Source organism: Chroicocephalus ridibundus, chromosome 4 (genome assembly GCF_963924245.1).
Source record: "Chroicocephalus ridibundus chromosome 4, bChrRid1.1, whole genome shotgun sequence".
NCBI lineage: Eukaryota > Metazoa > Chordata > Aves > Charadriiformes > Laridae > Chroicocephalus > Chroicocephalus ridibundus.
In genome coordinates, this window is record NC_086287.1 from 80,294,039 (window position 1) to 80,438,217 (window position 144,179).

The window sequence follows — 144,179 nt, forward strand, 5'->3', positions numbered from 1 at the left end:
GAGGCGAGCGGCGCGGAGCTGCTCCGCGCCCCGGCTCCCGGCGAGGAATTTAATTAGCTCCAAGGGGAAGGGGGGGGATTAATACGAGGACAATAAGCAACGTTTTTCGCTTTATTCACAGGTTCTGCCCTGGAAATAGACCCGCCGGGGCGCCTCGCCGACCCGGCCTTTGCGCGGCCCTGCCGGGCGGGTCCGCACTGCGCGCAGCTCCGCGGAGGGGCGGCCGGCGGGAGCGGGGCCGGCCCGGGCTCTGTCCGCGCCGGGAACGGCCGCGGCCCTTCGTTCCCACGTGAAGGGCATCGGCCGCGGGTCGGCACCTGCTCCTCTGTCACCCAGGGGTGCGGGGGCCAAACCGCCCCCGCGGTTGCCGGCTGTCGCATGTCGCGATTCGCGCCCGGCTGCAGAGGGGAAGGCGCCGCCCGCGCCGCCCCCCCCCGCCCCAGCAGCTCATCGGGAGCATCGGCACCTGCGGCCGCGGGGAAGCAACCGGGATTGACGAAGACGGGTTAATAACGGAAGGCAGCCGAGGTGTTTCCACTTGGAGTTGTAACCTCAGACCGGACTCCGCGCCCCTCTCTCCGCATCAGGCACTTTATTACTTTCCCCGAAGCCTTTCGCTGCGATCCCTGCCCGCCGGCCGCGCCCGGGAGAGCTTCCCCAGCCGACACGGGCTCGGCGGGCGAGGCCGCTCCTGCCGCCTGCGACCTCGGCGAGGGGACAAAGCAAGAAAAAAAAAAAAAAAACCACCACAAAGAAAGGAAACCGAAATGACCGGGTTGCGAGGGAACGGGCGGTGGCCGGTGCCCTCGCCCGCCCCGGCACCCACAGCCGCAGGATCCGCGGGGCTGCCCGGGCAGGCGCCGCAGGTGCGGAGGCTGATGATGATGCCGCTTGCCTCTTTTCCCTTTTTTTTTTTTTTCTTCTTCCTCTCCCTTAACGCGAAGCAAATAAACCCACCGCCTTCCGCTGAAAGTTTTCCCCTGGTTGTGAGAATCTCATTAATATTGTGCAGCTGGAAATTATATCACCCCCAATCGCAGCAAATCACCGCTCTGCGGCTATTACAAAACGCCGCCGTGGCTGCCTGGAAAAGCCTTTTGCCGGTTCCGCGCCCGCGCAGCAAGCCCACCCCCGCCGTTCACTAGCCCGCATCCGCCCTGGCCCAGCCCTGCGCGGGCAGCGCTGGCTACGGGGGCGTGGGGCAGCCGGAAGCCCCCGGGGCCGGGAGAGCACCGCAACATCCGCGCTTTGGAGGTAAAGCCGCCCCCGCACCGAACCCCCGGCGCTCGGCGGCCCTGCCAGGACGGGCAGCCCTTGACGGCGCCCCGCGGGGGGCGGCCCAGCCCCGCAGCCCGCTCCCGGCCCGGCGCCTGGAAGCCAAGGGGAGCGTGCCCGAGCAGCCTCCGGGGGGTGTGGGGGGTTGCCGCTGGGTGGTTTCCTTCCATAGACGGGCTGTGTTTAAAACAAATCACCTTCCACCATCGCCGACCAGTGCGGGCCGAGCAGGGGGGCCGGCCCTCAGCGGGTAAGGCCGCCAAGAAGGCCTCGTATCTGGCCGGAGGGCGCGGCGGGCAGCCGTTAACGGCGTGCCGTACCGGGGCCGAGTGCCCCGACGAGGCGGGCAGGACAGTCCCGGGCCGGCCGCTGCCGCCCCCGCGGTGGTGCCGGCCGGGGCGAGGCCTGCCGCCAGCCTCATACTTGGCGCGGGGCGACGCCATCTTCCTCACGCCCTTGCGACCCTCGGTACCGCGGGCGTTTTCTAGGCGAAGGGGCTCCGAGGGGGCGGCCAGCCCGCAGGAAACCGGACCCGGGTGCAGCGGCCCCCTGCGCGGTGCGGGTTAGCGCGCCGCGGCCGGCTCTGCCCGCTCGGCCGCCCTTGGAAGGGCTCACGTGGCTGCCCCGCGCCTCAGGCCGCCGCCGCCATTTTGAGTGGCGGAGCCGGACGGGCAGCAGGCTCCGGCTCCGGGCACCGCCAGCCGGGCTGCGAGGCAGCGGCAGCAGCGGACGAGGAACAGGTCGGTAGTGGGGCGGCTGAGGGGCCGACGGGGCCGCGGCCGCCTTCGGGTTTTCTCGGTGGCCCCGCCGCTACCAGCGGGCAGCGGGCGGGAGCTGCCGAGGGCCCCTCAGCCGGCGGGCCGGGCGGCCTGTCCTGCCCGGAGCGCCGGGTCCCGGCCCGCCGGTTGCCCCCGGCTCCCCTCGCTCCTCGCCGCCGAAGGGTCCCTGGCGGGGAGGCCGTCTCCCCTCAGGGCTCCGGCGGCCTCGTACCCGGCCGCCGCAGCCATGGCAGTGCGGGGCTGGGCCCACGGTCCCGCGCTTCCCCCAGACGTGAGGAGCCATCGCTCTTTACCCGGCTTTAACGTGTTCTTTTTTTTCAGTTGATGTAAGTAATGCCTGATTGAATTTATTGCTGATTAGCGTTGAGCATCAGTTTACACAACAAGAAATTATGTTTCGTTCAGTTCATTAGCATGACTAGTGTTTCGTTTATGAGCATATCACTAATGGTAATGACCAGAGTTGATTGATTTCTAATGTGAATATAATTACACAATGTAGGGGAATTAAAGGGAAAAAAAAAATCCACGTTTTAAATTGTTGGGTTTTTAGGGAGTGCATGTGGGGGCGACGGGGTGGAAAGGGAGAAACAAAGCAACTCGCTTCCGCGCAAACGATGCGGATGTAAAGATTAATAACTCCAGCGGGAGACGGCGAGTTTGGTCCAGAAGAAAAGGTCCAATGCCGCTAACTCTGGGAATAGTTAATGCACGCTCCACATTGCAAAACATAATTTCCCCTCTTCTCCCCCCGCAGGTACGGCTGGAAGCCCAATAAGTTCGCTGGGAAGCGGCCGTTCCGCGGAGCCGGCGGAGGCAGGGCTTCCTGCATGGCCGGGCAGCGGCTCCCCCCAGCCCGCCCGGCGGCGGCGGCGGGCAGGGCCGGCGGGCAGGGCCGCCGCCGGGCGCAGGGCAGGGCTGCGCCGTCCTGCGGGTTCGCCGGCAGCGGCTGGGACGGCGGCGGCAGTGCTGCCCCTGGCAGGGAGCGACTTGCCCGCCCCGCTGCCCCCCGGCCCTTCCCGGGAGGGGAGAGAGGGAGACCGGCGAGTGCTGGAGAGCCCTGGCTGGAGCTGGGTGAAGGGCTGCAACAGGTAAGGGCAGCGGAGCGGGACTGCGGGGGCCAGCCACCAGGTGGGATTTTAGAGGCAGGGAGGGAGGGGGCAGTGCTGTGAGGACTGCGGGAGAGCAAGTCCGAAGCAGTTTGTGTCCCTCAGCTTTGCCTCATCTGTGCTGTGTGTCCCTGAGGGTGACCTCTGGGACCGTGCTTTCCACTTCAATGGAAAGGTGGACTGGCAGGGGGGTGATCAGAGTGTTTTGCTGGAGAGATCTCCAGTGGTGTGTGCAGCGGGAGAGGCGGAAGACTCGGGTTGCGTGGGAACCCCTGTAGTGCAGAAATCCCGGGGAGAGGGGACTTGCAGAACTGGCAGGGTCAGTGGGGGAAGCATGGAGTATTGTCTCCCAGCTAAGGGTTGCCAAAAAGCCTCTCTTGTCGCTTGCCCAGAAAGAAAAGAGGCCTTGTGTTTTTGTGGAGAGTGAAACCAGCTGTGTGCCTTGCTGGGGGGGAAGAGGGCTTGGGCAAGGCTAGCAGTAATCAGTCCCTGTGTCTTGGGGCATTGCTCCTCTCTGTGCTCTCAACGCTCTCACTGGAAACTCAGTATGACCTTGAGACTGCGTTGCCTGCACTGGGGATATCTGAATTAGGTGTATCTCCCCCACCTTCCACTAGGACCTCCAGGCTTCCTAGGATACAGGGCAATGGAGCGGTCCTGGGTTGGTAGAAGTGTTGATCCCAGTGTAAACAGCTGTGCACATGTGGGTGCAGAGCTTTCTCCCTCTGCCCCATGGCAACTTTGAGCCTTTTGTTGGACAAGTGAGGAACACGCCATTTGCCCTTCTGCAGCTTTATATCTGTGTTGATGGGAAGATGCAGTAATGGGCCATTTTAAGTTTCACCAGTTGCATTTATTTTCTTACAGTATGGCATTCCTAAAATTGAAACGGTTACAGTTCTGACCTCAGGACATGTCTGGGATGCTGAAAAGCCCTGTTTGGGGAATTTGCTTCAAGAGGGAGTTGTGGAGCTATTGGAGAATGGTTCTAGCATTGCACAGGCATCTAGATTTGCAAAAAGATTCCCAAAGGTCTCCTGCCTCTTGTGCCTAGGTTACTAACAAAAACGGGTTCAGTGTCGTGAGCCTCCCTTGCAGAATGCTGCTGCTAGCACTCTTGTTATTAGTGATCTTCTAATTTTTATTCTACCATAGTGTAGCAAGTCATACATACTTTGATCTTATACCTTCTCTTGTGTGCCTCCCTGCTGTATTTTGGAGACTAATTCTAGTCGGGGAAGACTGTTTAATTCTGCTAAGCTATCAGAAGACCCAAGGAAGAGATTTTGGAAGAGTTTGAGCAAAATTGAGACAGAAGATGTGAATAATTGTCATTCATATTAGTAATTTATGTTGTGTACGGTATTTTAGAAGAAATATCAGTGCATTAACTTCAGGTCTATTTCCAGTCAGAAGCGTTGAAAATTTCTTGCCAGAGACATCCAGCAGTAGTGTTATTTTTATTTTTTTGTCTATACAACACTCATTCAAGGACTAGAAGATCACAGGACTCCTGCTTTGTTTGCAGTTAATAGTCATCCAGCTTATAGTGGAAGTTCTCATTCCCTTCTTGCACTTCATGCTAATAAATTTTAATGTGCTTTTGATATTTTGGGCTTCAGGGTCATTCAAGTCAGGGCCATCCTCCTTGAGCTGCTTCTATACTGACAGCGTTTCCCAATGTTGTCACTAGTGAGTAACCCTTTTGAAAAGATAAATATTGTAGTAAAAACGAACATAATGCTTAACCTTTTCTTTTAATAAAAAAACCCATGCCACTAATTGCATGATAGTTGTTTTCAGTGTTGCTCTCACCAAAACAGTTCTATATTTCTCCTTCTGTTATCAAATAAAAATGTTGAGTCGTAAAAAAAAAAAAGTGTCGTATTGCTCACTCAACAGTTCTTTCCTTCAGAATTTCATGTAAAACACTGCAGGGTATTGGTCAGACTGCCTGATCTGCTAACCTGATAAATACCGTTTCCATTGAAAGAATGGAGAAACATTTTGTTCTTTCCCATGCGCGTGGTACTATTCCCAAATTCATAATTGTTAAAATCTGATCTACAGGACTTGAAATTTCATAGGTCAGATCTTCCTATTTTGATTCTCTGCAAATACTTGGGCGTGCATTGAGTCATGTTTTAAAACTGATTGTCATGTATCCATCTTTCTGAATGTTTTTAATCATTTCTTTACCTGTTTCTGTATTCTCAGCTGTCAGCAGAGCTGAATTTCCCTACAGTTCTGTTGGTTGTGGTGTGGGGAAAGAGAAGCTTCTGCCGTTTCTCTTAATCTCGTTTTATTGTTCCTTTGTTGTCTCCTTTCTGAGTGATTAATCTTGCTATTTTAGTCTTCGAAGAGCCTTTCCAAAGGCTCAATTGTTCTTACAACCCAGAGGATTGCAGCCTCTAGTTTTGAAATGCCTCTTTTGAAAGGGCGGGACCAGTTCTGTGCGGAATAGTGAGATGAGGCTCAGCAGTTGTTATATACATAACAGAAATACTAATTCAGGTAGCCATGCAGTTTGTCACGTGTCCAGCCTCTTGCAGTGATGTATTGAGCAGAGATCTTCACTGAGTTTCTTGCAATATTCCCAGGTCCCTCTTGTGGCTCGCTTAATTGAGAGGCCTGCTAGTAATTCACCACCATTAATACACATAAGCTAAATGCAAAGCTGGTAAGTTTATCGTGTACGTGAAAAATTGCACAGCTCTGACCAAAGTTAGAATTAAATTGTTCTCCCAGCCTGAGCTAAGACACCAGTGAGTCTTGAAGCACTGGTTTAACGTTACATTTTGACCCATGAAAGTTGTATTTATTTTCCTAATATATGTAGTGGAAAGACTTCATTGACTAGAAAGGGTTTTGGAACAGATATGTTGAGAGAAAAATCAGCTTCTCTCTATAATGGGAAGAGGAGGATCTTTCATTATTAAAGCAGAAGTGCCAGGGCTCAGTTTTCAAGATATGGTTTTAAATTCCAGTGGGTCATTAAATGAGATTTTTCTGCTGATGTAAATTTGCATAGCTGTGTTGCAGTGCAAATTCTTCCAACTTATTTTGCCCGTGGGATCTTATGGCAGAAGCCAGGAAACAGTGTTGGTACAGAAATACATCCCAGTCCTGTTATCTCAGTTGTTGCATGCAGCAGATACCCTTGCATGAGACAAGGATTATTTGGATAACTAGAACTTCATAAGAAACACATCCATGTTTGTTCTTCTCCTGTTTTATTTTTATTTGTCCTGTGGCCTTACATAACACAAATGAGTTCTTTTGGCTCTCCAGTGTTATCTGGTGATGGTCACATTAAGTTCCATCAGTCTGGGGCTTTGGGTTCATAATCTGTTCTAGTCCTGTGACAAACTTTTCCTAGTTAAAATATAATATTTTATTAAAGATGCAGAAAAAGAAGAAAACCAGTTAAAAACATTGAAACATATCTAGTAAGATATTTGTTTGAATAACATCCATTATTATTTTCTCTGAAATGGTAGATGGTTTTATAAAGGAACCACTTCCCCTCCGTCTACCAGCAGTCTTTTAGATGGTACTGAAGACTTGAATACTGTCCTGTGTGGGAAAGGAAATAGTTTAATTGGTCTGGAGCTGTTTTAAGGCCAAACAAGTGAAGTGCATACAAAAATGTGGAGAACACAGTATCAAGGACAGAAATAAAATTTTTGTTTGACTCATTTTTATGTCTTTTTATAGCTGAGATGGTCATGTTATAGTATTGGCTCTTCTGAAACCAGGCAAACTGATGCTTGGGTTCTGTAGCCCAACTAGTCAGTACCCGCAGGTTCGGTCATGACTGCTTTATGCTAATAACAGTGGTAATGCAGCCAAATCTCTTCGGTTGCGCTTCAGCAGCTGGGAAGATAAACGAGTCCTGTATAACCACAGATGAACTGTAGAATGATAATTTTAGTTTAGTGTTCAAGCATGTTTGTAATGTTCCCCATTTTGTAATATGTTTTGAGCAAAGCTGGATGTTGCAAATACAATATTGGGGTATTGTTTCTAAATTGATGTAACAAGGAGCTGGTCTGATTAGTGCTATTAGTGTCAGGATGTTCCAAAGGAGGGAGGGCTCTTTATTCAGGTTGGCTTCACATGTATTCTCCTAATTTGAAGTTGTGTGAATATATTTTATATTTTCTGAATATATCTGTCACATCCTACCTTAGTGGTGACAGCATATCATACCACACTGTGTTTCTGTCTTACTGTATCTACACTAGTGTCTAATGAATACTTCTGCACAGAGGCTGTTGTACATAGTGCAGCTGAGTGAGTTCCTGTCTGACTCAGATGCTTTTCACTCAGCCCTTTACCTCTGCAGCTTATGGAAATTTCCCTCCTGTTACACTCTGGCCAGGTTGTAGCTAACCCTATGTCTGTTCTCGGGGTCAGAGGAAGAGTGCAAGACACCTCTGTCTGCATCTGTGCAGCAGGAAAGCATTTTTGCAAGCTTGAAGCAAAGGCACTGTTGCACGGTAGGAAGCACTAAGCACTTTAGAGTAAGCAAGGTGATGTCTGGCCACATGTGACCGCATGTAGGAGAGTTTTAAACGCTTTGCCATGGCAGTTTACGTTCTTGCCCACAGCATTGGTAATGTGCTGTAGATGTACAGTCCTTTCTATCTTGAGACATTTTCTGTACATTCTTTCTGATGCAGTTGGTCATCTGCTGAGTTTCCTCTACCGGTTGTGCAGCTTTTTGGTTTTAACTGTTTTAGTCATCTTTCTTCTCATAAAGCCCAATCCCGCAGCCTTGCCAATCAGGAGACAACTCTCTTTGCTGTCTTAACTCTGGGCCTGTCTTTTTGTATATCTGCTTCCTATCTTTTCTGAGATTAACTTAAAATAATTCTTTCCTTTAGTAGCCATTTCCAGTTTTCTCCACTACCTTTATAGGTTGTTCATGCTGTGCTTTTTCTTCTCTAACTTAATTTTTTTTTCTTGTTTAGAAGAACCCTGTTGATACACAGTATTAGGATCTCTGCTGGAAACCAGTAATATGTTAATTCTGGCTGAAGTATTGGCTACCTATGTCTCTCATTGGTTCCTCAGGAAATGATGGAGAAAAAGTATTGATATATATAGTTATTCTGTTGAGAAACGTACAGTTTTGCAAAACACTTAAGAATGTGCTTGATGTGAAAAATTATGTTTATCCAGTTGAAAGCAACAAGGTGCTTCATGTTTTTAAAAGTTAAAGCACTTAAGCATAAGCTTACCAGCCATGTATGCCTTCGGGCTGGATAATAGAAGAAAGAGGGTTGTTTTGTATTTAAACCAGCAGATAAGAGTGGCCTTTTAAAAATGGGAACATTCTTTTAGAAGGAACCACAAGCAACAGCCAGCTACTCCTACGGTGGATCTTGACAAGATGGCAAATGTGTTTTCGTGAAGAAAAAAAGACAGATGTGGAGGTTTGTTCCGTATTTGCATTTAAGCCCAAGTTAGCAAGTTTGTTTCTTTGACTAATAAGTTACTTTATTAAATGTTACTTTATTGACAGTCATTAGCATACTGCTGTGCTGTTAAGTGCAGTAACAAAAACAAAGGAAAAGGGTTGCTCAGGATTGTAAACTTATGCAATAGCTGAGGTATGGTGTCTGTTTTGCTGCACCAAGGAGGTAAATCGTACCTGTTTTCTTTGGCTGGCATGGTTTACTTTATTATCCGCACAGGATAGGACAAATGGCTCTTCCCTCTCCCAGTTATGCATGGCATAAGAGCCCAGAAGAATTACCCTGTTGGTAGCTTCTTAAATAAGCATCCATCCCGGTTCATGACTGAGCATGAAGTTTCCCATGGTTCAGAGTTTAATGTTACAAGGGAATAAAATACTTCTCACTAAATAATAGTGAAAACACAGTAGGAGGTATTTTGTTCAGGGAATACAAGCCATTGTCCTACCCTTGTCCAGAAAGCAACATACATCAAACAGAAGACGTCTTCCTTACATTCTAGCTAAATCAATGTTATTTCTTGCAGAATACTGCTGCTTCCGTTCCTAGAGATAAAAAAACATAGCTCACTGTCAGTAGATAATTCCTCTGCTTGGGCTTTCTGTCCTTGACCAGTAGAAGTTTCTATTTTTCTTAGACAAGGAAGACTTTCTTTATCCCCGGAAGATTAAATTGCCTTGCTGGCAAATCTGGCTCACTGAAGAAACGGAGGAGGAAGAGCAGATAGGGAAGAAATAGAAAATAATTTCAGGGTATCTTTATAGTCTCCTACTGTTAGGATGTCAATTACTATCATATATCACGTATATCACAAACTTGTCATACCATGGGGTATTTCTTCTTTTTTTTTATTTTTTTTTTTCTCCACTGGTAGAAAATTTATCAATTATCCATAGGAAATCTTTTTTATTGCTGGACTCATCTTTAAAGTATAGCCACGATGCTCAAATGATTTACTTTTTAACGTCCAATTCAGAAGGATAAATATTAAAAGATCGTAGTTTTTTAATCTAGTTGTGCATTCCGCGGTAATTATTGCAGAAAATAATGCCTGTTTCAACTTTTTTCAGTGGGTACTGCTCTGTTTTAAATACTGTTACCTCACACTACAAGACTGCTAAGAAGGGTAGACTAAGCAGTGTATCCTCTAACTGTGGTCTCTGATTTAACGCTGCAACACTCCTTTTGATGAGTGCAGAGTGCATTCAGCTACGGTAAACATGGGTTTTCCAAAACGGTGTATAGGAGTAGAAAGAAGGTTAACGAACTGAGAAAAAAATAATTGCTTCTCTAATTGACAAAAAGGTCTGCAGGGAGCCAGCCAGGCTGTGCACAGGTGAGGCAAGCAGGCTGTGGTCTGTGGTCCTGGGTGGTGGTTAGTTATTGATGGCTGTATTAGGCATTCTGATTACTGAGAGACAGCTGCAGTGGGCTTAGCTCGTAGCAGTGGTTTTTTTGCCTCTACAGCAATCAGACTTTCAGAGTACCAGGAAAGACGGGAAGCACTTATTCACAAAATACATCAACTTGCAAACTGTAGGTACGGATCTTCCCTTTGCTGGGTGATGTGGGAACAAGAACTGACATAACTGTGTTCCTTGGAGCCCAGGTATTCATGCCACCCTTGGAAGGACAGTGCAGGTCCATCGCTACACCCTGGGAATGCTTTGTGTGACCATCTGAGAGTGGCTCCTGTCCCGGAGGCTTTGCTTTCAAGCTTCAGCATTGATTGTGGCCAGAGAAAGTTTGTTAGAAGGGCTCCCAGCTGCCACTGTGAACAGAAGACACAGCGTGGATAATGAATAGAGCTGAAAGGTGAGAGGTGTCTTCTAGTTCAGCTCTCCCTTGGTCAAGTTCTCCCTCCTTGATCCGCCTAGTTCTTATGTTGAGTCAGTCCTCAATTTCCTTTCAATTAGAGCTCCATCCTACTTTTCTGTCCCTTCCAGTTTGTGGAGTTTTATCCTTTCTCAGTTCTATTTCACTTGTATTTCTTCTTTGCTTTCACGACTCAGGACTTTTTTTTCCCTCTTTTCCTTCATGCTATGTCATTTCTTCTGTCTGGAACAGTGTCCTCCTTTTCTGAAAGGAAGCATCAGTCCAGTGGGAGCATTAAAGGAGAATTTTAAATAAATTCATAGGGAGTCTCAACCCATTGCAAAAACTGTAAGAAAATGGCAGAGTTTCAATTATAGCGAGCTTTATTTCTGTACAGTATAATGTAATTCATAATGTTATCAATATCTATAAAAGCATGAAGAAAAGACAGCAGTAGGAGTTACAAAAAAAACATAATAAGATCAAAAGCCTTATAAAAGGTATAAAATTAAACTTCAAAATACTGTAGAAGAGGAGGAGGGGCCAGGGCCAGAACCACAAATCACAGGCTGTTACGGAAAAAAACAACTTTGGAAAGATCTAAAAGTGAAGCCAAAAGATGGAGGAAGCCCCCCAAACCATCAAAAAAGCAGCCCATATTAGCCAGTTCTGGCTGAATAGGTTAGGAACTGAAGAGGAAGGAAATGCTGAGCAGTTTTGGTTTATATTGTATGCTGAAAGAGAAAATAATTACAAACTTTCCTCTGTGTAAAGGGGATCAGAGAAGCACTGTCAGTTTGACTATATCGCTGAGACTGTTTAAAAAACAAAACAACCAACCTCTCAGCTTTTTCTTAAAACTTCGTCCTCTGTCTTCAAAGAACAAAAAAACAACGAAAAACCCCACAAAATGTAAATATCAAAAATCATCAGTCAAAAGGACAGATTCTTCTTTAAACTTACTGTGTTAGCAGTTAGATCACAAATTCTCTTCTCCTAAAATGAATGCAATAAAACCATAGGGGTTCCCTTCCATACCGCCTTGAAAGTAAATAGTGCAATGGAGAAATACATGGATAAAGTCTTGCATGCTCTACTCTAAGTCAACATTGCATTTCTTACCAGCTTCAGCTGCTATGATACGGATAACCTCTGTATATTTTCCCCAAAGTGGAACAGTTTCTGCCACCAGTATGGACTTCCAACTTGTGGCATGAGCACAGTGCCCTGAAGGCTTACAGCGTTTTGCTTGAAATAGAAGCAGAACTGATCGAGATTTTGATGAGGGAACATGAGTAAGATAATGACAGGTTGCATCAAGAGATACACCGCATTTAGTTTCTTTGTCACAGGGATGGTTACCATTATTTTGCCCTGCAGCCTATTTTCAGGTTATTGGAATCTGCCTGACTTTGCAAGTTTATTTTGTTGAGGCAAACGATGATTTGCATCAGTTCTCATGTGTAGGGATCTCTGCTTCATTGCCTAATACAACTGTTACCTTAACTGTTCTGCCTCGGGCCAGTGCAGCGTTATGGATCCTCACATTTGAAACAAGGAATGCTTCTTCCAGTTACAAGACTAAACAAGTGATGCAATGGGTGAATCTTTCCTTGTGACTTGTAAGAGAAAGGATGCTGTTCCCTTGTTCCCAGTTAACTGAACTGTTTTTACTCAAGGACAGACTCAGTTCAGGAAGTGATGAAGAAACCTCAGACAAAACAATGGATTTTTAATTTTATTAGTGTCTTGGGTTATTCCTGAGTCGGAGTTGTTACTTCTACTTGGGCCTAACAATGCCTACTTTTTTCTTTTGCCAGTAAAATGTTAGCCACCTAGGGCTATTGCGTGTTACTAATATTAGGGTATTCAAGACTTTTTCCTTGTCAAATAAGCAGATTCTTGGTTTGGCTTTTCAAAATTCAGATGTTTAATTTTGCTGTTGTGTTTTCAAAATGCCATCTCAGTAAGCTGATTAGTTTGTGTTTGAGTTTCTTCTAAGTGTTCTTCTGTGGAAACTGGGCAATTGGAGATAAGATATCTATCCCAGGCTAGAGAATTAATGAGCAAAAGCTGTGACCATTCCCTGATAGGCCCTAGTGTGTTTCAGGTCTGTGTTTTCAACCCCGCAGATCCTGATGTAATTCCCAGCTCTTGGGTGATACCAACAGCTAATAGGAACTGCTCTTGCAGAATTCTGCTAGCCATAATAGGGTGGACACTGTATACGAATAAAACCAGCTCGGCTTTATTACGTGGCTTGCGTGCCTGGTAATGAATAGAAGGAAGGCGCACTCCTTCACGAACGGCAGAATTTAATATAGTCTCTTCTTGGAGTTGCACCAGTGGGACTGAAAGTTTATCTCAGCATTCCAAGGGCAATAAAAATCTAAATTTAAACTCAAAACGTCTTACTGGGGCAAGGGTACCCGGAGGCTATGTACTGTTCAAACTTTGTTTAGGTCATAACTGCTTATGTAAACTTAGGTTATACCAGCTAGTTAGGTTTTATGTTTTCAAGCAGTACTTCTGTTACTAGGAGAGACATAGCAAGTGGAGAGGATGCATCAGAAAGTTCAGCTTTGCTTTGCTATTCCATTTAATTCAGCTTCTTACAGCTTAGTGCACAGCGATGTGAAGAAATTCCTAGCTCTTAACCTTCATTGTACAGACATCTTTAGATCTATTCTAATTCATTCCCATAGTAAGACATCTCAGACATTTGGAATTTAAGGTAAATATGAAAGGAAGAAGTGAAAAAGGTATCAGCTGAAAGCTGGCTATAGCACAGATGGGAAAGACTGAATATAAAAAGTAACCAGATGCTGGCTGGTGGGCTCTGTGTTCAGAGTTTCAGTGGTGGCTTGTTCTCTTTGCCTGTAGTTTTAAAGGTGGGCATGGGGAGAGGAGAAACTGAAATGCCATTTTTGCAACATGAATAAGAGTAAGATTGGATAATCGAATCAACTGGAGATTTCCCTGACATTACATGAATGGTCTGGTGGCAGGGACATCTGTGAAGCACTGTATGAGATTACAAGTCACCACAGCTAAATTCCAACACCCTCATTAACTCTATTCCTTCTGGAAAGGGTGTGACTGTTGGATTTAGCCACTGTAAAGGAGAAGTGGAGGTTGGAGGTGCATATGGAGGGGGGTAATTTTGTTGAGAAAGCTTGAGGGGAAGCGGTATTCTCACTTAGTGCCATTTTCTACCCATTTTCCACCTCTGTATCCCACTCGCAAACACAGGAATACAGCCGTGCTTCCACAGAGCAGGCAGGGAGGGAGTGAAGGAGAGCAGTTTCAACAGAGTTGTGCTTAGTGTCACAAACGCTTTCTCTATTCTGGCTTGCAAAGTCTGTCAGCCTGACTTAGCAGAATCAAATGTTTTGAGTTTTCTTGGGGCCAATATCAATGTGAGCGGCCACGGGATGTGAAAAGTGCTGTTGCTCTGACTTCTGAGAGAGAAACTGCAGATTTCCAAGCATTTAAAATACAATTTCTGGATGACTCTGGGTAATCATTAAAGTTACTAGCGCATGCTTATTTACTCCCAGTTTGTTCCTTCTTTGAAATAGTTGTACTGTGGCAAGCATGCCCAATATCTTCAAGGTATTTGATATAATGACAAAGATTAGGAATTACAGTGAATCAGGCTAAATTACATAAACATACCTCTTGTTATTCAGGAAAGGTCAAAAAAAATGTTTAAGTGTCTTGCAAGACTAATATGCATACGATGTAATCTCCAAAATTGACACTCTCTAAAACTATGGATAGGTACACAAAGGAAATAGTTGAAGAGAAATCCTTGCCTTTTATAAATGTTGAGATGTATTTACAAATCACCTTATGTAAGTCTCCTGATAAATGTTCCAACTTCTTTTTGTTTCTTCTGCATCTTCACTGCCAGTCCCCCTTTTTCATCAGCTCCTGTTTTATGTACCATTTGTCAATTTTGTCTGCCTTCCCAGATCTTCTTAGATTGCCTTTCATCTTTTGATATCTGCTTCACCATGACTACTGCATCCTCCTAATTTCCTACACTTTTTGCATTCACTGGCATTCAGCCATTAGCATTGCTAATTTTTTTCAGTCCCATAATAGTGTTTTAATACAGTTATAGGATCTAGTCCTTTGTTGTTTGTGCACTGAAATCCTCTCTAGTCAGATTTCCTTTAGTGGGCAGAGATGCAGGTTTTCCTCTGATGTCTGGTGTTGTCCAGGCTTCCAGCTAACAGAGCCATAACTGACTCAGCTTTCCTGAAAAATGAGATCGCAACATACTTCCTTCTTTTCCTTGACTATTTCACTTCACACATACTACATTTGAAGTTTTCTCATTAGTTTTATTACATGATTTTTACAAGATTGTCTTCACCAAGACAGCTTTCCAGCCATGAGCTAATGTTAGCTATTCCTAAGTTGCATGCCTGCATGTTTCAGCAGTATTTACCACCAGGATCTTAAATATTTATTATTCAGTAAGAATGTTACTTTTAACCACGGACATGCCAGAGCCTTTTAAACAAAATGTTGCTGTTTTGGATTGCATTAAGATTGGAAAAATATCTAGATGTTTCTAAACTTTCCAAATTTATTAGGTATTTATGAGAAAAAAGGTTTTTTGTTTCTCTTAGCGTCTTTTACATGTGTTGTTTTTGCTCCAACCCTAATTGTGTGGGAGCTATAGAACATACAGATTTTCAAAGCAAATGAAACATCAGCTACAGCTGTATAAGCTTCTCTGGGACATAGCTGTTTCATCTAACTCACTGAAGACATTGCTTCGGGGAACAAAAAATGTATTTCTTCTCTGTGGCACTTCATTATTTGGCTTCCTTGAAACAGCCAGTTAAGGAGCTGGTTGTTTCTGATGGTGCTAGCAGTTGCTGCAATCCGAATGGAGTATCTGACTGTGATTTTAAGATACATGACATAAATGACAGCATGGATAACTTTTCTGTTACATGTTAAACAACTTCACTCATTTGCTTCACAAAGGTACCTAAACAATTCCATACTCACAATTTAAAGCTGTTGGTATCATAATCGAGTACTCATCTAGTCTTACTTGCATGGCTTGCAATTTTTGGATTATTTCATAATTATTGTGTAGTCTTTATATTGCATGTTCTTCTCCATAATGCCATGGATTTATTTTACTCACAGGACCAACCGTTGCAACTCCTTACCATTTTAGATTTACTGCACAAGAGCAAACACAACAGAATTGTACAAATGGGACTGTGCATCAGAATGCCTAGTGAGATTTGCAAAGGCCTAGTTAAATGTCCTAGCCACATGCACCGAGATTTCGTAACACTTCTTGATTATATGTGAACATGGTGCAACTTATGGTGCTGCAAATGTGGTCCCCAGGAAATGTATAGAGGAGATGAAGTTAGTTATTACTTGCCATTAAAAATCGCAGAGCTACTAGAAAAAGAAAAATAATCATCTTTAGTATCTTTTCCCTTCTCTTAAATAATATTATAGTAATTATAATTTTAATATGTAAGTTCTTTGTGGGTCATTAGTGGTATAACTCTGCATATATGTGCCTGCTTCAGAAAACAATTCAGTCCATAATCTCATAACGCTGAATTCTACCTGGCAGTTTTATTTGAACCTAATTTCTTTTTCTTCTAATGCTGTTACCCTGAGAGTTATGAGGCAGGGATCGGCTGACAGCACCAGGGGAAGGATAGGTATTGGCAATGGCATAAAAGCAGAAGGGGAGGAAAAAGAATAGCTATTGTAGCATTTATCAGTATTCTACTAATAGTCTGCTCAGCCACAACTCTGGAATAAAATAGACATTCATACTGCAATTTCTTTCAAAGGTTGAAGCTATTCATCTGCAGGGTTACAAGACAAAAGTCTAAACGTTCCAGATATTATAGCTGTTTCATTGTATTGTTATAATAAGAAGAAACACCTTAAAAAACCATTGCCTTTGTGTAAATATTCCACCCCGTTCCCTTTGGAGGGAATGCAGATGCGGACAGCCATCCTTCCTAGAGTGCTTTTTGAAATAGTGTCTTTACATGTGAAAACAAAGTTATCTATAGCCAAGTATTCCAAACAGGTAATGGAAGCAAGGGGCTTTTAGTTTAGGGCTTGATTGACCACCCATGGAAGTGTACGAAAGGCTCTTGTTGTTTTCCATGGGTTTTTCATTGTTTCACCGAAGGAGCATGGTTTCACTGCGTGTAACCAGGTAGAGATATGCTCCACAAGAGCTCATTCTTTTTTTACTGTAGAAGAGATTTGAGTAACAGGGTGGGAAAGGTGTCTAGAGACAGCAGTCAAGTCTGTGAGTTCAGAAACCCACTGGACGTACTGCCATGTGAATGTACGTAATAGCCATGGAGACCTTTGTAATTCTGAATCTGGGTGGTAGGTGTGCTGTTAGCTGTGTTCTCTTTCAGTGCCCTTCCTGAATGTACTCTTTTTAGGCTGAAATAGAAATCCTTATTCACAAAACTGGTTCGCTCAGGATTTTTCAGGGAGGATGGTTTAGATCTTGGGCTGGATTCAGACCATCTCACTCGGGTATCTGACTGTGACCTGAGCTTGGAAGCTCTCTTGTGTGGAGACCATTTGACTTGGCTTCTGCAGATGTCTCACTCCTTCATGTTAGAGTGTTTCTAGGGCAGATATTTTCCTAAATTAGGGACTTCACCAAAGTACCGTCTGCTAGGGGAATGGCATTGGCCTTGGCAGTAGCAGACCCGTGACCTATTGCTACTTTTCTATTGTAGGCATTACACTTACAAACTTAAACAAAGTCAGCGTTTTCCTTCAGATTGTGACATGCTTCAGCTTTTGTCCGAGGTCTTATTTAAAAGAGCTCATTTTCTCCTTTGGTACGATGTGATTGTTAAGCAAGGAGAAAGAACTTCAGTGAATGATAGGTTGTCAAAGACGGCATTTAAAAATGTCCAAAAATACTCCTCAAAATGGGTTATAGTTACCCAACAGTTTCCTCAAGAAAAATGCGGAATTCATTAAAAAATTAAATGCGTTTTGTGTACTCAAATATTTCATTTTTGTGTTAGTGAAGTCAGGCAGTCTGGCTTGTTTCAAGTTTTAAGATGTGTAGAGAGGATTGCGAATTAAAAAACTCTTAACATTTTGCATTGCAAAAATGAGCTATTATTTTAAATTCTGGTTGAGAAAATGAGCTAGAATGTTTTACTTATTCAGAAAAGCTGTATTTTCTTACAAATATTTAAACTAATGAATTTGTTATTTTGAGAAATTCTGTATTCTGAAATTAAACTGCCATTGAATTTTCAGTTGGAATATTTTATTGTTATAATTGTAGAGCAGAGACTGGGAACTGGGATCCTTCATAAAACCTATTTAGTCAAAATATTAGAACACTGAAGTGGGTTCAGATTACATTCGAAAGCACTTGTCATATTCACGATCATTGGCGGAGAAAGGAAGATGAAAAAATAAGTAATACCGTGTCAGTATTTCCAGTTGTAAACTTCAGATATTATTATTCCATTTATTACCTCATTTGTTCTTCTATAGTCAGTCAGGTATGTTGGATTTCTGCAAGCTGAGTGAGAACATTTAAAGAAAATAGTACTTTCAGGTGGAGTGGTTTTCCATGCTTAAAGTTAAGGGTGATAATTGCACAGTATTTTTAAGCATAAGCGGTATTTGGTAACTCTGTAGTAATTACACTAATGTCTTCTAGTTTTCTCTGTTCTTGCTAGCCAGCCCTTGAAGGGAAATATTTTGTGCGCACGTTTCTGTTGTCTGCCTTGTGTCAGAAAATGCATGTAAAATGCTACCAAGTCTGACACCTACTTTGTCTCCAGTGTTTTCCTTGTGTAAATAGCTACCCAGCTGCATGGAAATAGGAAAATGCCTCCTGTTTCAGACGAAACTTCCAGCTTTCTGGAGGTTATTCTCAGTTGAAGTCAATGAAAGGGAATATAACTGGGCTTGTTTTATGGGAGATAAACAGGCATGAGAAAGCCTGGGAGATGGACGTAGCTCTCCTTTTTTTAGTGAAAGCTTCTGGCAAGTAAAACGCGTAGATGAAATGAAACTAATCCCACGGCCTCCCAGTTCATCTACAAGGGATTTTGCCATACACTTTTTTTTTTCCATCTGGTTTTATGGACAACATTGAGGTTTCCACTGTCTCAAAGTCCTAAGAGCAAGCTTTTGTCTCTTGGGTAGCTGAAGTTCTATTATGAATGAAGAATTTAAAATTTAACTGTAAAAAGGTAAAATTGAAACATAGTTACAAGAGACTAAGCTTTGCACTTTTGTTATTGTAATATTTTAGAAAAATTGCTCACGAAAGATTTTTCGAACACAGAAGCATAAGAAGATAATTTCCTTTTTTTGACATGCTTTACCTTTGCGAAGTTACTGGGCTGTTGACAGGTACAACAAGACATGTGCTACACTTACATGCTATTAGTGCACTAGGCTTTGAAAAATGTCTAATGCATTGGCATATCTGACAATTTAGGGTATTAGTTAACAGTAAGGCTCTGTAAATAGAGTGAATTTGAGCTACAACTGCTGACTTGAGCATTGAGTCAACATCTGCAGTACAGAGCTGAACTATATACAACTAATAATGCCATTTTATGCTATAGAGATGGAAGGTGGCGTTATACAGTGTGTATGGTTCGGTCTGAGAGCAGTGGTAATTGCAATATATTGAAGTTTTGCATTGTAATAAAAATAGAGACCATTAGTGGATACCATTTATGTCATTAGTATTTAGTGGCTGTGTGTTGCAGCTTTTTTAGTGCTCATAAAACTGTCTCTGCTTGCAGATATGTGACAGCACTGATATAAATTTAAATGTTTAGAAATCCATAAGACATAAAATATAGATAGTAAATAGGGGCATAACATTATAGACAGAACCTTAATAATTTGGCACACAAATGTTTATATATTTGCATGTCTAGTGCGGAGATTAGCATAACGGTGATCACATTTATACTACAGAAGAACTTGATTAAACAGACAATAACAAATAATGTAAAACTGAAGCACATCATGCAAAAGAAGCAAAAATAAATTCCCAAAAGGGAATTTGTGACATCGGAAGGTATATCCTCTACATACATCTGGTGGGATATTGATTTTTCTATTTATAGACTTTTTACTAGTTACAACACCTGTTCCACTAACTAGTACTACAGTTGTTCTTAAGAAGTGATTATATTAATTAACCAATAAAAAAGAAAATAAGATTGTTAGGGAACCCTAAGATAGAGGTTGGCTGGCACTTCTTTAACAGTAATGGAGCCAGCCAGCACAGGGAAAGTCATATAATGTCTAGACCAAACCAGCAACATCTTGGCAGGAATTTGGGGGCTGGTATGAGGGCAGTAAGGAATTGGCTGAGGAGAGATGTCTTCGGAGGGCGGGGTGGGAGGGAGTCCAGGCATATAGCACAGGGGGAGTTCCCTAAATACCAAGCGCTATATATGAGCCAAGTGGGCCAGCCACAGTGTTTGGACTTCCCAGTGTAAGGTTTTTTGTTCAAGAAATTCAAGAAATTTGGAAGCCTGTTTGATTTCCCTGCGGAAGGTCTCTGGGAAAGCTGTCTTCTTCCTTTGATTTAAGGAATGTCACTTGGACTCTGCTGGCAGTTATTCTGGGATCTTCAGGAGGTTCCCACCAGGGTTGATTTTGCCTTTAGGAAGTTCCCACCATGGTTAATTTTCTTTTTAGAGACTACTCATTGTGCTTTACTGTCCGTGGTTTCTGTGTCAGTGATAGATTTGAAGCAAGAGATTCTGAGACTTGTCTCCTGCACACCCCATCCCCATCTTCTTCAGCGCTGACCTTTACATGCTGGAAACACCCTGGAGGTTTGTCGCAGAGCTCCCGGGGGATTTGGAAATCAAATTCCACAGCACTAAAGGAGAACACAGAAAACTATAAAAACACGTCAGTCATTAGGAGTGAAGTGACAGGAAGCAGTGTTAGAGAATGAATCTTTCCAATTAATTTTCCTTTCAGAGCCCTTTTCTCAACATTTTTAATTCTAAGTGTGTATGACTGCTTTGGCAACATTAGTTGTGTCTTTCAGAAGAAAAGAAAACCTTTGGTAAACCGTCTGAATCTCTTGACTAAACAATGAATACACCCTAATTGTTTTGTATACTTGTAGTTGGGTGGGAAAAAATGAGAATACGAACGATGGTGGGAATGTACGTTTGCAGAAAGCTTACATTACTAGTTGTTAAGGTTAGAAAATGAGATGCTTTTCAGTAGCTCAAGTAATAAGCAGAAGTGAAACATAAGCTTTCTCTATAGCGAATATAAATAATTCTTTCTGTGTCTCCTGGTATTTCTTACGATCTAACTATGGAAAGTGTTAAACAGGAAATCTTATTGTTCCTTTACAAAACATATTTTTGTCTGTTTATCTGTTCAAAACAGACTAAAATGTAAATGTGTAAAAGCAGCTTCAAAGCAGCCATTTATATTCATCTGAATTCTGAAATCTGTTTGAAACTTTTGGTTTTATTTCTGATCGCGGGATTCAGTGTCACTTCTTAGCACATTGAATACTGATGGCTTTGAAAACATGATATTGCACAAAGTGATAACTTGGCAGTGCGCGCTGCCCTGCTGAGAGACAATTCTAAAGGAAAAGTGGTTTTTATGCTGGCATTTTGGTTGATTTTAGAATTAGAGTAAATATTAAAGAGCATAAAAAAGCTTTTAATTCTTCTCTACGCCACTAAATTGCTTGTTACCTTATTTAGCCAAGTAACAGCTACCTGAGAGCCGAGGCTGCTTTCTGAATCCATTCTCTACGTAGAATTGTACTGAAGCCACTAAGGGACTGAAATCATAATGCAGGTGAACAGATGAGTTTTGCAGAAGAGAGTGTTATGCTTGACTGGGTCTGTGCCCACTTATCAAAAGCATATTAAAGGAAGAAGAGTATTAGAAGGATTTGAGAGGAGTGGGCTCTCTAGAACCTATTGTGTCGTAAGGTAGAAGGCAGAAGACTGTTTGGGTTTCTGGCAAAACCTGGGTAAATCTGAGAAAATGCCGTCCTTCAAGGTACTTGTATGTGAACAATTGTAGTAACTGTAGTTACCGTAAAGCCGGATGCTGAATCTGAGTGTAGCATATTCCATTAAGCAGGAGAAACAGATGTAGTGTTTTGAGTTGGAAATGAATGTTGTAAATGGTGGTACTTGAAAGTACCTGTAGGACTATGTAAAGCAGATTTTCTTAATTCTTGGTAATGTGTTTTCTCTTCCTGTATTTTGTTACATCTGTGTTTTTTTTACGTTCACTTGTGTTCTGCCTGCTAGGTGACACTTGATATCTAGTTGCTCTCTTGTACTGTCTTGTATCTTGCAGGTAGACAGTGTACCAGATTCTTACGGGGCATTCGGCCTTATTAGGTTACCCAAATTACTACAGGTCACAGCTGAGATGCATTAGTGGAATTTAATAGGAAAGCTTGCCCAATACAGGCTCTGCTGCTCTTGCTGCTTATTATTGCTTTCATAAGAAGCACAGGAGATTATTGAAAGATGTGTTTATAAAATATACAGTGCAGTACAGCTACACACCAGGTTTATGCCAAATTAGGTCTTGAACCTGAATGGATTCAGGCGTCTACTGCAGTGTAGATTACAGTTCACTGTGTGACCTCACACATGTAGGTTGGCCTCCTCCTGGCTTATTTAATCCATCTGCAAAATTGAGAAAAACAAGTACCTCCATGAAAAAACAGGTATGCATCTGGGCCCAACTGTCCTGGGTAAATAAATTACAGATAAAGCAGTGGCTCAACTGGAGAGATAATAAAGAGGAAATGTAAGTCTCTGTCTTCTACGCACATTTATCATTAACTTAGTGGCGTACTGTGTTTACATTTATTGGGTATGTTTAGTCTCACCGGACTTCCAGCAGAACAGATCTGGGGTCATTGTCTTTTCCTGCAGTTCAGGACATGAGAAGCACTATGTGGTTAGTCTTATTGGAGGGAACACGGGTAGCAGGCTTTCGTGACTTGCGAATGAATCAATAAAGCATGTTCCTGTAGGTTTCTGAATTGTCTCTTTCATTAGGAATGGAATTGGGCAGCTGAAGATCGATTTTTGTGGCAAATCAGAGGTTTTTTTAGCAGTCCTTCATTTAGACTGTGGATTTTTGGAATCACAGAGTTTCATCAAAAATATTATGCAGGATTTAAACTGCAACAAGAACTGTAAATAGTTTAAGTGTCCTTTTTCAGAACAGTTTTGTGAACTCAAAATCACATGAGAGCTGATCTTCAGCAATCCCCACAGCTGACTAAATCAGTGGAAAGCTGCTAAGCTCCCACAGGTGAGGAATGGCTCATGGAGTAGCTGACATGATGGCAGTAAGAGATACTTGGAAAGGAGGTGTTCACAAAGAAATTTTACTGTTGTCTAAGGATTTAGCTGAGAATTGTGTCTTTGTATATCATAATTGCTTATAACAGCTCTTGGCAGTTGCAATGTGTGACGTAACCTCTGCTTGAAATGCAGTCATGCTTTAGAACATGCTTTTTTAACAGGCTTATCAAGTAGGAATTTGTATTTGCAAATCCTGAGGGAGCTGGGGAAACATGGATGAGCCGGTGCTGAGCCCTGACAAAAATCAGCTGAATCAAAATCAAGAGCAGCATCAACAGTAATACTTAGAAGCACAGAGCTTTATTAAGAACTGATAAATTGCCAGGCATTACTTTCCACATAGATAATGGTATAAGACGTTGGCTATCAGTAAGTCCAAAGTCCATATTCCAAAACAAGTCTAAAGCAAATGCATTATCATACTGTGTATCATCATCTGTTATATATACTTAGCTTTAGCTTGCAGCTACGTATCTGCAGAAGATAACAGTGTTCTCGAGTAATTCTCTGGAGAGGCAGTTACATTCATTTTCTAGTAATTACTATGTAAGAATTGATTCATGTTACCTACATATAAAGCGTTTATGAATCATTCATTGCCTGCTGTAGACCTGAATCTCTGTTCTGCCCTGTTGTTCCCTCCTTGGGGCACCTGCGTAGACATCCTTCCTGGTTGGCTGTAGAAGCATGTAGAGTTACGTTTATCCCTGAAGGATACCCATAAATACTATACATTAAAAACCAAAATGTTAACAGCGCTGCTTGTGGTGCAGTAATAGATGCCAGTGGTACAGTGCCTTAGTGGGTGGTTTCTAGTTCAATTTTCCGTTACACACATAATTTGTGATGCTGCTTCAGCGTTGTGTCGCAAGCCTCAGTGGTAGGAACTTACAGGATCTAGAGGTCTGGCTAAGTTAACAGAAATCTGAGTAGTTTTTCAGAGCTTAATGAGAGGTGGACTTTTCTCTCAGCGGTTTCAGGTGGAAATCTTTCCCATTTCAGTGGTGTATCAGTTTTTGTAGGATGCCTTATCATCCGGGAGTAGGAGGCAGCGAGCTGAAGCTGTGAGCTCTCTGTCTAGAACAGAGCATGCCTTAGCTGGGCTGAACATCAGCAGCTGTTTCTGAGGAGCTTTCCTAAGCAGGGTTTGAATACTGCCTTTGATGTCCAGGCGAGAACGCAGCTTTAGCCATGTAGACTTCTCTGAAGCAATTAATAATGTAATAGCCATAATTAAGGGTCTGTCACACAAGAGAGTAAGAGAGGAACAAGAGCCTGATCATTATTCATTGTCATGTTTACAGGAGACGTTATACAGCTCTCGCTGGTGACAAACTGATAGCCGTCACTCCAGGGGGCTGTTTTTGCACTCACTAAAGGTGAATTGGTGTACAGTATTTATTTTGATTTTTCACAGGTTTCATTGCAAAGAAGCCCCAGAAACTGAAGGCTTTATTCTTTCTTACTCAAGAAGAAAATACCTGTTCAAGTCAGCAAGTAGTTTGATTGAATGAGGGCAGTGAAACTAGTCCATAGTGGGAATTTTTTAAAAAGCAAGGTGAGTGGTATTTTTCTTTCAAAACTTAAATGTGGTTAAATGAGAGGAAATGGAAAATCTGGTAAGCAGGTTGCCCTAAAATTAGAAGCATCCCTCAAAGCTGTGGGCAAATGTTGTCTGTGTTACTTGTCATCATTTCCTTATGAGAGTGCCCCTAAATAAAAGCATGTATTTGGATCCACTCAGGAGGAAGAGAACATAGAAGATGTCCTTGATTCTGGACTTTGATGAATCTTGTACAGTAAAAAAGACACACTAAGGATGCGAATGTATGCATGGGATTGCTTGCAGGTTTCTGAATGGTAGAATTCCTTGTGCCGCTGTTGAGTCCAGCTCACCCAGGTTGTAGTGCACCAGCACTGCCAGGGGCCCGGAATGCAGCCTGCCAAAGTGCTGTGCCGCAGAGGGAGTGACGGCCTGACACGCTCAGTTGAGGAGACAGGCTTTTAAGTGTGGGGTAATAAATGCTAGTGTAAACTGCAGAGAGGAGATGATGGATTTTCTGTTTACAGATTAAGACTGTAAGTATTTCAGGAAGATGTGTTTTAGTCAAAACTAAAGTTACATTCATTTTCTAGTATCCCTGTTTTAGTTACAGCGATTGATAGAGAAGTAACAAGTAAAAATCTGATGGAGGAGCTCAGACCAGAGTGTCTGATGGACTCTTTAGATCTTAGCATTTTTTAAAATGTTAAATTGAAACCTCTTTATGCTAGGGTTTGAATAGCACGTCAGTGGACTTGTAAACATCCCAAGTAGTATTAAGGTTTCAAATGGGATTGTGATGTTTGCGTGAACCCATGTTGCATGCCTGAGGACAGTTGGCCTTATAATTGTTGCTTGTGTAATGGAGATATCCAAACAGTGGACACAAGCAGTTAAAAAAAGACAAATGTGTTGTGGATGAAAAGAAAAAGGAGCATCAGTGAATATTACAAAGTATCAGACTAGAAAGGTAAGACTGTCACAGAAAGATAGGACTGTCTTATGGCATCAGTTCCACAGATGAGCATTTAATGCCCTCACGTAAATCCTGCTGACGAGCAGGACTGAGGGACTTCCACCGACTTTGGTGTGATCATTTTGAAGAACAGGTAAGTAAGTGATTCGTAGTGGACTGGGACAGAGAAGCGTGCTACTGACAACATGGTCACCTTTTCCATCTAAGGCTCTTTTCAAGCCCTGATAAAATTTGAACTATAAAGGCAAGTACAGAAGAAGAACTTGGTGAAGAAAAAAATCCAGAGTGAAAATTTTTTTTTTTTTTTGTGCTTTCCCTTCCTCATGCGGGCTTTGTATGAGCCTAGGAAGGGTACATTGAAGTGGCCTGCAGTTGGTGATAAACAGTGCTGTGGAGCTGTAGGGTGGAACAGGATTAGGGCCTTGACGGAAATGCCCCAGGGTGAAACAACAGCACTTCTGGCTGGATAGAAATATTTGCCAAAGCTTGTGCTTTGGGTTGGTATTTTGCTAAAACAGAACACACAGCCAGCAATGTTGAACTATGCTATTTTAATGGTCTTAGGCAGAAGTTTAAGTCAGTTAAAAAAACCAGATGTGTTTTAATTTTCTGTCTAGAAAAATAAAATGTTAAGGAAGGTAAAAATAAGTACTTACCCAAGCAAAATTCTTTCACCATTTCATGGAAATGTGTAGTCCTCGGGCATTTGTAGTGTTTTGAGATGACCTTACTCCCATACAGCACTTGGTTACTTCCCAGTTCTGCCTTACATGGTCACAGATTGGTAAGCTTCACAATCATCACAAGAATTAGTTGAAGACCATAGCAATTAAAGGTTTTTATGGCTTATTATCATATTCTAAATACTAAATGATTCTGACAAATAATCTCAGAGAGATTTTTTTGATATCTGACCTGCAGACTGTGCACTGTGTTTGCTTACATATTTAAGATACTAATATTTCTAGGAAGCTATAAGTTTATTAATTCATTATTATTTTATTGATGTCTTATTAAATGTAAATTAGATATTTGGGAATAATAATTTAATGGGACGAGGCAGGTGAGATTCCCCCAGGATAGTTTGTAATGAGGCTTCAAATTGTTAATAATCCTAAACTCATAAATAAATTATTAAGGGTGAAACAAATGCAAAAATACTGAAATAAGCTATGGAAATGTTAAGTGGTGGTGAACAGACATATAATCTGCTGAGAGGTGTGTGAGATACTCTACATTTGGCACTAGGTCACGTAAGTCAGAATCACATCAATGCTCCCCACTCCTTCCAACCATTTAATATTTAGGCGTGTATCTACCCCTCCTATCCCATTATTATGCTACGCCATTCTGCTCGCAGACGTCGTGCTTTGCCTGGGAACAGTGTTAATTTAATCCACTCAGCTGACCTCGGAGGCTCAGAAATGACAGGGCAGCAGCAGTCCAGAGCGCTGCAGTATCTCCTGCTGTTTGCAGAACTGGTGGGGAGACCGTGTACTTTTCTGGACAGTTGTCTGCAAACTCTTTTGGGAAAAGGCGGGGGCGGCGCTGGCTCTTTGACCACACTGTAAGTGTCGCGAAGGACACATCCTCTCACTTAGCTATCTTTCATCTTTTCCATGGAAGACACATTTCCCAGTTGCTGCTCTGATTTTCTTAAAGAGTTAGCAAGGAGACCATAGGTCTCCCTCAGATAAGGAAAGAAAGGAGAACCTACCCTTATGTAAGAAAAGAAGGGATGTAGAGAAGGCGAGGATTCTGTTACTGTAAGTATTTTCTGGATATTTTTTTTTTTGATGCCCAGCATCCTGCAAAGGTCTTAAGAGATCCAAAAAACACATTTCTTCAGTAAAAACATCACTGCTACCCTAGCCTTTAAAGATAGAGCTAAATCCCAGGGGAGTAACTCAGTATCATCCGTATTTTGTACTTGGTGAGTGGGAATTGCAGAAATGCTGCACTTCATAAAATGCTGCTGGTAATTTGAAGTATTAAGTCATGCAGCAGGTTAGTAAATGTAAAGACACTTGGTGCCTAAAATTAACTTTTTGATATTTCTCAGTGGAAGTAAGGGATACACAGAATTCTGAAAATCTGGCCCCGTGACCATAGTGTTACAGGTAAGTAGTGGTGACACAGGCATTCAAATAGGGGTTTGGATGTATCCAATATGGAATTTTGGCCCAAAGCCATTTTGGGTAGCTTGATAGATGGTTCGCCTGTAACATTAAAGCGGAGGGCATTCCTGTTACTCGTGTGGTGTTTTTGAAAAAAAGCCCAATTACATTTTTTTGGACCACGTACAAAGAGATGGCTTAGTCACTGGCTTGGACTTTGACCTAAAATTATATTCCAGGAATTTGACGGTTATTGAATGGCCCGAAGGGTTGCAAACTAGAAATTTGGCTTAATACAATGTACAGAAAAAAACACAAATATGCTGCTTTTCTGATGAAAGACCTTGGTTGCTAGGAAGAGAGTATTCAAGTGTTTGCTTATGTTTTCTGGGGTTTTAACAGTGTGGAATAAACAGCTAACACGGTGCCTTTTAAATGATGTTTTCTTAAATAGTGAAGCTGTAACCTAATGAAGAAATTGCAGTAATCACATTTCCTCAAAAATTGAGAATTACAGTATCTCTGTAATTAAAGTGCTGTTTTTTCAAACATAAATCTGTTGGCTAATACATTTTTATATATTTTTGTAATTGGAGATTTTGAAATCAACTTGCTGGTGAAAAACAGAAAATTCTGATGCCTTTCCCTAACAGGGTAAGGATAGAAAAGTCACTTGTGTGGTTTGCAACATCCATAGTAAAATGATGTTCTTTATGGTAGTTGTGAATGGTTATTCCCGTGCATCTACCAGGAGACCCGTGGATATGGAAAACAGATCCAGCTTGAATCCTTCTCTTTTTCCCTGAGGTGCCAGTCCAGCGTGGTCTGGTGGAACAGTTGGCGAGTTCCTGTCCATACAGTTGCTGATGCTTTTCTGGGGCGCCACATTAAGCAATTGCTTGCGTCACCAGATGCGTGTTCCTCCTCCTTCACATGCCTGCACGGGCTGGGCTCAGAAGAAGGTCCTGCCCTGCTCTTGACACTGTTTGCGCACTCCCCACATTTCTTGTGACTCATGGCAGCATGACAAAAAACCCTTCCCAGGCTCTGCTTGCTGCCACAGCTGTAGGAGTGCTGTGAGAGATGAATAAATGGTTTGTAAAATCCCTGCCACTTTCTCATTTAGGAATAAGAGAAGCCTTGAGGCTGGTTTCACACTTGGGCCTCCTCTTTTTCATGTTTTCTTGTCCTGCAAGAAAATAAGATATAAAGTACTTCAAACACAGCACCTTTTACCGCAGCTTTTATGCAGACAAAAGTGTTGTTATAATTGAGATAATTTATCTGTCTGTGTAAGAACTGAAAGATTGACTAGACATTAAGTAGGCACATAAGCTATTCGGGGCCCTCCATACCTCTGGGGTGTGCACATAAAGCGGGGCGCAGGGGACGTAGCAAGCACCCTGCAGCCTCCAGAGGCACCTACAAATGTACAGTTCTGCATTTGCCCTTGTGGCCCTTTAAAATGCTACTGCTGCTGTTGTTGCTGCACATCTTTATTCAGTGTTACATGTGGTGAGGTGGAGTAGAGGATAACATTTATAGCAACTGGTAATCAAAAGGAAAGAGGAAACAAAAGAAAAGGCCAATAATGCAAGACTGTCATTAAGTGCCAAATACAATTTGTCAAAGGTGTTCCTTCTAAATTAGATGGAGGCAGCATTTTATCCGATCAATATCACCTCAGTGATTCCAGTACAGTCTTGGTAGCTTTTGGCTAACAAATATGAAGAATTGTGGCATAGCCTATGCTTAAACAATAAGACAAAGAACTTTGTGAATTAGTAACCCTTGGCTGTGCTCAGAAATCCCTGTAAAACTGGGATTGGCAATGTCCAAGGGTTGGAGCAGATACAAATCACATCTATGGCCTGATTAGCTATGAAGCTGGCCTCATAGATCAGTCACAACCCGAAGTGCAAAGCTCAACAGCAGACTGAGCTCAGTAGTAAATACTCTAGCTCAAGGAGTACATGCCCCGGTTCTTGGAGATGTTAATGGAAGAACATCTATTGACTTCATTTGGAGTTTGAGCTGCCTGTTTGAGGAAGTGCGTTAAGTATTTAACCCAGCTGTTGCCCATCTTTATCTGTGCGTCTTAGCCTTATTCATTTAATTACCAATATAATGTGTTCTTGGTGCAACTTAACACTATATTCTTATGCAATGTTACAGTGGTGCAGCTGTAAGTCAAATATTGTGTTTTATTTCAAAATACAAAGTGGGAATAGAGAAAGCAGGTGTTGTACAACAGAGGGGCAACCTCATAATAGGAAATGGCATTTCAATTAAATTTTCAGAGGGGGAACAATATTCTAGGTATTTTCTGTATCAAAACATTATAGCAGCCGGTTGACAGAAGCAAGCAGCAAATTGTTTCTTAACTGGCTTTCATAAGACTTCACTGTGCAATAGGAGTCTCTGACTCTGGCAGCACACTCTTTCATCTGTGGAAATGAAGGCCTCCTGGACTAAGCAAACCTTAAAAACTTGCCCCAAGTCCAAAGCCTTTGGACTGGAATCCAGGTATTCTGATTCGTGGCCAGCGCAGCTTACATGTGAGACCAGACTAAATGTGCTAGTATTTCTAGTAGCTCATATATTCTAGTAGCTCCTGGAAGGCGAGAGTCGCACGTGTGCATGCATACAAACCTAGCAGCTGGCAACCTCGCACCGGGCTGAAGACAGCTCTGCAGTAGGAAAGCGCAGCAAGGCTGTGTTTTTCGTCAGGAGACTATGCTAATCTTTTGCTGCAACAACTGTATATAACCTGACAATTATTCTCGCCGGTCTCTGGGATTAACTTTATCTGTGGTTGAGTTCAGAATCCCCAAATGCTTATGTAATAGGTACAAGATAGCTGATAATAGAACGGGCCTTTTCTAATTTTTTTTAAAGCTGTATTAATGTAATTTCTTAGGTGTCATCTTGTCTTTTTCAGCATCAATCCATTGTGACTCGTGCACACACAGCAGAGGAAGAACAGAACCTACCGCAGCCTGTGAGCAGCAAGAAACTGCAGCTGGATGACTGCATAAGGGGTTTGCAAGACCGCCAGTAATTTTTTATATTCAGAGTTAAATAGAGCAATAAGATGGAATTTAAGCTTTAGTGCAATGGATTGAGGCTCTTCAGTCAATCAAATTATAGTTCAATCAGTTCATTTTAATCACTTCTCTGGAGAGAAGTAAACCCCTATGTTGAAGAATATGCAGCAATTTTATTGATGGAAAGTTTAATTGTTTCATTTTTCCTTACCGTCTGTAACACACTAGACTTTTAATCAGTGGGAACTGAAGTTATAATGAAGTAAAGTCCACTTTCCACAGTTCACAACTAGCTGAAAATAATTGGGTTGAGACTCCCATCCAGACAGTGTAATGCCTCTGGCATTTTCCTGAAAACTACACTTAATTGCTTTGCTGATGTTGTTAAGTGGTCCTGAGGGGGTTGAAGTAGTAAAGCTGCCCACATATGCAGGGAAACAATACACAAAAAATGTCTTACAAGGTCCTTAAAGGAGGACCAACTAGTGACTAGAAGACAGTGTATGGCTTTTTTTTTTCCTTTTCTATACCAGAGAGAACACACAGGAGAGGCTGATAAAATAAACTGTGGAAATTCTATAAACACTAGCAGTATTTTTATTTAAGGGCAGAAAGCTTGGGACTGGAAGTGCAGAAAACACCAAGGCGCTCCTTTTGCAATCAAACCGGCAACTTAAGGTGAGCCCAGCTCGGCATTTTTGTGCCGAACGCCAGTTAGCGTGCTGCCTTCTCTTCAGCACCGTGGGCTGAGGACCAGGTGTACTCCTGTCCCCACGGAGGGAGGGCAGCTCGCTCTCCGTGCTCTGAAGTGACAGGATGTGAGCCAGCCAGGAGCTGAAAGTCCAGGCCTCAGTGGGACCAGCGAGCGCACCCCATTAGGCTCTAAACCAGAGAAGGAATAACACTTTGGAATTTCTCCTTATTTAATACATTCATGGGAAACCCTCCTCAGTTGAGTGGTGTTTGTTTAAAGTGATGAAGTAACTGCTAGGCTCAGGGATATTCTGATGCAGAAATAAATATGTTAGTTATCTAATAAAGAAAAATATTTATTTAGGACACGTGAATTAGGTAGTGCCAATGAACTTGAATTCAGGGTTGGAACCTGGAGCTGTTCTGGGGAAGGAGGGACAATAAGGCTAATTTAGCTTTGAGCAAGTGGGTCCCATCCCACCCCCCGTTTATTTACATATGCAGGCCCAGTAGAGTCTCTCTCTCAACAGCCTGACCTTCCTCAGCTGGTATCTCTCTAAACTTCGCAGTGGCCTTTGCTTATTTTATTCTTGCTTTCTCAGGCTCTGAGCTGAACAACCACCCCCTGATGACCTTCTCGAAAGGAACACAGACAAAATTTAGGCACTGAAATCTTAAAAGTTGCCTTAACCCTACATCTGACTCTGGGGGCCCCTCAAGAGCCTCCAAGTTGGTACCTCAAATTTTGGCCAGCAAAGCTCTCCCAGCAGCTGAAATGACGCTTTTTCCACTGAAACATGCTTAAATCTAGATAGGACTTGAGCACTCGGCATGTAGCCCCACATTAGACTGGCTGATCCCCATAACATTAATAAGCTTTAACACCTGTTTCTCCTATGGCAAAGTAGTAACCTCCCATGTGCTGGAACCGCCAACCATATGCCAAGGAGATCAAGCTGCCAGTTTTGAGAACAGCACTGGGAGCAGCCCATTGTGTCTCCTTTACTCTGCTTGCCTGCCTCTGGGAGAACAGCGCAGCAGCAGCAGTGGTTGGGCTCTGCTGTTCCTGGCGCCCCTTTGTGAGGTGAGGAATGTGGTATGGAATGGTTCTAGCAAATGAAGACTACGTTGTGACAACTGATGGGAGACTCTGATTGCTTTTTTTTTTTAATTTTTACTGAGCTGAAGGACTGCAGGAACCAGGGCAAATCTTCACTGCAGAGGGAAAAACCAACCTAATGTGGCTGGCTGAAATTTTCCACTGTCTTGTCTGGATGGTTTAGAGGGTACCCTTCTCCCCGACCCTTCTTTTGCAGACAGGGCCATTGTCCCAGAAGGAAGTTTGCTTCCTGGAACGGTAATGCAATAGTGTGCCAGCTGGGTCGCATTTGGAAGCAGACCTGCTGCTGGGTCTCACATGCTTTAAAGTCTTAGCCTGGGTCTGAATGGAACCAAGAGGGAGCGAATTATTTGACATACACTCTCCTGATTTACATACTGTATGGGTACAACAAAGTGTGCCCTCCAGAAGAAAGCCAAAATACATCTTCCTGTAGAAGCACGAATCTGACTGCTCCCGTGATAAAACTGGTCACATGGCAAGATACAATTTGCATGGCTGTCACCAAAGCCAGCGTATGTATTCATTTGTGGAAGCATGTCAGACACCATATGTCAGTAATATGCCTTTGATATGGTAGGGTCTGAATCATTTTTAACAGCTGAATGGCATATGTTTAAATGTAAACATCTGTTCTGTGTTGGTACTGTAGTGGTTGTATTTATTTCTGTATTTTCCCTTGAATAAGAGTTTGATTCAAACCCAGGAAAAGTGTGGGATTCATCCTATTTTTAAAGAAATGCAGTTTTTGTAGTATTTCAGCATGTGGCCGATGTGTGTATCTTTTCATAGATGAGAAGGGCATTTAAAAGAGAATTTTTTCCCTTTAGGTAAGCAGAACAAACTCAGTTTCCAGGCAAAATAAAAATTTGATATGACAAGAAGTTTGTTAAATGAAAAGATTATTGGTTTAGTGTTGGGCAGGTTCTGTAATGTATGGATTTACTGCAAAGCAATCCATGTAAGAGCGCGTGTTAAACCGTGATGACAGTAAATTGGTTTTATCCAGAAACTTTTCTGATGCAGTTAAAGAACTTGCAGTGTAATAAATGACTTAATAAAGGAATGAAGTAATACACTATGTTTGTTAGGCTATTCATTATACATGTGTGAAACTGAAAACCAGTGTCACAACAAAGGGATTCAAAAGCAGTTATTGCAACTCATCAATCAAGTGAGCCACTGGAGCAGCATTCGGGATGCTACAGCCAGCCTAAAAGGCACAGTTTGGTCAAAAGTAACTAACAATAGCTTACTGTTACAGCAAAATGAGGAGGGACATCAGGAACTGACTGGGAATACCTGTAGAGTCTAGAGGCGAGTGTTCAGTGGTACGCTACCGGAGATGCTTAAGAAACATTGCAGTGAGCAACCGTGTTGGACTCACCAGCGGGGTGGCAGGAGGAGGCTCCAGAAAGAAGCGACTGCCGCGGCAAGTTGTGTCCCATCAGAGGTACAAGTACTTCTGCAAATGCCTCAGCTGAGCAGACGATCTTGCTCTCAGGAACGTCCCCGTGACTGTTGGTTTCTAGCTTTTGGTAAGAACTCACCCAATTTAGCACTGAATAACAAATGCCGGCTCTTGGTGGACTTCTGCAGCCCGGTCTTCTTACGCAGTTTGTATGGCTTGGATCAGGCCTTAAAAAAAAAACCAACAAAACAGCCATCACATATTACGTAAGTCTAAATCCCAAACCTTTGTATCGTTGTCACAGAATCATAGCATTTCATAACCACAGCTTAAAACAAACCAAACCAAACCGTGAAAAGCTGAGTGCTGCTGGATCCACCAGCCAGTTAGTGAAAAATGACCGAAAAATGACCAAACTGCACCTGCTGCAATGGCACAGCCGCCGCCCGGGCGACAGGAGGCCAGGCCGAGGGGCCTCGGAATCAGTGCCATCTTGTGGCACTTCGTGGTATTAAAAAACCCCTGAGCTACAATAACTGCAAATATCCTCAGAATCAACCGCCATTCAAAAAAATTGCGCTTGGTAAATGATATAAACCACAGTAAGGATATGTAAATTTGGCTGTAACTTCTGCAGTTGTGCATGGAGCAGCTCACAGCACCTGAATGATTAATGAGGCAAATGCTTCCCAATTATGGATGGCTGAAGGTGCACAGTGAGTTGCATGTAATTATAAATCCTGAGGACAGATGGAAAATTCTGCACCATCAAAAGCCTGCTCCTCATTAGCCGTGTCCCACTCCGTGGAAGCACAGTGGCCAGGCCGGGGCAGGGCTGCCCAGCCCCATGGGGAGCGGGCGGCTGCTGGACCCTCGCCGTGGGGCTGGCGGGGTGCCTCAGCCGGGAGAGGGCCGGTGTCCCCTTCCCCACGCCCCAGGAGGCACGGGGCAGGCGCTGGCTGCTTTGCCAAGAGCCTTGCACCTGGCTCCAGCGTGCTGCTGGCTGCAGGCACTGGGCAGTCAAGGCAGAGTTGTGCTGAACACAAAGACACCCCAAAAGCATCCACCCAGGGTGAAACCCTGCGAGGGCAGCGTGAGGCTGCTTTTCAGACTTGGGCTGCTTCTGTGTCGCTTACACAGTGTCAAACACGTCCCGCCGGTTCTTCCACCCTCCTGCCTGGCACCAGCCTTCGCCCAGGCCCATGCAGGCAGCTGCTCTCGCCGCCTCAACTTAAAAAAAAAGGAACTCCTACACTTACCCTGCTCTCCCCACCCACCCAACTAGGTGGGAAGCTCCTGTGTTCTTCATGGTGCCATTTTATATATATACTAACCATATAAAATATTCATAAGTAAATACATTATATAACATGGTACGCATATAATATTTACCTAGTATATAAAACAATGTATAATATAAACATATAAAATAAATACTAAAGTATTAATATAAATAGCGCATGCAATATAAGTAATATATGAGTACACATATAAAATGTAAATATGTAAATAAGCATATAAATATATAGCATATATAAATACAAATAATACAATTGTAAAAAATGTATAACTTACAATATATATTTTATATATACAAAAAAAGACGCTCTTTCCTAATAATGACTGCTGCAATATCGGAAGAGAACACCTATTGTTCCTAGCACTGTAACATACATTGCATAGAAAGGATGTAAATAATAGCAACTTGGTTGGGATGTAGACGAGCCCTTTGAGGCAGGCACATAGTCGGGTGGAGGCCAGCGGTGCAGCGGGGAGCTGGTACTGCTTTACAGCTCAAAGGGCGCTGAGGGACCGTGGACGGACCCGTGTGTGCCAGTAGGTAACCCAGGGGCTCACACACACCTCTCATTCTTTCTGGCTCCTTACCTACTTTGAGGCTGTCCAAGCAACTCAGACATTTCCCGCAATGGCTTTTCAGGAGTGGCTGCAGCGCAGTAGCAAAGTTACGGTCCTATTTCTGCTTTCTACTGTCTCCACTTCTGTTTCTTTTTCTTTCAATGACCCTTAAATTCTTGTAAGTTTATAATCCTCGCGTTAAAACCAGATTTAATTTTTTTCAAGGAAAATGCAATGTTATTTTTATCAAACCTTCTGAAAAGAAAATCACTTCCACGCTACACGTGTTCCGCTCAAGGACTTGAGCCTTGATGTTCAGCTAGTATAATTTTAGTACTTAAACAGTGGGCCTTTCTCAGAGATTTTTGCTTTGCTGGAAAGTAGTTGGGTACAGTTGCCCAGTACGGTTGTTGTGGGTTTGTTTTAGGTTTATTGCAGGGCACTGAGTGGCGTTATAATCTCTTTTTTGAGGACAGTAGAAATGCTATAATTTCAGACAGCCAAGAATTTTATTACATACAGGGAGTCAACTAAGAGCAAATTAGAAACTGATTTTTTCATGTTAATTTGATCGCAATTAAAGACAAAAAAAGAAGTCTAAGATACTGAACTGTCAGTGCGGTTTGTCACACGTACGACTATTAGATTTGCTCCAACTTTAACAAGGGAATTGTGAAGTTTTATTTTCCAAACTAGGCAAATTGTGCTTTTATCTTATATTAGGGTAAGCTGCATTATTAAACACAAAGTAATCTTACAAATAGTTTGAAGCCAATATTAAAATTACAACATAAACGATAGCAGTTGCTTCTTTTCCTAAGAAGGGTGAAAGCAAATAATACTTCTTTCAAGTCTCTAATTTTCAATACTTTGTATAGACTTCTGGCCATTTGCTGAACTCTCACTGTAAATCTATAATTTAGCAATCTAACTATCTCCTCTCTGTCATGCTGGAAATTAAATTTGCTTTTCTTGACTAAGATTTATTTTTTTCTCACTCATTGCCTGCCCCAGTAGCAAGTTTTGAGTTTTCAGATGGGCTTGATTTTGTTCTACTTTTGCATATAAGAATTCCCCGTAAGCCATCTCGGAGGGGATGATTACCGCCTGGATTCCCACTACCTTTCTCTAGCAGAGGCACTATTTTGTTGCTCATCAGAGGGCCCGATGTGGCTGCTGTGTGACTGGGAAGGGGCCACCCTCTTACCTAGCCATAAAATACCCTTAGCCTCTTTTGTCATGTAACTGTGGGATTACGCACCCGGCAACAATCGCGGAAGGAACAGAAGCAGAAAATACTGCGGCTGCCATCGAGAGGTAGAATTGGAATGCAGTTCGAGATCTGAGTATTAGAGCTACCCAAACACCAGTGTTCTCAGCACTGCCCTTTCATTTTCAAAAATACACTGTAGATGAGAGCTCACGTTTCAAAATGTTCAAGGGGTTTTAATCTTAGAGTTTGGGCTCTAGGTGTTGAAGAGACCTTGGTTTTGTAACATCCCAAATTATAAGGCAGTCAAAAATAACACTCTGGCTTAACTCTCCTAATGCAACCTTTTCTCCCATTTCTCCACCTTACAAAGCCAGTCACAAAAAGTTCTGGTTTACCTATAGGATTCCTTACTGTATCATAGCTCCTTATATTAGACTAGGTTTTCAAGTTAGCCCTTAGAGAGATTGCATTTCTACTTTGTAATGATTTTAGCATTGGAAAAGTTAATCTAGAAAGATGCCTGGAAAACAATGAAGCCACTAAGGGAATTCTTTCCTTCTTGAAGCATCTATCACTCCATGGTAGAAGAATCAGAGGGATATGTTAAGCTTGCTATATCCTCTGTCAATCTTTTGTTCGATTATTACGTTATCAAGTTGCTTGCACTGTGAGAGATTAAAACACTTAGGTAAGTGCAAAGCATAGAGTTACCCAGCACTTTGAATATAAGTCAGACATCAAACTAGTTTTTGAAGTGCAGAACTACTGAGCTTTCACTTTGTCACACGAGCGGATGTTGCCGGAGGCAAGGAGGAAAGGAGCGATGCGTACTTCTTTTCCTTGGCTGCTGAACCTCGCACTACCTGAAGAACCAGACACGGTGTGTAGCTACTGGTTAGCTGCCTTTCAAACCTGTCTTCTGCCTAAGGGCCATCAGATGTGCGGCTGAGGAGAAGAGACAAATTCTCCCGTTGTGAATCTCCGTAACCTGAGGGCGTGCTGCTCAATGCAGTAAGTAAATGGTTGGGCTGCTTTACACGAGGGGAGAACTTTATTAATTTAGGGGTCTGACAATATTATTCTTCCCTTTTGCTCCACTTTAAGGAAAGTTCTGCCCAGTATGGGAACGAGCTACTAATAAGCAGAGATGGAATATCTCATCTAGGGAGGAAGACTTCATCCTGGATACAGTTACTCAAAATGATGGTGCAGGTTAATGTAGCTTGAGATGCAACCAAAACTATTTGCTATACGTATTACATTTTGATAACTGTGGCCTGCCATATATACATTCTGGCTACCTTTTAATATAGGCGGGCATTTGTCCACAGGGGAATCCTTAAGTCTGGTTACTTTCCTACCCCATTACCTGGATGTCCATTTATTCTGCAGAATCCAAGAAACATGCAGTTAAGTAACTCTCCAGGCCCAATGAACTGGCTGGGGACTCTGTGTCTCTACGTAATTACACTCACGCGTCTCACCGTTCAAGTAAAAAAGTGCTTCACTCTCTTATTTGTATCAATCTTTAAGTAAACCTACAAGGAAATACTACACCACTTTTAACAGATGTGAAATTAACGTATACAGGCTTATGATACAGGATGCCAGGGGTTTCAACAAGCATCGGTAGCATGGTACCCGTCTCCCTCAAACATAGTAAGCTGTACATCATTCCCTACAGATTTTCTTCTTCCTGCACATGCATCATATATACCTCCACTGGTAGGTATATATGCAAATACCTCCATTGCTATTACATATATCTCCTTATAATGGAGTCTCCAAAATACTGTGCTGGAGGATTGTTTTTGTGTACCTTACAGAGCGATGAATGTTTGAACTGGTGGACTGTTGGAGGCACCAATATTCATTCATGTGGCTGTCACAACCCCGTATTAGCACAGATGCTGTGTGCCACTGAAGAAGCAGACAGCAAGGCTGGCACACGCAAAGGAAGGTGGGTTTTGGAGGGTGAACTAACGTAAATGCCAGTTACAAAAGTGAGAGAGTTCATTTAGAAAAGTTCATTTGTGAACAGATCCTACACAAGACTTTAACAACACAGAGAGGTGCCCCTCGGAGCAGAAACCTTTCTCTGAAGAAATGTGGACCATAATAATATTATCTACTTAACAACTGCCCATAGTCTCTTTTTAAGCTCACTTGGCTGTGCCTACTTCCAAAACACTGTGCTAGCTTGTTAAGATTTTTTTGTTTACAAATAAATAAATAAATGTTAGACATTAGGATTGTACATAAAATTATTTTTCCCCCAACTATGATCATGGTCATGCCTTTTCCCGTTACGTGTAATCATTAGTGACCACATGGTCAATTATTAACATAATCTCACAGAAAGCCCTGCTAGATAGGGAGAAACATGAAAATCTCAAGAAAGAAGGTATCTGACTTCCAAACAGAATGCCTGCCTAAGACCAAGCCTCATTAGGGAGAAGTCCTCCAGGCAAACATCCCCTCATTATTTATTGTCATGGTTTACTGAAGATTCCTCAGTGTAATTCACAATTGGTTTTTAAATAAACCTCTCTGTATGGTAGATGTGATATTCCCGAACCTAAGCAGCAGGGTTAGCTGAAAACTGAACAAGACCAAAATTGCACATTTCGGGGACTCATAAACAGCTTAGAGCCTGACAATGCAACAAGAAGAAGCAAAAATATGATTGACAACATATGGCTGAAAAGTAAGGTAGCAGTGGCTGTACAACACAATAATGAAACAGTGAGACTGCAAAGCAAAAGCAATTAGCAAACAAGTGTTGGCAATGAAGAATTATTTATGGTGAGGAACTTCTCTGTAGGAGAAGGATGGTGCTGTGTTTATGATTAAGATTTAAGGCACGAAGGCCTTTGGATTTAAGGCTTTGCTTCCCATCCTTCATCCTGGCTTGTAGAGGGTCAGTCGGGCCTAGGGTCTCAAAAGTTTTGAGGCACTCTGATGTCCTGGAGGATTTGGTCTAAGTCTAGAGCTCAGCTGCTCATCTGGAAATTAGGGATACCAAAGCGTCTCGTAGCGGGTACTGTGAAGGAGAGGGTGCTAAACACTGGACATGATTTATCCAATGGTTTTGCTACGGATCTTTTCAAGGTGACAGTCTGAGGGGTTTTCCTTACAAATTTTATCACATCAAAGGGTTAACTAATTTATGCCCAAGGTGAAAAGCGCATGACCATGATTTCCATTTTTTATTGCACTTAACTGCTGAGACCTGTTAAAGAAGTCCAGAATACCTCACAAATTTCCATCTCCAATTAGAAGAGGGTGAAGTTCTCTTCAAGGAGAAAATCCTCTGGTGTGATCCATTTTTCTGCTGCAGTTAAATATTCTTGGGCTGATTCAGCATCTGGGCTGATGAGTTGGCCCCTGGACGCACTCGCCTTCGTTGCTCTTGAGGAGGCTGGAGGGGCAGCACAACGGAAAGTTTCTCTCCTCACCAGAGGACGCGCACGCAGGCCAGGGCTTGCCAGGGCAAGGTCTCCTGAATCCCTCGCTTGGCTCTGTGCACTGCATCTACTACTACCCATAAAAGACTCATTCTCTTAAATTTCATATTTATGACTTTGCATAACAAGATTTCTTTACTAAGGTAATACTATAGTCGAACAAATGTAAAGCTGATGAGGGTAAAGAGTAAAATAACTGAAAAGGGCTTTTTTACTCAGTGTGGTGAAAGGCAATATGAATACAAACATTGCTTTTTCTAGTGTACCTATTAATAGAGTCATGCCCACTCTTTGCTGAATGTGTACTTGTGTGTGTGAGACTGTGTGTGTGTGCAATAAAACTCTTAGTTTATTAAGCATTTTTTTCTATTCTGCTATGTCAGTCTAAATTCACTTTGAAGGCAGAAATGATGGAATTGTTCAATATATTGTGTGCAGAAGGTTATGACCTCTGCAATCAGCCCCTGAAACACCACTGTCTTTTTACTTCTGGGGCAGCTGACATGAATTATAAGGTAGCTTCATAAAACCATAACATTTTACTAAAGCTGAGGCCTCTGAATATGCACTACTTGAGCATTTTTGTATTCTTTCTCATATCCAAAATATTTACAACTGTATTAGATTTCAAAAATGAAAATTGACCGTGCTAATTTTACTGAATATCCTGTTTCTAAACAAGGTCTCAATCCTGCAATAGCTCATGGCAAATGGCCTTATACTAGTAAAAAAAAGTACCACTGATTTCTGCATCCATTTGTGTACGTTTTGCAGGAGACATCTTAAAGTTTCCATGATATCATCTAGCAGGAAGACACAGGTACGTGTCTGAGTGCTGGACCAGGCGGTGGAGGACACCCCTCTACACTGAGGCATGCTCCTAAACTGAAAGGGGTGATATGCTTTTGCTTCAAAAGGGGGGCAGAAAGAATAACCTCAATGAAAACCTGAGAAAAAAATAACACCCCCAAATACCTTCTGCTGCATGTTGAAGGTCCTCTGTTTGGAGGAAGACTGACCCAGCCAAATTGGAACGCCTAGTGTAAAGCCAACATCACTCCTCTGCGCTTCCACACTAATTAAACCTACTGTATTCTCTATAACATATGCAACTGAAATTATATCAGCCACAACAGCAATGATCTTTTCCTTTTGTCACCTGTCTCTGGCAGCAGCTCTGCCTCCTCTGCTGTTCCTAGCAGGGTAGGTCCAAATCCATTATTTCTCTTCCACACACAACGAAGGCCTATACAGCTTCAGGAGGGCCCATAAAGTGGTAGCCAACAAACAGAAAGTCAAGTTGCTGAAGTGTATCATTGGTGTATTCTGTAAAGCATTTAAAGACCAGAAGTTTAATAAAGCTGCTGTACATATCCTGTGCCCATGGGTGAACACGGTTCACCAGACCCCTGTGTCGACACCACAGGTCTAACTTGCTTGTGGAACTTGAAAATGTTCCCAGCAGGATCCTCTGAACAGATGCAACATACTACAATGTTTTAAAAAATAAAGCCTTACTTATTCATACCTTGAAGGTACAGGGCCCTGCAGAAAGCGCGTTAACATGGTGGAAGGCCTAAAAGCCCAAGCTTAACCTCTCCGTGCTCAGGGAAGAGTGTGCTGCCACTGAGTTGGGAAAAGCCAGGCTGTCCCACTCGCAAAACGTTCTCTTTGTTCTCTACATGAATCGGTTTGTATCTGCTGATAACACACTTCTTTCCGAGGGTTTCAGGTTTAGGATTCCCTTTGATGCTAGACTCACTGCTGGGAACAGTAAACCACTCTAACTTTGATGGAGCCACAATTATTCCCTATAGTCAGCTATTCCATTGTTTCCTCTAAAACTCTTATTTATGTCACCATTTCAATTTGGGTAGGTTTCCCCCTTCATCCTTTCTGATTTAAATCATGCCAGTCAAGAAAGTTATGAATCAGATAGCCTAAGAAGCATGCAGTATTTTAACATAAAATATACATAAATTCCTCATCCTCTGTAGCATACACAACTAAAATTACATCAGCGACCACAACAATGACTTTTTTCTTTTGTCACTTCTCCCTGGCAGCCGCTCTGCCTCCTGTCCGTGCCGTTCCTAGCAGGGTAGCAGGGCTGGCAGCCTCCGCCAGAGTCACGAGCGCACAGAGACCACCTGGCTGAGGGGTGTCTGGGTCTGAACGCATGTGGGTGCCAACGCTTCTGAAGATTTCAGCCTGTCTGGGGCATTTAAGTGTTACATCAGGGAGCTCAGTCTCGTAACGGTAACCTAAGCTACAAGCAGCAGGGAGGTATTTGTGCTGTGCTTTGCTGAGAGGAGCGTTCAGAGCCTGTGACACTGTCTGACACTAACTGATTAAGATACAGGTACCGTGGTGCTGTCAGGAAAGAAGAAAGAGGGCTCACAGTGCTATTGTTGCTCCCGGATCTCCAGCAGAGCAGCAACCAGACACCAGTGCACAGCAGCACCGTGCTCTACCCCCTTTTCTGAGAATTACTGCCTAGCCAGCCCTAAAGCGATTAGAAACACACCATTTTTTTATCACAGCCTGTCCCGCTGCACAGACTCCAAAGCCTGTATATCATAGGTGATCCGATCCTTATGACTGGAGAGGGGACTATGATAAGAAGAGATGAGGGAGATGTGAGAAGGACAAAAATATGAACTCTATAGCAAATCTCATAATGAAACAATTAAGAAGGCTGCTGCTGCACCAAACAAGACCAAGACCTAATGGGGAGAGAAACAGAGCTACCTAGTTATGCTGCAGATGTAGACTAATCTTCATTTTCTACACAGCTTTTACTTGCCATCTTTAAAAAACACACATTCAAACTTCTCCCCTGAACCCAATTTTCTGGGTATCCCCAAAGCTCACACTACACTATTAGTGTGAACGGTGAAAAGGATTGCTTTGCCAGGCAGAGACAATTGCCAGGCAGTCTAGGGCTTGGGGACAGAATTTTAGTTTTATTTAGCTTAATTCCTAGGGCTTTCCCCAGTACAAGATGCAGGGTTTCCCCATGTACCTCTTCATCCCATCTTTGCAGCTCAGACTTACATTTTTGGCCTTCTGGAGTCACCTCTCCTCCTTACAGCCTGCACGCAGGAAGGCAAGCAGGAAAAAAAAGTCTCAGCTGTCTTCAGAAATCTGAGGTCACTACAGACCTGTGATTGTCTTACGCATTTTTGTGCCAAGCCAGGTATGTTTCTGTCATCTGTGTGGTGCCAGAATTGTCCTTGTCGTCCATGAAGCAGAGGCCAGAGGAAACTGCAAAGATTCTGCTCTTCCTTTCACCAGGGGGAAGGCACTTGGGCTTCCAGGAGCCTCTATTCTCTATCACAACTGGGCTGTTTTCATCTCAGCTTTCTTAATAAATATTTAGCCGGCAATTCACATTTTCCCTCCTGTTCTATCTAACAGAGCTGATTATTGCGGGGGTCAGGTGGTTACATGAGCTAATTAATATTCACAGGGAGCAGTAGGAAATAAGTGCAAACCCCATCTCCTCAGCTTTAATTACTATATCAGTGCTATCAAATTCCATGTGGATACACTTCCCACATCATCTCCAAACAATTTCAGATGTGTATACTAACAGGATCCACAACATCTTTAACTCATGATCTTCTGTCATTACAATATAATTACTCTAATGCATCTTTACTGTGCAACGCCCGCCAAAGCTAACAGCCGTTGAGTATACCATGTAATTATAGAATAGAGATGTTGATGTAAGCTTTTTGCTTACAGTGACTTGCAGCATTTCTTCCAGTCCCGTTATTCAACATTTGTGGGCAACCTGACTCCTACCTGCTCCCCTTCCTTCTCTATATTAACTTTATGAAACATTTATGTTATTCTAGCACTGAGAAGCCCCAGGCGGCACTGAAATCCCAGTGGGAATACAGCATAAGAGTCAATAAAGTGGCGATAAATTGCTTCACCTTGGTTAGCTCTGCGTATATAGAAGAGGAATAGAGGAAGGCAAGTCAGGGAAGAGCAACTGCAGTTTGCACCTCGCTGAGCTATGGGTGAGGATCTGGGCCTTGTATAGAGGTTAGGAGAGATTTAACAAACAATGCAGTACTGGCTAATTAAGCTAGCGAATATCCCTTGATTAAGTGCTTATGAAGGTCAGACACAGAAGTCAGCTAGTTAGGGAGAATGGGGTAAGCTTCAGAGGGTCTTTGTGGCAGAGATGTTTATATTTCACAAGAGATAAAAGGATGAGCCGGCAGAATAACTTGTCAAATGACAAGCCATGAAGATGGTTTTAGCCTCTCACTTCTACCACTGTAGAAAGTGAGGAACAAAGTATGCATTTTAAAGAGACAAAATGGGATGAATTTTCAAAACAACTTAAGGATTTTCAAATGAGAACTAGCTGCAGACATCACTAGGAATACATCAATGTACTCCTGTGTCCTTCCAGAGATTTACAAAACCCTCTTGGTATATCAATTTCATCAGTCCTTTTACTTCTCTTAAATGGCAGTCATTTTAAACTGTATAACAGCATTTGCATTTGATACATTTGGCTTTCCGTGTTATAACTTAACAGTCACTATGATTAAGACATACATTATCGACACTTGAAAAAGAGAGTTAAACAGAAATGGTATTACATTGTCACCTATCCAAGTTGTAATTGGTGTTTAACTGTAGCACTGCAAGCAAACACAGAACGACAAACAACAAAGAAACATCTGGTTTGATTGAAAGCGACTAAGAGAGGAAAACCCAAGACATGTGTATGAAAACCCAAGTGTATGAAGTTTTAGGGAAGAAGCATTCCTTCCCTGAAATGCAAAGGCCCTTCTTGAACCTGTGAGAGGTAAAGCATGGAGAAAGTGTGGCTGTTTCTTGAAGCAGTACTTCATCTCTGGGAAGTCATCTTTTGAATAGAAATGGAAATTAAGAGCTGTCAGGCTGATTTTTATCTCTGTGTATCACCTGTCAGATTTACACTGTATATGTTTGCTGATGTTCTGCAATATCCCAGTTAACTCCGTTGTTTGCATATTAACTGTTTTGTGTCCCGGATGCTCATACAAGTATCATAAATATTTTGTGAAAGACATAACCATCACTTTCAACAGTATAAACTATCATTTTCCCAAACATCTCTCAAAAAATCCCTGAAGAAGTACTTTAGAATGAGTTTTTTCAGCATCAGCTGACTGGGACATGGTGGAAGCAGTTCTTGAGCCAAAGTACTTCCACAACAGTCACTCAGCACCTAGGCCCAATGGGTTGCCTCAGAGGTAGCTCCCAGAGTTGCCTCAGAGGTAGCTCCCAGATTGATCCCAATGGAAAGATGGGGATAATGCAGTTTCAAGTTAGCTGGAAGATAATACATAATTCTGAGTGTTTGAATCCAGGATCTGGCTCTCTACTAGGACCAAGTGTGTAAGAATAAGGGCAATACGTATAGTTCACGCATGGAACTACACAGAGGTTTTTGAGAATGAACACAGTTTGTGGTTTCACAGGGTGTCATCTCTAATTATAAGGAATGCTGCCTGGTTCTGGAAAGTTCAGGACGTTCCAGAATGGAAAAGGAAAATATTGTTCTACTTTAACATCACACTGGCACTGTCGGATGATTCATAGGCTCTGGAGAACACAGAAATTACCATCTCAGCACATCTATATACCAATCACCATTTGTCATATATGAGTACTTCCCACAGTCCTAAAAAGGGATTTGTTTTGTGTATTATTTGCAGGAAATGTAACAAACTCCATAGTGAACAGCAAAATAAAAACAGCACTTGACTGTTTTATTGAATATTTCCCTATTTACTTGGGAAAACTTCACTTCAGGATTTTTTTTTATGCTGTCTAATAAAAGGGCCCCCACAGCTGTCTTCTTCATGGAGAAAAGCTGTCAACATCCAGTATTATTTTCTGCATATTGAGTGAAGTACTTGAAAGTCCCAGTTCCATTTTAATATGTGAGATGTTCTCCCATTTGTATGCAGCTGGAGAGAGTAGTTTTATCCTCATTTAAAAAAGCCATATGATGGATTTTTTCTTTAAACAAATACCGCCTCAAACTTTTTTCTGTCTCTTTCCCCCAGCATACACCTTTCCTCTCGTTAGGCACCAGTGTGCTCAAATCACTGCATAGTGTTGACATCTCAAACGTTATACATAAAATGATGCCAGCACCATTTCTTTTTTGATGTCCCTGTGCATGATCTGCTGGAATAATTCCCAGATTAACCGTTTATTAATATAATTTTTGCAAAACAGTTGGTGAGGAAATTTCATCACACTGCCTTGAATAAGGCCTTCACTATCCCTTTCTGAATTTTCTGATTCTGGGAACTGAAAGCTTCTAGTCCTAGCCAAAGTTTTCTCCAGTCCTGACCCTACAAACACTTTGCCACATAGGAGTAGTCCTACCTACAGCCAGAAGGGTATTCGTATGGGTTGGGTAATAATATTGGGTAATAATGTTGGGTATTCAATACTCAGTACCCTTTCCTATGTGAGTGACAAACTAATTTGCATTCTCAGGTACTGCAGAGCAAGGTGTGCCCGGGTACAAAGATCCCCAGCAAACCTTCCTACAAATGACCTGCAAATGAAGATTTTGCATGGCAAGAGCACAGGGTTGCCATTGCACCTAGTCTACATGGAGGGACACAAACAGGGACAAGGCGCCAACCCACAGCCTTGGCCACCCTTGCTTTTATGTATATGCCCACACAGGCACTATATATCTCTTGATTTCTCACAAAATTTGCTCACAACTAATTGCTGGTGAATTATTACAGTCCTTGAATATTTATTAAATGTGTGTTTTGAGAGCTTCAGTTATTCTTATTTACCCCATGAAGTGCAAACTTCATCCTAATTATATGCCTATCAGAGATCGTTAATTTAAAGTGCTGTTAGCTTTCTTCCATGTTGGCACAGGACAGAAGACCATTCAATGGAAATGTAGTGACATTTCATAGCCTCAGTCAGTTGTGCTCAGTCCTTCCACAGCTATTAACTCTGATGCAATGAAACACTGTTGTTATGGGTAGCAGGGAGCATCTTTAACATCCACAGCTATTTTTAATGTTTCTGTCAAGAGGCAAAATTATAGCTGTGAAGGCACAGGGAGATTCTGTCTAACAGAGGCACAAAGCTTTGAACTCTGCACACACTATGACTGAACATACTGTACATACACTTCAACACATCTTGACACTATAAAAGTCATAGTTAAAAAAACCAGGATATCTGAAGGTTATAGAACATGTAATGGTTCTAGTGTAAACAATACATGACCAAGAATTAAGTGCAAAAGATTATCAATCTCCCACTCTTGGTACGCCACATCTCACAGGCTAAGAATGACTATCCCAACCAACCTCAGATGGCAAACCACCAAGCAGAGAAGTTTGGAGCGATGCTAGCAATTGGTGAGGCACTTGGTCCAAGGAGTGAGCACGGAGTAGTTCCTCAGCAGTGCCTGGAGATGCCTTCACTCAAATTCAAGATCTCTGCTCCACATTTCTGTTTTGAAAGAGAATAAAAAAGAGGATTCTCAAAAATTCTAATGGAATTAAAATTCTGAAAATCTTACATTGGAAAAATTAGTTTTGGTGCTGATTATTTTGTCTGAAACAAATGGGGCCAACTGTACAAATCTTGGATGAACCTGGGAAACACCCCATTATAAAAACACCAGATTTGAGAGCCTCAGGGCTCCTGGGATTGTTTCTTACCTACCAACAGAGTAGAAAACATCCACACTTTAACCAGCATTCTTGGTATTTACAGTGCCCAGTGCTCAGGGTGCAAAAGAATGAGCTGGTCAAAGCTTTCCCAGGGCTTCCAGGCTTACATTCCCACAGGCCAGAGGCTGGGGCAGTAGTTAAGGTATCCAAATTCTTTACTATGAAGAGAGGAGTCAAAGCTGCAGGAGCTTCCACTTGGGTCAGAGGCCTCAGAAATTCAGGGTTTCCAGCTCTACCAGAGACAGGTGGAAGATATGTGAGCTCCTAGGGTTCAGCCCCTAGTTGAGCTGCAGGGAGCCTGCTAAGTGCCCTGGAGTCAGACAAAGGCCGCACAGAAGGTCTGCTGCAGAGCAATCAATAAGGGAGACCTGCCTACATTTTGGCAGGGCGGGGGGAAAATGAAGAAAAAAAACCCCAAAACAACAGCAAAAAAACCAAACCCAAAGACACAGAGAATTTCCTGACAAATACTTCTTTTTTTTTTTTTTCCAGTAACTCAGCATTTTCTAATGAAGCATTGCTTACTGAAAAATTTTTGTCTATTTCCATCTGGGAGGACATTATTCAGATGGACATGACACATTTTGGATGACATGAGGGAAAGCTAAGTTTGGTCCTCTTGCCAAATTCCATCCCAGCAGATAATTTCCTACTTATTTAAATCCTCCTCACAAAATTAACAGAGTGCATTATTTTAGCTCACATTCTGTCTTGCAGCTCTCGTACTGTTAAATGTTTTCTGCATTTCATCTCCCGTGTAGCCGCATTTGCCTGAGTTCAGTGGTACATTAGAGAGTATGGTATCTCTATATATAGGAAAGAGAGCTCTGGGGTCTGTAAAATCATTTGGGTTACTGCAAGATCATCAGTGCTACCCGAAAGATTATTTTTAGTACCTGAGAAGTTTTTGCATAGCAAGGTGTAATTCCACACATAATGTGACTAGTCTGTATGTCAAATTATTTTATGCCATTATGGTGCATGACTGCATTAGGGAGTAGCTGTTGTATTTTTCTGTCTCCTCAGGAACATTTATTACTACAATGAGGGTATTGCATTGATGCCAACTAAGACCCAGGCCCCTATTGTGCTAGGCACTATAGCAACAGTCAGTAAAAGGCAGTCCTTGTTCCTAAAGACCTTTCTGTTTAAACAGACAAGACATTGCCAGAGATTTATCATTTATTCTTCAGTTTATAACAGCTGCAAAACAACTTGTATGAAGAATATGAATTACAATGAATAGGCCCGGTAGGTTCGGGGAGATGAGCAGCACAAGGGACTGAAACGTCAGCGGCACTGGGGAGGAGAGGCAAAGACACAATAGATAATGACACAAGCCGTGGATGAACCCATACGTAGGTGGGAAACCCCAAACCAGTAAAAAAAAACATGGGGTGCAATCCTGAACCAACTGGAGTAACATGAAGACTCCTTCTGCCTCTAATGGGAGCCAGGATTTCCCCTCTCTGTTCCCATTTCACCAGGTACATGTCTGCATAACATAATGCAGTGTTACAGTGTTATACAGTGATGTTTACAAACTCACTTGGTACTAAAAGTAGAATTGCAGTATTGACATATTGTTCCTATCAGAGTAATAAACCCAAACAGAGCACTGTGCTATTGCTGCTAGATGGCTTCTAGTGCTCACTCAGCGCCCACTCACTGGTATTTCTGTGTGCTATTGCACGGTGTCTGTAGACAGCTCTGTTGTAGCTGTGGTTCTTTTCTATAGAACTCCCTAGGAACAGAGAGTGGGTTCACAAGCTGCCTGGATTCACTAGTCTGTCACAAAATTACCAACCTACCACTGATGGTAAACCGAAGGATTAATTATGGTCTACAATACTTCATGGCCTCCAGTGCAGGGGCTATTTAGATGGCAGTGAATTCCCTTAATACACTGTATTTCTTGCCACAAATCCTTTCTCTAAGGGATAGAGGCTAAAAATACTCCTGAGGAAGAACTCATAAACAGATGTATCCCCTGTTCTAATCTTGCTGATGTTGCTATGTTCTATGTTATTATTTACTTAAATTACATAGCTCCCCAGCCCTAACAGGAGACTCAGGTAACTTATTTTTTATCTTTTGTAACTGATACAATGCCCGTTAAAGCAGAGATAATCATGACTTCAGAGATGCAGACGTTTTCTGAACGTTCTGACTATGAATGTAATGTAATAGAGGTTTGAGTGATGCTCATTTTGCACCCCTGAGTTTATTGTAAGATTAAGTCTTTATTATTTTGCAGAACAAGCAGTAGCATCTCACCAAGGGTTTAATCACCTCAGTCAAAAAACAAATAAGCTTTTACTTAATGCACTAAAAATATAGTTGAGAAACCTTCGATCTCAAGCCGTGTGATAAAATAGACTGTGTTGACTGAGCAGATCAGCAGCTGCTGCTGTTCAGGCTCCTTCACCCGAACAATGCTTGCCTTTCTCTCTCCCCACCAAATTTAGAGATTATGTCAGTGTAGCCAACCCCAGGAGTTCAAAAATCAGAAGACAAACCAAAATAGAATCACAGGATTGATATCAAAGCCGTGGAAGTGATTGAAACTGAAGCGTATGATTTGGGGGGTCAGCCTTTAGATTTTTTAATTCATAGGAGACAGCCTTCTCTCTTCCAGTTGTCTGCTCAGTTCTCCTGGCTGTCTCATATGCCCTATTTCAGAGTGAGAGGCAACACAGGACAATGGGAAGCACAAAGGATTGGGAATCTATTTAAAGTTTATATAAATCTCAATTCTCCACCATATGTAAAGCCTTAATCCTGCAAATACCTTATCTGAATGCTCAACTTGATTCATACAAGTAGCCCCATGGAAACCAGTGGGGGTCCTCTTGTACTTGAAGTTTGCCACTTATATAAGTTACTGTTGCACATCAGAAATGTTAGCCTGTGTCACAATATTAAGATTACCTGAGAATGAATAGCTCCACTGCTCAGTTTTCTCTGTGATCTTGGGCAAGTCCTGAATCATCCTACATCTGAGCTTCCCTCTCTTTAAAAAAGGGGGTAAAATTTGCCTCTACAAGGTACTTGGAAGCCTCCAGACAAAAGGTAAGAAAATTCTGATAATTAATATATTGTCTTCTTCTGATGTAAATTGAATTCTAGCTAACACAGCTGGAAAGAATGATTAAAAAATCACTGAAAAGTATTTCATAGTTAGATTTCCTAATAAAATCAAACCCACAGAACTGGATTTAATCCACCATGGATCAGGTCTGACTCAGCAGCCAAGAGAAACAGAGGACTTATTCTTCTCAGCGCTGAGAAGATCATACTTCTCGTTTCACGAACTGGACCTTTTGCACTTCAGCAGGATAGGCAAGAACCTCTTCTGAAAACAGCAGTTCCTGGGAGCTAGAATTTCTCATGCATGAGTTTAGCAAGATCTAAGCATTTCTTTACCTTTTTCCTCCACAAAATGCTCAAATTCCTCTGAATTTAAATTTAAATGTAATTGATCCTAATTTAAATTTATTCTGAATGTAAAGTCCAATTTTTTGAGGCAGCAGTAATATGTTAAGATGAAACAGCTTGTTAGAAAAGTACTCACTTAAAATAATGGAAGACTTTCATCTTTTATTAAACATTTGAAATTACTAAAAGATACTACCTCACAGTGGCTTAGTTTAAAGAGCCAAACTGATACATTTTGTTAATTAGACCATTAAAAAGCTCATTTAGGTGTAAATAAGTCTAGGTCATTAAATCTTAATGTACAGCGTCAAAGTGAAACTTCAGTCTTCACACTTTCTAGTAATGTAAATTCATGACCCTAAAAATTAATTAAAAATAGAATTAGCATCAAAGAACTTACTTCCCCCCTCCTGTTTTTAAAGAAAAATGATGTATTGGTAGTAATAAAAAGTGTCATTTCTGCTCAGTCCGCCATTTACTCATTCTCTCTGTCTACAAGACTTTGTTTAAACTTGGATGTACCGCATCTATATTTTGATATCAGTGATCTATGTGAAAATTTTTAAAGCACAGCAAAAGATAGCTAGCAGTGCTCACCAGTGATGTTGTCACTAATTTTCATGGTAACGAGAACAGGCTATTTCAGTGAAATCGCATACTGTGAATTAATGGTATAATAAGGCATAAAGACTCTTTAGAGTCAAAAAAGTTATTGGGCACAGCTGAAAAGGCAAGGCTAAAAGGTTGTCTCCTGTTAAGGTTTTTAATGATTACCATCACAAAGTCATATTCTCAGTTGCTCATAGCTTTACAAAACAGCAAGTATTTAGATTGAAAGTTTCTAGGAAATTTCCAAGATTCTCAGGATAATTCTAGAAAATTTCAGGAAAAAAAAATTAGAAAAATGTCAGAGAGGTTCGGCCATTTCCAGGAACAAGATATCCCTTTTGATTACAGAAGGATAAAAGGGTTTCTAAGGACACAAACTGGGAGAAGTCAATGCAGAGACTGAAGATAGAATTGAGAGAAACTGGAAATGGGCAACAGAGTCCAGGAGAGACAGAGGCTGAGCAGTCAAGAAGAGAGATGCTACAGGAGAAGCCTATGGATCCTGGACAACTGAAAAGAACGAGTCTGGACTGAGGGCAGAGAAGGGCAGGGGAGGTAACAGTGGGACAGAATCAACACTAAAAAAGACTGTAGAGAAGGGGAGAGAGGGACTCAAGTGTAGTGCAGCACTCAAGCAGCACAGGTGAAATGGCTTGTGCTCGCTCCGGTCTTAAGAACAAATCCCAAGGACATCAGAACCCCAACAGTAGTGTAAAAGCAAGCAGTAATTATCATGTATTTCCATATATATAGGTCACAGATCAAAAATAAAATTGTCCACAGTGTAATAATTAGTGAAGATTCTCACTTTTACTTTGTATACCCTTTAACGAAAAATTAAGAGTCCTTTCTTTTCCAGGTGCCTAAAATCAAGAAGATGCAGAAATGTCAGTTCTACGCAGCACTGATCAGGCTTGTAATGCTGACACAACACTTGGGGAAAAAAGAAAGATAGACCAGTGAAAATCGTGTGAAGGGTCTAAGGAGACGGGATGATTTTAAGGGGGTAGCAGTGATACCAGGTGAACTGTAACGAGTAACTCAGGCAGAATGAAGGAAGGATTATACTAACTCCCATTGGCAGGGACGCTGCCCAACATTTGCAGGGGCACACTTTGAGTCCAATACAAGACTACATTTGCTTCCTGACTTAGTGACCGGTTGACATATGGACACATAAAAAGAAAGGTTTTTAAAAATGCAAAAATACTTGAATTGTTTTCAGTCTTCCTAATTCACTCAAGTGTACTACACCAACAAACAAAGACTCTACCTTTTCCTTATATTCAGACTGAATGCCTGCTTTTTAGATAACAATCTTCCCACAAGAAGACTGACAAGAATCTTTTCACTAAAGGACTGTGTTAAATATGGTTGTTCCTGCACAGATATAATGTATGTAAATTGTTCATTATTATATATGAAGCCATATTACAGTTATATAGGAGAAGTAATTGCTCCCACTGTACACATTCTTTGAAATTGTGTGACACATGCAAAATCAAGCATGACACAAGAAAATTCATCAAAGAATATTTAAATATACCTTAGGGAGCCACTAAGTTTTCTGATGGTTTTACAGAAGAAAAACTCATTGCATCTGCACAGTACAACTCTTTTAGAAGGGTTTGTTTCCATCAATGCTTTTACTTTTTTATTTGGTAAACATTTAAAACAGTCTACTTAAAGAAACTGATAATAAAAATCATAAATTATTGAATGGCTTGATTATATTCAAGCTTCTTCCATTTTAGCTATGCTTAATTGTTCCTACTAATTTTTTTCCTATATCAGCAATACATAGGAATTCTTGTCCTCTCAGGGTGGCACCAGAGTGGATAATAACAGACAATTATTCTCACAAAGAGCTTACACCCTTTTCTAAGACTTAAAATTGATAACCAACTAATTATAATAGATTGAAATCACTAGTAATTCTTCTGGCAGACATAGTTAAGTTTCTTATACTAAACACATTTGGTTTTACTAAGACTATGAGGTTTTCACATGAAACGGTATACACACCATCTGAATGCATCCATTTAATTTTAGGAAATTCTGTAAACTTTCTATACTACCGCTGTCTTGGAAATTCTCTTAGTTTTCAGAAATGTGTAGAAAACCCAAATAAATACTTCCTTCTGTCATGACTTATCCAATTATCTGGTGCGGCTATGTGACAGACAGGCTGCGGTCAGTAGTCTGATGCAGTCAAATTTTACACTGCTTGATGCTTTCTTAGGTGGCTTTTTGACAGATTGAACTAGATGTACAAAAGTCCACGTGGTGTCTGCTGGATTATGTGATATTGCTTTACAATTTATCCAAAAGAATATTTTGCTAAGGTGATTTACTTCCTTGTTAAATCTGGAACAAGTGATGATACTACTGATCTGTTTACACACTAAGTTCAAGTTTCTTCTTATTTAAGAACACTGTGAAGCACTTAAATTGGAATTCTTTGTTCCCCTTGGACAGGTGAAGATTGATTCTAGTGGTCTTCCAATCAGACTATAAATCAGGATAGTTGAGATTGACAACATTTCATTGGTATGAGCAAGAGAAGAGTCAGATTATTCTTTGCCAAGCCATATAACTATGGAGCACCATTCTAATATTTCTAACTCTCTTACCACTTCACTATTGATAGTGTGACAGGATTCGTAATACCATTAGGCTGTGATGCCAAGAGCAATTCTTTTAAAGAGTGTGACACTGAATATAGGCTCTGGCAAATGATGCCTTCAGTTAGAAAGTATTAATGTGACAGAACTCTCCCAGAACCTTTTACAGAGAATATGTCTTGACCAAAAAGTGACAAAAGAGAAAATAGTGCTTGAACCTGTGCAACATAGCATCAAGACAGAAAAATCTCAACTGAAAATGCCTTTTTGTGCAAGAATTGATCTCACTGTCATTTATAGTAATGTAAATCACAAGGAACCATTGAAATGAGTGGGAACTACAGCCATATAAATCAGGTGTCATATGAATAAAGAAGTTGTAAGATATTATTATTGGGTCACTTAGCTCTGCTCCATAGTTTTATCTTAGCTCTAACATTTATCAGCTTTGCTTGTCCAGGCTAACTCTTAAAATAGAAATATTTCTGCAGTTTGGCAACAATGGGCATTCTGGATTGGGTATTCACAACGCAAGTAATAGAGAATTTGTCATAATGGGTCCATCTACTGTTCTACAGCTCCTCTCATACTTTATGTCTCTACTTTATATAACCGTAAAACATCTAACTGACTATGAAATGACAGTAAAAAAATGAAAGAAGCGTTCCCTTTTCATCATATTTCTCTGACACATGAGATTTGATCATCTGTATTATCACAGCTACAAATAGTGTTAGCAAACATAAATTACCCAGCCCCGTTATATACAGACACGTTATCTGTCTTTTTGCCATTGAAAAACCCACGGGCTAACAGTTTTCTGCATAAAATATTTTCTTTTATTTGTTCTAAATGCACTGGCCCTTAATTTCATGATGCATTTATTTCACTGAGCTGTGCAATGCAGAAAATGCCCTCATCGCTATTCTGAATACTATGTTGCATTCCCACTACTACTTCCTACTCTTCCCAAAGAAAACCACTCTAGAACGAGAATCTCAGTGGTATGAACTAGTAAATGATCCAAAGGAGTGTCAGTTTATACCTTCTGAATCTTTACAGGCTTTGAAGTGCTTTATATGTAAATCTTACTGTACATCTCACTAGCTTTGTTGCCTTTTCATGAGCTTTCACAGATAGTTTGTATTTCAGCTGTCTCGATTAAAATTTGGAAGAACTCTTACAGAAAAGAGAAACACAGCTCTTGAAAAGGATCGCTGTCATATCATCATGATGTCATGAAAGAAGAACTAAAAGAAATTAGAACTTCAGAACTTCTTGTTATACTGATCTCACTAGAAACTCAGCCTCTTTTCTGTTTTTTTGTTGGTTTGGGGTTGTTTTGTTGGTTTGGTTTTTGGTTTTGGTGTTGTTTTTTTTTTTCTTGTTTTGATTTTGTTTTTTGTTAAAGAACACCCCACTAAGGCACAGTGTTATTTTCTTGGGGTTTTGTTCCTCTGGAAATAATTTTATCTGGTAATAATTTATTATCTCTAAAAATACACCTCAAATTGTGAGCCAGTATCTATTGTAATGACACAAATCGATGGAATTAATACTGATGAAATTGATCATGTTTTATGTGATTATTGTGTCACTAATCACTACGTATTCCACTGCTATCTCTATGTGAGATCGTTAATATGGTATATGTAGAAACGTTAAGCTTAATGGATTTAAATGCTGATATGGAAGGGCAGGATGGTTAATTAATGATCAAGCAAACAGTTAGTACCCTTTCTTACTCATTCACAAGATGTTCTATGAGGAACTGCAGCCTTGCAGAGCAAAATTGAGTGCATCTCTCAATTATAAATAAGCTAGGGACTTGTAAAAGCACAGACTACCTTTTTAACCTCCTGTTACTATAGACTGTTTTTAAGCTTCTCAGCAAGATTTTTCCTGGTCAAAAGAACAGGTAATTTAAAGGAAAAGCTTTTCTACTACCTTCATTGGTCACCTTTAAGTGAATATTTGACTGATGGGACCTAGTAAAGTTTTACATTTAAGAGACATTTAATGAAAAAGTACATCAGTCTTAAATGGTCCTTAATTGGTTCGTGTGATATGTCTGTGTTGGTACTTAGCACAGGATTGAATTTCACACTAAAGGCTTATTTCTACCAACCCTTAACTCATGCTGAGTATCCCTCTCTCCCTTGTGCATAGCCTTATTGATTTTGCCCAGAGTAATTGTCTTTCTCTGTTCTACAATTGTAAATCTTTTTCTTCTCTGCAGTTTTTATAAAAGAAAAAAATAATTTTTTCTAGATCATTTAAATCCTTGGATTCAGTAAATTAATTCTAACTTTACTTTACTATATGACAAGCTATAAAAAGCTTGTTTTTTAAAAAGATGTTTTCATCTTGCATATAGACTTTAAAATAACATCTTTTGTCCTCTCAAATACAACTCCCAATATTTCCCAGAAATGTGAAATCAGCACATGATCTCCATAAGTCCTTTCATTAGTGTCACTGTCGACCAAGTATCAACCCATATTATTTGCACTGCAGTTCTCTTATGATACAAAATTAATGTTTCTTGATTATTTTTTTTAAGCATGGATTCTATAGACTTTTCCAGTTACTACTGCCTTTAATTGACTACCTACAAGTGCAGCATTGGATATGAAAATTTTCAGTGAGAGCATTATCCTACAAAGCCTGAAGTCAAGGCATATTTTTCAAGGTATTTCAACAAATGTTCACTCGGGGCAAAACTCAAAAGCTTTTTCGACTGCCTGGCCTGGTCTTTCATATCTCACAGGTTAGCAGAGCTCCTCTTTTGAAGGTAACAACTAGCTTTTGTACAAATTTTTTAGTTCTACATTGGTAAAGAATAGTATTTCAGTTGATAAATTATAATTTATAATCCCAAGAGCAAAAAAACTTTGTAGAGCTTCTGTACCTTCAAGACATAGACTGGGTCTTTTCAGGCAAAGACAGGCAAGACATAGTATGCAGAAAACTCATGTTGAGAGCCATTTTAAAAGCAGTTCATTGAAGATTTTATAGACACATATGTGATACTGGACACTTGATCTGAAATTAGATGTAATAATGCTATAATTGCTATAATGATCCCAGAGAACAGGCATTTTCCATGTGTTTGATAGTATCAAAAGCAGCCTGGAGATTACTTCTTACAGCTTGGCCTAATATGCCAGAGAGCATATTTCACATTAGCAAACAAATGGCCACAGAACAGGCATGGCAGAAGGAAGCAAAGTCACCCTATCCTGACCAGAAGTCAGGGAGGCTGCAGCGCAGAGACTGTGCATCAGCGAAGGACACTTCAAAAGGGAGAAAGAAAACACAATGAAAACAAGGAAAAGAAAGCTCAATATGAGACAAAAAATTAAAAACCTCTACTGAAACATCAAGGAGTGATCTGCTCTTACAAACATGCTTGACATATATTCTCTCTAATCTTAATGAGATACATGAGAAATTTATATTTTAAATCCTGTGTGGCTGTGAAATCAGAATGTTTGAAATGGTTCAGTTCTGTTCCAACAAGGAAGACCAGTCATGAGGCAAAGAATTTAAAAGCATCACTGTCACAAAACGATGAATGCATTGAAGGAGAATTCCATGGCAAAAGTTACTTTGCAAGGTGACAATAACTACCATCTCCCTCTTTGTAACAGAAAACAATGTCCATTATAACCAAAATATTGAGTGGTCCATCTGTTCAACAACTGTCTTGTGAATTGCCTTTAATAATCAATACCAAGAACCAAATGAATTAAACTTAAAACATTTGTATAGTTTTGGAGTTTCACATACGACTAGCATTTAAATATCCTAATGATCCACCGTTCAGTACTTTTCATTAACTGAAAATGGCTCAATACCTTTTCTTATCTAGAAACATCTAATAGTATTTTTAGAGCTTTGGAAGACAATGCTGTCTCTTTAAGTAAACATAAGGAGATACAACACTGAGATGTCTAATGGCTTATAATGAATTTACACATCTTCATCATCTATTGGATTTCCTTAATGGGGGTGATACTGAGTAATCCAGGCTAGTCAACTCTCTAATCCTGAAAAGCTTTGATGGTATTTCTCTGGGTGGTAGGCCCTCCAGTTCTCCAGTCAGGAGTGTCAGGAGGCTTGGCCAAATAATGACTTCCATGATTAAAAGCAAAACATTTTTAATCACAGTATTTAAAATAATTCCATGAAGATATATTAGGCATAATATAGTAGGCATTTACTCAGGAAACCTGGAAAGAGCTGTTTTTTCCAATGCCCCTTGGGCACGAATCAACTGGCATCTAAAATACTAGTAATTTTTAAAATCTTGTCCATAATTTTTAATAATTTATGGATAATTATTGACTCCTTCAAACTACCTCATATATTAAGAGGCACAAATGTATTCATGTACGTTTTAAAAAAATTCACATATACTTTTCAGGGACTCTGTCTGCAGTTGTTCTTGCTGAAGAAGGTTAATTTGGTAAACTAAAAATAGCAATAATTAAATTTTGTGCCACAGTATGCCACAAAAAGAAAATAATGCAAATGTAATGCAGCAAAACCAAACATGAGGAATAGTATATGGAACTGTTACCATGTTGGAGGCTGCTACCTGACTGCATCTGTAAATATATAAATAAAATATAAACGATTGGAGTAAAACCAAATATTATGTTACGTGCTATTGATTTTCAAGCCAATGATGATAACAGTAATAATTATAATTTGAAATGCTTTTCATTATTTGAGTAAAGTTTAAACAACTATCGTATGGTCATTCTCCTACTAATTCACTAACTGATTTGAACAAATTTCATTTCAATATGAATCTTGTCACTTGATATATGTCATAAAGAGGAAGAACAGAAAGAGTTGAGGAAACACAAATGCATCATTTTGGAGAATTATAACTATCTCTTCCAGCAGAATGTGTCATGATTAAGCAGTAATGATCACTTTAAACCATTACTTTGCACGCTCTCTGCCAGGAGAGATTTAAGCCACTTTCATGTCATGCGACGGTAAATTATTCTGGCAATTCTATTAGGGCTTTATTTTCCACATAACTCTACTATATTCTAGGGAAAAATAGTTTTTCTTAATCTGAATTACAATTTTAAACAATCTTGCATGGTTTCCTTGATAGACTATGATAGTCTATTATGTCAAAAACTACTGAGAATTTTTAATCGGTTAATCACTATACCAACTTAAATGCCTTAGACCGAGCTATTAGTGTCTACTAGGTCAATGCAGATGCTCTGCATGTGCTATTAATCCATAAACTAAGACCCTCTTTGAGTCCGCTTAAAACCTGTTATGAAAGCTGACTGAAATTCCTTTCCTTGGGAACTCCAAGTTGATATTTTATCTTTAATTCATTCCACTGTGCAAAAAAGGATATCTGAATACTCCTAGAAGAGACTTAAATAGAGTGATATGACAGGAGACAGGTGAGGGAGTGATCAACTGACTGTGGAAATTTTCACCTGGTTTAAACTCATTCTGTGTTAAAAGCAACTGGAATTGGTTGAAGTGTTACAGATATTAAAAGAAATGATTGTGAGATGTGGGAGTATGAAAAGCACACTCATAACCTGTATATGTATTGGCAGTCTTGATAGGAAGGCTTCGTTCAAACCTCCCAAGCCACAATTCATAGCGATTGCCCCTTTTTACGTCATCTATTAAGAAGAGATTAACTCCATCATTTTTGCAATTCCTCTTCAAGTAGCTGTAGGCTGCTATTAGTATCTTTGCCAGATTAAGCAAGTACATCTCCCTCAACCTCAGGGCTGTTGCTCTAGGTCCCAAATGATCTTGACAGTGCCCTGATGGATCCACTGCAGTTTGTCAACTTCCCTCTTGACCTGAAGGGCCTGAAACCAGATGCAGTGTTTGAGGTGCAGCCTCACCACAAATCAGCAGTCATATTTAATGTAGCCCAGTTGGTGATTTGTCTTACTTGTGAAAAGAGAGCACCGGCAGCTGACCTTCAGTCTTGCTTCCCCTGTAACTCCAAGTCCTTTCTTAGCCAACAGGTTCCTAGTCTGTACCAAGGCACAGGGTTTTTCCATTCCAGTACAAAACTTTGTGCTCCACCTTGTTCATCTTTACCAAGTTTATGTTGGCCAAATTCTGAAGTTTTCCAGGCCCCTCTGCACTGAAGCTCTATCTTTTGTCATGCCCACCCTAATATAATATCATCCGCAATTTGGCCAACTGTGTATTCACTTGCATCATCCAGATCACTGATGAAGACATTTAACATAAACAGCCTCAGTATGTATCCCTGGATACTCTGACATGAAAGCACTGGTTGGCCCGTTGAGCCGGGTGGTCAGCCAAATTTCTCTCTAACACTCCACTCACTGGTCCAAACTTCCTTAGTTTCCAAATAAGAATTCTGTGAAAGATAGCACGAAAAGCCTTTCTTGAATCAAGGTATATTACATTCAATACTCTTCCCTTCTCCACCATTGCCTTTTTTGATAAGTAGTTTCAGGCTGATCCAGTATGATTTATCATTGTCAAGTCAATGATTACTGTTCTCAATTATCTTCTTGTAATTCCTAGTTTTTGAGAAAGAAAATATCACCTCAAAATAGCTATTTCCTCTTTGTTCAGGCACATCCTTATGGTTTTCAGGGGCAGATTCTAATCATTGCTCCAAAGGCTCTTAGGTAAATGCTCTAATTATCAGACTGCTGACTGTTGTGGCCTCTTCACTTGACTTAGCAAAAATTTTATCCTTTTTGGAAAAATGCCCTGATATAACTTTCGTGATTTCTTAGACACTTCCATTCGACCAGTCTTCTTCCTGATGAAAAAACATTTCTGAAAAAAGGACTCTTTTGCTGATTAATGTGATATTGTTATCATATTCTATCATGCTTGTTCAATATTAACTGCATTTGGAAATGCAAGTGAACAAAGGTAACAACACAAGAGGAGAAAGGGCTTTCCGAACTTTCTAAATGAACAGGGTTGTCTGTATTCAGTAAAAACCAGTATCAACATCTTCTCTTGTATGTAAATTTATACCTCCCAATATCCATACACCAATTCTCATATTCACTGTACATCATATCCACATATACACACATAGAATTTCTGGATCCCAAATTTGCTCAGATTTATAGGCTATACCACCCAGATCCATCAAGAATTGGGCAATTGCAGGTATGTCAAGATGTACAGAAGAGGGGTCTGGTGAATAATAATGTGGGGGAAAAAAGTGTAGATGCCTCCTGGGTTAGGCAGCAGGCAAGCAGGCATTTTCAGCATTGTAATTTTGGAGATAGGTGCCTCAGATCCACCTGCTTCCTGACGCTTGCCAGACCACTGCAGTTATTTTGCACAATTCTGTCACTTCAGCAAGCCAGCATGCAAATCCTCCCTGTTGCACCTTATGTGGACACACCTGCCTAGTTCAATGTCAAGTACAAAACCAAACAATGGGAGTTTCCTGCAGTTAAAAATAAAAAAAAAGGACTTAAGCTTGGTTTGTCTGCCTTTAGAATACCTTCCAAGATCTCTCTTGCAGCTATCTCAAATTCTAGCAGAAATTTATTAGGAAAATGATTATATAAAACATACAGCATACATTTTATAAAACATACAGGATCTACATTGCTCCTTTACTTAATCCATTTTAGTTACCAGTAAGCATTCATTAATATTAAAATGGTTATTTTGTATTCTTTTTACAGTCTTATATATGTTATATACATAACGTATATATATAAAACACACATATATGTTTTTTTGCATATATGTTATATGCTGAGAAATACCAAGTTTCCTCCTAATGAAAGTTTTAATAGCCGAGCTATAAACCTCAGACCTAAGGGTTTATAGAGCAAACAGATCTTTCCCACAGCTACACAAACACAACTGCTAAAATAAAACAAATCTTATTTAATATAAAATTGTATCACAAGCATTAAACACATATTAAAGGAGCATTTTAAGGCTCTTTTTTTTTTCTGTAGGTGGCAGATGTTATGAATAGTAATCCATAAAATCCTTTGAATTCTAAAAAAAAGGGTATTCCATAAAACTTTAATTTAAATCTGTGGTAGAGCTCAAAAACACTGAACGGTGATAACAGTAAAATACTACTAGTAGCAAACCATTAGAATTAACTGAAATAAAATTTGATATTTTAAAAATGACTTAAAAGGGTAACACTTCTCCCCTTGGATCTCCTCACAGCACTTTATGTAAGCTAAGCAAATGTAGCTACCCACTGAATTACTGCAATTTCTGTTCCACAAACTGAAGTGTATGTAAATTTCTCTGGGGGGAAAAAAAAAAAAGCAACATCTGCCCCTTAATGGGTAGGAGAATTTAATATGTTCACCTTAAGAAAAAGAGACTCAGTAACAATGACCTTATCCTTTTTATCACCAGAGTATCTTGGGGAAAAATGAAACAACACAAATAAAATACAGGTTAGTAGAAAACTAAACATCTTTAAAAATATTGTCCCAATAGATCTTAGTTTACAGTGGATCAGTAGTGCTTAAGGATGAAGACAAGAGCAAGCTGTAAACTGCTTCAATAAAAGTCAATTAACCCCTCGTGCTTGCTGCTGTAGCCCCCTCTGCCAACTGTGTAACGCGCACCAGAACCATATAACTTCAAGTATTAAGCGGTTAAATGAATACTGCAAGAATAATTACCCACTGAGACAATAAAAATCAGTAATGCATATGGCAAAAGCAGATCTTGTGCTATTTTGTGGCTTTAAAAAACTTGCTGTATAATACAACAGAACCTGTTTTCCAGTCATCTCCCACTAATATCCCCAGGCTGGGAGACCTCTGGAAATAGATATAAATCAGGTCTTTTTTAGGTTAGGATATTGTGTATGAATGATGGATGCTCTTCCTGGAAAGCAATACAACTCAGTGAAAAAAACAAACTTCTGGAGTCAGAGATGACTAGAAAATATTTTCCTTGTTAGAATTTTAATGTGAAGATATCACTTCCCTTCATTAAAGTTATTGAACTGGAATGCACTGCAAGAAAGTTAATGGTTTCAGTAAGTGTTTTTGAAATGCTAACTTTTGTTTAAAGATCAGCCAAGTAGTATAAAAATGCTTTGCTACACAGCAATTAATTTTAGGTGTGTATAACTTTCCACAATAATTCTACACCTTACATTTGCAATAAGTGTTTTCATGGCTCTGCCAAACCTGATCCTGACACAGATTTCACTTCATGAAACTGCCTCAAAAATCAGCCATGATGGTACTATATTCGTTCAGTCACAAATAAATCATTCCCTCTTCTAGACACAATACAGTAGTGATTAAATTTTGTACAGGAGTACAAAATACAATAGAAAGTGGAAATAAATAAGTCTATAGGATGAATTAGTTCAGACAGAATTGCATTACATAGCCATCTGATCAAGGTTTAAGTTGCGATGAATCGTCTACACAGAGCACCTAGTTTGGAATACGTTAAAAACTCAAGGAATTGCCCACCTACTATAGCTTTCAGCAGCTTAAATTTGCATTTCATCAAATATTCACCATTTTCAGTCATAAAGTACTCTCTCATTTCATCTGTGTATTGGTAGAGTGCCACCTGACGAGTCACTCATTTTCCCATTCATCAGACTCCTAGATTTCCATTTGCATTTTCATCTGTGCCCTCTCCATTGTCTTCTCTGATCATTTCTGGATTTGGCAATATGCTTAAATGATATATTATCTTGTAAGTTATCTGTAGTCTGAATCTAACCTCTTATCTGTGCCTGAAAGAGTCTATATAGAAACAACAGATAGGAATCAATTTAAGTATTTGCTTTAATGTTTTGAAACAGTCAAATTCTTCTTTAAGAATTACTAAAGGCTGATGAAAATTCATAACTGATACCTGAAAATGAACTGCACAGTCATTTATTTGTGAACATACTGGAAACACCACAGCATCCAGAGACTGTGCAACTAAATATGTACAGTAGAGCAAACAGACGAGGAGACTGCAATTAAAGGAGGTTAATTTTATATTAGCTCTTGCTAATTTATTGCTCGCTACAGCAACTAATACAAGACCTGCGTGCCTCTGCTCCCTGTTGTTGAAACAGACAAGTCTCAAGTCTCAGTACATACAGGAATAGTTTGTGACTCACTTAGAAAAGTGCATGTGAATGAATTAATCTAGTGGGTATTTTGCTGCTATAGAACTAAAATAACATATTCTTCCCTTGGATGTTTCAACCTGACCCCCATTTAAATCAATGGCACTTTATGTGATTCCTACTTAGATCAATGACACCACATAAACATAACTGAAGGAATCAATTTCTTGGGACTTCTACACATATTTCACAGAGTTAATGAAATATAACATAAAAGCAAACTCCATTCTGAAACAAGGAGGTAACAATTTCACTAAAAATTACAGATTTATCCTTGACTGTACAACACAAAGCACAGTCTGTTTCCTGATTTGATTCTTGGTCCTTGGGATCCTTTCTTCGTAGTCTATACTTGATTTATTCATTAGTCATTGTTAATGGATATTGTGTCCATCAGTATTTACAACAGCTACTTTTTTCTTTTGCAGTTACATCTCTCTGCAGTTTCATGTTGTACCACAGAATTTGTCACCTGTCACAGAATTAGTCAGCAGTCTGAGAATTCATCATGCTTGACTTCACTTAGGCTAAATTTGACCTGAAGAATTTTAAAGTACTGGTGAAGATTGTGAAGGTGTTAATAAATCCAGTACAGTAAACCTCTGACATAGAAGATTAGCTTTTGTCTCAGTCTAAATGTAGTGGCTAAAATGTTGCTTTGGGTAATACTTGCACAGGCCTCAGTAGGGAATAAGGTTGTAATTAAAAGCAGCACGTGACCCCCTACAAGAAGTAACAGTGAAAGCAAAAACATCTGCAGTTTTTCTGTGAATAGTAAGATTCTTGCAGGAAGAACATTTTTAAAAAATCTTGTAAATTCTTAATTTTCTACAGAACTGGAGAAATTAATCCTTTTATTCCTTTTAAGGAGAAGCAAGGTAGAATATATATCTGGAAGACTGGGAGTTTTAGCCACACACTTTCTCTTGGGTAGAGATTTGTGGTGAAAAAATTGAAGATGCTTTTGCACAAGTTTTTGCAGCTTGTCAAACCATTAGGAATATAAGGACTGGTATTTCATCCTTTAAGATAGACTCAAATTGTTACACATCTCCTTGCCTTTAGGAAATACTGGCAAGGATTAGGTCAGGAAAAGTATCACTGAAGTAACTGCTAAATTCTTCCCGAGTCACATGCAGTGTATCTTCATTTTCTGTAGACTTCTCCAATAAACCTGGGATTCAACACAAACTGGTAAAACCTTGCAATGTCCTGGCTCACACTTGCTGCTACCTGATTTCCATACAAGCCATGGCACCCGATATCGCTGCCAAGGCTTTGACTATTATGCTGCTTCCTGGGGTCATTCTGCAGAGTCAGCAGAGGCAACTCTCTGGAGTAATGGGGACACTATAGCCCCACCATGGGCAGGGCAGGAGTTGGCTCAAAAAGGCAACAGCCACAAACTAGAGCAGTTCTGTACAGACCTGAGCAGAGACAAAATGGTGGGTCAGGCAAAGAAAGCAAGAAAGATAGCTAATGAAAATACTGTGTAAAAAATGCAGCACACATTATGGGAATTATAATGATATTAAATCATGTGGGAATGAAAACTAACAATCTGATGAAACATAAGCACTAAAAAAAAGAAATTTAGCGTTTCTGTGTTTTGTTTCTTACTTGCTCTAGTCAATCTCTTCCCTTGCGAATGTAACATTCTTCCTGATGCTGACTCTAGAAAGTGCTGCATACTGTCAGCTGTTCTGTTCAGCTTCAATAAGAGGTTAGTAAACTAGGAAAGGTGAGGAAGCAGGATACAGAAATGAAATCTTCCCCCTGTTTTTGGTACTACAAGTCATTTCCTTTTAGGCTAAAAAGTTCTGACTTTCCTGTATGTGCTATATTTGGGGACAACACCCATAATGTAAATATCTAAAGGATGAAAACAAACTTTGGAAGAAAAATAATTTCATAGAGTATCGAGTAATACTAGATGATTCTTGAAAGACTGAGTCATTTTCATAACTGCCAATGTGTTTCAGGGCTCAAACTAGATTTCCTATTGAAATTTTTTATGGACTTTAAAGACAGATGGATGAGGTCTGTGCTTACTGTTCAGGATACCTAAACACAGAGCAATCAAAAAGTAAGCAAAAGAGTTCAGCTATTGGAATCAGTGCTATCAACCATCATACCCAAAAGGGGTATGAAAAGTAAAAAACCACAAAAACTATCCTTTATAGTACAGCAGGATGACTAAGCATAATTAACAAATAGCTATGTATACTTAGCTCCATTTAATGCTTAATAGCTCTTATCTGCAAACACATTCTTCTGGTAGGTGTGCCCAAAAGATGCTGCTAGATGCAATTTTCGAAATTCTTTTCTTTAGGTGCTAGTTCTGAAAAGAATATGGTTTTTAATACTGAGGTTTCACTGTTGAGGTAGTGATGGTTAGAGAAGAACCACAGGAGTGCCAGGAGAGCTTGGTCTCATCCCTGGTCTCAGTTTTTGAGACAATTTCTATCTGGATATTGTGCATTATTGTTGGCTTCGATTCCTAAAGTACAAGAGTTCTATTTAATAGCACCTGTATCCCAGGACCACTTGTACATTAACCACATTCAGAATAAGGAGACTTTCTATATTCTTGTTTTTTCTTTCTTCTGCTGGGAAACTAGTTTGGTAGGACCCAAACATTTACTGCTTGGCAGAGGAAAGATGCTGTTATCAGTACTTAATGGAATGTTTGGAAGAAAAGTCAACAACAAAGCTGTTACTGTTATGTCTGCACACTGAACTGACCACATTATACGGCATTTAACAATTAAATAGGTATGATAAAACAATTAAAAAACTGCTACATCCACACTGCTACTATTGTAAATGCAATGTCCTCTTTCAGAAGCAGCGGATTATAGGTGCTAAGCAGAAGCTGTAAGCAAACGACTGGGCAAAAGTAAAACGAAGACCTTTAAGTTTACCTGAATCTGTACCAGCACTACAATTGTTAAGGTTACAAAGTCTGCTGAAACTTTACTGAGAGCTTGTAAATTGAGTAGAACAGTTCTGTGTGGATACAGATATGTCTGTGGAAATTCTAGGAAATCATCTAGATCAGATTAAACCCAAGGTAGTCAGCGGAATTCAACAATGCTTTTCCTTTATGAAAAGCCCTAACATTTCCTATACACCGTAAAGACTAAGTCAAAGAAATCAGACAGTAATGATGGATAAGATCATACATGCACCAGTCCATAGGTTTCCAAGTGTATGGGAAAAATGGTATTAGTAGTAGGGAACACACTTTCCAGATATCTGGAATGCAGATTAATGGTGTTGATTAACTTGCACATATCAATGGCAAATAGAAAACTTCCCAGCAGCTAGCTAAAGTTAAGAAAATTGATGACAAGGTGGTGGAGGACAAAGTGAATTTGAATCATCCCCAACACCAGATACTGACATGTTCCACTGAGAGACCCTCATAAGTCTTTTCTGCATCTTTCTCCTTGAGATAGGCTATAAGCTAATTGTAGAATACGCTACCATCTGTCAATGGACAGCTACATTTTTAGAGCATAGGAAAATGGCTTTTCTTCCCCTCATCAATTGTTTTCTCCTATTGATTTTGTCTACATTCAAGGAGAATGTATTCACAGGATCAAAGCAAATGATTAGTTTTGTAAAATCTCTCAGATTGCTGAATTAAAATCCAATTGGGAGGAGGAGTGAGAACAATTGTCAGCAAGTAATTCAGATTCCAATTCTACAAACATTTTACCCAAAGAACGTCTATCTACTTTTTTTTTTTTTTTTTTAAGAAAAATGCTCCTTCAAAATTATGAATTTGGGAAGCCTTTAAAACAGTCAGGGTAGGTCAAAGCATGTCTACTAGGAATGTCTAGCATGTCTCCTTTTTCAACTTCTACATAATTAAATTTACATGCAGTCTGAGAAAAAATAAGGTTAGGTCAAGCTTTTTCTGTAGATTTAACTCTTGCTGGGATTCTGCTACAGGTTTGTACACCTGCCATTTTTAGATTTCCTCTTACCAAAAGAGCAAATTATATCAACCATTTGTTTTTAGCTGTACGAGTTTTAGAACCACAAAACCAACAGAACATACTGGATTCTTTTGCAGCAGGAACACTTCCCAGCGTGATGGAGAGCTAGTGGCAAAACCAGCCAACCTGTTACTATTTGACGGTTACTAGAGTGATGAAAGCAGCACTTCCAGAACACAAAACTTTCTAAACAGAGATTACTTGGTAACTCCCAATACTAAACTACATCTGGTTAATTTTAATAAAGAAGAGAAAGACAAGGACACCAAATAATTTTTAGATAAAACCAGAACATATCTGAGTATGAATACAAGAAAAAGAAATTGTTTTCCTGGTTAACCAGAAAGGAGAAAAGCAATGAAGTCATTAGCTTAATTATGGAGCAAAGCTGTTTAATGAAATAATTAGAAAATACAAAATTTAATACTAATGCATATAAAGACTACTGAAAACAGTGATTCAGAAAACATTTTTCAGGACTGTCAAAACACATAGTAATAGGAGAGGGAGCCATCATTCTCAGGAGATTCCAGAAAGTGCCGTTACTGCATCAGGAATACACTCTTGTACAAACATTTAACTGTGCAACCTGGGACAAATGTCACTTCTAGACATGCCTGTATGGACTTAAGTATGAAAAGGAAATATAAATGGCATTTTGTGGAACTCACTTGGGGATAATCTCTGAGAGACCAAAGATGGAATGATAGGTTTTTAAGACACCTTTTCCCTCCATATATTTTTGTGAACTATGGGACCCATCCATTGTACAAGTGGAAATTAGATTGTGTTCCTCAGTAATGAGAACTCTGTTCAGTGGAAAAACCAATGAATCTTTTTGTGAGGAAGCCCTGTGTCAGCCTGATCTTATGTCTCCCAAGTTCAATAGAAATGATGAAGATACTGTGCCATGGATCAGCCAGGAACAGATAGCAGGGAAGTATGGTTCTGTGGCACGAGGGAAAAGGAAATTCTTTTACTGAATAACAGGTTGGAAGAAAAATCTGCAAGAATCTATAACCTCACCGAGTTCTATTTCCTGCCTGTCTTGTTTCTCCTTTCATCATTTATATGCCCCTTTAAAGCAAGACTTACAGGCTCTGTGTGAGTAACGCTTATTATGGCCTGATGAAGTTGCTTTGTAAAGTGAGATAAAAAAGAGAGAATAGCAGAGGTTACTGAAATGGTTACATAGGCAATTATTTCTGTACATATGACTAATCTTACAGTTTAAGTCATCTTCAAAAAACACCATTTACCTAAATTATCTGAACCAATTAGCAACAAGAATATTTACTTAAGCTAAGATAGCAGAAAGCTTGCTCCGGAAAAAAAAAAATATTCTGCATATATTGGCCTAAGACATACCCAGTCTTTACATTTGGTATCTATTCTCGAGGCAAAATCAAATCTTTAGTAGGCACCTCAACGAAACTAACAATTTTTACTGTTACCCTTTCCCTTGGGTCAGTCCCTGGATCAGCACTGGATACTGCAGCTTCCAAAGCTAAAGAGTAGACAGAATCATCTTTAACATTATCATCCTCTGGGTCTGTATTCATTAAGAAGTTCTATACCTTGCAAATCTCATGTTTTCACCCGTCTGGGATAGTTAGAGGCAGAGAAATAATCTGATAAACTATAATTTTATTTTCTGCTAGTACATAAAATTTTATGGGTAGCCTATAATAACACACCTAATAAAATCTGCCATAATAAATGACAAGATCATACAACATTATCACTGACCAAAGGCAAGAACCAGTAACTTGCCCTTCAGTTATTGGATAAGTCTATTTATCAGCATGGTCATGCTGAGTACTTCAAAAATGCTTTATTTAGATGTGCTCTATGAAATTTTTACCATTTTTTCACAAAGATCTTATAACCCATTAATTTCACATAGATATTTATTTTACTATCTAGAGTAAGTCATGAAGAAAGTAGTTTATCTGATCCCAAAGAAATTTTGCACGTACCGTGTACTCGCTATTCTATACAGCCACCTACAAGGATATAGGAGATGAATGAGGTAATCCAACACAAGGACATATTTTCAGAAATGAAACTTATATGCCTAAGAGAGCTGGGTGGATAGAGAAGATTACGGTAACTTTCTGAGTTCTACCACCTTGCTGGGAGTCCTGCTGCCTCTCAGGACTATCTGGGACACCTTTAACAGCCCCACGGGCCGTTCATGAACTGTACAAAGCTTGAAAATCCCAACCTTACCTCGCTGGCTTTTTAGTTTTCTGGAGCATTTTGTCTGTGAAAATTTCCATTCTAATGCCAATCCCTTGACAAGTAGCATAAATGAGATCTACATTTTTTTCCAGGAGTAAAGCTTATTCAACTCAGCATTCTAGATTTTGTTATTAAAGTTACAAAAACCAATACGATCCTTGAAATACTGAGTTCTATACTGAGAGTAAGTTACAGTGATGTCATTTCCTGTATTTTGTATTATTTGTTCTTATTTCTAACATTAGCATTTATATTTATACATGTTTTCATTTTGTAGAATCTTTTGCAGGAAAAGTACAGAAATCCTTTTTCAAGTCAAGATCTATATTAAGATCTTTTAATACATCTTTTTTGGCCCTTTCAATATCAAAATGTTTAAGATGCTTATTAATGGTCTGATTTCCCATCCCCATATTTAACTGGAAGAATCACAGTTGTTGCATTAACCTAGAATCATGTGAGCAGGCTCATAAAAATGGATGGCATGATGATATCTGGAATTTACACAGGACCCTTTTCAATAAAGCATATTCTGCCCTTACTGTAATATCATCCTCCAGAGCTTTAAAGTCTTTCAAGTGGAATAAAGATGTTGCTATAATGACAGTGAATGTAATGAGATTAAATGTAGTTGGGAGTCAAGGTAAATGGCCTTACATCAGAAAGAATGTAGTAACACAGATTCTTATAATGAAGACAAAGGATATTACCAGTACATTTTTGCTACATTTCTTCGGCAAAGTAAGGCCACAGCAGGACATGCCATGTAATATGGATTCTATGTTCCTTTCAGTATTTTACATTTAATAAAACCTGCATGCTTTTAGACACAAAGGAATAACTAAAAAGAAATATCTTCAATAAGCATTGAGATCCGTATTAGCAATTTGTAACTTCCCTAAAAAGCTGACAAAGTGGTTTTTTTAGGAATTAAAAGAATTTAATGTAAGGAATTTACATTAGAGTTGGGACCATTTTTTTGTGTAATCAAAACAATCACAGTGGACAACTGAAGGCCCAACCTGAGATCTGTCCAACAAAGGGCATGCATACAGGTTTTCCTTAAGCTTGTACATTATAATGCAGACCTTTATTCCAATAGTAAAATCCAACTGATTCTAAAATTTACTTTGATTCTGTTACTTTTAACATTTCTAAAAGAATCTATTAATAATTTTGCCCTATTTAACTTGAGATTCTACCTTTCAATACATGAAATTAAAAGAGATGCTCAGGAGTCTTATTTATCGCAGAGGTCAGCAAGGCCACAGACTGTTGTTATCATGTAACCACAGATCTTTGAAATAATATTACCCCAGCCTTGAGATTAGCTTTAATGTTAGCAATGTCTATCTTAAAGCGTTAACCTATACTGGAAAATAAGCAGTAAAATATGATAATCTGGGTAATATAGAGTTCTGATAGAGAAGATTATTTCTAACTATAGCAAGTCAAATATCAGTGATTTGTCACAGCAATACTGGTCTATTTCTATAGAAAACATAAGTTAGTAGGCATAACTTTCATGAAAATTATTGAGTAGTTGTTTTGCTGCGATTATTTATTTCAGCTATTAAAATCAATAGTTGCTGAAGATAAGCTTTTTCAAAAGAAGCGTATGGATTTAAATGAGAATTTGGCATCAAAATCCTCCATTTAGCTTTAAAAATATAAACCCTAAAATCTGAAATTATTTCTTAAAGGGCGACATTTCTCAAAGCTTCAGATGCAACACATTCCCTACAAATGCGCCAATGACTGTGCATGACAGTTAGTTTCCTCTGCATGTGAATAGCTAGTTACCTCTGTAAGTTTTCATATGTGCAATGACCAGGAAATTCATACAGTAAAATCACTAAGGACTGTAGGTGGATTGCTGCATACCTTAATGTTGGCGATTGATGGGCCTAAATATCCTTGCCCATCTACCCAGTTAGAAAGCAAGGTTTTGGCTAGACTTCTCTTACTCAGCTGAAATAAAAATGGAAACAGCAACATCAACATAAGCAAAGTGCACAGTGGAACATGTGCACTGCATGATAGGCATTTATTTAGTAACTGATTTTTAAATTAGCTATATGCTAATGTTTATGACTTTTGCAAAAGACCTTAATTACTACATAAAACCATTTGATTGTGAAAAGAAAGCAATAAAACAGAGTTTAGCCTTAACAGATTATAGTCTTATAATGCTGCTGCAAGCATGGAGGAGCATGAAAAGAAAACCATCCCATTTAGGTAACGCACAGTGTAACATCACCAACACCAGCTAAAAAATGTGCTTTAAAATCCTGCCTTAACTTAGGCTGATGTCATCTTTGTTTCGCAAAGAAAAGAAACCAATTCAAAAGCCTCCACGTGTCTTGCTTTTTGCTTTCACCTTCTACTTTTCTTTTCTGGCAACACTAGCACTATTGTGCCAGTCATCTGCAAGACTGATGGAAGGTTTACTATTTTTGAGATGATGCAAGATACTACGTGAATTTCTTCTGCATATCCAGATGTAGTGTCCACAGGTCATTAGGGTCCACAGTGGTGACAGAACAAAGGACAATTCATGTCAGCACATCACCCAGCAAATCCTTTCTCTGTATCTCAGTAATTCACACAGCTTTATTTGACCCTGCTATTGAATTTTTGCTAATCCTAACAAAAAGCAAGTCTATTCTGTCTTCTTAGGATTGACATCACTTTCTTAAGATTAACCAACTATCACCCTGTTTACTTTTCAGTAGAGCTGCCTTCTTACAGACTTTGTAGTATCAGACAAAACATGCTTTGTCTACTGATTTTCTTACCTATGAAATGAGACCTGTGATGGGAACTTGGCATAGCTAGTGTGACCAAACCCAAGGTATTTTGAGAGGAAAAGTGTAACACAAGTGTTGAAGCTCAGGAATGTGGACAGAATCATCAGCACCTCCTATGTAGATGAGTAAGAGGCCCCACACAATCCCCTGTTCAGACAATTTGTCCAAATATCTCACAAATATTGCCAACACATGCCAACCTCAGCAAAAACAAGTGAGTTCAACTTGTGTAGCAGCACAGAAGTCCTGAAGTCCCCATGCACAAAGCATTTTATGTAAAATCAACTGGCAAGGCCTAAGTTCTCTGTGTGGTATGCCTCTTCATTAAAACTTGCCTTGCTCCTGCAGACACCCTCCTCTTGTGAAATTCTGTTGTGATCAAGCCAAATCTGAAGAAATAAGATTACAAAAGCCTGACCTACTTCCAGTCCACGTTCAAGTGACATGTGAAGTACTAGAACGTCATGGAGCCTGAAGAGGATTTTTGCAGCAGTGTTTATATATCAGCTTATGTGAAGAACAAAGATTTTATCATCTTCTGTAGAGAGCCCTTACTGTTTGCAGTCTTTCATAACAACTCTTACAGTTTGAAGCTGTAAATTAGTGTAGGTAAGTGTTAATAAAGAAGGAACAGCACAATTTAGGAATTCAATGAGAGTGTCATACAGGAAGCTCTGTACTAAATATTCAGGCAACAACAGCAAGGGAGGGAAATGCTGCATTTCTTCATACACTCGAGCTGAATAAAACAGAGTACAGCTGTAGCAATAAAATGTTCTTTCTTAAGAAGTGAGGATCTAAGGGACACACCTCTCACTTGTTGGAAAAATAAAACTTTGTAGGAGCTCTTTGGAGATGACAACAACACTTAAGCTCAGAACTAAGTACAAGATTTCCTCTACAACTTGCCTTTCTCTCAGTACGGCTCTTGTCACTCCTCCCAGGAAACTCTTCAGAAATTTAATTAAGCAACAGAAACGCTGGTAAGGTCAGAAGAGGGGCACATGCTGGAGTATTCTTATTTTTGATTTTTGGTTGTTTCTCAGATACCATGGCAATAGTGGTGAAATAAAAGTGAAGATTCGATTAGAGAATGAGAGGTTGGAAGTAACTTTATTTGTGTCACTAGCGTTTGCTGCTAAGAAAATTTCAGTAAACAGAGCCTATTATTACTCTGTTTCAACTGATTAAATGCTTTAAAATTCTAGCATGTTTTGCTATTTTCTAAGTAGAAAACATCAGCAATATTTCATTCCATAAAAATTAAGATTCTGAGAGCTAAATTTGAGCATTATTTGGAAACTGGCATGTGGAACAAGAATTGCCCGTAGTCTACAGTTGTGTTTTACACTGTTCCCTGACTTTAAGAAAAAAAAAAAAAAAAGAGGGAGAGAAAGAGAGAGGAATATTCAGTATACCTCCTTGTGTTGCTTGATGTGAGTTTAGAATGAAGTGACTCATTCGTGTATTTTCCTTCTTTTGAGCCTGGTGAGTGTTTGTTCCCTTCTCTGTTTTCACTATCATGACTACTATCTCCACTTTATTGGAAGATGTGGTGGTAATTATCAGAAAATAAGCAAGAAAAGTGCTAAGAAGTCCCTCTTTTTTCATGTATAAAAGAGAAGGTCTTCTACAGAGAGATCCCAGATCGACTCTGACAGGGCTTTGGTAAGCAAATCTCAAGAAGAGACAAGAATTTTTGGAAGTTACCTGCTCAATAGAAGATTGGGATAATTTTTAGAACTCAATAATTTTTAGAAATACATGTTCAAGTTTACCTATATATTTTCTCCTTACCTTTACATAACCCCAAATTATGAACAGACAGGAGAGAAACTGGTAGCATAAACACCTATGGAAAAGGGTAACTGGATATGGTGAGGTGGTGTTCCTTCTGGCAGAAAGGCAAGTGTTTAGTAAGATACAACTACAAAACACCAGTCTAAGACTTATGAAGACTGGTTCTTTTCAGCATGCTCTGTACATCAGAGCAGATGAGACCCATGAAGCATTCTACAGTATAAAATACTCTCAGGAAATACTTCAGTAAGAGTCAAACAAATCTTCATAACACTCATGAAAATGAAATGGGATTTGTAGATCTCATTTTGAACATTTCAATTCCTCCAGCTCTGTTGGATTCCATCTCAGGAACAATTTGACTTTGACATTTGTATGGGCAAGTAAGTCACTGACATGCTCTTGCAATTGTTTGCAAGAATAATTTTAGACTTGCTTATAACTGTATGCCTGATGGGAGCATTTGGGTTTATGATCAGAAGTATTCACTCCAAATAAATGACGAGAACCACAGAAGGAAAAGTCTTGTGTGCTTGGAAGAGCTTGTACTGTAGCTTAAAGTTTGTTGCAGCAATACTACAAAATGAAATGACAAATCCCAATGGAACTGAAATAACCTCTGTGTGCAGATATGTCTGAATTAGTCCATTAAAGATGCAAAGACTCCAAATGGTCCCATAACTTTCTGGTAAGACCCTAGGAGTTTTGTAGCGCTTCTAATGGTGGCAGTATTTTATTCTACTCCCAAAAGACTGATTTTCAAGATGATTTTAATTTTGTTAGGTGTTTGTAGATATGAAAAACAAATAAGAAGTTAACATTTAAAAAACACTGCAGCATATTCCATAACAATGATTTACCTATTTTAAAGCAAAAGACAAAGTTTTATTTTCTGTATTTCTCCCTTTGATTGGAAAGAGAACATTGATATTAAGCCAACTATAACCTTCTGAATAACATCAGGTTCATCTTAGTGAACTCTTAAAACAGACATTATCACAGATTCATGTACAGAAAAGTAAATCTTAGATGTAATTAATCTGGTAGATACCTGTTCCTCGAGTATTTGATCTCATACTGTGTGCTAGAAGGACCAACTGGTAAAATGACTTGTGGCAATGTGTATTTAAGGGTTTTTTTGTTACCTCCGTTTGATGCCAGAAGATCAGGACTGCTGATCTTAGAGTAACAATTTTGCCTCCAACTTTAGGCATTCATTTAGAAATATTTCTAAGTTGTCTTACAAAGTTTTCAGCTTAATTTTCCATGGATTCAGAAATTATTTCTGGTTAGCTATAGAAAGGCATCAAGACTTCCTAAATCTTATTTCAAATGAGATATTCTGAGTACAAGGACAAGAGTTATGTCCAAATTAAAATTTAGGAAATATCAGGTCAATAAAAGTAAGCTTTGATTAAAATATATTATATTGATGCTCTATGCAGGTTTGTGTATCTGACCTTTTCTCTCATTCTAGAAACTTCTGCTGAATTAGAATGAAATTCTGGCAGCATGGAAATTACACTGAGTTTTGCTATGCATTTTAGTGATGCCATATTTCACTCAGCCTTTTTATAGCATAGCTCTCATAACAACAATTTATATGTTTTCCTCCAGAAGGTATCTTTGTGTGTTGTGGGCTCTGTATCTGCCCTGCTGTCTCAGCAGTGCTCCTTGGATATGAGAACACAAGCCTACTGGTCCTCAAGCCAATCAGACTCTGTTAAGCCAGTTGAAGATGACAGAATAATATTCAGCCCCACACTTAGTCATCTCTGTTACTTTGGAACCACAGAATGAAGCATCAACAATTTCCCAGCCACCTAGAGAAATTTCTTATTATTTGATTAAAAAATGAAATATCCCCACCCCCCACCCCAAACGGGAGGAGGTAATGTCCACAAACCCAACATCATGACCAATTAGTTGAGGTTAGTAGAACATTGCCAATTATTCCATGTTTTGTATAGAAAACATATTATGTTTGAATAATGATTTTTCCATAATTGCATTATGTTGAATTTGTTTCCTTAAATATTTCCTTGCTGGTCCCACATTAATTATTCAAGCAAGGTCAAATAAAAAGACAAAATAGGACACAGGCTGAATTGCAAAATGGGAATTCTAGTTTTTCATCATCTGCAGTTTCTTTACAGTTCTGCCTCTGCTGTGTGATTTGTAGACACACAGTCACACACAGTCATTATTGTTCCAGGAGTCATATGCTCCAAAGGGACTGCAGAAGGGAACACTAAATGTTTAGAAGTTACTGTTACTAAATGTTTTATTGTTAGTAGAAGTTACTAAATGAGTTACTGTATTTTGAGTTAGTTTCTTACAGAATACCCACACGTATACATAGAATACACAGAAAAATTCTTTTCCACAGTGAATAAACATCTGCAAGATTGCATAATTCTGCATGAGTTTTGTTACATAAAAAACGATCTAGAGAAATAATATTTTGAAATCTATGAAGCATTTTAAAATAGAAAACTTAATTTGTATTTGCATTAAGATTCCTTTCATAAAGCAGGACACAAGCAAGCTATTCTCCACATTTATGGTCTGTCAGCAATATATTAATTTCTCACCTGAATCTTTTCTGCAAATTCCCCAAATGAGCTAGGATAAAGGTGGAGTTCCTGAACAACGTGAATTGAGAGCCTTGCCTTGAGCAATACACAGGCATCCCCTTGTCTTTGGCACATAAGGGCCAGCACTGTGGCAAACACAGTCCCTAACAAGAAAATGGTCAAACTAATGGAAGGACAGAAAACTGTATGATGGAGAGTTAAGGTGCTGTTCAAAAGGAGTAACACAATATTTCCCTCTGTAATTAAGATGTATATTTAACATGGAGCAGTCTAAGAGTAGAGTCATGTTGGATATATACATATTTAGTATGCACATGAATAAAATTATCCTTAATTATGTGGTGAAATAACTACACAGTATCACTTATGGATTACAGTAAGTATTACAACTTAACCTCATTTTATGTTTGGTGTATAACTGAAACATAGTTAGCACATTATATGATCTACTTCAAATAGGAGATGCATAGAGTTTTAAACTCTTCACTATATTTTCAATTGAAAATGTAATCACAATAAACCGAAGTTTATTCCTTTAGATGACAAAGGAAAACAGAACTATGTAATAGTAAAACATTCCTTTCTCAGGAGTTGATTCCTATGTGTAGTTCACACTAACACTGTAATCATTTTGGTTCAATAAGTACATTTTTCCTTTTCTGGGCTTCAAGGTAGTGCACAGCTGTGCATTCATCATTGCCATTGTTTCACGTGTGTGTTTGTATATTCATGTAGGTACAGTATTTCAGACCTGCAGCAGATAGTTATTTTTGAAGATTTTTCTATTACCTGTTCTTGAGTGAAAAGCAAAGAACATTGCTATTTATTTCATATTCTTTGTGATAGCAAATAAACCAATTCAAGAGACTTTACTTTAAATCAAATAAGTGTATAACCTCTTAGGTCTACAGAAATTATACTCCATATGTCACTAATTTCTTTTATGTCATCGATCAAACAATGGGCTACGATTAATGATGAGAAAAATTGACACCTGTTGCTCTCATGTCTTGAGTTGTTGAGTTACCTAATCTTAATTATCGATTAGTAAACTACTACTGATTTCTTGACCACGTGTAACTCCAGGGTCAAAAGACAGGGAACAGAGAATTCTATTCCTGACAGTCAAATCCAGTAAATATTGTTTTAATGTGTTAATGCAGACTACTAATTATCCTACCTCCTGAATTGTTTGTGTTTTTTTCCCCACACTGAATCAATAAACAATATTACAATACTGTATACAGCACAAGAATTACATTGAATACATCTGGAAGGAAATGGATGACCCTCATTCTTACCAGTGCTAGACTTTGGTTTAGGAATACAACTAAACTTCAGCCAAAATGAAAGGGCTCATTGCTCTACGAGGCCATTTCTCAAGAAATAAAAATCTTGTGCACGGATCCTGCTTTTCTGCAGTCCCCATCCTTGTACAGGGTGTGACTGTGAGGTGGGCAGCAGGCACAGCTGGTTTTGCAGGGAAGCCTGAGAAGCCCCCACCAAATCAGCAATGGTGCAGTTTTGCCAGCGCAGTCCCAATATAGGCAGCAGTTGTGCTGCACTGCTTCACTGTGCCAGGCTCAGCGATTCCACAATATCTACCCCACTTCCAATGAAGCAGTGGGTGGAGAGTGAAAGGTACAAGTGCTGTAATTAGACAACTATTTCAAAGTGCTGCCTTCACCAAATCTTCCACACTGTCTTGGTTTACTCAATTTATTTTATATAAACAGGAATATCCCAAATTCCTTTTGGTTGTTTTTTTTCTTTGTTTGAAAGAAAATGTAGCCCCAGTTCCATGTTCTCACACCCCACAGTGACCCTCCAAGTATGGATGAGACAGCAGGGGGAGAGCTACCCATGAATCTAACTAGGGTGAGCTCATTTCAAATTCCAGGAGTCAGGAGTAGAAGCACTACTACGGGCAGCAGTGGTCACCTAGCAGAAGGTTAAACCATATATATATGTACGTGTGTCATTTTCTTTACAGAACAGACATCTGAGAACACCATGCACAGGACATGATACACTTAGCGAGGGCCGGGAAGAGAAATGAGTGCTATACCTTCATACTTGTGATGCTCTCAAACCTCTGTTTTCTGCTAAGGCACTTAGGTAAAAATAAAATAAATGACAAAAAAAAAAAGCAGAACTCTAATTTTACCTGGGAAGCGCCAAGATTTCCAAAGTGTGTGAAAGATGTGCATGCTTATTTTAGGAGCTATTTTCTTGCAGTCCCTACAACATACAAAAACATTCTTTTAATATTTCTTTTTTCAAACAAAACAAAAGAACTAGTCTTCTCCAAGGAATATTTCAGTATCAAGTTTCATTACTATATTTGCTGCAAACCTTAGAACTTGGTAACCTTTTTCTAATTCATCTGAAGTTATAAGAACTTAACTTCTCCTTTTAGTTAATTACAGAAATCACCTACAGACAGATAAGAAAATCCCAAATCGCAAACATTTGGATAGTTATAATGTCGTATCTATACATCTTTAAGATACAGCACGTATACTAGCTATTAATACGAAGTGCAATATAATACATAATGGTCCTATAAAAAAAAAATTTCTTGTTGCACACACACTATTTAAAGTGATTAAAATGTTACAAGTTCGATAAAGAGAGGAGAAAACATCAGTGTTCTAGGCTGACGAAAGAAAGAAGTTTCATTCATTTTGGTTGCTCTCACCTATGTCGGTGAAAAAGCAGATAAACAGTGAAGTATAGAAAAAAGCACATAAAATATCCCTCAATTTGTTCCTCTATCTCATTTCCCAGGTTTTGCCTGGGAATGATAAGAGAATTATAATCATACAGCTTAAATCCTTAATGATATTTCTGCCAGGAAGCAGAAATATATATCGGTATTTATAGAGATTATAAGAGCACATACATGCTAGAGAGGGTAATCCTTTGTTTAAGAGGAAAAACACCCACTATCTATATAAGTGCTCAGCTATTCTCTGTGACAAAGAATAACTGCTCCAGGTGTACATCTCAGTGTACACTAATTGATTCTTAGGGCCTAAACAAATACAAGGTTAACTTTGAAAACAATGCGTCAGAATTTATGGCAAATGACCAAAATATCTACCCCAGCTAACAAGTATGCTTGTGTTCCTAAATGCAGGTAGCACATCCACTCTTCAGCCACAAATATGAAGTACTGTCAGGAAGGAGACTTTTTCTTCAGCCTGACTCAGTATTGACATTTCAGGTTGCTAGCATTTTAAAAGTTTTTAAAACTGCTTTTTCTGGAGCAAACCAACAGCACAAATGTTCTTTTAAATAAGCTTTATCTTTACAAGCATTTTCTCTATTACATTGTAGAAGTTTTCCCCTTAAACATTGCTATCAGAAGGAAAAAAATAAAGCCCTCTATAGCTTTGACAACAAAGTATCTTAATGCCTTTTCTCCTTGTTATTGTGTCACTGATCAATAGACCTAAATGCCATCCATCCATCAAACTAAAAGGTTTGATTGCAAAAGCTGTCTTAGCTCCTGGAGCTTCTCTCTTGTGTCTTATGCTCCTAGAAATGTCACAGTGGAGGAAATCCTAACCCTACATAAGTCAGCCTTTGTCAGATGAGCAGAGATCCCGTATGAGGGTTGTTTTGGCAGTCTTTGGACTGTCATGCATGACTGGACCAACAGTTCACTTCAAGACAAAGACAAGAAATAAAGACTCCTCATGTCCTTGAATGCTTTTTTCTGTTTATTATGAAATCAGCTATTGACTTTACTATCCTGATCAGCAGCCTCATTCGTCTGCAGTGTCCTAATGCTGACTGATACTCATTGATACTACTACATTTGATACTAATTTATCCTTTTATATTCTACAAATAAGTCTCCCTGGTTCCAGATTGTTGGAGAAGCAGACAGGAAAAAAAGCAGGAGGACACACACACATTTGTTTCTCTCAAACCTTATTTACAGAGAAGTTAAAAAACATAATTGTATGAAACCAAAGAACTGCAAGATGTAGGAGTGCTTCCCCATTGATTTGTCTGTCTATCAGGTGGGAGAAGCTCTCAGAGCTTCTGAAGACTGTCCGTTTTCTCACACGCAGCCTGAGGACATTGAGAAAAATAACAGAGAAAGAAATACAAGTGTAAATTGAGAGGATTCTTGCAGGTTTTCTTCTACTTCATATCATTCTTCAAGTTATCACTAGAGTCCAAATCAAAGAAGATTTAATTTTTAAGGGCACTGGATATGCTTGCAAATGCCTCCTTTTATTGTGATAAAGTTAATCACGAGTGTAAGCATACACAAAGCCACAGTCTAGTTGATGCTATATACTATCTATTCTGATAGACTTCTCCTTAGGAAAGTCATTTAAACTCCCTCTTTCCTTACTGGCAAAATGAGCAAAGCAACATGAATTCATGTGATTCTTAAGAGACAGAAAAAAAAGTCACTTTATTTATCAAAGTCTGCCATTTTGATTCATATTCTTCTCAGTAACATTGCCTATCATAAATAATTAAAAAGCTTATATATATTCCAGAGAAGGATAGAAACTGCCGTAGCAGGACAGAGAAGATGAACATGTTAAGTCATATTCTAAACTATTTTTAAAGAGCTAGGTGAGACTACTATCAAAGGTGGCAAATTTTACATGGTTTAAGCAGAAGAATTAGGGCACAACAAATTGACAACAGCATATTACAGCTGTTTCAGCTGGCAAGAAAACATTTTGCTACTTTCAGAACATGCTTTATGTGATGGAAAAACCCTGTCAAGTGTCCCAAGGGGGTTTACAGTTTTGCTTCAAACTGTTGCCAATGAATAAATAAGGTCAAATGTCCTTTACCATTTGTGCAGCAGTGAGCACCCAGCCAGTGCTGAATTGGCAGCAAACAGGACATTTCTCCCACTGTTCCTTATAGGAAGATGCAAGTTCAGTCAAGCTATTTACAACAAATTAGAATTTTTCCAAACCTGAAAATAACTTAACCTGAATAGTTTGGAGAAGTCACTCATCACATGTCTGCAGTTAAAAGCCTTAATCATCTTCAGTGTGAGATTTTGATTCCTAGACAAAATTAAGAGCTCCTTAAAATAGCTTGTCCTCATATCTACCAGGTGAGCTATAACACATGACAGGCTTCCTTTCATGCTATTTATTTTTCAGGCTTCATTCTTAAACAGCAAAGCTCCTTTTGTTATAAATGGTGGATATGTGAACAAAGCTCAGCAGGTTGACATCTATTAAATTTTGCATTTCATGTTTTTCTGTGATATCATACAGTTGTGAGGATAATATAAAAAGTAGACTTGAGCACCAGGCATCATCTTACACGTGTACTGGGCTAGAGATCTACTTTATACTACGCTTCCCTCACTATACCATTCTACAACTGTTTTGCTGCTCTGCAGCATGTGTACGATTTGCATGTGTTTATTCATAGCATCTTCATTTAAACTGTTGACTGATAAGAACATTGAATCAGAATTTTAGAGAGAATCTCTTATTAATTTGCTTAAAATTAATATTTTATGTAAATGACTCAGAAAAAGGAATATTCTCCAAAATTATATTATACTCTTTGAAAAAGAACTACAATCGATTTTCTTTCAAGAATATTAGTTATTGCAAAGTTGTCTTCTTTGAAGATAGAGGAATTATTTATCTCTCTTGCTTTCTTGTAAAGATGAATTAATTTAGTTGTTTAGAAAAAGCTTTTCACATGTACAGGGAGTGTACTGAATTCTTTGTTGTTTTTCCATTTTGATGATACAAAATAAGCTATTTTTTTCCTGCATCCTGATACCTAATTTTATTTCCAGAACCAACTTATTTGAAAGCAATGAAATCAATAGCACAATTCTTTTCAATGGGATGAATGTATAAGGCTTTTTTCAACATAGTAGATTAATCTTTTTGATAGTCTCAATGTCCTTTAATTCAGCAAGAGATAATGGTAGTTGCATTTTCTTATTAAATTAGTCCTTGAGCTAATACTTTGTCAGTTTTGAATATTTCAAATGTAAAAAGGAATAGGATTTTTTTTGTTTATGCAAGAGTAAAATATCCTTATTTGTAGGAGAAACATCTTAATTAACATAAATACACTTTTCAGCAAAGGTTCTCAAATACTCAAAGGCAAGCAAGCATTATAATTTCTTTTTACAGACGAGGGTAAGGCAGATGAAAGACTAAAGTCACAGCCAAACAACAAAGATTAACAACAAAGATTAATGTTTCCAAAGTATATTGAGAACTTCAGTTGTTGGTGTTGCATAGACACTGTCATTACTAAGAAAAAAACCCTTCCTTCACCCTTGAAAGGGTGAGGGCATCTAAAGATGGTAAAGACCCACAAAAGAGAGGAGAGTCAAGCAGTGGAAGAGGTTGCCCAGAGAGGTTGTTCCGTCCTCTGTCCTTGAAGACCCACCTGGGTAAAGCCCTGAGAAACCTGGTCTGACTTCATCATAGCTAACACTGCTTTGAGCAGGAGGTTGGACTAGAGATCACCCAGGATCTCTTCCAATCTGAAATATCTTGTGATCCTATAAAAACACTTCACTTTTATTATTGGCCCTTATATGTCAACAATATTTCCCATAGAAGACTCATCTGCAAGATAAACAAAATGGTATCTTTAGGGTTGATCTTGCTCTTTTTCATATGGCTGGTTATAGAAAGTTTCATCTCCGTGTACAATACAGCTCTACAGTAGGTGTTTTTGATCTGTGATGCAGACACCTGTGAGCTCAGGCTACTTTTTTTTTTTTTAATTACTGTTGCAGTTCCCTTAATACCAGACTTTTGGTTAACAACCTTACAATCACTATTCTAGAATCAATGTCTTCTCAGGAATTTTTAAGGGGTTTAAAATTGAAAAAGGTTGAAAACTATTGCCCTAGAGAACTCCAGAAAGAAATTAGCTTCTTTAGTGAGCAGATCCCCATAAGGAAACCCTTCCTAAAGCCAAATTCCAGCTGTCTCTGGAGATATGTAGGACAAAGATCTTTTCCCAAGCACGTCATATGGTCTTCTGCAGAAGACCCTTTTCCAGACTGAGTTATCAGTATACTCTCTTCACAAACTTGTCTTCGAGAGACCGGAGCAATTCTGTGGCAATGTGATAACAAATATGTTATTTAACTTTTCAAATTAAGACCCCCATTCTACAAAAAGAGCATCTTAATTTTATTTCCTCCAAGAAGCCTTAACTTACTCTCTTGACAAGTTTGTCTTAAGGAGACCAGGAGCCTTTTCGAATTAAGACTCTCATTCTGCAAACACAGAATCTTACTTTTACTTCCTACAAGAAGCCTTAACTTAAGTGACAGTGCATACAGAGTTAACCTAAAAATGTGTTTATATAGGATTTTGATTGAAGAAACTACATGTTAATGTTAGTTTGGATAATTTTATCTCATCATTACTAGCTATACACTGAGACCGCTTCCAAATTTTTGTCAATGAAAATATCAAAGGTCATTTGTAGCAGATTTTCTGTGCTTGGATAGTTCTTTTCTCCCCTGGGAGCTTAAACATTATTTTATAGATTCATAATAGAGCTGGAAGGGACCTCAAGAGGTCATTTCATCCATCCTCTGTCCCAAGGCAAGATCAAACATATCAGTCTTGACAGATGTTTGTCTAGACTGTCTTTTTAAAAACTTCCAGTTACGGGGATTCCAAAATCTCTCCAGGCAATCTTTTCCAATGCATCACTAACATTACCTTTAAAAGGGTTGGGTTTTTTTCCTAGGAATTAATCTGAATTTTCCTTGTTGCACTATAAATCCAATACTGCTTGTTCAATTGTCATTGATATAGAGAATAGATTGTTTCCTCCTCTTATAGCTCTTTTTTTAAAAAGAAAACAACTGCATATTTAAAGACTTAGTTCAGAGGATAAAAACATAACTATGAGTGGGCTGAGAGAACCAAAGCGAGAAAACTAAAGAGGTTTGAGACAAATCTTCAAGTACATAAAAATTCTTCTAGCGACACATACTTTTTTATTTAACATACAGGAACTAAAACTAGATATAGTACTGTAGGTGAGGTCTTAACAACTACAAACACAGTAAAAAATTCTTTTCTGAGTCCTGGCTATGCATCTGCTGATACATGTCATAGAACACCTGCTGCACTCATGACAATAATGACTCACATTAATTTACAGCCTTCAGATGAAAACTGCTAGCCAGCCACTTATTCCCATCTTGTAATCCTGCCTAAACGTAGTACATTGGATAGATATACGTTGGACAACATTCTGGGTTTTTTCCAAATATTTGCCAAGATAATTTTGAAACCTTTCCTATGTCTTGTTGACTGCAGACCTCTTCCAGACAGCAGGCATCTACCCACTGGCTAAATCCTCTGCATTCATTGAAGAAGGATGAGCAAAGTTGTCTCAAGGCTGCTCAGAACATTCTCCCTAAATTCTCCTAGAAATTTCCTTTCTTAGATTACCCTTTATTTAGTGAGCTGGTAAAATTTGATAACTGTGGTATGTTTGTTACCTGATTAGTTGCACAGCAGCTACCCAGGAAGCTGTTAGTTCCTTGCTGACGTGGGCTTACTCCTTTCAAAGTTAATGGCAGTGAATTCAGGAACTTGACTCTTAAATGTCCTAAGTAACATCCCTGAGGTAACGATATGATGTAAAAATATATTTTCTCTTCCTTTCATGAGTAGACATAACCCAGGACAGAGCAAGATACATATGGTAATCAATCACATTTCAAGCCCTCAATTGTATAAATCAATACAGTGGTTCCAGCAATGTGTGAGAAGAGTTAAACAGTGAAAGAACGCTAGAAAGAATTGTTGTGGGTCTGTTCTTTGTTTTTAGAAGTTTTATAATTAGTGTTGGGGCACATTGGGCACTGAATTCATTTCATAGTATCACACATAAAAGCAAGCTGAATTCCTCTCAGTGCAAAACCAACCTCAAGCTACCTTGAAAACAAGATACCAATAACCCTGTAATTTCAATTGTTCACTCTTTTTTTTATGTGTTCTGTATCTCAGTGAAGTCTCATCTTCCCAGGCCAGTGCCATAGGCTAATAATCTGTAACAAAACTCACCCTCAAAAAATGTCAGATATAATGAAAAACACAACTTCACAGATGAGAAAGTTGGCCTTAGCTAAATCCTAAGGGCCCTAGCTCTCAGCCTCAGTAGGTTCTTCTGTTTCATCCTCTAACCCTGAATTAGAAGGGTCTGTGAAATTGAACTATTCCTGTTTCTTTCTACTGAATCACTCATTACCCATCAAAGAATAACCGACTTCCACAGAATGGAAATTCTACTGCCAGCTGAGAAAAAAATGTCCCTAGCAGTTGAGACCAAAGCCTGACCACCCACCCATATGATCTACTACGTAACATTACATAGCACTAGTAGCAGTAGATGCAGATGAACACATTCAAATCTGCCAGTCCAAATGGTTGGCCGCCTTATATGTCACTCAGTTATTCACAACACCGAAGGGAGTAGAGCATCCTACGGATCTGATTCTATAACATTCTGTGATGGTATAAATTAATTCCAAGGTGGAAGACCTTAATGCAGCAAAGAAAGACAGTATGAGGATCAGGAACCTCATGGACTTAGAAAGAAGGGGAAGAAAGATGGCACAATTATCAAGAGAAATTCAGAAGATAAGGCTTCTTTAATTCTAAACAACATCTATTGTGTGTTTTTTGATAGGTTTTGTCACAAATTAGAAATATTTAAACAAATCTTAGACTAAACATATGTTAAGTTAGGAAAAACAGGGCTAAAATAACATTCCTTTATTATCACTAGTAATAAATGACAGTATTGTTATTCATCTAGTTCCCAGCTTTTCTACCAATAGCCAGTGAATAATGTCCAGGTCAGAAACAATTACACTGATTGTATTTGAGATCTGATGACTTGCCTCATTAAACAGAAAATGAGGTTAATACACCACGTCTAAGCAAATTTCAAATACCGGTGACCGTACCCAACTAAGACTGACCAGATTCAAACAAGTGTCCTGGAAGCAGAGGTCAAAATGCTAGTTCTAATTAGGGGATGTCTGTTTTAAAATAGTGCAGCTTCTGAGAAGAACAAAGGGATTACCAACAGATCTACATAGCAATATGTAGAACTTAATGCAAGGGGTTTTTTCTTTGGTTTTAACAAACAGGTGTAATTCTTTGGAATTTGATCAAACAATGTCACCATACAGATATATTAACTTGGAAATAGTTCTATATGAAATGTTCAACCAACATGTCATTCATTTATGGTATACCATAACACAGTGGACCAACTTTATTGAATAAGTAATATACCACTGCTACCAATCTGATGGTTTTTTATGTTATATTTTAAATTTCAGCAGGTTGCTAAATGTCAAGTGAACTCTTTATGCTGACTTCAGACGTCACCAAAAAAATCTTTCCCAGTATGTCACAGAGCTAACTCCATTCATGATCACTGTGGGGTAGTGACTTTTTCTTTAATATTTTTATACACGCCACAGAGCCCACAGCCAAGATCAGCTTTTTCTACTTGAAATGAAAAACCCAACCATGTATATTTAGGGCATTTAAGAATTTCTTAGAACCTGAAATGAAAGAATATTTTCCCTTCCTACTTTTTCTGTTGATTGAGATTAGAATCAACATTTTTATAAAAAGCAATCAATTTTAAAAAGAAATAAAAATCACAATTCTTAGTCCGTGTATTTAAAAGGATATAGGCAAGCCAATGTATGTGAAACTGGGGGTGAAAGATTCAAAGCTAATTAAAAGGTAGTCCCAGTTGACTTAAGTGAAATCAATCAAATCAATTAAATGGCTGAATACTTCCAATTCCTGCCCCGTGATAACAGCTTTACCTAATGCTGTAAAGTTTGTGCTGCCACAGAGCAAATAAAGAATAATAATACTAGCAACAAATTTTGATTAAAAGAAGAAAATAGATTTGATAAGGTAATTTTGGATTTGTATAGAGGCTGATTCTGAATTAAATATTTTATTAATGAAGATGTAGGTCTTCCATTGCCGCTTATATAATTTGAGAGGTTATCACTCAAAAATGATACATTTGATCCTACTTAGGTGTTTGGAATATTTAGATTTGCTATTAAGCATTGAATCCCAACTCTAATGGCCTTTTATCTACTACAGCTGTAGATAAGTTTAATTTTGATTTATGTTAAATCAATTATTTTCTATCTGCAATCTAAAAAAAAAAAAAAACCCACCCAAAAATGCTAGTTTGCTCTTGGCTTTTCCCCTGTCTAGTCTAAACACTGAAAATGTCAAGTTTGCTCACTAATTAAACATATCTGTCTTAGACTCCACTCGTACCTTTCATCATAATGGTGCAGAGTCCCAGGGAGACATTATACATTCATGTTTTCAAATATAAGATGTAAAAAAATACAAATATAAATTTAATGCAGCAATCTCTTAATGAGCAAAGCAATTATGGCATGGGAGAAATGAAGGAATTAGCCTTCTAAAAACTTCTCAGTATTTACAAGCCCAGGGCTTCAGAGTCTGGTTGAGACATGATTTTGTGCAGATCCTCTATAGAGAAGTAGAATGAAATGTGAGTTATTAGTGGAAGTCAGGGAAAACGTGCTTAAAAAGAGAGCGTTGAACTACATTGAATTTATAACATAAATGATAAAATACTGGATTTTCACGACTGGGATTGAAATCTTGCAGGAAAAGATTTCTTATGGTATTTTGGTTCTTTTGCATCTATTCAGAAACCAAATTTTAAAAAATCCAAACCAAGAAACTAAAACCACTGCAACGGCAACTAACCCTAAAGATATGCATTAGCAATTCAAAACTTTGGCAAAAGAAGGTTTTTTTTTAAACTCCAGTTTTAAAAATGTCTGAAGCTTCCCGGTGCTTGTGTAATAAGATGTCTCCTAGTTTATGGCAGCTGATAGATTCATAGCATAAATTCTGCCTTTTTCTCATTTTCTTTGAGGTCTCTGTGTGGCCACTGATTAATACGATTAGTAAATGGAATTTAAGCTAAGTTCAGATACAACCAGGAACACAATAACAGAGCATAAAAAAATATATTAGCATTTTCATAAAATAAGAAGAAAGAATGTATAAAAGGAATAAAGTGTATTTCAGATGGAAAGAACTGTAATCATGGAATAAATTCAAAAGGTCATCAAAGGTGCAATATGAGCAACTGGGGAAATTAGATGGAAAAGAAACACAAGTAATTTTTAAAATCTACAAAGTAAAAATGATCATACTAAAGCATGCCGAGTTGTCAGTGTTCTTCCCTTAACAGGACACTAGCTCTCTAATGCCAGATGGATGGTTAGACAGATCTATTCTATTAATACAGTTGCTCCGTTTTGCAGAACTGGACTCTCTCCATTTAAATGTGCATCACAGGGGAAAGGCCATCTGTATGTCACAACAAAGTAGGTCCTGCTGAGTACACTCGGTGCAGATACGAACCTACACAAGAAAGTAAAATCTTGTAGCTGCATAGAGCTACTCAGTAGCCAGCTACCACAACACGGTTTGTGCACAAGACCTCCTGAGATCAGTCAGTAACTTTCCTTCCTTCACCAAAGAGGAGCTTGGACATGAGCTCTGTCTGCTTGCTGTCTTGCACAGTCCCACACAGCACAGTGTCACAGGCAGGTTCAGCTGTGGAACATATGTTCAGTTACATTTCACAGCAAAATTGAAAATGCAGGTTTTGGAAAATCTAGTGAAACAAGCATTGCTGGCCAAACATGCTGTGCTAAATGTAAACTCAGCATTTTCATCAGAAACATGGCACAAAACTTCAAAAAACAGATTTTGGGATGGTAACAGACGTGCAAGTAATGTCTGCTGGCATGACTGTAGTCATGGCAGCATCTCAGTACTAGAACTGTGCTCCAAAATTCAGTACAGCACTGGAGAACTGGCATACAACAAGCCATCTTTTGATCTTTTAACCTATTAGAATGTTCTATAAGACAGCCCTTAAAAGAAACTTATCCATGCAGAAGCAGAGCTGCACCACTCAAAAGACTGGCACTCCTACCACTCCCTTTTCTTTGGGACCCATCGTACAGTGGGTGCCAAAGAAGCAGGGAATGGCAGCAGCTTGGGAATGTCAAGTGCTTGATGAAAATAAAATATTGTGGAATTATAAGGTAATACATGGGTGCAAAGAAAGGTATGGGGTTGTGTCTTTGTGGGAAGAGAAGGAGGGAAAAGATGGAGTGAGATTTAGGGCAAGAAATGAGATTAAGAAAGTGTCGTTTGGGCAAGGCTGACAAAGGATTTAAAAGAGGAATGACTGAAGTAGTATTGAGAGAGAAGTAGCTATGCTGGTTTTGAATATCCACAACTAAAGGTTATATTGACAGAAATTTTTATTTTATAGTATTTTATTTTTTTACTGACGAGGGTCTTTCAAGGCTTTTGTGAGAGGAGGGACTGAAAAAGATGAATTCAGTTTTCAGTTTTAAGAGAAGTGTTTCAGAGTGTTTCTGCTTTACAAATATATGCAAAGAGGTTAGTTTTATTCCAATACAGAACAGAAACTAATTTTCAAAACCTTAAAAGCAGAGTTCTACATCTCCTGATAGCGAGGTGAGCTATAGCTGGGTTATTAATGTTAAGGAAAACCAAGTCATTTTGAGAGGAGTGATGAGAGAGACAATGTGGGAGAAAAATAAAGGGCAATAATGTCCTGTGTTCAAATTAACTGTAGGGATTAGGCTTGATTCTGATCTCATTTACACAATCTGTCTCAGTTTCAGAGCAGTTACGTTCAATTTAAATGGAATTTAGTAGGACTTGAATTAAGAGTTTGACCTTCCCAATAGTGTAAACTACCAGAACTGGAGACCATTTCCTTGCATGTTGGCCAAAATAGAGATGGCTGGCATTTTTCCTTTGTTTGCTGTGTTAAAGGGGCGAGGATGTAAATGCTTCATGAGAACTATTTGCAGTGGTAAAGTAATTCTGAAACAATTAGTAGAATATTTAATTCAACCATATAGACAAAAGAATAAATACCTCTTCTGTTATATACCCTGGGGTTTTTTGCGTGTTCATTAATGCAAAAGTACAATCCACAAGGAGACATAATACGTTCTGTTTTGGCGTCCTATCGTATCAACTGCTTCTGTTTTGGTAAACAGAAAATTAACTTTATTTTCTGAACATATATCTAAATGCGGAAGTTGCTAAAGTAAACTCTTTAAACACTATGCAAGCTTACCTTGATCAATTCCATTTAAATTAAAGTAAATTAATAGGGAAGTCTTTCAGAAGCACTGAAATCCCATTTTCAGAAAGAACATGTGCACTTAAATAGTTCTGGTTCAATTCGAGAAGGTTAGTACAGCTCCTAAAGCATTTAGGTAGTTTTGTTCAGGTTTTTTTGCCCCCTCAAAATACTTAGCTATCAGAACAAAATTCAGATTGTGTTCTTAGACTGGGACAGAAGAGAAGTCAGCAGTCCTGAAATATTTTTTTCCTTTTATGGTACCATTGAATGAAATGAACTCCTTCCAAATAAAGCAAGCAATAGAGCAGCCTCTTATCCCTCCATCTACCAACAAAAGATACCTCTGGCATTTTATCCTGAACTGGAATAGAGTCCCTGTATTTCACTGAAACACATGTATTCACGCTTGCTGAAACTGCATTCTACAGGGCCGAATACTGGTCTGTTAGAAATCAATATAGAACTTGTCACTGGTTCCATGGGGTCAGCATTTTACCTACCATATTTCATACACAATTCCTTTGAACACAAAAGACGCAATTTTTTTTCAGAAGCATGCATACTTATATGTCTGTAAGACTATCTATAGGTAGAGATGTATGTAGCTGGAATTTTCAGGTCAAGTACATTCTTAAATCTTTCCTACAATATGCATCTATGGCAATGGTTGCACACCAAACACAAACGCCTATACAGAGCCAAGTTTTTCTTTGATGAGCACGCACTTTAAAAGTGGGAACCAAAGGGTCATGACAAAGAGTGTAAAACACAAAGTGAACAAGATGATGAATATCAGAGCCCACAGTTCTCTCTAAACAGAGATACCTTATTTATACAAGCCAAACTTAAATGCCACACAGCTTGGGGTTTTACCATGAATGTGTTTTTAACAGCAAACAAGATGAATGTATATTTTTCATTCACAGACAGATAAAGCTATTTTTAATTCATTTCTATTCTGTTTAAAGTTTTAGACCATTTTCTATAAATTGCATTTGAAATTATTCTTTTAGTTTCATGCTAAAATAAATTAAAAGAAAAACAAAAGTAGTAGCAGAAATCTTACCAAATTTAATGAGTTTTCAGGGAAAATTGAGTCCACAGTCTCTCTCTTGCATGTGTCAAAAACCTTCCCCCTTGGAAAACATTAACATTCTGACCAGTAATACTGACTATTTGGCATGAAGCATTCCCCACTGTATGCCTGCATACCACAATTGTTATTCCACCAAAGTATCTTCTAAGTTCTTTGCCAATTTCGGAGTAGTTGGATTGTTGCTAAGAATTTATCCATAAACATCATTATCATCCTGATTAATGACTCCTTTTCCCAAAAATGTTTACAATATAACCACAGTATTCAAGTATAGATTTCTACACAAAATATATGTATAGTCTACCTTTGTCTATTTAGTAGTAATATTTTTTTATTTTTATTTCTCTCCAGATTCCAGATTTTATTTCTTGCCAGATTCTTTGCCATTTTCCCCTCTTCCTCATTTCCATACATACTGGCCCTCTCTAGATCACCGTCTCCAGGTCTAGCGAAGGATTGCTTTCCCTAGGCACAGAATTGTAATCTTAAAATATTTTCCAAACCACCACCCATCTATTCATTCGACAAGTCACAACTCCTACAAATTTATTAATGGCTTCTGATTGTGATAATTAAACTGCTCTTTAACCTCTTTTTATGGTGCAGGCCTCATCTTCACAACCTTCTTCAAAAACTCATACTTAATTTTTCCCACTAGAATAAGTATCTCTGAGAACAGCAAGGCAGTTGCCCAAATTCTCACAGTGTTATTAATCATGGTCATATGGTTTGCCCTCCGTTCATTTAAGATCCTTTCATACCTTACCCTGTCTATTCACATCGTTTTCTTTTAAATCATTTCCAGAGGCCTTTTAACGTGCTGACATGCAACACCACAGAAACTGTTTGGTAATCTGTACATTCCTTCCACACACCTTTCCTTCGCACTATGTCAGTCACACCCAATCAGTAGGTTACCTTCCAGTTTCCCTCCCTGCACCCTAATCCATTTTAAATTCTGCTAGCACATCATCCACTTTTGAAAGCTTTATTTTTGACTCCTTTCAGTGGCAGACGTTACTTCAGATTTTCATGGATATAGTTTATTTCACCTGCACAATCAATATTATTTAACAGTATTTTATCTTCTTCAAAGTATTTTTAGTCACATCAATCACATGCTTTTCTTCTCTCAGGATTTCTCTAGTTGCCAATTTAATAACCTTATTTGGCAGTGCAAAATCTCCTATCAATAAGATTCTTACTCAGACATCTCTCCTGAGCTACTACTCTCTTTGTTGCCATCTTCTAACTCTGGCCTGCTCTCTTGATTTCGTATGACCAGTTTCAAATTTGTTTATTTAGTTTCTTCTTTGGACTTCATTTCTGTCCTCAATAATCTTAAACGCTTTGTCTGAGAACCGTTTTCTCTCTTGATCCAATTCTTCACCTCTAACAGCCTCAGCTATGCCCATGAGGGTTACCTTAGTAACTTCCCACTTAACACTAAGCTCTTGTCCCTCCTTTAGCTTCAACAGTGTTCAAAAACAACTATTGACATCAGCTGTATTTGTTCAAATAGTAATTCAGTGAAATTTCAGTAGAGCCAGGACTCTAAGTTCTTGATTTTTAATTTAAAATGTAGATACATACAATCAGCTGTATCTGAATCACAATTTCCTCCAAGATAAGTTCTGTAACTGCAGACGAATACTCTCCACGTTGACACCAACACAGAGTCATCTAATTTCTTGAAGAGTAGTTTGATAATCTCTGGACAGCCTCCTTATGAAGAAGGAATAGTGTTTCTGAATTGACGTGCTACAGCTATAGCATATTTTATTGCTACAATAAACCTGTAACTATTAAACTAATTAAAAAATGAGTGTGATGTGCCTGAGCTTTTAGCAAGTGAATATGGGTTAGTTATTTTATGATACCTGACTCAGCTACTTCTGATGAACTGACCAGAGAGAATACCCACATTGCTAGGAGAGCACTTTCAGTAGACTCAGAAGAGAAAGCAGACACGCACTGAACGTTCCTTTCCTATTCCCAGTGTCACTAACCTAGTTTAAAGTGATGTGACATCACTAAAGAAAAGCCAAATCCTACCTGAACAAGAATTTTCCCTTGTTTATTACATCTCAGTAAGACTCAATCCTGCCGGCATATATGCCTGGGTGTAACTGTGTTTATGTGAGGAATATAAAAAGCATTAGAAATGTGAAAAGCTGTTTCAACGTGTATTTGCACATCTGTGACTACAGCCAGTAAGGTCCTGTGTCCTTTCGGAAGGATAAAGAGAAAAGCCATCCAAAAAACAAAGTGAGGGCAGCTAACTGGTAAAGCATCAAAATCCTTGTCAATTTTCAATTATCACCTATGAATTATATCCACTTATAGTAAGTCAGGACTGTTTTTTAAGAAAGTAAGAACAAATTAAAAGGCATATAAGGAAATGTTATCAAAGACCAGGTGACAGCAAAGGAATAGAGCGGAAAATCAGAAAAACGTGTTACTAGAAATTTAGGAAACACTTCTATCCTAAGAACTTATTTTTAATAGAATTCTTTATGATTATATTTGATTCTAACTGAAACAGTGAGGTTTTAATTGACTTTCTCCATATTTTTCTTCCCTCTTCCTACTAATTTATGATGACTGGGCATAGAGGGACCATAAGTGGTGAATTAAATTTTCCAGTAATCACTTCTGAATTTTTTACTGTCCCCAATCTACAAAAGCCAAGGTCAAAAAAGTTGCCACTTACTGCTGATCATAACAGGTCTACCCTTCTCACATCCTAAAATCTGAATCTAAAAAGAGCAAAAATGGAACAAATGCCAAGTATTCAGAGAATCAAGAGGCCTTGAATTAACTTCTGGATGACAGGCTTTTTGGGGGGAATTTTTTTTTTTTTTTAAATCTGCCTCTAAAGGACCAGGAACAACCTACGAAAACTATCTTCCTTATTTAATCCTGACATTTTTATTAGGACACCTATTCACCTGCTTTGAACTTTAGTGTGCTGACGACCTTACTTAGAGAAGCAGGCTGTAAACTTCTGTGTGATTTCTGCCTGCACTGATAAAGATACAAATTTCTTCACTCAGGATTATATGCTTTGAAGACGGTCAGGTAATTCAGAAAGAAATTTCATATTCCAGTGATGACTTGAACAGGGAAAAAAACCCACTATGGCAATAAAAGAAATAAGGGTAAATCAGCTGAATACATAAAACCACAACCATTTCGAAGAGGTTACATCCACCAACTTGGTTTTATAAACTATTGCCATAAAAATCAGTGAATCTCTATTTACACAGGTTAAAAGGGCAAATTTAATGAACTGGATTGTGCCCATTAATTTGTTTCATTAATTTCATTTTACAGCTTTGTGAAGATTAAATAGAAGATTTAAGATGTGGCATGAGCTTAATATATTTGGTATTTAGGAACTATGCAAAACAGTAGATTCATTTCATAAGGCTTAAAGGAAGAAAAGACTACAACACAATTGGCCTACAGTCCAGATACATACATACACTGGGAAATTCAGAATTTTTAGTCAGCAGAAGAGGAGTTCAGAATTGTTATATTTCTTCTCAAGCAAAACAGTTTTTTCTAAAAGTCCCTATCACACTGACAACTAGAAAGTATTTAACACGTAATTACTGAATATTGTCATTTAAAAAAATCCTTTTCATCAGCTAGTGAGGGTCAAAGCAACTATTAGATGTACTGTTTCCTCTTTGAAATTATAGAAAATGACATAAGAGCCAGATGTGGAAAATTAGGTGTATGAAAATTCCATTAAAAATTGGCTGGATTGACTTATCCTTCAGAAAATTATAAATATGTTTTATTTTTATGTTCCATGCCCATTACGTGATGTGCTTTTTTGTGAGTTTTCTAATGAGATTGTGAAGACCAAGGTTCCTCTTAAATGAAGATCATCACAGAGCTTGTAATCCTTTTCTAACCTTTTGCTTGAATGCAAGAAGCTTTCATTTGACAAGTAGGAAATACCAGTATCAAAACGCAAACCTCACCATCTTGCAAACCACCAAGATTGTCATCCTACAGTTCTCTTTCCTATCCCATTGACAGGCAAGAAAAGTTCAGATATTGTTTCACGTGCTCAGTGATCCATCATGAACAAACAGGAAGGATGTAAGACCATATTTATTTAGACACAGATTTCTTCTGCGTTTTCTCACGTAATTTTCTTTACACAAATATTCTCTCATGAATTTAAGGTCCCAGGGATCATATTGTGGAGTTCAGAATACTAAAAGCTCCTGCAAAGATTTGATTAAGATGAAGTTTTATTTTTGGAACTAAAACCTTTCTTTACACTGATGCTTATACAGTATTAAGATACTGTAAAGTTCCAACTAAAGTGCAAGCATACATGATATATGTACCCCATTTATGGTACGTGCAGACCATTTGTCAGCTACACTAGCAAATCTAATTAAATGTTCTGTTTGTACTTACGTAAAGAAATAATTTTTTGTGGTGCTGCTTCTTTTCCCCAAGGAAGTGTAAGAATAGTACTGTTTGTGTTACCCAGATTAGAAAGAGTTATAAAATAAGTACATAGGATAATTTAAATAAACTGTACCTAAAGATTTATTATTCAGAAGCAAGGGAAAGAAGTTGTTGGATTGGATTATCAAGAAGTTACCTTAAAAAGAAATTACAAACAATTAAACTATCAAGGGAAAGGATACAAATTATTGCATGGGGATTTAGAGGCATAGCCATGTAATGCACTGTAAATTAAAGTCATTTATAAAGTACAAGTGGAAACCACACATAAGAACAACTGCTTAGTCAGCAAAGGTGAGTCAAATTATTTACCACTGCAAGAACAATTCCATGGGATAGTTCACTGCATGCTTATCAAATATTTGCTGTCTTCAAAATAGTCATAAATATTAATATGCCCTGAAGACAGGCATATTCACTGGAACACTCTCAGCTACTTTCTCTGCAAGTGTAAGAGAGGACACAGCCAAAAGTCTCCCTGTGTGGATATACAAAGTTGCCTTAACATTCCCTCTCCGTTCTCTGTCACTATTAAAAAGGTCAATTATATATGGTAATGATGGGAAAGAAGGTGCTTTAGACAGAGCAGCGATCTAACAGAGATGTGAGACGTAAAAATAAGGGAGTTAGTGTACAGTTTCAGAGAGGGAAAATGTAGTTGATCCTCCTTTCGCCTGAAAGATATCACATTAAGATGTCTAGTACGTATCTGGAAGATCTCCATCCACCCTGCAGCTGTAAAAAACTCGGTCTGAAATCAGGTATACTTAAACTTGTGAGTTATTTACGTGCAGTAGGCATGGTTTAGTTCTTCATGTTTTCCAAAAGAGTCTTATATCTCACCAAATAGGAAAAATATATAATTTTCCTTCCTCTGGTATGATTTACATTTACCTGGGAACTGGGTACTTCATCTTCAGGTTTGTCAAAAGGGAAAACTACAGAAAGGTGAGTTCTTCTAGATCACTGAATAAAATGAGTCTACAGGTTCCCTATGGTGCACAGGGAGGTCTATAGTCTCCTTTGGGTTTGCTTTGCCCACTGCCTTTACAATTTGGAGCCGATAGCTCCCCTTCACTCCCCTAGGATGGCTGAGCAGCGAGGTCAGGTGCCGCTTCAAGAGGGTAAGCTGAGCTGAGAACTCACTGTGAAAACAAGGCAGGCAGCCACAGAGGTTTCACAGACTAAAGGGCAGTCCCACCATATCAGAGCAAGGCAAGCAGAGCAAACCAGTGAGGGAAACCAGGTTTAGCCAAGAGTCCAAATCACCAAACAGGTCCAAGTTCAAGGCGGAGAACCAAGTCTCTGGGCCAGGGTCCGGATCAGCCAGACCACTGGCACGGCTGCAGCCTAGATCACACAAGGACCAAGGCCAAAAGCCTCAGCTAAAACACTGCTCCCAGGCGGGAAGGTGGAAGCCCCTCCTCAGACAGTTCTCTTCACAGCCACCCACCTGCACCATTACCTAAAGCTGGCTCCCAAGCCTGGGCAGCTGAGCCCTCAGGGGGAGGGATGTGCTTCAAGCCTTGACACCAAGCCCCACACAAATGTGCCAAACAAGGGTTATTATGCAAGACCACTACACAAATGTTCTCTGACTTTTGGGGCATACACACAGACCAGTAGCTGAAAGATTTAAGGAACAGAAAGGGCGTCTTTCTTGGCTCTCATACACAGAAGGCAAATTTCACAGTGGATCTTTAGGGTGAAATACATAAAATTTTAAAAAAATCCAGGCTTTGTCTCATTTTTGTGGTATCACTCTTAAATGCAAGTGTGTATAATAATACATACCTTGTAATAGTGCCCTAAAATGTTACGTATTTATTTTCATTTGCAATCCCATTTCATATTGCTATATAAGGAAATATACTATAAGGTATCACATAAGAGTGCTCATAATGCAAAGCATAGCTAAAACCCCCAAATCCCAATGTTACTTAATTTTATAGGTTATAGGATTTAATGCAAATGTTAATGTGTTCTTACAATACAGTGGAGAGAAAGAGTAGAAGAAAAAAGAAGCCATTCCCATAAGCTCTAGATTTGCCATGCTATGAGAGTCATTCTCAAATTTTCCCTTGTCATTACAGTCTCTTCGTGTTTTAAAAAGATTCTGAGAAGCTGTAGAACTACTGAGAATATAAAGTGTATTATACATGGATTTTTTTTTCCTGAAAACCTTATACAATATAATCAACACTTTTGAAGCCTCGAGTACATGTTTTTCTTTTAATGGTATTTCTCGGCACTGCTAGGGTAAGACAGGTATACTAAATAGCGAGTGATACAATGGTTACCATGGTTAAGATCTGCAGTCTTTTTATATTGAATGGTAAATACTTAAATATTTGTACATAATCCAACAAGTGGACAGAGCAGGAACAAATCAGCCACAGGCATGTAGGCCTCTCTCTCCTTATTTTAACTTGCTTCTATAACCAACCTCCCCTTTCACGAGCACTGTTATTTTCCTCCCCTTCCTCCCCACTTTTGATGAGGAAAGTGATGTATATTCTTGCCTCTAAAAAGGAAAATTATAAAGTGAAGATTACAGGCTACCTGTAAACTCAGACTTCAGCCAGAGGTAAGAGGTTCTCAGTATTTCTCACACATCTCACTTCATTACCAGAGGAACGTCTATTGCAGACACTCATTATGATTTACAGGTTTTTATTTGACCTCCATAAATAATATGCCAAAGCAATAGACAAAAGTCTTCTGAATTAAATCAAAACAGTCCTGCTTATGGGTGCCACTGCATTAAAATATACATCTTCAGAAGAAGACATAATCTGTGAATTTTATGATCAATCAAGACAACTTGTCAAGCAAAGTGAAGTAATTCAGTTATTTCAATAAATAACTCATACAAAGAAGACATTCTGTATTTGATTGTAAAATACAGTTAGACAATTTCTTATGTTGCTTTTTAGCAGTGCTGACATGCAGGTGATAAACTGGAAATAACATTTACCTCCATGCAAGTTATCAATGCTCAGGAATTACAGTCACTTATTTAGATGCTTATATTTGAATTTAGCTGCCTCATTTCAGACACATGAAAGTTGCTTAGAATCATTCAAAGCAGTATATTGCATCTAAACACTTCAAAATAATTTCACAAGCAAATTAAGTGTAAAGGGAAGTGTCACATTCTCAGAACAGTTTATCCACAAAATATTTTTTAAAAAAACCAAACATTTACTATGGGATACGTGGATTCTAGCACTAGATAATGTTTTCTGAAGAAGATGAATTAGTGATAGGATACATTTCTCAGTCTAAGCATAGGGCCTTCAAATTGCTAGTTAGGCAAAATAAGTTTGGCTCGTGCAGTTGCCAATTCACCAGGTATTTTTTATATGTTTATATCATAGAAAACAAATTATTTTTGCTAAATGACGTATTTCCTTATCTTATTTATCTAACTATATTTATGTTACACATTTTTTTAGAATATCTGCCTTCACTGTAGATCTGGACATGTTTTTGCAACGCCCCGCCTCTGCAGCCTAGACTGATTTGTGGAAAAGGATGGCTTGGCAAGTGAAAGGAGGGGAAGATACTTTTTGAACCTGTCATGGACATTTCTACATATTCTGTGGTATTTGAATTGTATGTCCTTTCTGACAAAAAGGCTATTGCCTGCTGTGAAATAGATCAATGGGTGACATTGTGCAGTGATTGCTATTTGTTTAAGAGAAATCTCCCTGACTGACCCACTTCCTGTAATGCATAAAAAATAAATGACAGCAGTAATATTTTTGTTCTTGTTTCACTTTCATTCATCTTATTTGATCAGCACTGAACAAAACTGACATCTCATCAAACCCGAAAGTGTATTTCTGCACTAGGTTCATCAGAGGGTGGCATTTAAAACACAGACATTGCAGGAACAAATGCATTTGCCAGCTCTGTCCATCGATGTAAACCTGACCTTTATCCTGTAGATTTATTGACACTGTGCTGCTTTGTATCATATTTCATTACTATGTGGAAATCCTGGAAGGTCCTCCCTGTAAAACCACTTTTGATTTTTATCTGCAAATTTTTGCATCTACAGTAGATTCATCTAAAGACTGAGAAAACCTTAATATGTCTCAATCTTACATAAAACAAGATGACTTAATTACATTTTTTTAAATGGCTCCACATTGATCTGTCTTTCAGTTGCATCAGTTCTTAGGAACATCACGCAAGAACAGCATCACTGAGTAGCACTTTTCCTACAGTCTCTTTCACCTCTCCCCATACCCAAATACATTGATAATCCTGTTCAGGAAAGAATCTAATACATATAGTCTTGTAATTAGGATTTACAATTTTTAAATAGTCAAATAAATTCCACGTACAAAACATGATCTAGGCTCCAATACTATGTTACTGAAACAATAGCACTACAATTCGTTATGCAGTATGCTTCCGCTTTGTTCCTACAATCACCTAGGAGACATATAAGCCCTTTAATAAACAGGGTATTCTAAAACTTCTTCAGATTGATATGTAACAATTTTAACTACAGATAACAGCTCTGTGACTAAATATCTTGTTCAGTGTGGGGAAATTTTGATGAGAACAAATAAAAATGAACAAAGCTAATTCCAATCATGCTGAAAAAAACCACATTTTCCCAACTAATTGTCTAAATAACGGTTTGCATTTCTTCAGTATGTTCTTTTCCTAAATCCCCTGGAAGATTTCCAACAAGCCAGAAGACTAAAGCACCATGCTGGTGAGCCCTATGTGAATCACATCTGTGTCGCTGTTTTCAGCCTCCTAGGCTTGAACATATTGAAACAGTCAATGCCTGGCAGTAAAGCAAATAGGCTATTTTCCTTAAAGAAAGAAAAATCTATTACTCTTGTGCTGGATTCTCAAATCCTAATATTTACCCTTGTCTAAATAATGCATAATTGAGCTCTAACATAAACCAACTCCAGATTTCCCTCAAAACCATTGTTTCCTTTCTTAAAATAGAAGTGGAAAGCAAATGAAAATCATCCTTTCATTCCTGCATTAATTGATAAAAGATTAGAGCTCAGTCCTTGAAGTCAAGAGAAAGACATAGGAAGGATAGCAGGAAAGGGGGAGGGGGATTACCACTTGTCTGCTAAGTGTCGGAATTTACACAGACATCTGTATCTGAGAGAGCTGCCTGGGATCCCTTTACAGTCAATGGAAAGAAATGAGCATTTCTAGAGGATAATTTCTCTGATGTATCTTAAACATCTTCCTTTTGGATGGGATAAACCTATGCATCCCAAATGTAATTACAACACGAGCTTCAGCTAAAGCCCAAGGTCATCCACACTAATTTTAGTGAGGCTCTGAGTCTGCATTTTTTCCCTCTTAAGTGAATTTTTGAGATTTAAAACAGCTTTTTCAAGCAGCAATTTAAAAAATACACACCACAACATCAAAAGCAGGAAGGTGTGGATTTGTGACACACAAAAAAAGTAAATTCCTCATTCACTAAATTCCTCTAAAAATACAAGAGTATATTTCAGTCCATATAATTAAGAAGTCCTGTTTTTATTCCTCTTCATTAATATTGACAGTGCTTTTAGTTTTGCAGGTATCATGGGAAACAGAAGAAAAAAAAATCACTTTCAGAGGTAAGATCAATTAATAATAACATTTAACTGGTTTTATGGAAAGAAAACACAAATGACAGTTCCAGTAGTTCCTGTAGAGCCCCATCTAGCTGGAGTGAAATACGATGTCTCCAGTTTCAAGAAAGCAATATTTATTGGTTAGAGACTGCTACTTTTGAAATGCTCTTGGATTTTCTATGTTTTTTCATGAGATTTTTTTGTATCATACAAGTGAACTTTATTTTGCTGTAAATGCTGCTTTTTGAAATTCAAAATAGATTTTTTAAAACAATCTAGTAGATCTAGTGGAAAATGAAGTGTTTAAAACTAAGACTCCCGTAATACTCCATTAGAATTGAAGTACAGCATCTTACTGCTGGATGATGTTCCCTGTACCTAATTAGTCTGCCTCATTTATAAAGCAGCAACTCCACTGACGAACAAAAGTCAGCATAAAGAAGAAACTAGATGACCTGACTACTTATCTCCAGACTTATTTGAGTCTCTCTTTTGTCCTTTTATAGACTAGCAAGGAAGTGCTAGGAGTACAGGCTACAAAAGGTGCTAACAGACAAAAAGATATAGATGAGGAGGAGATGGAAGGCAGGATGCCGACCATCTTTGCTGATCAATGAAAGAGGAAAACCAGATATATTTTATAGTCCAGAAACCCCATCAGAAAAAAAAAGTTACAGCAGTCATAGTTACAGAAATGGAATATGATCTGGAAAAATAGATGCTTTCTCCATCATCTATATTCTGTATTTTCAAAAATAAGTCTTTAAACCCTTCTCTTTAATTTGCTGACATTACCATTAAAGGTTTACTGTTTGTCACAATTACATTCCAGAAGTAACTTCAAGACGACTTTCATGTGAAAAGCAAATGAGACATGAATATGTCCATGATCTCTTCACATAAAAATTTATTAAATAGCAAAGTTAGTTCAAGTAATAATGATACTGCCAGTTGGGACTTGTTGGGGGATCCCTGAAATTGATGTTTTAATTATGTTATGAATACACTGTCTTGACATTACTGTCATTGTGTCTACTGCAGAAAACTCAGCAAGCCTATACAAGCAGTTCAGATTAGTTTGTCTAAGGAACCAGCAAAATAAGAGCAACTTTTATTCAACATAGTGTTCAAATTATTTGCCTGCACCAATCTTTCCTACATAGTTAAATATACAACTTCTTAGAATATGCTTATTAGTAGAAATGCACGTTGTTTAGGCAAAACTAACTTTCTGACAAATGTTCCATTTTTAGTCTTAGTGTATTCCATGTTGTTGTTTAAAACCATTTTTAAAGTTTCAAATAGGTGAAGGAAAAATACATTATACCATGTATTTTGCCTGCTCAGATCTCTATGGCTTCTTGTAACTATAGAGGAAGGTTTCTAATAGAATCATAGAATTGTCAGGGTTGGAAAGGACCTTAAAGATCATCTATAGTTCCAACCCCCCTGCCATGGGCAGGGACACCTCCCACTAGATCAGGTTGCTCAGAGCCCCGCCCAGCCTGGCCTTAAAAACTTCCAGGGATGGGGCTTCCACCACCTCTCTGGGCAACGTGTTCCAGTGTCTTACCAATACTTGATTGCACGGTCCAGAGAGCTGGCTGGCAAACAGCAAACAGTGACTGGATCCCCATCTGCTTTTGAACAATCGAAGTTCAAGGATTAAAGTTAAAGGATCGTGCTTAGGCTGAGGTGAAGACCATCCAACACGATATTTACTTTTAAAAACTTCCCTATCTTCTTCATGGTACTTTAGGTCTAGTTTATCGTAGTGGCTATGAAAATCATTAACAATGACCATTAATTTTATCAAGACAAAAACCAGTCAGCATTGCAAAGAGAAGCCTTTTGCAGACAGCCTTGGACAGATACTGATTTTTACTGCCAGGATAACAATGTTTTCTGCAACAGTCATATAGATATTTTACTGAGCATAAAGCTGGATTTGACAACGATATGGTTAATATAGACTTTATCAGTCAGCCTTACCCCAAGTATTTAAGTCTGTTGTATTTGATTGTCTGCTGTATTGATTTTCTGGACGTACCACATTCGAGGTGTACTCTGCTAACAGCCTAGCAATGATTCCTTGCTTTGGGAACAAGAATGAAACATTTGCAGATGCTATTTTATGTCCTGGCTCAATTAACAAGGAAGGCTTGTGAGAAGCAGTTTTTATGCAGTCCTGATAAATTGCTTGACTAAGCAGACTTTTGTATGGGCTGCAGATGTTTACCTGACTCATAAATTCATGAAATCTGACAGAGATGACTTTGAGGTCTCCATGTATATACCTGATGTATGCAAATACAATTAATATATTAAATATAAGCCATGCTGGGGCAGTAATTACTAAATTGCTTTATGTTTCCAGAGATAATGCCAGTAACATTTATGTGACTCCCTCAGATTACATTTTTCTAACTACTCTATACTGTTACATTCTTTTCTTTAAAAAGGCAAAGCTTCAGTAGTTTCCTTAACTCCTTCTTGTGATTGCAAGAGTTATGATTGTATAATCAGAGAACAGTAACAGTATCAAAAAGGAAATTCTTTTTTTCTTACTGAGGGACAGTAAACTTCTGTTTACAGTAGTATGTTGACTTATTTAAGGAGTCGAGATGACTCACCAAAACAGTAACCAATTATATTCTCTCAGATAGGAACAGAAGTCTTCACTGAAACAGAACTAAACAAAAAAATAAGCACTACTAGTAGCAAGTTTAGGGTAGTAGTCATCTATAAGAGATCCCTACGTTCACTGCTTGCATCTGTTAAAATCTATAGACCAGTTTTATGTCACAGCTGCTCAATCCTCTATTTCCTTCTCTTCTCTCCCTGTTTTACTATTCACCAGCATTTCACCATGACCACTTGCTTCTGTCAAGACACTGTTTCTTCCAGGACCGACTCTAATGAAAATACCCTCCTGATAAATTCTCGGGCGTACAACTTTGTTACTCCTACCAGCAGTATATGGAAACTGCCTGATGGGCCCTAATATCCAGACTTCCCTTCAACAGTCCATTGCAGTACTTTTCTATATCCCCTTCTGTGTACACTTCAGGAGCTAGCCCCCTAAGCATGCTTCAGCCTCTTCTCCTGCTAATGCCATAGAATTGGCATTAATTGTACTACAGTAACAGCATTGCAACCTCTCTCTAGTTCCTCTAGTCCCCATGCCAGGTTTAGGGAACTAAAAGTAGCCATGCCACTGCACTGGCAACACAACTGGTAGGAACTGAGAGGTTGCAAAGGGCTCCTTGAGGCCCTGGCACCATTTGGCACTTTCCATTGGCACAAGCCAATTTTAGCAAATTCAGGGCAACAAAGCATATTTATGAGCCAGTACTGGCCTGAACCAGAACTGAAGCCACCAGCGCTAATGAATAAATTTCAGATTTAATGGTGAGTATCACATGATCAGTATTAATAACTATACAGATAGAGAATATATGCAAAATAAAGCATCACTAGTGATCAAATAGACATTCAAAACCAAAAACTAATTAGCTAGTCAAAGACAGGATGTTATTTGTTTAGCCCTAATTCGGGTAACTGCAATTCTTTTCTTTATTAATAGTCTGTATTTTGACAGTATGATGACATTCCATTTCACGGCATGAAGAACAGAAGAGAATGCTTCAGGAGTATCCAGAATTAGAACTGAAGGAGCTATGAGAAATGAGTAAGATATATCTTTAACAGAGTTTATACATAAAATCATCAGTGCTCAACTTTTGTGCTAGTTATAATATTATCTAACATTGTTTCAGAAATCTATACAAATTAGATTTATCTGAATGTTTAGTTTGTGAGATCCTTGAGAAATATTTGCTGATAGCTCTGATACGTTTCCTTTATGAAACTAGTTTTATAGGCAACCAGCACTGTTTGCTGTTTGTGCACTCTTCAGCTTAATAATTCCTTGGGTATAGGTGTTCACCATGGAGCAGACACACACACAAGCAAACAACAGCACCACAAAGTGTCAAAGATAAAAGCAACCTTCTTACCACAAGAATTTTTGCAATCTACTATGGATTTGTTCACCTACCTTGACAAAACCAGGCTTTCTTTTATGGAAAATCTGCGATTCCAAGACAAACAGCAACACTGATAACTAGAAGGTAGAACAAGAGAAAAAGAAAAATCACTGATGGTAATAAACAAAGCAACAAAGCAATGTATGTGTGCTGCAAATAACTCCATCACTTCTTGTAGAAAACCATTTCAGTGTCTGCTACTTGGAAAGGAGGTGGACATGGTCCCTTGGTGACACTGGATCAAGCAGAAATAAGTAAGCAGTTAAGAGGGTATTTAACCTCCCAAGCGGGAAAAGTTTTACATTTTGGATGATTTTAAAGTCCGCAGTCTGATCTAACCGTTGTAACACAAGTTAATTGAAAAGATCAAATCAATAAAAAAAAAAAAAAAATCCACTTTAACTCCAGAATTAAGGGGAAAAAATAATGCATATTTTAATTCCTCTTATATTTTGCAAAAAAAACTGCAGTGCAGTTTAAGAAAGCTATATTCAGCAGTGAAAATAAAAGCTGTATCCCCTGCATCTTGTACTACTGAAGCAGTTTTTTCTCTTGTTAACTATTTCTAAGGTGAGGTTTCAATGACAAGCATCCTTAAGTCTCTGAAGGACATACATACCAAGAACAGGAAAAAAAAAAAAAATTAATGTGGCCATGTGGCCCAAGGGGTAGGAATAATAGGATGAAACACAGCAAAGGCTGAACTTGGAAAGAAAATGCTAATAGTTAGATGTATCTGACCATGGAATAATCTTGTAAGGGAGTTTGTGAAACCCTGTCATCTAAGGTACTTTAAAATGGATTAAACACTTGGAAATTTGCTGAAAAGAACTATTCCGTATTGACACAGGGACATACAAGATAACGATGTAAGTAAATCTTGTTTATGTAGAACTTTTTTAATTCTATGAATTCTAGATTTTATTTGCTGGGGAAGTAGAGCTTCTTCTATATTTACTTGTTGCTGCATTGTTTTCCTACCACTTTCCTGCTCTCTTCAATTTCATTCTGACACGTCTCACTTCATTGACGCCATTGAACTCAAGACACCAGAGTTAGTTTTCAGAGTTAAAAAGTTCATGTACAAACTCAAGCTTAGGCTGTTTGAAAATTCATTCAGTGCAACTGAGCATGACGAGTTGCTTGTGTGTAATATTTATTTATTTCACTAAATATCCCATTCACCTTGCTTTAGCTGATTGGTGTTGTCCTGCTAGACTGCATGGATTTAAACTGAAAGAGGCTGTTGCAGGGAAAGGAATCTGTAAATTAAACTTACGACAAAGGTAACATATATTTCTAAGAGGAGACAAGAAGGATGCTGCTTATGTGGAAATATCTGCTTTTGCCTCCAAATATTTCCTCTTCTCGCCATGTCTTGCCCCAGAGACTCGTACATACTGTTACACTAAAATGCTCTAAAGAAAAACTGCTACCAGCACTGCTTGTAAACAGATAGTAATATCTCAACAAATAAAAAGCCTGTCACTATTTTGCACAAATGCCTCTTACACTATGATTACAACCAATACTATTAGTAAAATATTTCATAGCCAGAAAGAGAGAAAATTAATATCAATATTAAATTCTGATAGTAATAACAAAATCAGCTGTAATTTAAAGAAAAGAATGTTTTTCAGAAGAAATCATGAGAAGCATGAACACATTCTTGTGGTCTGAAATTTCTTATCTTCCTTAGCCAAGGAGAAAAGAGGTTTTCCATATTTTAGCCAGACCTTCTGAGTTTTTCACTTTGGGATACGTATCCTTGTTTATATTTACATAAACTACATACTTGGGCATACCCAAGCTGTATTTTACAATTCTGTAAGTTCAATTTACAGTGACCCCTTCTAAAAATACACATAAAATATGCAAATATATGCATATGCAAATTTTTATCCAAGAGAAAAAAAGAAAACCTAATTAAAAAGCAAAGTTCTGCATGACCAGATTTTAAAATAAAGTCTCGCACACAGGTGCATTCATACCATAAACCTAAATTCTTGGCACTAAACAGCACAGCCACATGTGCAAAGTGCATATTTCTATGTGGAAATGGCCGTGCACAAATTTAGAAGTAGTATTCAGGCACAGTTGTAATAGCTCTGTGTCTTTTTTAATTGCCCAATACAGGCCCCTCATGCCCAAATAGTTCTGGAAGAGACAACAGATTCACAGCTAAAGGGGAGCAGCATAAAATCACCAGGCTACTGGTTAAATCTAACAAGGAACTGAAGTTATGTCTACTATTTAGTTAGAAAGATAAAAATCCTCAAGATGAACATGTTTATTGAAATTCAATGGTAAAAAATGGGAAGCTAGAATTCTTGTGCATGTTTTCATGTCTAAATTGACTGATTCTTACCTAAGCAAGTGCAAATCATACAGAATAAAACACATGCTAGAATCTTTTTTTGCAATGTCAATGACAAAAATGGTAAAAAAATATTAGGAAAGATTTGGTTTTTTGACATGAGAGACTGAAATATTAGAGATTGAATATAAAAGGAAGAATAAAGGTATGTAGGAAGAACAAAAGCACAGAAAGATTCAGTCACTTATTTACTCAAGGTCATATAGTAGGTTAGCACCAAAGAAAACATGAAGGTACCTCTACCCTAACCAGGCTGTTGTACATCTATTTCTCTGTATTAGAAACCAGTTTTACATCCAAAAATTCCAATCCAGAAGCTATGGAGGTAAGTAAAGCTAATATGTCACATCTCTCTGGGATACATTAGCTTTGGTTCATACCTTTCTAACACTGCTAGGATGCTTCTGGTCTGGAAAGACCCTCAAGAGAGCCCCACCACTGCTTTGAGATGGCATACTGCCCCATATCTAAGCAAACATATTTATTAAAAACTGGTGTCTCATACAGCGAGAAACCTGGAGGACTGCTGTTTGGATTAGTTGTAATCACATTAAAAAGATAAGGCCCACTCAAGTACAGTGAAGCACCTCCCCTACAAAAGCCAACTGACTGATCACGAGTAGATTCTGTGAAAGGCCGTTGTTGTGCTGCCTTGAAGGGGTTACTGAGCAAGGGCCAGACTCCAGCTCATCAGAAAACCATGCTGACCCAGGACTCTGCTCAGCAAAAATTATTCGTGATTGCTGTCCAGCACAGTGGAGAGTCCAGTATATTAGCAAAGGTGATGAGAAAGGAAAAGCTTACACATAGATACAGAAATCACTAATTAAAGATTGGGATTTTTAAACCACTTAACTATTTCAGAAAAAGATGTAATTTTCTGTAAGAGTGAAATGTAGTCATAATTACGAAGTTACAGCAGGTACCCCGTCTCTTCAAGAGTAAACTGAGCTGTATGAGCATCATTTAATCAGTATTTTGGGGTTGGTGTAGAACACCTGTTTCTCCTTCCAAAGCACATAATTTAATAAAACAGTATAAGAAAAACTCACAGAAAAGAACACAGTGCGTGTTACTTAATTAGAACAGGGGATTATCTGCTGCTATGATATTTGATTAAGCATCAATAAGGAAAAGCAGCTTTTTAGTGCCCAGTGATAAAGATTAATACAAATGTAAGCAACCATAAAGGAGTAAAAGTCCAGCAAAACCCTCATTGACCAATTTCAGTCAGGCAGTTTAACCCAAATGGTGCAAGGGAGCAAACAGTAAGAAAAAAAATTTCTAAGAGCTGGATTACTTCAAGATCTTTTAGGCAAGCCAAATTCCTATGATTTTACATATTTTATTAATATTATACTACAGAAAAGTAGGTGCTGGGCTTTAAAGAACCCAACACAAAAATCAAAGTTACTGATTTCTAGAAAAGATTTCCAGGAGCTCTCTACCATTAGACACAATAAAAATAAATAAATAAAGTGAATGAAATGATCACAACCCAGTCTTTGAAGTCCCTTGACAAACGTACAATCCAGTGAATACAATTCATTAAAACCTAATTAGAAAAAAATCAATAGCGCAATTTAGCCCAAACCAAAACTTATTGTAATGCACTGAACATTTGAAAACTCAGGTCTTTATGAACAGGGCTTAAGTGACGTTGTATATTACACCGTAGAGTGTCTCTGTACAGCAATTAGCACAGGCTGCCTGACTTGACTCAAAAAGGATATTACAATAAGTAGCTCTAGTAATACTGCATCTGTAAACACCCACTCTCAAGGATGCAATGAAAAGGGAAACAATAGTACTAACAATAGTCTATAAACCCAATTTAAAAGAAAAATCAACTACTCATACTCCAAATACATACCCTCCAGAGTTCACTATTTTTATTGCTGTTTGCAGAATTAAATAGCCACATTTTGCTTTCAGTTATATACCAGGAAATCCACTGACATCTCTGACAATAAAAACACCATATAGTCTTGCCTATAGTCACTATTTTTCAGGAAAATCAGACAGAATTGACTCAGAGTGATAGTAATTAGGTTTTCTGGAATTACTTTAAAAATTTAAATATTGTAATATTTCAAAAACATTCTAACTGTCCTAAAACGTAAGCTACCACTACAGCATTTTAAAAAAATTAAATACTATGGAATAGTATACAAAGATTATTTTCTATTACAGATTGCTCTAGAGTGCTCTGAAACCACATACTCTGGGCTCTCAGTCTCTCATAATGTTTGGGTATATAATTTTAATCCATATGTCCTTCTGTCAGACTAAAAGAACTGATGCACCTTTTGAAGCCACACGACTACCTGTAGACACCAGCTTATTTGTCAATATTTTGCTCAGGCTGGTATATTCTCTGGCCAGTCGACCTTACTTCAATTAAATGTGACTGCTCCACCTACCCACAGCATAGCAGGTAACAACTACTACCTAATTTCCATGCTTTGCTTGGACTTTTTTAGTAAAACCTTTTGGAATTGTAACGCCTCAGCGCCCAGTCCATCCTGCAGATCTCCCTTCAGAAAAGAATATATGCCAGCACTCACGCAATTCAGTCCATATCTGTAGTAGTGAGTTGCTCCTGAATACAGAGAGGAAGAACACTGAGGCATTCATGAACTAAATCATTGCAAATACATGGGCAGAAATAACTTGTGGATCACCCTAGTTTGTAAAGGCCAAAAGAGTACCACTGTCTGGGATTAGACCCTGTCATCATGTGGGCCTACGTACAGCAAGTCTTCAATAGACAGTTCTGTGTCTCGGACGCGGTATTATCCTCCACTCAAAAATGTAACATTTGTTTTTGTTTTGGTAGCAGTAGATATAAATGCGAAACAAACTAATCAGAGGCTGATCCTTCAAAGAGCAGGTTTCTGTTCTCCCAATACACTTCAGTGCTGAGTTGGTTTAGGAAGCAGCACAGTGTCCACCCTCTAATTCTGTAGTGGAAGTGTAAATTCCCAAAATATACAGGATAAGAAATCTGTGTAATTGGAGAAAGGAAAGAGTTTGAATAGAAGCCTTAAAAGTTTAGAGATCCTTGACAGATGAAAATCAAACTGAAATAAGCTTACATCTAGAGATGAAAAGAAGAACGGTCTAGGACCTTAATTTAGGACTCAGGAGACATGGATTCAATTTCAAAATCTAGTTTCAATGACTCGGATGCCACAGAACACAAAACGATGCTTTAAGGTAATGCTTCTACATGGTGCAGTACACACCACAGACTGTGCAGGATACAAGGTCTATCCCACAAGCACTCCTCAGGCAATACCAGGCTTGTGTGGTGCTTCATCTGCATTCATAGGCACTCTTGAGTGGCTTAGCAACTCAGGCATAGCATTGTGTCACCACAAATGTGCTGTTCTCAATTCTCAGCATGGTCTTCACTAGGAGTATCACTGTAGTCTGCTGGCTGCGTGCCTCAAACCCCTACAACCAATGAAGATAATAAATAATAACAGTAATACTTCTTTATGTTGTAAGAATATGGTGAAAAGTAATAAATACACTCCAAATTATGACATGTTGCATAATACATGCTGAGGCCATACAACCACCAAACAAAACATAAGCTAAACAATAATTGAAATAAAGGAATCCATTTTCTTTAGCATCATCTCAGGGCCACATCAATAATTTCCATCTGCTTCACTTTGTCTTCCAACGGGTTTTTTTGCTTTTTTAAGAATCCCAAGGTTTTCCTAAGAAAACCAAAGCTACTCATCTCACACATTGTATCCTATTCTATTTGATCTGTGTCAGTGGAAGAAAACAGACCAGAAGAAGGTGGCACCATACCGGAGGTTAGGTGGAGCATGCAGAGATCTTGCATATTCTGGCACGCTCATGAATTCGTTCCAGCAGAGGCTGTGCCAGCTGTCTGACATTTATGTACATTTCTATTACACTTAAGTAACCTAAGAGATGATACACACACCAAAAAAATCCCAAATAAAATACCACCAATGCAACAAAATCTTTACATAAGCTTTTGCTAGTTTATACCATAAGCATGCTTCATTATCCAGTTAGAGATGCAAGCTTAAATAACCTCTAATAAGGAGCAATGAGGATCTAAAAATGATGCATGGTGACAATGTGTTAAAAAGGTAACAAAACATTCCTGTACTAGCCATAATTGCAATGAAAATAGCATATAAACTAATAAGATGTAACATTTGAAAGAAGAGACTTACAAGGGCAGAGACAACAAAAACACTATTAAAAGAGAGCTCAATAATGTTGCTAATACTTCACAGAAGAAGGTCAAGTCCTTCAGTAATTCCAGATAAGTACTTACCAACAGTTTTCATAGCAACATATTGGCTACGGCAGTAGAAACAGTGTTAAGCTTTGAGTCAAAAGATATATTTCAGTGGGACTCCATGACTGCTCAAGGAAGGTGTAATAACAAGCTAAATTTTTGTTTGGTAACAAAGTTAGAAATACTTTGTTAGAAATGCTTTGTATACACCTAGACAAAAGTGAGTTGAGAAAATGCTGCCTCCTGTTCACGTAGTTCCATAGGCACTACGATTTCTGTCTGGATTAAACAAATATTGAGGCTGAAGGACCAATGCTGTCCATGGGCTAACATTCAACTTCATCTATGCTGGCCCAATTTCATTTGAACTATTCTCATAAGATTTTGAGTGCTCTCATCAGCTCTTCACTACCTTGGGTGCCATCTGACCTGCATACAGAAAATAGGCCTGCCTTTTTCTTTCTAATCTCGACCAACAACTTGTATCTTCTAGGCAAATGCTGAGATTCAAGAGCATTTTAGAGAGTCAGATTAGAGCTTCTGCTTAATACTTAGAAATCTTTATTCAGTACATACGAAAGCCCTTTAAATTTCCTGTAATAACAGGGAACATAAAAACAGGTTGAGGCAGCAGCAATACTGATGACAGGCTGCCCTCCATCAGACTCGCACACAAAATAGAGCATGCATTACGCTGGGCAGCAGAATGAGAAAGACACAACCTTCTCAGGTTGTCTTCAGGCACACATAAATATGCCTTTGCCCTCAGTTATGTTTGTGTAGGGCCTAAGAAGTATCAATGACATTTCACTTCCAAACAGAATGCTTATTCATTCAGACAAACTATATTGGACCTCAATACTTACACTGCAAAATTAAGCAGAGAAAACAATGGATTCAAAACTAAATGACTGAAACTAACCAGGCAGTGTTCAAAGAAAAATTAGATTTTTTGAGCCATCATATTCCTGAAATATATAAATACTGTTGTATACACTACATATTTACTATACATTTTTATACAAGTCAAATCTGAGATGTAAGTAGGGTTAAGATATGAGCACTTGAAAAACCAGGGTTTCTCTGAATGCATCCTTTGGTAAAACAATAAACTTCAATCTATCAGAAAGGCTCTACAAGGTCTTTAAAAGAGTTTTCAAATTTCAAGGTTACATTGCAGAGGCTGCAAAATTCTGTTTTAACAGAAACAGAATTTATTATTTTTGAACAAAACATTAATAAAAAGCCTATTTAGAGACTATTCGGTGTTCTTAAATGAGTTACTATAGAATAAAAGTTAATGGTGCAAATAGGATTTCAGCCCAGAGCATATCCTTAAAGGATGATTCAAATGATGAGCCACAAAATATAGCAGAAAAAATTGCTCATGTCACCAACGGGACCTTAATAAGAATATGCTTCTCCTGAGAAGTCTTTTAGAAGATGACACTAGCCACAAGGGACTTCAGCAGTGAACATTTTTTGACTCAGAGAACGTATCCGGATGTGCCTGCACCATTGAAACAGCCAATACCAGCTCCTCCGCATTGCTTCATTGCACTGATTAAGTTATTCAGAATATCCAGCAGCTGGCAATTGTCCAGAAGCTCTTAGGCTATATAAGTACCAGTATATATAAGTCCACAAACTTCTGCGGTACAGTCACTGAAAATTAAGAAATGGAAGTTGATGAATTCAAAGGGCAATATTGGATCCAGATCTTTAATACAAAGGTCAATTTTTTGCCCAAATGTAAATAATTTGCAAGTTTAGGATCTGTAAGCACTTTCCTTCTGCTATGACTCACCCAACTTTTTTCACTCTCCTCCCTCTTGCTTTCTTTTTATTTCTTCTCTCCCTTCATTTTCATGGGCTCACTAGCTCTGCATATTTGTTCATGACTGGAGAACTTGTAAGAAAAGAGAAACTTACACTCCAGAGCACAGCAAAATCACAAAATTGTTCCAAGTTAGACAGCTCCCTGCTCAGCAAGTGGGATATTATGGATCACCTTCTTCAGCCCTGTTTATGCATTGTGTTTGTGCACGCTGCGTATCTAAAGTACTTTCTGTATTGTGCTTTTTACACACAGCCAAAAGTGCGTGCAAAATAGTAGGCACATAATGGTATAGAGCAGCTAAAAGAAGACAGATGGGTGTCCACTCCAAGCAGCTCACTAACCCTTCCAGACACATACAGTTTGAGACAATGATTCAAAAACAAATTAATTAAAGGAGAGACAATCACTAAGGTTTGTTGTTTTTTTTTTTAAAAAGGGGGGGATTCTAAAGAAGGATTTGGGAACAAACAGAAAAGAGCAGTTTAGCAACACAGAAAAGATGGTGGTTTTTTTAAAGCTAAATAAGAATAATACATGTTCTAAAGAGACATAGATTTAGAGGAAGTTGTTTTTGTTACCTTTGTATTAAATTTGTGTTAAATCTGTTTAATATCACATTACAGAGCTATGTGAAAACATTTCATGTTTCCTCCATATTTAAGCAGTGCTTAAAATGTTTTGGTTATGGTTTAAAATACCAATATACTTCGAGAGGAAAAGAAATACTGGAGAACAAAAAATATCAGAAGTAAATCATATGCCACATAGGGGAGCACAAGGAAAGAATACAGCTTATAACACTGCCAGTTAATGCAATAAGATGTAAACCACAGACATTATGATACACCATAAAGGGACTGAAATCCCAAATAGTCTTAATCACAGCTTCACAAACCTTCTCCATAGCAGTGGTGCAATATTTATATATTTCTATTGCTTTAAGATTTATTTTTTTGGTTAAAACATGAAGATGCTTTCCAATTTGACTGCAAATCAACCCAATTGAAACAAAAGAAAGTTTAATTAAACATGATTGCTTCTGTTTCCTAGACAGGTATTTTATGTGTGCTGTGGTAACTGTATGATAATCAAACCTCCTTCATCTGAGGACAAAATGTATTTTCACAAAGGTCACCTTCTGTCATGAACATATTTTAAGTTGCTATCATCTGGAGGACGACAAACATCTCACTTGAAAAAATTTTTAAGAACTGCTGTTAACTGCATTTGTCCCTTTTTCATGCAGAAAATATTTTCTATATTTATTTTAATTTGTATATAAATTTTGTTTAGTTCACTGAATTTGCTTGAATTATTCAGCTCAGTTTAAGGCAAGATCTTACCTCTGACTCTGCTGGGACTATAGTCTCACCTTATTCTGCCTTCTGAATTGGCCATAATTTGATAAATTTATTTAAACTATAAAGGTTAAGGTAAGAGGGAATAGGGCTACAGTTCAGCCAAGCACCCAAGAATTGAAATGTTTAAGTACTTAATATCATTTGGACCCAAAATGTTATTAGTTTCAAAATCTTCATAGATTAAGGGTCATTTTCTCTCTAGTAACCGAGTTACCAATTATTCTTCCGTTGCTCTGGAAATATTCCAGAAATCATTATATAGTTTTCTATTTTCTGATAGGTAGCTAGCTCGTTTCTTTCATACAGCTGTTTATTAAAAAGTTGACCTCAAACTGAAGCGCTGATAGATTCCTAAATACCTATAATTAGCTAAATTAATAATTTTAAATGTAATGATTATTTGACAACAATGCATTTACGCATTAGCTATTCCTCAAAAATTAAAACATGCAAGGAAGATTCCTCTGAAAGTATGACACAGGGAGCAGTCTATTTTTTTTTTTAATCAGCAACCAGCACTCTGTAAGATTATTCTGCATCTAATCATTTTGCTCCCAGCAGCAAAATAAAACAGACTCCCCTGAAGTAAGTTTGTCTTGGTAAGGTTTCAAGATAACAGATTGTGACACAAACCTCCTCAGGTTCATACATTTGCACTGTTATGCCTTTTTAAATAAACACTTCTGTTAAAATGTTTATCCACTAAACATACAAAGAACAGTTTCATCACAGGCACAAACACTGGTTTTATAGAGATGAAGTGGATGACTATACATAAACGAGAATCTCACAGTCAACAATTTCTTGATGTCACAAGCAAGCCTCCAAAAACTTGTGCATAGCTGAAAGACACTGTTTTGCGTTTCTGCAAATATATCATCAAAATATTTCATCAGATACTGGATATCTACCAATATTCCTAGTGAACAGTTTTGCACTTCTGAAAGAAAACAAAACAATGAGCGTGTTTATAATATTGTAGGTTTAGACTCAACTAACAAGCAACTCATTACCCATAATTCTTTATCCATTGAAACATTCTCTCCCTGAAATCAAGAAATAATATCACACGCACATGCAATATTATTTTCACACTTGTGATGACAGAAACCTGTTGTTTTCACACTTTGAAGAACCCGCCAACTGTCCAGACCCTTGAGCCAGCACTTTACTAGTCACAACTGATTCCTACTGGCAGTGATCACTAGAAAAATGAACACTGAAACAGATGTCTCCGAATGAACTGGGACACAAGCCCCGACGTTCAAATTCTCACAAAGGTCTTTAAAAACTGTGACCTGATCTATGGGTTGTTCAAGAACTGTCCAGTTCAGCCAGTCTCTGTTGCTGGGTGACGCTTGAACTGAAATGAATATCCAGGACAATTTTTACAGATTTGACTGTGTTCCTAAGCATTTACCTAACCTTCTAAGATACCAAGTCCATCTAGAATATCAGATTTATATAGCCTTTATTCCAAGATATTCTTTTCTATTTTGTAACAGGCATTCGGTTCTCCAAGTGTTTGTTTAAAGAGTCAGGTGTCAGGAATTACCCTGAGAGAATGTTTAGGGTGAAAATATGTTTCTTATCTGAGGAAAAAAAAATGAAACACTGAGCCAGCAGTGCTGAGTCTAGGTGCAGAGACTACCACCAGATCACCTGAGTATTCAGAATAATGAAAGAATTGCTCAGCATTTTAACAGTGCTTGCTTCCATCACCTGCATCTCAAACGAAGGACATCATCTTTTCCCTGAAACTCCTAAGACATTTCTAGTCTCTCTCCAAGATTTGGGAAGTCCATTTCCCACTACATTCCAAGGATGATGTAGCTCTAAGCGTTCTTCACTGTCCTGGTCTTAATCCTAGTGATGCTGTTTGGGAGAACAGAGGCGCACTGTCTGGGTGTTCATAACTGGGAATCCTATTTGTTTCCTACAGATTATTTGGCTTTTTAAAAGGAAAGGAAGTGAAGTGAGAAGTCAAACCATGGGGCTTGAGCAGAGGAAACATGTGAAAGGCTCTGAAGAACATCAGGACTAGCTCTAGCCCACACTAGCCTATCCTATGAAAAAATCATGCAAGCTGGCAAACTGTTACACCAGAATTTTCACCTTCATCAAACAAAAATCAATCATTTCCTACAGTTAATATATAACCAAAATTCTAAATATACTGAAACAAGTTTCAGAATACAGGGATATACACAAGTTTCTAATTTTCACCTGAAAGGTTTTTTAAATTAATTCATCCATCTATCAGTTTTGATGTTTCTGTGGAAAATGGACCGACACTATCAACCTTGGGGAAAAAATCATTTAAGGACACAATGGCTTCAAAGGTAGGCTAAAAAGAAGGTTATAATAAATCATTGTCACTATTTGCACCACAGAGAAAAGCAAAATTACTAAGCGCTCTTAATTTCTCTCTAAAATACCCATGTTTGCTAAAAAAACATCTGTATGATTCAATTTTATACACATGTTAAGAAAACAGAGCCAGATACCAGAGAACTATTATTTAAACAGCCATTTATTTTCATAGAAAATCTTAAATTCCTGAAGATTTTGGGCGCTCTCTGTTTGTTCCGTTTGTAGAAGAGTACAGAATCTGTCTCTGACATTTAATTAGGAGAATGCGAAAATTAATGAACAATAATTAGTTATTCTTGTTCTTTTAAAAATCTTCTTTCCCCTTTGATGGTCTAAGATAAGCAAAGATATTCCTACAGCTTAAACAAAAGTCGGCCCTTATCTCCCAGTGTTCTGTAAGCACAGGCTCTACTGACCTTCATAAACCTATGCACAGTTGCAGAGGCTCACCCTAGCAGACCACAGAATATGATGATCAAGACTTTTACCATAGCACTAGGATCCAGACGATGATCTATGGCCTTGAATCAAGTACAGCAGTATTTGGCTGACAGGGAATTCATATCATCTATTTTACATAGGGCTCAGGGCATGTGAAGTTAACAGCTTTAATTTACTCTATAGGCAATGATGAGGGATTTCAGATAATAATTCAGAGCAGCTAAATTTGATCTCTAAAATTGGATAAATGCTTCTAATCCTATTTCTAGAATCCAGAACTATGGTTTATATGAGACTCGAAACACCTAAAGCAAAGATAAAGCTGGACAGTTCAGAATGGGATCCTAAGAAACATTTTGACAAAATCAGGAGATGCCCAGTGCTAAGCAATGGGAAATGCTGAGGAAAGGGAAGAAATATCGGTAATCCCAGTCTTTCTCAGCATCTAGCATGTCTATCTGTTAGGAAAAAAACAGAGTCCAGAATTCATTCTGGAAGGCGAATGAGTGTATTAGTACCAATCACCTTTCCCTACACACTGGTTATAGCCCTGCTTCTTTTCCCTAGATAAGAGCTCTCTAGATCTAGGATTGTAAGTGACTGTCATATCTAGGATCATTACTGAGCTAATTGTTGGAGATGATCTTCAGTTTGCTGAAGTTCTTAATTATTGGATGATAGGACTGAAAAGTAGGCACCAAGCAAACCCAGAAAACAAAAGGGCAAAACAAACCAGAAGAGAAAAAGGCCTTGCTATACATATTTAATGAATCAGTGAAAATATCCTGCACAAAGGCTTAGAGAGTTAAATTGAAAATGTGTGTATGATAAATGGATATAATACTGTCTATGTAATGGGTTTCCTATTTAAATTTTGTGAGGATTTAATCAGTTGGGCACAGCTGTGCAGGATGCACCATAAACTACGTTGAAAAATATGTAGACATGTACATTTATCTGCTACAAATTAAGCTCACTTAGAGGTGGTCTTAATGGACCATGTAGCAATCATTACAAGCATAAATTTTAAACTGTCTGTTTCCAGTGAATTTGCTTTGAAAAAAAATTAACGCTTATCCTTAGTGGAGCACGGTAATAAATGGAAGTACCCTTAATCTGTTAAGCACTAATAACCTAGCAATTATTCATTATGAACCCCATGCTGTATAATGTATGCCTGTTACAATTTTATTAGCGATTCTTTACTTAACCTGCAAAGGTATAATTTTTACTCCAACATACACCTTGTAATTATATGATGTTTTAAGCGATGTGCCATTAAACTTACAGAATGTCCTGTCCCCTTGGTTTATTGTAAAACATCTGTACAGTAAAGGTTTGTTAAGGACAGTAATCATTTATGACTTTCAGACTTTCTGCTTCTACAAAAGGCAGCAACACTACCTTAGAGATCAAAAAGCTATGGCTTTATTACAATGCAACACATAAACAACGTATAAATTATTGAACACGGGAAATGAATAACACTGCAATCAAAGTGAATCAGTGACCCATTTGGAGCTGACTAGAAGGTCACAGCAGTTGTATGTTCTCCTACAGAGATTGTCACTTGACATCACTGATACGCTGTTTTGGTGTACCCATCTTGCACAATCACTGTTTTTCACAGATAAAAAGGGAGACCATATCCATGCACTGAAGGGGCCTTTCTCACCCAAATACTGCAGAGTTGACCAGAACACAAATTTTCAAACCACAAAGGAGGAAATCCACGTTTTTCAGCAACTTCTACTGGCTTGCCTCTTTTCTGCCCTCCACCAGTCAGAAAGGACTTATTTGTTCTAGGAAAGCAGACGAACCCATCAAGTTTCTTGAATAAACCACAGAGGAACTTGGAAATGACAAACCATGCGTTCAAGCTAGCAAGTTATTGTTGCGGACAACAGACCTGTCTCAACACCATTCTTAGAAATTTTGACCCCAAAGATTACTTCCTTTCATTATTAGTTTTCAGGAACCTTAGGTGAAGTGCATTTTCACAAAAATTATATAATGTTTTATGACTTATTCTATGGGAAGTCAAAAAAGCCATATAACTAAGGTTGTCTAATACCTTTCTTCATAAAAACTTGTTTGCTAGTTCCTTTGCCAGTTTAACTGTTCAAACCGCAGTTTTCCAACATGCTCTTCTTTGTCTTTAATGCATTTGCCAAATATTCCACCCAGCTTTAATCCAAACTGATGAGGACAGACTTTGACATTTCCTGCTATCGCCCTCTCAGAAGCAAGGAGCTGGTAGCTCTCCTGCTCTTACAACATTCTCTCAGCGGACACTCCCGGCAAGAAAAGCAATCTGACCGAAACACAAGAGGTGGGGAACCAGAAATGGAAACACATGAGGCATATTCCTGCAAGGTGAAAGCAGGGAGCGCGTGTGTGCATGTGAAGTGTGATTATTTAAGTATGCTTCAGTCAAAATAAAAATGAGAGCAAGAAAAGAGACAGCTACGTGTGGAAACGAGACAGAGAAAACTCTTTGATTACATGAGAGGCTACTACATATGTTGTATATATAATGAATACTTTTTTAAGTTCAGTGCTTGATTCAGAGACACTGTCACATCAAATTCCCTATATTGCTCTGAAGGATCCTTGTGCTGAAATGTCAGCTGGTCGTATCACCTAAAGGCAAAAAGAAATTGCCCTAACATTATGCATAGCAATTCCATTGCTCTGTGCTCTATAGTGCTGCATTCTAAGAATATCTGTTTCAAAGGGAAGCTCTTCTTCAATGTGAACCGGAGGCAATTGAATTTTACCCTGAAAGTGGCTATAGGCTTTGTGGAAACATTTAGGAATATTAAATATTCACGTATTTGATTTAGTAAGATTCATGAGAGTAAAGGCATCAACTGGAATAGCTTCAATGTAAATATTTTTAACATTTACTACTACAACTTGAAGGATGGATATTCTGATAAAGAAAAATGCCAAAGAGAACAAATTCTTGGAAAACTCCCTTTTTCTTCCTGTAGTTAGTAGCTGTTTATGATTTTTCATCCGAAAGTGGCAATGTCCAGGAGTTTAACTTGCACACAATGCAATGAACCATTTTAGACCCAAAGTTTTTTTTCAAGTTCAGTTTCCTGTGCTCTGTTCCTTCTTTCTCCACAATCAATTACAGAGGAGCAGCCTGTCATTTTTTCAGACCTAGGTCTACATCCTACTCTCTATCACTGGTGGAAGCAAACATTTAAAAAAATTTCCAGTGAACTATGCTGCTTTGCACACCACAGAATTCCTTGTACCTAAAAGGGAAGCATGAGACCGCATGCCATTTGTGTCACAGAAGAAACAATGGAATCCTATATTATAATTTGGTATAAGACAGAAAATATACAAGAGAAAAAAACAGCTTAAAATATACCCATAGAAGTATTTTTTCTTAACTTCACATAAATTATAGTCAGAAACACTGACCTGCTGTAAAAATACCACGCACAATCTTCTTTTGAACAGTAAAAGCATGTTCTATTAACTGCCTATTTAAAACACTGGATCATATCCCAATATCAAGGGATATCGTCCTTTTATAGCGGCAGGATTTCACACTACCACAAAGCTTATCGTGAATCCATAATGCACTGTCCCTCACTGACTAGGCCTAAACATTGAAATGAGATTAGAAATTACAGATTTGGATCGCCATTTTGCAACGAACAAAAAGAAATATTGCTGTTATCATAATACTTTACAGTATCATTATGTTTACAAATTCCTAAATTTATAGATATAATGATACTCTACTCTAAAGTATCATGAAATTTAGGAATTTGTAGATATACATGAAAACAAAATGTCATTTATTGTAAGTACATAATAACTATATATAACATATATAATAATACTCCAGTGCATGAACAAAATGTACAATGTGAAGAGAGATTAAAATAAATCCACTGCATTTGCTTGGCTAAATTATTTTACAGTTTACAGTCATAATAGAATAATGCATATAAAATTCTGGTAATTAAATATAATAATAGGAGAAAAATATAATTATTTTATTCAGCAACCTTTCATCTGAGAGCTTTTATATATAAAATATATGTGTGTGTATAGGCATATATAGTAAATGAAAATCTGTTCTGAAAGAACAAACTTAATTTTCAAATTGTGTGTCCTTGGTAAAATACTATAACCACATCTTAAAATTAAGAAAATATGGCCTTTTTGAGTTGTTGCATCCAATTTAAACATCTAAATTTTTTATCTTGTCAGAATACAAACTGTCTTAACGTGGCACAGATTGAATTTTACTGGATTGAGAGAACACATGAAACTATACAGTCTGCAATAACATACAGTAAAATTGCAATTTTAGTGGTCAGAGCAGCCCACGTCCATTCCATGGACCTACTACTTTTAAGAGGTCAGATGACTCCCCAAAGAACCAGACATGTAAAGCAGTACTGCCAGCTGGCTATCCAGCAGGAAGCAATACGCACTTCCCCAAAGTGCATGACTGGTGAGCTAAAATTTGTTTTAAATTAATTAAATATTTTTGAGATCTGGGACCAAACCACTATGTTCTCTGTGTGTAGTTAAAACAGTGGCAATGCTATGCTTGGAAGAGGTACACTATCCCTTTGCATTATTTCTCCTAATGTTTCTTTCCTTGTTTTAAGTTTCAAGGCACTCTCTGTGTGGTGTTCACCTTTCATTCATCACTTGTTCTCCAACATATCTGTGGAATATTTCATATGCACATGCAATCCTCTCTTCTCTCCTGTTTCATCTGAGCTCAGCTGATATGACCACTTTAAGACTGTGGGGAAACTATACCCTGCAGCTCTGGAGAAGTTTTTTTTTGGATATGCTGCTATCCTATGCTCCTCCATAGCATCCAGTCAGTTAAGATCATTGGAAGAATGAGTCTTAATTGCCTGCAAAAGACATGCAAACTTACTTTGTGCTCAGACACAGCTACATACCTATTGTTCAATATCTATAAATAAATGTTTCATTTACTATTATGTTTAGCAGAATAACCATAATAAGATACATAATATATATAAAAGATAATAAAATATTTCCCCAGTGCAATGTAGCAGATTAGGCTGCAGAAACTAGTTGTCCCAGAATCAAGAATGACATTAGCCAGCATTTAATGTTTGATTTGAACTATGTTCTAAACTAACTGTTTGCTTTTAACAGACAGACTATCAAATGGAGAACTATAGTCTTCCAAAAATAAAAGCCCTTTCACTATATATAAAAGTTTCCTGTAGAGTATTGTCTACAGTTTTATTGTAGTAGAGGAACAGAAAGAACCACTACAGCGATATCATACAGTGTTAAATAAATAAAATTGAAAATTATTCTGTTTCAGTTTTGTATGATTCCATTCAAAGCCATCACCTAACTAGGTAAAGGTGTCAGGGCTATACTTTGTGAACAAACACATACATTCCTGGGACACCACTGAAGACAATTTGCTTCGGAATACGAAGAAATAAATTAAGACTGGCCTTCTGTAGTGCAGCCAAGGCAGCCTCCCTTCACCAAGGCACTGCAGTTCAGCTGCCAAACTGTCGCTGAACTACTGCTTGCTCCCAGCTAACAACACTGCGTGAATATAAGGATGCCAGCCAGGCCTTTATTCTCTATTTTTCTTTCTTTTTTCCGTTAACGACATTTTTACTAAACTGTGTTTGAACTCAAGATCATTTTGGTATACTTCCAAGCCAAAGTTAACAAATGCTCACAAAAGCATAAATTCACACCTGAAAGTGTGGCTGCTTCCTGACCAGAACAGTCCATGGACTGAAAGTCAGCCCTGTGAAATGAACTCTTCAGTCTAAAACAAAAACTAGAATAAAGAAAACAGCAGGCTGACATCACAATAGCTCTCAGGAAATACATAAGTTAAGGCACATAAGGAAGAGCTTTACCACACACCCACAATTTCTTTTTCCTTTAAAAGGCAATAACAGTAACAGAGCTGATTCAGTTGCTCTCCTGTGGCCCTTCAGGAAGCAGAAATTTTTTTTTAGTTCAGAAGAAAGACATCTTCAGACAGCCTTGATGGTGGCCTTTAAAGCAATAGAGATGGTATATGTCAGTGACTTAATGGTCAGGGCAAGCTGTTGGTGATGGCAAACATCCATGGGGAATGAGATGATAGACAGGGAGAAGGGATGGGAAGATTTAATTCATGGTCAAAGCAGGCTTAGAGAAAAGCTGGAACCGGGAGATACAGCTTCCATACTTTGGACACAAACTGCCTGCAAGAAACAGATCTCTCAGAGGATTTTGCCACCACAGTCCAGGTAACTCTAGAGTGATAAAGTTTCCCCAGGAATGAAATCTTTATCAAAGTGTGTATATCTATTGTCTGCATGTATTTTAAATTCCCAAAGCAAACCGTAATTCACTTCTGCTGCACAGTCCGTACACAAATTACACTCTATTTGGGGAGCCTAAGACAAAATGAAACCCGAGAGACAGAAAAATGAAATGTGAGTGACATATTGCCCCTATCAGATGCCCTTGAAAAGAAAAACTATAAACTCCGAGCATCCACCTAGTCAGGTGTCTGAGAGAAGCTGTTTTTAAGTTAGCAAGGACTCTGAAAGAATGGTTTTGGTTTCCAAAATCCTAAGGTGTCACGTCCACAAAGGGAAGCAGGCAGAGCATTCAGGAAATGTTTCAGAGAAACTAGTATAAAAAGCACTTCTGTAGACTTGTTTCTTACGAGCATTCAGGCCCATGCACACAAAAAGCAGAGCAGTTCTCCGTCTTTCAGAAGGAAATTAGTCCAAATTGTTGCAATAGAATTGTTTGTGTAATTAAAAAGACTAGAAGATTCATTTTGAGTTGCACTCAGGTGAGGTGGTCATTTTTATTTCATTTAAACAAGCTTAATGATTAGCACTATTTGATAGCATCAACACGAATACAGTGAGATATTAATAATAATTCAAGTCAGTAAAGTTTTATAGGAAGTAATGTAAGACAATACACACAGTTATATTTGGAATTGTTCTGTAAACCACCTCTAGCATTTCCTTTGTCTACTTCTTGGTATCCCTAACCACAGTTCAAAATAATTTAAAAACTGTCAGAACAAAAGGCATTTTAGTTTTTATGATGTACAGAAGGCTATTAGGACTACCACATCTGTTCATGCTTCTGTAGTAAATCAAAGGAAAACATTTTTCTTCTCTTTCAAGAATCTTAATGTTTTCTAACCCTGTTTATGTTACACAATTTCTCATGACTTATTTAATTCTTAACAATTTTTCTTGTTTTACTAATAATTTGAGATGAGTTGTATGAAAAATTTTCTACAAATTAGTAAAGGATCAACACCTCCAGCTCCTGGCAAGCTGCTTGCAGCACAAGTCAATAGGCATTATGCCAACGGAGTACTAAACACAACTACTTGTAAGTTTCAAGCTTTTTTCCTACTGCATAGTTACTCAGGTCATTTACGACTTGTCCAGTGATGTATGGATCTTTGATCAGAGAGGCTATTCTAAATCTGGAAATAGCAAAAAACTGTTGAAACTGTGGAGACGAAGGGTAAGAAAGACCCAGCAGAGGTATACAAAGTCAGCAAGGATGAAGTGTGAGTAAAAACAGCCTCAGATTATTTTTTTTTTCCTTGGGTGATCTTAAATAATAGTTTCTGTCACAAGGATTCTGTTCTGCAAGGATTACTTGCACATTTAGATAAAAGACTTATCAGGTTCGTTTCTCAAATGGATTACACAGCCCATACTCATGAAGCTTATTTGGTCTATTATAGTGCAACAAGCAATAACATTTAATGTGAATGTTCAAATGCAGAATTCAAAGACCATATATCACAATTTTTGCCAGGGTTCATCACAGTTTGATTAATATGAAAGGTATTTATAGATACTTTGACTTTTCACCGTTAAAAGTTCGTGTTTTCATACAGAACACTGTTCTAAGGCCAACGGCAAAACAGGCCAGTTAACAATGATCACGTCTGACTGCATTTCTTTAAATGTTGCTGCTGCTACTAGCATCAGTGTTTTAAAAAGCATTGCTGTTTCAGCAGTACAGCAACCAATGGCCCCAGTCACACTAAATCTGATCTATAAAAGCCAAGGTTTGTTTATTAGAAGAACCTCAGATCTAGTTAAAGCCATGGACAATGAAAAGAAGTAGATGTTTCTGACTATTTCTAGACCAGTGAAAATATTTGCAAGTTCCAAGAAACGGAAAACCCTTTGCCATGCTGGGTCAAAAAAAGTACAGGCCTGTACTAATTGGCCTCAGGGTGGAAGCACACAGGGAAAGATGGAAGCTGGTGACTTTGCTCTTAAGGCCATCCAGTTCGATGCTCATGCATCAACCAACCCAACTAGGTATAGGCTACAAGCAATTAGGCCACAGGCTTTTTGAACAAACGAACAAAAAGTATTTGGGCATTTTTACTGCATTAACTATGAAAAAGAGGTAATATTTATAGTCTGTACATGACTATAAATTCAGCACACTTAAAAAAATAGAAGCCAAGTTTAATAGCTTTTTTTATTTCATATTGAAGAATTGATACTATTGTTGTACCACCAGTAAATCAGAAATCCTGCTCCTGAGTATCAATGGAATTCAACATTCAGGATTCTGTTGCTTAGGGGCATAAAAATTCTACAATTTAGGTAGACAGAGACTATTCATTGTAATTTAGCTCTCTTTGAACTGATATAAATGATGAGCTATGGAAGAAAGTAATTTAGAACAGGATAAAATCATCACACAGTAGGGTCTGCGTAAATTTTCATGAATATTGATTATGATTTTATGATTATAAATCCTCATAAAGCTTTACACTCTTATAGCAAAGTGAGGAAATACATTTCAAATTATATTTCAGGGAATGTTTACAAAATTTCTAAAAGTCCATTTTTACTTCACCACTTTGAAGAATTTTAATTAGCTTTAGGAACAGAATACAACTGGACCTTATGCAACCTTGCTTCACTGGCAGACCGATAGGTCTTCTGACATTTTAACTAGAAAGGATTTCATGTGGCCATTAGCACCATGCTCACCAAGGTAAGATTCTCACCTCTCAAAATAGAGATGAAACAATGTGATGCAATATTTTATGTTGATTTTTTCCCCAGGTTTATTATATATATTTTTGACAGAATTAGTCTAATCCTCTCTCACGAACTACAAATGAAAGCCTAAATTATACCTAAATACCAAATTATACCTAATTGACAAATGCACTACTGAATGACCAAAATTACAACAGAAACTCATCAGAAGTGTGTGACCAGCCTCCAAGAGTACACAGGCCCCTCAAACATGAAGTTATAACATACTTCAATTCCATAAAAGGATTTGGACTAGTTCTTCACAGATACAGTTACCCCAGTTATTTTTTAATCAAATTATCATGACACAGAGAAGATGACTCTTAGAAGAATACAACTTTGAAGGCTACACTTCGGGAAGATTTTTTAATTTTGTAAGGAAAAAAATCACTGTGCATCAGAATGTGAAGTTCTGGTACACAGTTTATCACTTATCAAAGAGTAAGCTACAACAATAGCTAAGATATTTGATTGGCCACTTAGACTACTAAAGATTATGAAGTCATACTGATTTATACTGAGATGAGAATCTAGACAGTTATGTACAATTAAACACATGTTTTACCCAGTAGGGTACAAAATACATCTCAATAGTATCACCACACGCGCACTTTGGTCAGCTCCTCCAGTATCTGCTGCAGTAACAAATGACAAATTGTCTGCAAAACAGATAGAGAATAAATAACTCACCTGAGGATAGTAACTCAGCCTGCCTAATCTTTTATTAATATTTTCACCTGGTGATGTGTTATCTGCATCCTTCATATCTCTTGATCTGTTTTTATCTGTAAGGAGGTTTTTATATGTATTTGGCAATGGATTAATGTCAATAGACATTTGGAAGTAGCCAAGGTAATATCCTACTGCCAATGCCTGAGCTCTGGCAGGATTTCAAATCACAACCACAAGAGACGTTTTTTTAGCACCTTGAGCTTAAGATAAAAAGATAAACACCACATAGTAAGCCTAAGTCATACAAATATTAAAATCCCTTGTGTTTGTCACCCTTCTCAAACACATGGTAATATCACTAAACAAATATCAGGAAGCCAATGGAGAATTGCCTTCAAAATATCAGGGTATACTGTGACAGAACTAAGCATTCTGATTTCAATTCACTTCTTGGAACAACACAAACACACATACTAATAACAATCATGTATTTTTTGTATTTTAGAGATTAAAAATATATACTGTTTCTTTATTCAGTTTCAATTAAATTAATTTAATAATCTGGTTTTCTATTTTACCTGCTAAAAAAAAAACCGGAGCAATAATCCAGTCATGTGCAGAACACATAGCTAGAAACCATTTAGCTATGTGGTATGGAAGTTATTTTAATTTTCTCCCAATAAACATCATGTATTAACTTCTGTGCAATAATTCAGCCATTAATACCAAGAGAAGATGCCATTTTATTACTAAAGATCAACCTCTTTTTAATTGAATTGCATTTATTTGTGTTACGATCCTTTCAGATCAAGACTTTGAGCTGAATTCAGGTAAGTCCACAGGGAGATTCTTTGAGATCAAGACAAAAACGCAGTTCGCAGTGCACCTATTTTTGAGCTGTAAGCAAAAATTTTACCAAGGTCGAAAAATGAAGCAACGTCAAAGGGGATTTGTTTCAAATATATTTAGTACAACAATTCTGAAGATTTTACCTTGGCTTTCTTTTAGAAGTGATTTTTAATTTTTATTTTTTTTTAGTAGACAGTGGGTATGATTGGATACATACTCCCCACAGGTACAGGATTTCATGGCCTACTGAACAGGCAAGGACATAAGTAAACACTTAAAGTTTAGAATGTGCTCAAGTTTCTCACAGCACTGAAGACAAAGTCCTTGAAAATTTAATCTTTATTGTATCATAGAATCATTGTGTAGCTTTAGTCAGCTCTCTCCATTCCTTTATTGCCTGTATCCATTGCAGATGAATAATACTTCTCACCTCATCTCAAAAACAGTTAATTAATTAGTTGCTATCAGCATAGTGCACTGCAGATATAAACCATGCTTTCCCTTTCCACAAACTCAGCTGATATCCCATTGAAGAAATTCAGAATTTCAGGGTCCTATTGTAGGACAAAATGAGAGGGGAAAACTTCCCTCTTAGAAAGATGGCATCTAGTTTGGAATGGGTAGCAGAAAAATTGAATATGAGATGTACATGAGCTGATATGAAAAATTCCATATTCCCTAGATAATTCTTCTAGTCTATCTATACATCTAACATTTACACATCTAACTGTACATAGATTTGTAGTTCTTAATTAACATGAGATTTGATGCAACATAAGAAAAGCCAAAAAAGTTCCAGTAAAGATTCAAACCATATCCCTAATTCGTATATTTGTGGAGAATCTTTGTTTCCATAACTGCATGACTTCAGGTGAGATCGTGAGTTGTCTTTTTTTCCAATTTCCAGAGTTTTATAATTTGGTAGCATCTAATTTGTATGAGTTTAAAGCAGGTCACACATCTTTCACCTGGCTACAACTACAGGAAAACAACACCCCACAAAATAATGGCAGAGTGCAGATGTGCAAAACTAGCTTTCTATTTAAGAATATGTTTGTTTGTTTTTTTAAGGGACAGAAGAAAATATACGTTAAAAATAAAAGTAATGCATGTATATTGAGTAAAAGAAGATGGGAGGAAAAAATACAAATAGAGAAACCTATATGCACCCCATTTTAAAGTAAGCAAATGAAGGACTTCTCATTTCTCTTCCCTTTCTCAATTCTATCCAGTAAGTTCCAAGTTTGTTCTTCCCACATATTTAAGTTACACTCTTGATGTTTTCACTGTTTTTAATGTATGTAGAGCTGGCAATATGCATTTAGAGCATAAAATGACCCATCCTTTGACCTCATCATCGCTTTTTGTTCCCCTTCATCTCCACACCAGCACATGTTTTTTGCTAGGTTCTGAAACATGAACCGAGACGCGTGTGGAAGACCACTGCATTTATATAGTATTTAAGATATAGCCCATAAACTAAACCTTCCCCCAAATAGATTTCTACACGTCTGTGACGACTCCCACTCATTTTGTGTGCTGAAACACATTCTTCTGAATTTACTAATAAGCTTCTATTACACTCCTGAAGTACAATATGAAAAAATATCATATAATCCACAACAACATAAAACATTGTTTCCATCATGAATAGCTTATATACAGAGGCTGTACTCTGCTCCTTCTAGCATGCACAGTGATATAGCAAAGAGAGAGAGGATATGGCAAGTATTTTCTCCCTGCTGCACAGGTAAAAGAAAAATGCAAGATACAGATCCTGTGCAAGGCTGAGGGCAAGCCAGGATGACCAGCAGCAGTCCATTACTCCAGCAGGGCATGGCCAGCTGGCACTGGGCCTTCTCAGGCACCGCGGCTCCTGCCATGCACATGCTGCCATATGGCTCTGAGGGAGTACTCACGGCTCCTTTTTGCAGCGTACGTAGGGACACCACAGAGCATGCTGTCTCCAGCAACACAGCCAGTCTGTCCCATAAGATATTTTTGTAAAGTAGCATGATGTAATTAGGAACCCCTTAGTCTATAGCTAGTAAAAGCAGAACCTTAGCTATTATTGGTATTTATATTCTGTCACAAAGGTATGCAATCATTTTATTTTGCTACAATATATATTTCAGACTAGATCAGATCAGGGTATTACAGCAAGGCAAAATGTAAAAAGTAGAAGCATAGAAAGCTAAGCATATGACGTACATTTTTGGTTTAATGGTTGAATCAAAATGGAAAATAAATTCTGATTATCAGAAATATTTTCTTTGCCCTGAAGGAAAATGCCTTTTGTTTTCATTTTCCTACACCTACTCTGTAAAATGGATCAATTTTGAATTGAAAGACTAATTTTGAATTTTAAAAGAAAAATGTTTTAGAAATACTGCAAGAAGCTTTCACTATTTCTAAATTTTATTTTCTTTCTCATTGCAGCTGAAATTGCTTGTCAAGCTCAGCCTGTAGTGACAAGCAAATAATTTCATCCCACTGAAATAGCATTCTTTGAAAAATTATTGCTGATAAAAATTATTTTGTACGTTTATACATGGTACACCTCAAAGGCAGTATTTTCAGATTATCTAAAATAGAAATAAGCTTCTTTGGACTACTGCTATCAGAAACAGAATGGGTATCAGTGTCTCCTACACAACGTAAATTTAAAAGAACAATTCAGACAGTTAACTGAGATAATAGGTTATGATTGCATTCCAAACAATGATCTGAACATAGTACCTATCTCTCTCCATCATCTGCACTGGCAGATAGTAAGCAGCCTAAATCAGTCTCAACTCTCTCACACTTAAGCACAAAATTGGCAGATGACTGTTACTTGGAGGAAATCTGAACGCAGTCCTAACACATACATAGAAACAAAAATAACACATCAATGGAAGCTGTGATTGATCAAAATCTCTGTAGAGAAAGCCACCAAGTTTGGAAGAGCAAAGAAATTGAGTGCTGGCAAGAAGCAGTCGTGGACTAGAAAGCAAGTTTCCAAGACAGACCACGGAGAGGCATGTTTGCAGGGTGCGCAGGGACTCAGCCTACTGCTGGGTGCCGCTTCACAAGTTACACCCACCTGTATCATGCAAGAGAGCAGGGAGAGGATGCAAAACGATGCTTCTGGGGAAGTGATCTGTGGCATTAGGAACCGAGATTTAATCTCTCACAGTTAAAATGAAATCTAACCTGGAACAGATTATGGCAACCACCTGAAATGGTTTGGGCTTTATTTCTGAGCATCTTACGACTGAATTTATGAGTGTGTCAGCTTTGAGCAGCCTTTAAAAATGTTTTGGGAAGGTATGCAACTGTGTAGAGAGTTTATGCTATAACTGTACATCTGGCACATTCTCTGGCATTTAAGGCTCATTAAATTCTGAATCTTGTGTCATCTGCCCTTGGCTTAAAATAGTTTTGTGTGAGCCTTTTATCTCTAACTTCCTCTTCAAGAGAAGTTGTTTCTGTCAATCTTTTAGCTCCCTTTATTCTCTTTATAACATCAGATCGTCAACGATAGCATAGGCTCAGATTATAGCCCCAATCCTCCACAATTTGACTCCCTTCATGTTTACTTACAGGAGAGCAAAAAGAACTGAACAGTTTACATAAATCCCCTATGAACAAGTAATAATTAAAGTCATTTTGGGACACCTTTTTTAAAACTGTAATTTTTTCCCAATTAAATTAAATTCAAAGTAAATTTTTCAAACTGATGATTCATCCCAGTTTTCTAACATACAAAACTCTGATTGTAACAGTAATGTTTTCTATACCAATTGTCTAGGAACTACCCCCACATTTAGTTTTTTCTATACAACAGCTCTTCGAGACCTCTTTAAGACACTGACATAACACAAACCGGTATGTCTCAAGTTGCTGTGACGCGAAATGTTTCTTGTCATAAATCAAGAGACTCATCACAATAGCATTGTTACATCCCAAAAGAAATTTCCATTTAATTTAAAGCAACTGTTTGAGATTAATAAAACATGATCAAAATTCAAACATTTTTAGTGAAATCAAGAAATATCACATCACTGCTTCCTGATTTCAATAACTGTTTGAAGTTACTGGGGGAAAAAAAGGAGACTGTCTTATTACAGGTTGGCAGTAGAGATTTTATGACAAATTTCTTCCCTGCTGTAAAGACTTTATGACTGAAAAGGTACCATGCTTCATAAAATGAAGCATCTTTTTCTACGATAATAACTGTTAAGTTTTTCCTCAATGCTCATATGCCTCTAGCTTATTTTGTAATGATATAACACCTGCAATGGATTAAATCTGTACTGTAACTGTAGCAGATAATGTAAGAAATGTCAGTTCTCATTAGCCTGCATATAAATCTGCCTTTTTTGGTAAGCAGAACAAAAGAAAGACCACTGAACCGCTAGAAACTCAAAGCATATGTTGTTCATGCAAAAAAGACATTCAGCGACATGAATCTTTTCCACATCTTTCTCTTTCAGGACTGGAAGATTGTTTTTTAGAAAGAAAAGGAAATATACAGAAATGCATTATCATCAAGTTGTAGTAGGTTTTTATAATTGCTTGCTGACACAGCTGAACAGTCATAAAATATCATAAAGAGTAAATGAGTTGATAATGTAAAGCAGTAATTAGGATTTTGTGCATGCTTATGCTATTTACATATTTTAATGCTTTGATATTAACATGTCAACTTTAATAGTATGTAAATGAATTCCCTTGTGTGAGATTTATCCTCCTCAGCATTAGATATGTATTCATTCACAGCAACTGTAAATTTCCTTCCTTATTTGTCTTTTTAGAGAGACTTTTCAGGATCTTATACAAAATGTTTTCACTGCAATCTCCTGTCTAGATTCATTAAAGAAGTTTATAGCTCTAATGGATAGAACAGCAGTAGCCACCAGCTCCACATATCACTGTGCTATAAAAACACATACACACATAGAATCTCTTTGTGCCTGGATGTTTTACAACCATCTAAATAAAATTATTTAGATTAATCAACCACCTAGTATTTCTGCCTGTTTCTGGATAGTGCTGATGCTTGCTAGCAATCTGATGTAACACACTTAAGCCGAGAAGCACAATAACACACGTCATAACAGTGATGCCTCAAAAGAGCCATGGCGCATCCCAAAGGTATTTCAAAACGATCGAGGAAAAAACATACATATGCCTTTCCATTTTTTCCTCCACTTCATTGCATTGCTGATCAATCTTATTTTTCCGTTGACTATATATCTGGAAAGTTTTCATGCTTCAGATGAACATCACTTAATTAGAAACAAACAGTTGGAAAACAAAGGTACGGTGTGATTAAAAAAAAAACTTAAAGAGCACAGCTTAACATCAGTTATTGCTTTACGGTGCACTGCAATTTAGTTCTGGGTGTACTGCAGAACCCTGCATAATACAGCTATAGTTGCCTGGCAACAAACAGGAACTATATCAGAAAGCAGCAAAGGTGTGAATGAATAAACAGAAGTGACAGAGACAAGTGAAAATGCCCTGTAAAACCACATTCAGTGCTAGAATGTCTGACCAGGCTTTCACAATGTTTCAAGGGGAACGTTAGATCAAATTCTACTCACCATTGAAGTAGGATTAAGGTATGTACATGTAAACTGGATCTGACTAAACAAGTACAATATAAAAACTGGAGAAACGGCAAATTAACATGTGTATTCTCATCAGTTTGGATACTGAGTACAAATACGGATTGAATACCCAACACTACCTTGATTTGATGAGGTAGAATTCATTAAAAACTTCTGACTTCATTCTAGGTGCTCATCAGGCACCCATTTTGGTGCTAATCTCCTGGAAACCAAGCATACACACACTGAATGTGAAAGACCATTGTTCATTCTTCACACTTCTTTGCATTCAGAAAACTCCTATGCTGAGACAACTGAACTGTTTTTCTACTTTCTGCTTTATTTATTTATTTGCCAGATTCTTTTGTTCTAACCAACAGCCACTTTAACATATAAGGTCTACGACACACAACTGCACTTCGCACTGAAAGGTTAATACAGTTCAGAAGTATTTTAGCCATTTAACTGCACTACAATATTTTCTTATAAAAGCAATCCCATTTTAATATGAATACATAATGGGATGAGAAGAGTTAGAATACAAGAAAAGCCTGAAGATCCAAACAATGCTGATACCTCTGAAAAGTGTCCTGAAAAGGAATACTTTTCATGGTGAAAGACTGTATAATTATAGGATCGATGTATTAAATATACATGGCCAAACCATTTATCTGGCACATATTAGACAAACTCCCATGATCCAGCAGAGCCAAGCTACTTCATAACAACTAAGGCTCTTACTGTGTTTCACAAAATGATGCTGAAATAGCCATCTAAATCTAAGTCTACATTTTCCTTTTCTATAGGTAAGGAAAACTCTACGACAACGTGATCAAGCAGAGATTGATTAGTCAGAATTACACTGACGTAATGTTGGGGCAGAAAGTTGCATGAGGTCATCTTCCTGAACAGATGGTCTAGAGATATTGGTTTTAACTAGCACATGGTTGAGTAAATAATGTTTAAGTTTTCTTTGAGAGCCTGGGGAGTGAACCAGATAGAGTTGAGTGAAATACCTGTGCCTCCTGCCCACATCATCTGCTACTCCTAGGGTTTTCATTTCCTGCACTGTTTGTGCTTTATCACACGGCTCACTGGTCAGGCAGTCTGTGCCCTTGGTTGAAAAAGCTTTTATTGGAAGATTGAGAGAGATGTGCACTTAGTTTCAATTTGTAATTTCTTTATATACGTAGTTTGTTCCTTACAGCTAAAATTAGACAACAGAGACAGAAGTGTGTGCCTGAATTGCTTCTTTTCAGTCAGTATAACGAAATTCATATGTAGTAATAAATGACCATGATAGGACAAAAATCTACATGATCAGTTTTATGAACTATTTTGTTTCTATTCAGATTAAATGCTCATTTGAAAACACCCAGATTGTTAATTCTTATGATAGTCCAACATGGACATCTCTAAGCACCTGGTCCTTTTAATATATTATATTGTATATATGTTTATTATATCTTTGTTTAAAATAAATTAAAAGTGGTTGATAATAAAGTTCAGCAGATTTCATTAAGACTTTTAAATTCTTTAAACAGGAAAAGATCTTCACAAGCAGATAACTGACTATTTCAGTAACATCAGACTAGTGTGTGTTCCTTCACACTTGCTTTTCACGGTAACAGTTCCGGGAATGTTGTTGTTATGCCATTTAAATGATCATTCAGTAGTCAAAAATGGTGTATTAAAGATGAAAACGAAGCACAAGATTTAAAATCAGGGTAATCATTTACAGCCAAATAAATGAACACATACAATTAAGATAATCTTGAGGACAAATTATTTTTGCATTATGTAATATTTTAGTGTCTTAACATGACCCCCAAATACTACTTATTCATGACTACAAATTATTATTCTTGGTAAACACCAAAATAAAGTACAGAAGCATAATCAAAATGCTACAGAAAAAAGAAAAAAAATCATAAAAAATACTTGCACAGGCAATGATGCGAACTGGTAACAGTATTTGAAATAAACTGTCTGCGTTACCCGTGTGGAAAGAGCAATCAGATGTGCAGGTCATCTGATTATTCATTTCCTCTTATTAAAAACTTGCTGCTTCCCTCAGCTTCACTCTCTAAAAACTGCTGACTGCTGGCAGAGCTTCCACATTTCCATTTTTATAAATCTGTACATAATTTTCATATTTCAGTCATCACTAATTTCTTACTGATGTTTATAACAAAGGCTAAAAAGAAAAGCATAAAATGAAAAAGAATAAATTCTGATTTGTCTCATTAAAGCCAACCTAAAGAAGAGAGCATTCTAGTAACCTGAGAAAACTACATACAAGCCTGGCAGTAAGGCACGTATAACTTCTTAAATTAAAAATGGCCTGTATCAAAGAAGTCAAACCCCAATTTCTAAATGGCCTTTTGTAAAAGCAGCCAAGGGTGCAAAAAGGGAAGAGGAAGAGAGACGGGTACTGTTTCATATATCAGTTAGGGAGATAAGATTCAACTGAAAAATTCGCTTTCAAATTTGAATTTTCATCCCATCTTCCTCACACCACTTCAGGATACTGTGATCTGGGCTGACTGAAATTTATCACAGAAACATCCAGCTTCTTCTGATTTTTTACGAATGTTTTTTATGACACTGAAAAAAGGATGAACCCTTGTGGTAACTGTGCCTGTGGAAAAGTTGCAATCAAAAACTCCCACTTTACTCCCTCTTATAACTATACCCACCCACCTATCAAACTATGTAGTTTGCAATGACCTAGTTTCACTTGGTGCACCAGAAGCTGTAAGGTCATTACTAATATTATTGCAGACAAGTGTTTTTCTCATTTTTTTATGACTGTAATGTCATTCCTATTTGACTTCACTGACACTACTCATGACAGAATTGCTTATGACATAATTATGGAAATACATAGCTTATTATTGTATAATAGCCTTACAAATCTCACGCATGCATCATTATGCAAATTTGAAGAGTGGAGCAAATGTTGTTGATGTCAATATGTCCATACCAGAATAAGCTAATCAAATGAAATATAGTCCAATTAGCAGCATGGTGAGTATGGTAGATGCTCAAGGGAGGAAGGAATATTTAAAAGTTATGGCAAAAATCTGACTTAACTTCAGGAAAAAGTAAAGATTTCTATTCAGTTGATCCCGAGACACTATAACTCAAGAAATGATGGATGATATACATATCAAATACTAAGTTCTCTGAAGCTACATGTCACCTAATTTAATCTGTCTAAAAGTTAGGAACCTGATCTAAGTTAGTTTTGAAGTTACACCTGAAGTTAACAAGAAGGCTATAGAGGGAAAAGAGAGAAAGAGAAAGACCTCCATTTATGTTAAGGTTGTATTAATTGCCTTCTGAAAGTGCGTATCTTTCTTCAGCAACCACAGAGAGAACTTATAGCCTGGATAAATAATAAACAAACTTCTAAAATGTGTTAAGGTCTAACACCTAATGTGTTAAGACATTAATCCCAGCCTAAATGTTCCATACATATATGAAAAAACCCATATATCCTATCCCAACTCAAATGACCAGGTATATCCTTGCTCAGACAGTGCAAATCTATTCTCTGTACAGAATAAATATATATGGAGGATGTAGCAATCTCATGTAGATTCTAATGGACCATATTAACTCAAGGAGCACACTGGATTGCTAGCTAAATGAAAACCTCTCTGGAAGGAAATTGAGTTTTGAAAGCTTGATATTCAAGTTTCAAGGGAGAAAAGATGAGGATGCTACCTCTGAGCTGTAGGGATGCCTATCGTTATCAGGCTGTTGACTCCTGTCCACTTATAGCCTCTCTCTCTGATGTCAGAGTACCCTGGGAGGCTTGGGGCACACAAAAACATACTAGCATTGGAAACATAGGAAAAAAGGTTTTGTTTGTTTTTGTCTTTGCTACTTGGTATGAATAATAAGTAGTATATAAAGGCTCGAAAAAAATTACATTACTACTCATTTTTAAATAACAAGGGAACCAAAAAACACAACCTAAAACCCGGATAACATTTTAGGGGGGAGGGAAGCAAAGTATTCTTTAAAAGCTACAATGTGTAGCTGTCACCAGCCATGCCATACGCATTTTCACCAAAGGAATTACACAAATGTAAATAGCATCTATGAAGTGTTGACCGAACACTTTCTAAATGAAAATAGTGTCAATTTTTATTTGAAATGAGTCATATGAAATAATTGTGATTGCTATAGTATATAATATATTTTCAAGTCTTTTCCAAATATTTTTAGAAAATTTCCAGACTGCAGAGAAATGGCTCATTTTAAATCTTTAGTACTATGTGTGGTGTGAAACATATTTACAACATCTACTACATTTACTAAAATATATGATGTGAAATAGAACAGTTATGAGTTGGTATTGTTTCTGCTCCCTGACTAACGTGTCTTTCGCAGGAAAATAAACATTGAACTTTCACTACAAATATATTCTGTTTAAGAATCATTTTATATTCAGAAACAATGCTTTAACAAATAAACATCAGTGGCATGAACTCAAATAATTTATTCATAAATGTATTTACTATCAATTTTGTAATTATTTGACTAAGCTTACTAGAAGAAAGTAAACCACAAGTTTATAGCTTCCTTAGCCCTCCTGATACTTGGAAGTGGTAAGGGAAATTAGATGAAACTATAAGCCTATGACTTTTTACAGATCAAGATATCTATTTTCAGTGGGACTGAAGTAAGCAGCTTACTTCTTTAGAATTCATCCAGGCAAGTTTCTCCTATAAAAATATCGAGGAATTCTGCATTAAAGATAACCATATAATCCATTAACTAAACAAAATAAATTTAACAGCATAAAAAATAAATATGGCAAACGTCAACAGACTTCAAAGAAGTATTTACATGCGTATCATGAGAATATGTGGAATCATAGAATTATTTAGGTTGGAAAAGACCTTTAAGATCATTGAGTCCAACCATTAACCTAACACTGCCAAGTCCACCGCAAAACCCATGTCCCTAAGCACCACATCTACACGTCTTTTAAATACCTCCAGGGATGGCGATTCAACCATTTCCCTGGACAGCCTGTTCCAATGCTTGATAACCCTTTCTGTGAAGAAATTTTTCCTAATATCCACTCTGAACCTCCCCTGGCACAACTTGAGGCCGCTTCCTCTTGACCTACCACTTGTTACTTGGGAGAAGAAACCAACTTCCACCTGGCTACAACCTCCTTTCAGGCAGTTGTAGAGAGCAATAAGGCCTCCCCTCAGCCTCCTTTTCAAGAAAGTATCTGATTGCCGCAACCAAGATAAGAAAGTGCCAGATCATCCCAGCCCACTGCACCTGCAACCAAGACAGGAACAGAATGTTGTCCGGTTCTGACATCACAACGTGGCCCAGGGGTGTCTGCACCACCACAGCCATCCAGCCAGTTTTTTTACCTAGCAAAGAGTACCTACAATTTGGTATACATACAGAACAAAGATTTACTTAACTGGTGAAGAGATACAGATGAAGTTGCTTCCATTTTCTAGAGCCTACCCTGCTGTTTCACCATGAATCAAACAGTCAAGATGTATTATTTCCAGGATATACAATATCGAGGTACCATCATTCTGCTCTAGATCCAGTCACGAAGAAATTGCAGCACGGGCTAGATCTCTGGTTTAAAACTTTCATATGGCTAAAAGAAGTTAAAATAAATTAGACTTTTTTGCAACTAAGTGGCACTATACTATACTGGGCACATATAAAAATACTTCCATCTCATTTAATTTAAAATCATGTTTTGAGTCTTTTTTCCTTCAGTCTGCATGGGATAATAAAATTTGTCACCCTTGATCAAGTGCTATCTCCCTGAAACTCCTGTGAGTCAGGAGAGACTACCAGTATAATGTTGCCTCACCAGGTCTTGTGTTTCTACACAGGCCAAAGTGAAAGAAGGTGAGGGAGGCCACAGGAGCAAGAGAAATCAAGGAACATAGAGAGGGTTTTGTTTCTATAGACTAACACCTTTGTTATCTGGCTGTTCTGTTTCCTGCTGTGAGCTGAAGTATAGTTTGTTTGCAATTGGTCTCTCTGGCTGTCCTGGACTCTCTTGGTTGAAGGAGAGAGTGGGACCAGCAGGAACCCACAGTAGATGGCCATGAATACATGTTGGACGGAGATGCTGACAGGCATACGATATGCACTTGGCCTGTTTGCTGATTCAGTGAAAGCATCTAGGAATTATATACAAACAACTGCCAAGCATTCTTTTTTTTAATTATTATTATTAATGCATTGGAAATTATTGGCACTAGGACAAGAAAACAGGCATGAGACAGTAGAGCTTGGGTCTCAGTTTTCTCCTTTTCTTCTGCATTCAGTGCCTTAGTGGTACAACCCCCTAAAGAAAGATGAAGATGCCCACAAACAGGTTCACTAGCATTCAGTTTCTACTTCATGTATAAGGCTACAACACACCATTGGGAAATCTCTCTCCTCAGGCACATGCGGCTACAAGGCCTCAGCACAAGATTTTGACTCTTGAATGTGGACCTTATGAATCAGAAGGAAGGAGCCAAGCTCCTGGAAAACATAATTTTCCATTCTTGCATAAAAAACACAATTGCAAAGGTTCACCTCACAGTTCTGGAGAAACCTCTTTGCTGCTCAAGAAAACTTGATTAAAAAAAATTTACATCTAGTGCCGGTAAGTATATTTCAAGGGACTGAAGAAGTCAGTACTTTTTTCTTCCCTCACTAGAGAGAAATTGCCCACTGCTTCTGAAAAGCAGGTATAATATTTGTCTTGATGCCATAATAGAAGGCCCAAAGGATGCTTTGCCTTGTGTCCTTTGAGTAGGACATGGCACTGGTAATAGTTTACAGAAGTGAAATGAGGCACCTCCGAAATGGCTACAGCCACTGCTATCGCTTACACAAAAGCCAATACATTTCTGGCATCCCAGCAGAAAGGCAACTGTTACTATTTTGGCTGGATACATTAATTTTTCCTCAGTCTGATAAATAGTAGAGGGTTCTCTGGGGCTCTCTAATATCCCTCTGTACATCACCATGATTAATGTAACAGAGCCAAAGTCTCTATGCAGATAAACGGGCATTTTCTAAACCGACCCAGCCAAAAACTAGATTAGTATTTTCACATTCTCCTGTCCACTGATGCATAACTTCAATGTGGACAGCTGTTTGGGATGCCACACTGCCATCCAGGATCCAGCAAACACATTTGGTGCTCAGACATGGTTTCTATGCTGCCCAAACTTAGGCCCATGTGTTCAGGTGGCACTCTGCCTACTCATCAGCTGGTCGGACTCATCAGACTACTTCATTTTGGGGAGGTGGCACGCAAGTATGAGTGTGGATGGTCAGGCTGCTCACTCCTAAAGAAACACCCTCTGCCATACTAGGTCCCACTTTTGGAATTGTGCTCTCATATTCAGTGCTTTGTGCAACTTCACATTTAGCTTT

General features: G+C 38.4%; 2 long non-coding RNA genes across 2 annotated transcripts; one reads left to right on the forward strand and one right to left on the reverse strand.

The window, feature by feature from the left end:
* The first annotated feature begins 2,714 nt into the window (after window positions 1-2,714).
* On the forward strand, window positions 2,715-31,922 carry LOC134515436 (uncharacterized). The gene is made up of 3 exons (XR_010071012.1): window positions 2,715-3,145; window positions 24,292-24,432; window positions 30,452-31,922. It is a non-coding gene; the product is annotated as an uncharacterized LOC134515436 (long non-coding RNA).
* Window positions 26,441-107,883, reverse strand: LOC134515438 (uncharacterized). Its single transcript, XR_010071013.1, has 4 exons — window positions 107,846-107,883; window positions 47,689-47,833; window positions 33,758-34,008; window positions 26,441-28,699 (listed from the first exon to the last, which is right to left on the reverse strand). It is a non-coding gene; the product is annotated as an uncharacterized LOC134515438 (long non-coding RNA).
* Between the last annotated feature and the right edge of the window lie 36,296 nt (window positions 107,884-144,179).